The sequence below is a fragment of the Sander vitreus genome, chromosome 24, assembly GCF_031162955.1.
Source record: "Sander vitreus isolate 19-12246 chromosome 24, sanVit1, whole genome shotgun sequence".
Classification (NCBI taxonomy): Eukaryota; Metazoa; Chordata; class Actinopteri; order Perciformes; family Percidae; genus Sander; species Sander vitreus.
In genome coordinates this window covers 12,382,357-12,526,535 of record NC_135878.1, presented here as the reverse complement: position 1 = coordinate 12,526,535, position 144,179 = coordinate 12,382,357, and the positions used below count along the sequence as shown (strand labels likewise).

The 144,179-nt window shown below is 41.2% G+C and overlaps 3 protein-coding genes, 1 long non-coding RNA gene and 1 other non-coding gene across 10 annotated transcripts in view; 4 read left to right on the top strand and 1 right to left on the bottom strand.

Moving 5' to 3' along the window:
* Positions 1–23,707, top strand: part of sonb (SON DNA and RNA binding protein b) — a 24,675-nt gene extending 968 nt beyond the window's left edge. For 2 of the 6 annotated variants that reach the window (XM_078243686.1, XM_078243688.1), the window contains exons 2-20: positions 184–423; positions 2,289–2,323; positions 3,826–4,040; positions 5,330–5,514; positions 5,845–6,062; positions 6,779–7,061; positions 9,094–9,287; positions 10,882–11,034; positions 12,130–12,302; positions 12,935–13,069; positions 14,536–14,622; positions 14,941–15,159; positions 16,250–16,360; positions 16,971–17,087; positions 17,449–17,596; positions 18,191–18,259; positions 21,561–21,676; positions 22,106–22,207; positions 22,910–23,707. In XM_078243686.1, coding sequence (XP_078099812.1) covers positions 184–423; positions 2,289–2,323; positions 3,826–4,040; positions 5,330–5,514; positions 5,845–6,062; positions 6,779–7,061; positions 9,094–9,287; positions 10,882–11,034; positions 12,130–12,302; positions 12,935–13,069; positions 14,536–14,622; positions 14,941–15,159; positions 16,250–16,360; positions 16,971–17,087; positions 17,449–17,596; positions 18,191–18,259; positions 21,561–21,676; positions 22,106–22,207; positions 22,910–22,987 — 2,878 coding nt within the window. In that variant the 3' untranslated portion in view covers positions 22,988–23,707. Of the gene's footprint in view, positions 1–183; positions 424–2,288; positions 2,324–3,825; positions 4,041–5,329; positions 5,515–5,844; positions 6,063–6,778; positions 7,062–9,093; positions 9,288–10,881; positions 11,035–12,129; positions 12,303–12,934; positions 13,070–14,535; positions 14,623–14,940; positions 15,160–16,249; positions 16,361–16,970; positions 17,088–17,448; positions 17,597–18,190; positions 18,260–18,646; positions 20,543–21,560; positions 21,677–22,105; positions 22,208–22,909 lie in introns of those variants that run through there. The other 4 variants (XM_078243687.1, XR_013501035.1, XM_078243689.1 and 1 more) reach the window with 4 other exon arrangements.
* A 2,768-nt stretch (positions 23,708–26,475) lies between these two features.
* gucy1b2 (guanylate cyclase 1, soluble, beta 2) lies at positions 26,476–61,381 on the top strand. Its single transcript, XM_078243260.1, has 17 exons — positions 26,476–26,490; positions 29,999–30,072; positions 30,178–30,272; positions 32,795–32,955; positions 39,132–39,231; positions 41,325–41,497; positions 41,595–41,691; positions 42,152–42,255; positions 42,432–42,533; positions 43,323–43,416; positions 45,417–45,613; positions 49,211–49,334; positions 49,413–49,574; positions 51,518–51,696; positions 54,363–54,517; positions 55,365–55,546; positions 61,188–61,381. The coding sequence occupies exons 1-17, from the start codon at positions 26,476–26,478 to the stop codon at positions 61,379–61,381; spliced, it is 2,208 nt and encodes a 735-aa protein (XP_078099386.1).
* trnar-ccg (transfer RNA arginine (anticodon CCG)) lies at positions 28,090–28,162 on the top strand. The gene has a single exon. It is a non-coding gene; the product is annotated as a tRNA-Arg (tRNA).
* Positions 61,382–70,029: 8,648 nt separating the features above from the next.
* LOC144512896 (muscarinic acetylcholine receptor M4-like) lies at positions 70,030–120,301 on the top strand. The gene is made up of 7 exons (XM_078243865.1): positions 70,030–70,494; positions 100,905–101,503; positions 103,366–103,520; positions 106,599–106,800; positions 107,088–107,174; positions 110,298–110,567; positions 113,499–120,301. Exons 1-7 carry the CDS (start codon positions 70,440–70,442, stop codon positions 113,742–113,744), a joined length of 1,614 nt encoding a protein of 537 aa, XP_078099991.1. The 5' UTR covers positions 70,030–70,439; the 3' UTR covers positions 113,745–120,301.
* An 8,028-nt stretch (positions 120,302–128,329) lies between these two features.
* On the bottom strand, positions 128,330–135,938 carry LOC144512897 (uncharacterized). The gene is made up of 3 exons (XR_013501050.1): positions 135,790–135,938; positions 129,823–129,919; positions 128,330–129,579 (listed from the first exon to the last, which is right to left on the bottom strand). It is a non-coding gene; the product is annotated as an uncharacterized LOC144512897 (long non-coding RNA).
* Between the last annotated feature and the right edge of the window lie 8,241 nt (positions 135,939–144,179).

Below are 144,179 nucleotides of genomic sequence, written 5' to 3'. Positions count from 1 at the left end.
CAGTCATTAACCCCTTTAGTTCCTGAAGAATAGCAACAGCAAATGTATTGAAGTAACTCTTCGCGCTTCATGGGACAGTTCCTCTTTATTTTATTTTTTTATATTAAAGCTCAGGTTTCTTGTCAGTTGGAATAACAAATGTGACTTAATAGTAATGTCTCTTTTTGCGTCTGTGTCCATCAGTGCTGCCGAAGGAGAGGGTAACGGCGTTGAAATGGTTGGAGCAGAAAAAGCCACTTCGGAGGTAGACAAACAGGATGACTTAAGGGGCAGTGGTTCACAGAAGAAACAAAAGAAGCACAAAAAACACAAAAGCAAGAAGAAGAGGAGAAACCGAGAGGAGGAGGAGGAGGAGGAGGAGGAGAAGAAGAGCAGTTCGGAGTCTGGGGCAGAATTGGAGGGAGGAACCAAACAACAGCCAAGGTAATACTGTGAATACAAAATGGTCTCATTCAAACTATTTAATAAAACTGTTGTTACGCTTCCATAGTACCATGACTAAACGGATAACAGAAAGTAGCCCACGTCATTTCAACTAGTGACTTAACCTGCGTTATTATGCCATTGTCATTATATTAGATGAAAATGGTCTCAGAGCGACAATATTATCCTTTATCGCAATCATTTCCGGCTCTACGTTCCGACACAAACGTTGGCAAAATGCAGGGATTCGCTAAGCTTGGTTGCTAATGAAGCTGCTATCTCGTCTCTCTCTCTTACTATCAAAGATCCCTGTACATACGCACTTTTTGAGCGGACACTAATCGCTGGCACAGCAGGCCATACCAGCGGTAATTAACATTTAATGTGTGAGTAAGTTGATAACGGGCTTAAATTAAGCTTGACGGTCTGTCTGGTTAAAGTTCTATCTGCAAGCCAGTATCAGTCAGCCGGAGGTCTTCTGATCAACAGAGTGATATGTCGTCATTCCAGCTGATCAAGTGAAATCATCATTTTTAGGAGTCACAACCATACCTTTTTATTCATATATCATACCATCATATCCTATATCAATCATTTAAGTTTATAAATTCAGTACTTTTCCTCCCGGACCTTTCTTATTTGGTAAAGTAGATGTGTGAAAATGAAAGTTTTCTAATGTTGGTAGGCAAGAGCTGTCTGTCGATGTCAGATAGGCCTACATATTTAATCAACAGTTAGGTAAATAAAGTGTCAGATCAGACTTGTCAGCAGACACCCAAAAGTTAAAGCACACGCATCAGGATTGGGGCTGAAAATCCTTGTATACCCGGTACCTGCTAACAGGTACTTTTTTTTAAGTACCACCTCAGTCGAGGTTCCAAGCGAGCTGAGGCGAGCTTGCTTTACAGTTCTGCCGAGGCTCCAGGCAGAGCTTTCGCCGTAGCCTACGTACACACACACACACACACACGGCCAGCTCGACGCATGCACCAGCGCACAAGTATAAACATCAGGCCACTTACATAGTATGCAGCGAAAGCTCTGCGTGGAGCCTCCACAGGACTGTAAAACAAGCTCAAGTGGCCTGATGTTTATACTTATAAGTGCGCTGGTGTTTGCGTCGAGCCGGCATATAACGACCAGCCACGCTGAGGCGGTACTAACATCTGCAACGGAAAACGGACGCACAGTGTGTCGAGGCGAGTAGAGTCGAGGCGAGTCGAGCAGGTACCATGTAATGGAAAAACGCCATAGTCGCCAATATACTCGCTTTTTTTTTCCCTCTTTTTGTTTTGTACTTTGATTGCCATAAGGGTGATGGCAGCTCTGAAATTAACATCGGTGATGGTGGCGATGGTAATACTGTTGAAACCTGTGAGGCAAAAAAACAGAAAAAGCACAAGGACTTTGGGGACAAAGCTAAGTTAGTAGCATGCGTCAGTGGGATATGAATGCGTACAGACGGCGAGAGAAAGGAGGCGGGAGGAGCAGAAGAACTAAAGGCTGGTCCAAGGCAAACCTGAGCCAAACCTAACTATAAGAGCCCTAACATCTGAACTAGTGCTTTCTAGTAGACAAGCTATTTAATGCACTGTTTCTTAGTAACCTCAAATATGTCTTGTTTCTTATCGGTCGACATATACTAATCAGGCTCTAATGTACAATGTACATGCAAATTGTTGAACATCTATGATTTTGAATGCCCAAAGCCCCAAAGAAGATCCTGTGGTTCTTTGAAAGCATCTGGGGCTGGACAGGCAATACAAATACAACAACAACAACAACAAAAAAAGGGTTCCTGTGCCTTTACCTTTGGCACCCGCTTTTTGAATTTGCCTAACTCTACGTTGATCTTTGCTTCACAGAAGAAGAACGCCAACGGAGGCGAATAAGGAGCAAGGTAAGTCCGTCTCTTATTATTTGTAGCGATGTTCCGATACCAGTATCGGTATCGGCTCCGATACTGCCTAAAACGCTGGTATCGGGAAGTACTGGAGTTTATGCACCGATCCGATACCACGTAATAAAGTAAGTTAAAGTAGTTCATTTATGTTCTTTTTCCGTTATAACTGACTGTCAAACTGGATAATAAAAGAACGTTCTGTGGCGTTCATGTTTCACAAAGAGTTTAACCTGAGCCAGACTGACAACAAATGTCAGACTGACATAGAAATCATATCACATCCATACAGGGATAGTATACAGTTCTTAAAACATAATAAAATATATGACACACTAGTATCGGCTCGGTACTCGGTATCGGCCGATACGCAAGTTCAGGTATCGGAATCGGTATCGGGAAGCAAAAAAATGGTATCGGACCATCTCTAATTATTTGAATAGCATCCTTCATACAACAATGTGTTGATCAGCGCATTTGTTTCTATTAGTGAAAGTACAGGTGCCGTCACGGAATACTACTGTACTAAAGTCACGTCAAAGTGTACCAAAGTATCGAAGGTTTTCTTATGATGAATGCGATACAGTGATGCATCATATCACCATGTAGCCTTATGCAGTTTTCTCCTAAGAACAGTGTCTTTGCCAGCATGTTTTCGGTCATTTATTTTATTGTGGCTGACGTGCGTCTTCGCTGGCTATATCCCCATACTTAAAGCTACAGTTGGTTACTTTAAAAATAATAAACAAACATATTTGCTCAAACTGTCACAATATCCTGACAGTATGTATCCCACGTGAATCAGATAATCTATGAAAAAAATCTCTGCCTTCTCCGGGTGCTCCCCGTGGCGTTAGGAAAACAACCAATCGGAGCTGAGGAGTCAATGACGCCATGTCAGTTACTGCTCTTGAGCTGTGGTCGAACTAGGCAACGCTGATCAAATATAAATCAAGATCCTGTTACTGCATTGGCTATTTCTTGCCTCCTATTTTTTTTTGTCCTTTAAGAAACACGTTTTAGTGTAGTGTATTCAGCTCTAAAATCAGAGTGTCTACTCTGGCTGGTCGGCCTGTAGGCGGTGCTTGTTTTTGGCTTCACTTGGTCACAAACTTTCTCATTTTACTGCTAAACGGTACAATGAAATATGTTTTTCTTGATTTTATATTTGATCAGCGCTTTCTAGTTTAGACAGGCAGCGCTAGACCGTTTGATAGCCGTTCGTCATTAGTCATTGACACCGCGTTAGAGACTCCTCGGCTCTGATTTGTTGTTTATCTTTGCGTGCGGCGGAATCTCGCAAATATCATCCTGAGCATTTTGGGGGAGGCAGAGGAACACGATTGTTTTTACAGACTATCATCTGCTACTGTCAGGATATAGTATAGGATTTTTTATTTTTTTTTTACCTACTGAACCAAGACTCCAAAACCATATTATACAGTAATTACTGTTGTACATACATGCTATACTGGCACAGAGCTGCTGAACTGTGTGTCCAGGTGAGGATAACGAGAGCAAGTCCAGATGCCACAAGCGGCGTTCAAAAGCGAAGAGGAAGAAGAAGAAGAAGAAGAAGAGGATGAGGAGGAGGAAAGGTGAGGAGAACTCATCGGAGTCCGACTCAGAGTTCGTGTCAAAGCAGAGGGATAGTAGTTGTGGTCAAAGCTTATTGCCAAGGCGACGAGAGGAGCTTCCCGATATCATCCCAAAACAGGTAAATGCACCAAAAAAAATCTAACTGGGAAACAGTCAAAGCATGCTGTCTTGATAAGTCCTTAATGTCCTTATGTCCTTAAAATATTAGTAGGGGGAAAATGAATTGGGGTATTGCTAGTGACTGATCCAAGACGGTCACACGTATACTGTAATTTGAAGGCTACTCTTGCTGTGTCTCATTCCATATGTGTCTATTTCCATGTTTTAATGATCGAGCCTGTAAGCTGATTAGACTGTTGGTTTGGACTGTTAAGGAATCTTTTTGTACACCAAAGTTATGATTTAGAACCTTGCATAGAACCAATATGTTTCCTTCTAAATTGCATAGAGCTAGGCCATCGCTCGACTTTCTGGGCGGTCGTTGAAGGTTGCTACTTAAGGCGCAACGTCGACTGTCATGTCACCCAACGTAATAGTGCGTTCCATTTACTTAGGAACTCAGAAGCCGGAGCCGTGTGTGACGTCGCACCACAATTGGCCGCGTTACATTTAAACAAGTCGGATTTAGCCATGGTTAGCAATACCAGTTGTTAACAACGCATTAGGCTGTTTTTTTGTGCATACAAACGGCGTAGCAACATGTCCACAGGTAGAAGTTGGACAACCGATTTGAGTGCGTACGACTCGATTCGATGATACGCAAATAAGACAGATGTGCTAATAAACTGTACATCGCTACAGCTTTCACTACTGTTGATGCACGGGGCAGCCATATTGGATTTTGAGGCTTGCTCGGGGTACGGTGAGGTGCTCCGACTTCAGGGTGCGCGTTTCCGACGTTGACCCTGGAAATTCCGACTTCCGAGTACAAATGGAACTAACATAAAACTCACCACTGAGTCAGCATCGCTAACCTTAAATTGACGCCGAAAGCTAATTCTGCGTCCGTTTACTTTTTTGAAGAGAATCAAATCGTGCAGCGTAGGCCTACGTATGCATCGGCAATAATTTCCTGAATCGATTATATTCCGATTCACAAGGTCCCGATTCGAGAACCTAGTCGGATTTGCATTCACTGTCAGTTAGGTTAGGGACATTTAACTAACCTTAAATGTAACCACTACATGCTTAGACCCAACCTTAACCTTAAAGCCAAGTCCTACCGCTGTCCTCGTGGGGTCCATCTTTTTGATGGAAGGTGACTTTGTGGACAGACCCCTGTCCTCATAACGTGACGAATGCAAACAACATCACGTACGCTGATGAGATGATGTCACATGCCACTCAATGACATAAAAAAAAAAACGATAAAATGACGCATTTCTTTCTTTGTCGCTTTCTAAACAGGACAGCTCCATCAAAGGAAGAGGAGATGAAGAAAGACATGGCAGGAGGAGGTTTCGTTCCCGTTCACGGTCACATTCCTATTCACATTCCTGTTCAGTAAGGAGGAACTCTCGGTCTAGAGACCGCCACCGAAGATCTAGGACTCGCTCCCTATCCAGCACACAGCGCCACAGGACTAGGTCCAGGTATGAAAAAAAACATACCAAAGTCAGTGACATACCAAAGGCTGTACTGTATCTCACATATATTTAATCTGGTGGAAACTAAAGTTGGTTGTGAATCCTTAGGTCACTCACCAACTGGTACTATTAGGATATTTTGCCCCCAATAACTGTATAACGGCACAACACACATTGACACGTACATAATAATGTAAATACCGTGAGGGGGGAAAAAAGCAGCGTTCTGGCTGCTTACATTGTACATCAACAGAGGTCTTCATCATAATCTTTCCTTTTTCCTCTTTGTAATTTTGCTTTAACCTGCAATGATCTGGCTGATGCGGCTGCTGGTAGCTCTTCAGAGAAGAGGGGAGCTTTGGATGAATCTATCCAGTCCACCCAATGTCCTTTAAAAGGCCTCGAGCCACCTGAGCTGGCCCCCGGCCCCACCCGAAGTAACATCAAAGCACAGGAGCTGGCAGAATCAAGCGCAGAGCTGCAGAGCCCTGACCAGATGGAAAAGCCACCAGAGAACAAAGAAGAGAAAGCAGATGACGCAACACAAAAACTAGGTAGGACCTATTTGACGACATTGCACTAGTGCGCCTACGCTTTCAATAATGTATGTAGGGCTGCACGATTATGGCCAAAATCATAATCAGGATTATTTTTGATCAATATTTAGAACATCATTATATATCAAGATTTTGAAAAAAGAAAAAAAAACCATTGGCCTGCACATGTGTGTACGTTGTGTCTAATGACATGGATTCACTGATTCTCGCGATTTTCGCGAGTTGGGGAGCGCAATATTCCATGACACATAATAACATTCCATTCGTGTTGACTATTAGGCCTACGTATATGCGAGAGTAGCCTACCTGTGTAATGTTGTATCGGAGAAACGTCTTTGCCTTTCCTACCGTGATGCACGGTAGGAAAGGCAAAGACATTTCTCCGTTCTCAGCTGAGGTAGACACATTAACGTTACAGCTGCTGTGTTTACCATTGCACATTAGCCTAGCCGCTAACGGATGACGATTTCTTTTGTTGCTTTCGGCGCAACACCATTAAGATAAAGGTCAATATTTTGGGAGTTTCAGGACGAGATGTCAAAGTTACAATATAGTTCTTGTTCTTGTTGAAGCAAAGTAATCATTTTGTAACTAACTTTGTACCTTCATGTCAACCCTTTACCTTACACATAGACACGCATTTTAAAATATGTCTGTACAGTTATTCAAAGTGTCTAATTAATGTGTTTTGGGGCTTAATGCTAAATCTGCAGGTTCTGGCGCAGCCCACTCCATGCTGAGCCAGTCCACATCTACTGAACCTGACCAGACCACTGAGCTCAGCTTGCCTCAGCTTAAGGCATCAACGTACCCGAGTACATCCGACACTAATGCTAAATCACCAGCAAAGATGAAGAGGAAACCATCCAAGTCCCCGCAGAGGAAAAAAGAAGCAAAGTCATCAAAGAGGCAGAAAAGATCGAAGTCACCATGTAGGAGCCACAGGAGGGGATCTAGATCCAGGAGTCCTTTAAAGAAGAAGAGGTCACGGTCGAGGTAAAGTGATTGGGTGTCTTCTGTATTAGGATCTCCTTTATCCACGTGACGTTATAGCTAAATTAACCAAAAATGGATTATTATTATATAAATATGGTCTCACATTCAATTAATCAGTTAAGCTGTTAAAAAAAAAAGCATTGATCTTTTCATTTAAATTAATTTGGTAAAACAAAAAGGCTATGCAACCAACTCCTGGGGCAACACGTGCAACCACCAAGTGCCTTTTATTGGAGTCGCTTATTGGCACTAGCAAATTTCGGTTTCAGCTCCTTTTTTCCGGGGGGGTTTGAATTGGCCAATCTACTAACCGAGTGTACCAGGCAGACATAGCTGACAGCCTCGCAACTATACCAATTGATGCGGTGGATACTTGGGGACTTACTGGGAAAGTGTCCACGACATAGACTGTAAAAAATAATGGACAAAGCTTCCGGGTCTGAAAAGTGAAGCCCATGCGGAAGTGACTAAATCCTGAAAACAAAGGCGTCTGGCGGAATTTCCTGCAGCACCAGAGCATTCCGGAAGTGGAACGCGAAGGATACAGACTACTGGGAAAACGACCCTACTTCTCACCTGATTTATGACCTGAATAAATGCTTTCATAATCAGTTAATGGTCTCAATAACTAATTTTAAATCTTCTTCGATTAGGGCTGGGTATCGCCACAGATTTCCCGATTTAGATTAGATTTCCGATTCAATGTCGATTTGGGATATTTCAGTTGCGAGACCAATTTAGCTTGGATATGAACGAGAGTCTACAATTGTCAGGTTCCCTTTGACCTGGTGCATTATTAAAAGTCAGAATAAGAATACTTAATTGATCCCCTCAGGGAAATTGTTCAGTTGGAGCTGCTCACAGTCAGATTTAAGGTAGAAATAAGAGTGAGAAAAGAGCTAGTCAATACGTGTATAAAAGTAATATACAGTAGCTACACTGCAAGAAGTCCAAAAGTTAAGTTCAAGTAAAGTGAGATTAGGTTAAAAAGTAAGATTAAGATTGGGTTAAAGCTATAGTGCGTAGTTACTGTCTGCCCCATGAGGAATTCTAAGTATCCACATGATACAAGCCTTCCGTGATCATGCACCACCCCCCACCCCTCCTCCACACAGTTGCTAGTAGCAGTGGAGGACACGGAGGATTAATTAAGTAATAAGTCCCATTTATTTTAAAAGTGACGATAACGCAGCGGAGGCTTTAGGATGCGGCTACACGCCAACCTGTCAATCGGGACAGAGGCTTAGTAATGCGTATTGATTGCACTGTGTACATTCAAATAGCTGTGAACTTGCTTTTGGGTGTTGTCCTTGTTTTCGTCTTAAACCTTGACCCTGTTTTCACTTCATCAAAGTTAACGGGAAAATCTTGGTCGCCATAAAAGCGTTCTGCCAACCAAAATAGCTGTAGCTAGCTACCACTATCGTTAGCTCGTAACTTAAGGAAAAGCTTGCCAAATTTCTGTACTGTTGTACATGCAGATGAACAGCGCCAGTACCCGGAGGTCCGTGTTTACCCACCGGTGAAACTTCACTGAATGACTTCAGAAGGGTGGAAAATTGGCAACTTTCCCTCTTTTAGAATTTAGCTTAGCGCAGCGGCAGTGCAACCATAAACAACACTGGCTTGGCCAGGAATTCGATGTGAGAACCGTCATTTCGTAACTTCTTTGTTTAGCTTTTCATGCAAGTTGCTTTTAAATCATTTACTATTTCTTTGCATGTTTTGTCAGCGTATTGTTTTATTCATTTTTTAATCCTGTTGTTTATTTCAGCTTTTAACTGTGGCCATTAAAGACAAAGGAAAAAATTAAAAAATAAGTTGACAACCGCTTATTACACTGCCTGTGATAGCTGTTTCATTTTAATTGGTCCAACTTGGGTTAAATGTTATGAAAGGAGTATAAGTGCACTGTCCCTAATGACTGCCTGGGTGACTCCAAGACACATTATTCAGGAGACGTTGATGTCCGCAAAAGTTGGTGCCGGTTTGCTTCATTTCAAATTAACTGAACTGGATGTTGTCCGTGCAGGTCAGGGGGCCGGCGGTCGCGGAGGTCGCGCTCACGGTCGGTGTCGAGGGGTCGGAGGAGGGCTACGTACAGCCAGAGGGACCGCTGGAAACGAGAGCCAAGTCACTCCCCTGTACTCATCCTCCGCAAAAATAGATCCCCCGCTCGGAAACTCTGCAGTTCGAGCAACAGCCCACAACGCATCAGTGAACTGGGTCAGATAATATGAAATGACTCATTTGAATGTGAACCAATTGTATTACTGTTGCTGTAAACCACCGTCACTTAAAGTGCTTATATTATGCTTTTTAGCTTTTCCCCTGTCCTTTATTGTGTTATTTATCTCTTTTGTGCACGTTATAGGTTTACAAAGTGAAAAAGCCCAAAGTCCACCCCAAAGGGACTTACCATCTCCAACAGAAAACACTGTTCACAAACTGCTCCAAGCAGCTCTATTGTAGTCCAGCCTTTACTTCAGAGACAAACGTGCGTCACTTTGTAACACACGTTATAATGCTCGCCTAGCTGCTAGCATGGCACTCCCTCATGCTCTGCAACTGACAAGCTAGCAGTACTTACTACGCATGTGCAACAAAGATGGTACAGAAGTGAGATGCCTCACTTTGTAGCTAAAACAAAGAGCTCAACACACAGGGTGAAAAGAGGAGCCGCAGCAATATGTAGTACAACAAATATATGGTGTTCTCTGAAAATTAAACCACATAAACCTATTCTGGTACAACCTCTAAATACAATTATGAACCTGAAAATGAGCATAATATGAGCACTTTAACTGAGTTGAGCAAACTCAACACCTGCTTTTATACATCCACACGCAAAGAAAAACTGTGCTCAAAATCACACATCATAAACTAAACTCCAACACTAATTTTCAAAATACAATAATACACAAACACAATACACGGTGTCTACCAAAACAATGCAAACATGTCTCAAAATCAAATAATTCTTCCCAAAAACCCTAACACATCTTCTCTTCCAACCGGAACATTCAATGTCATACAAAACACAAACATCTGATGGAATTACAGAAACGTTTCTGTACTGCCATATAGTCATAGTCATGCGGTTAAAAGAACCTCAACACCTGTGTGGGTTTCCTAGATGGGGAATCGGCTGTGATTGATCTATTTGCATAACGTCAATCAGTTGTTTTTCAGTAGCAATGAAATAAAACGCAGGGGATGCATTTGGTTTTCAATTTACAACATGAACGGCTGTTCACTTTGACTTCAGCCTATACAGTTTAGAACATGATCTGTTCTGACATACAGTGTAAAAAGCATTCGTAAATTAGTCAGTAATAATCCATTGTTTTGGTCTTGGTTGAGCTTGTGTGTAAAAGAAGTTCAAGCATTTTAAACTTGTGTTAACGGTACGCATTTTGTGTCAAAGCAACAAGACGTGTTAATTGTATACGCGTACACAGACAGATGTTGTGCTAACCGCGTTAAGAATTTTAGGAAAGTTGTTAAAAGTATTTCTCTACTTATATATCTCTAAAATAACATCTTATTTCATCTGTATTTTTTTTAAAGTAAAATCCGAGTTACCTTTGTAGAATCGTTATCTAGTCGCGCTCGTCTGCAACAATTGCCAAACGTTCCAAAAAAACAGTAACGCCAGGTATATAGTCTAAAAACAATTAAAGTGGTTTGTGAATAGATATTTAAATGAGTTTGAAACGACGACACTGTACATAAGCTCAGTGAAAACGAGTATTGCATCAACACATCCATTTAGTTAATTGATTCCTTTATTGTATTTTTGTTTATTCTTTTACCCCAGATAAGGACCAGTTGTTAGAAATCGCCAAGGCCAATGCTGCTGCCATGTGTGCCAAAGCAGGAATGCCCATCCCTGCCAGCCTGAGGTCTACAGTGCTTCCCCTGTCTCTGCCCAGCATGGCCATGAATGCTGCTATGGCCAGTATGACGGCTGGTATAATTTTGACTCTTATCCGCATGATTAATTTTTTTTTTCTCAAATTACTGATCTATCAATGTCTCATCCATCTATCCAGTAATGTCATCACCACAGTACTCCGTTAAGGCTTGATGCTTATTTAATGATGATTAAGGTCATTCTAACCTTAATAAAGGTTCTGAATTTTGTCAAAACTATTTTAGAGAGGTGTTTCTTCAACGTTATGGTCATTTTGGAGGCTGTAGCTATTGTTGTTATTCTGTAACTGCTACATCGAGAGGTGTTACTAATTGTCACTATTACTAATAATTAACTAGCCTCCTTAAATCTAATGGGGTGGAAAGTCTTGCCAATTTGGCTTGACTATACATAGGCCTATTCAATATAGAATGGAATATAGAGAAATGTATTCCATATATGTTCCACTCACCCACTCACTACTAATTGAATCACAGTTAGTGCGTGTTTTTTTAAGCCGTTGTGTTTGTTATTTCAAGTTTTTTTTAAAGTTTTCGTATACATTTGATCCGGTTATACATTTGATTTTTAGTTTAGTTTTGGTTTCACGTTGCAGTTGTGCAAGCGCACCAAAGAACTTTACGCGTCGTCATCACATACGCAAGCCGCGTCTCCCGATACTTGCAAGTGATTGGTTCGTAGGCAGGCTTTCCCCGTCCTCTCGTATCCTCCCCTACGATGCTCTCTCTAGTGTCGACATTTTGGTGAGTTTTTTTCCCCAACTGACTCCTGCTCTCCCCGTGCTACTGCCGCTTTCTTGGACGAGCTGCAGCATTTATTCAGAGACACCGGTCATTTTGGTTCGGCTCAAACTGAAAAGTCCGAAAGTCCGGACCAAACGAGGTAGGTGGGAAGGCACCCTGAGAGTCATTTGTCGGAGGGGCGAGACATGCCTAGGCAGGGTTTTTTTTTATTTGTTTGTGTCATGATGCCATCATAGCCTAAGACTTAAGCATTTGTGGAAATTGCAATGTTCAAATTGGCTATTTTAAATTGATATATAGGTCAGCTTCTGAGAGGAACAATTGACAAACTTGAATCTAACTTCTAACTCTAACTCTTTCTCCTTCTCTCTCTGTATTTTCCTTCCAGCCACCATGACAGCGGCATTGTCCAACATGGGCATGTCGTCATTGCTCCCGTTACCCTCCATTACCAATAAGCCCCCTCCTGTCTCAACGCAACCCAACACTGCTGCTTTGGAGGAAGTGAAGAGGAAAGTAGCGAAGCAGGCCAACAGCATCAGCATTAAGGAGTTTACTGATGTAAGGGTACATAACAGTGCGAACAATGTATTTACTGGAGTTTCACTGCTCTCGAAAGATATCAAATGTACAATTAAAGGTGCTCTAAGCGATGTCACGCGTTTTTTTTAGGCTACAACATTTTTTGTCACGTACAGCAAACATCTCCTCACTATCCGCGAGCTGCCTGTCCCCTGAACGCACTGTAAAAAAACAACAACCGTGGTCTCTGTAGACAGCCCAGGCTCCACAAACGGCAACAAAAACAAACTGCGCCAACCTGCAACACCAAACATAACAAACAGCGTTCCAGCCAATAACCGACAAGAAGGAGTTGGGAGTGTTGGTTGGGGGGGGGGGTTAGTGCGCGAAAGGGAGAGGGAGGGGACGGGATGAGGAGGAGGGAGGGGCGAGCTAGCCGCCGTTGTGTTTGAAAACACTTTGAACATCAGCAAGAAGTGACGTCACCCAACATCGCTCGGAGCACCTTTAAATCACCCTTTGTAATGGTAATGAATGCAAAACCAATTCTCTAATCTCTCATCTGCAACTGACGTGTAGTTCTCGTAAAAATACCCAAAAGGTGGCCGGAGGATGCACTCAATCCCCCTTGAAGACAGAGCTTTGATTTTGCCGCGCGTGTGTCTTTGTAGAAATGCAAGATGATTGTGGACAGTAAAGGAGAGCTGCCGGTGGCAATGCCTCACGTTTCAGACGAAGAGGATGATGGGAAGCCTTTCGGAGGATCAGCTCTTCGAGAGCAAAAAGCCATCAGCTTCAGCATCAATGTAACATCCACACACGAGCTACACCGTGCCTTATATGATACATTGCTGTGAATTAGAGTTCCCTCCCTTGTGAATGTCTGGTAAACCCCAGCAATACTATATTGACGTTTATGGGTTAGCACTTCACATGACAACTGAGAGATAACAAGGAAATGACCTAACTGTTATTTCATAATAATGGAAACATGAAACAAATAATACCTCCTTATTATTTTGAACATATTACACTACTATTACCCCTATTTTTCCCCTTTTCCAATGTTAGATTCCCCTTAAAGGGAATTTCACAATAATTACATGAAAAAAACAAAAAACATAAATGCCGTATTTCCATCACATTTTGAGTTTGACTTCTTCTGCAAAGGTTTTCTGGCACATGACCGTTTACCTTGATGCACTCAACTTCCAAAATGTGCATACTGGTAGGGTAGTGGATGAAAAACGCGCATTTTCTTTTGCCAGTTTAGGTTTAGTTTCCATTAGATGGGTTAAGGAATATTATGCGTCTACTTGAGCAAAAGGTTCCACACATGTCAATCCCTGAAATCGTTATCGCTAAACCCACCAGACTCCACTTGAATAAACGGTCATTTTATCATCGTAAAACACACAACAAAACAGAACTCAAAAGCCATCTTGGTTTGTATTTTTCGCTGTTCATCACCACTCTGGTTTGGTTGAAATGAACCCTTAATTTACCCAGTTACATGCGGAAATATGCTGTGTCTGTACACGCAAAAATATAGTCTCAAAATAGTCTGGTGGGTTTGGTGATAGCGATTTCGGAGCTGTTTCTGGTTAAACAAAAAAAGGATCTTACTCATTAACAAAAAAAGGTCTATCTCAGTAGGGATCATTCTCATAATGTTGTCAGATGCAGAATAACAATCTGAGCCTGTCGGAGGCAAAACAGAAATATTAAATAGACAATGCACATTTGCCCTATATGATTACATTGCAGCCTGGTTTCGTGGCTGCCAGTTGCCAGTTTTGTTGAATGTTGTCGCTTCCATCCAACTTTTATAATTCACGTAAAAATGCTTGTATGGAAACTTAAAGCCATGTTTCCATATTAACTTTTCAAAAACCTACAGGTATTCATACATGGATACCTACCAAAAGAAACAAGGGAAGCTGTAAACAAATAGTAATCCATTTTTTCAAGTTGTTTGTGGTAGTTTGACTTATGGTCAGGTTAACTTTCACCAGTGAGTTAAATGGCAATGGTAAAGTAAGGCTAAGGTTTTTTTGCTATGATTTCCCGCAGTGTAATTATACCATAGTGCCTCTCTTTGAGATGTCCTGACATGATTTTAACCCACCTGCCAGCCAGTTAGTGCTTTCTTTCTCAGTGTTAAGTGACCATATTGAATGAATAAATACCTTTATTAATTAAAGCTTAGTACTTATGCAACTCATTGGATTGAAGCAAAAATAATTAATGCTATATACTCTTCTCGCTCCAGAACACCACAGTACGGCCAGCAGTGCGGAGCGACGCAGGCATGGCCAAGGAGTTTCCTGTGTCTTCAGGATCCCAACATCGTAAGAAGGTCTGAATAGATGTGCATTAGATTTGGATCTTGTAACGGTGTTTAAAAGTCGATTTCCTGCTGTAGATAGGAGGCAGGTGTTTACAGTACCGCAGTGCTATAAATGACCACTACGGCAAAATAACTACAAATGACTTTCTCACTGAAACCAATCAATTGAAGGCAGAAAAGCTGTCCTCTTGGTCAACCAGTTACTACATTCCAAATTACAAGCAATGAAGTTACCTGTTTACAAAGGGGCATATATGTAGCCATTGCATGTGTCACACAGTCATTTCTTAATGAGCGCGTGGTAATGTAACGTGTTATACTGTCCAGGAGGGCGAGGCACTGGGGGCCTACGGAGAATGGGTTCCGGTCGACAAAACATCAGACAAAGCTGCAGCTGCCTCCAGAAAAGCTGCGACCACTGTTCCCACAGCGACAGCTACCTCATCATCGGGTGAAACGAAGACAGCACCAGGGACAACGGAGGTCGTCGAACAGCCTGTTTGTGTGCTAGACAATGACAGCGTTTTTCCTGACCCACTACTGCAGGTGAGAAGTGAAAGTATACCGTCTATGTGCTATGTCATTATGTACGTATGTATGTATTTATGAATGTCAATTGTAATATGCACTGGTGTGTCTAGAAGCACACAGATAATCTGGAACCCAAAAGGTAATGCTGATTATGTAAAAGGGCCTATTTGTTGCATGTGTAACTTTACTGTTTACTGTTCCTGATTCTGCAGCAGAAACTCTGCTACAAATAGCACTAAATATTAAACTAGAGAAAAAAAAAACCTCATCGTGCATCATCACGCTCGCATTGTTTTGAAGCCGTTTGGCTCTCAGACTGCTCTCGTAAATAAGAGGCTTTGACGGATCGTTTGTTCAAATATCACAACACATGTCCATCATAAGATTAACGGGAACCTGTGGTTAACCGTCTTTTCGGAGTTAAACTCCACAAGCGTGTCCTGCGGCTCGCCGGCCATCACACACACACACACACACACACACACACACACACACACACACACACACACACACACACACACACACAGTCACACACACACACGTCCACAGCGCAGCAGCCAGAGGCGGGGTCTGTTCCGAGTATTATAAAGCCCCCTCTGTGTTGAGCAAAAACATTACGTGAATTACTACGAGAAGGGACGGAAATGCTGCTTTGTTGTTGTTGTGACGACGCTATAAAGACCGTTGCCGTGCTTGCGTCACTCCCTTACCCCTCCTACCAGTTCCATATGGCCACTTGGCCAGTGGGAATGCAAACGGAAACAAAAGATTTTGGGGGAAGAGTAGTTCTTAGAACTGCTCAGAAGTGTACTTTTCCTCTAAAAAGTACAAGTGCTATCCGGTCGGAAAGCACCTAATATCTCCACTTTACGCATGACATCATGTACGCATCCAGTTATAAGATAAGTTATAAGACAATGTAACGTAATTCACAAGGAGGTAACTGATGGAGGTAACTGATTCAAAAACGTTGTTTTCTCAGGTCTTTGCTCGTAAACCTGAGTGTGCCGACAAATACCTGACTAACTGACTTTTTGCCTTTGACATTTTTAAATAAAGCTCTCTCTCTCTCTCTCTCTCTCTCTCTCTCTCTCTCTCTCTGCAGCCGGTAGATATTTCTCAGGCTGTAACTGAGAGAATCAAAGCTCAGAGGCGATTGGCTGAGAACCCCTATGATGTCAATGCCATCTGCATGCTCAGCCGGGCACAAGAGCAGGTATAGTACCCATGCTTTAAGAATTAGTATTAGTACAGACACTTAGAAAATTACATATGTAGATAATGAATACATTTACCCGACTAAGTCTGCCACCACACCAGTTGTGGCAAGTGAGAATGTGTCCGATACAGAGAATCTCCTGTTGTTTGCTATATGTGTGAAAGGGAAACTCCAGACGATAGCCGCACCTGATTCTCCTGACGTTGGACTTTTTCCAGCATGGAAGAGCAGAGCCAGCCTAGGACACCTACTTAGTGATGGCTTGTTTATGACCTCCTTCAACCAAAATATAGCGCGCCTGAGTATTTTTTTAGATTAGAGTAAATGCAATTCTCTGACACTTAGGGCGCTATTTCCGTGTTGCAGCAGAGCATGCAATGCAGGGTCGCATAGGCGAACCGGTACTAACCTGGGCGCACTTAGGTTATTTCCTCAGACTACGCCGGTTTGGTATCTTAATGACTCAGTGACGCACCCCAGTGGGAGGAGTAGCATGCCCTCATTGTATGTACAGCACTTCATTGCTAAATGTTTCCAGACTGTCTACTCAATAAGACTATTGGCTCTACGACTTGTCTGATCTACTGGAAATGTCCTGTTTTGATAGGTGGATGCGTGGGCCCAATCCAATACTGTCCCTGGCCTTTTCACTGGTTCGACTGGAGCCCAGGTCCTCAGCTCGGAGGAGCTTTCTACCAGTGGACCACAAGCATGGCTGAAGAAGGTAAGATGCACACAAATGCAACATACACAAGGACGAATACAAAATCATTGAGGCAGATGTTCCAAGAAATGAGCGTAGACTTGTACGCCGGTCTGTAACGTAAACACAGACCTGCATCTTTTGACATATTGAGGTTTCTGCGCATGTCGGCTGCTATACCACTGACAAAAAAAACAAATGTCATGCTTGAGGATGACAATTGGCAAGGCTAGCATTTGTGTGTGTGTGTGTGTGTGTGTGTGTGTGTGTGTGTGCACGCGCGCATAAGTGGTCCTTATGTCACCTCCCACTGATAATCTGTTTTCTTTCTTTCTTCCTCTTTCCTTCTGTCTCACTGTGTCTGTTTATATGTCTCAATTAGGACCAGTTCCTCAGGGCAGCTCCAGTATCAGGGGGTGTCGGGGAGTTCCTGATGAGAAAGATGGGCTGGAAGACAGGAGAGGGCCTAGGGAGGAACCGCGAGGGCACCGTGGAGCCAATCATAATTGACTTCAAGGTCGATCGCAAAGGTCTGAAGCCACAGGACACTGAACCGAACAGCCTAGTGATAAAGATTATGATTATTAAACCTACGCCGTTTGGTACGTACGTAGGCACGTACGTAGGTACGTGGTGATACGGACCCTACGCACCTCTCAAAATAATGCAACTACACTTCGCGTTGACGCAGACCGCGACAACTGTGATTGAGCCGCTCGGCCGTGGCTTGGTAGTGCTGCATGCCGTCCTACTCATTTTCCCGGGGTTCTCCTTCTCCATAAACAACACGAAGTCAAGGAGAGGGTTAACTTTTCCTGCTACAGATTTCCCAACGTGGTCAACAGCTAATCCCCGTAACTCTCGCTCTACACACACTCCCCGCGCGCGCGCATTTAATAACGTGGCGTTCACTTGTTACTTGTTCTTTTGACTCCCAATGTAGCCCAGCTCAGATGTTGCGTCAAACGTAGGTCATGTCAGTGGTTAAAAGGGTTTTCGAATGGAAAAACATCCAACATATTTCATAAATTAGTAGTGATTAAAAGGCGGTAGATCTATCTATTAAAGGAATTGCTTACAATTTGTGTTTTTAGATGGTGGTGATGATGATGTCTGTGTTTCAGGACTAGTCGCTGAAGGAGAGAAGCCACAGAAGCAGACGGGAGGACTGGTGGTAACCAAGGATCTAATGGGTAAACGATACACAGCAAACACAGTCACAGCATGCACAGTGAAAATAAACCAAAAAATGATTTAGCTGTAACCTTTAGCCTCAGACTTCACTCCATTTGTAGAGTTTTTTTGTTTTTTTTCCCCTCCATTTCCTGACATTGGAATCAAGTTGGATTAGCAAAGGCCTTTGAGAACTAAGACAAAATGTATTGCAGTTTCCGTCAACAAATACAAACTAAACGATAACAGGAGAGATGGATCCATGAACAAGTGAACTCGTTTTAATGCTTTAAGGTCTTATTCAACGACATCTGTAGGCATCTGTGGAATCGCACTGTAGCTCCTGATTAGTAAAACAGTTCCCTCAACTGCTGAAATGTCTCTCATTTGTTATCTGACATTACCAGGTCTTGGAAGAAATGTAAGGACTAAATTAATCCACAATCCACTGAGAATAAGACAAGAAGCAGCCACAAAACAGCTGAGACAAACTACGAAATCACGCAGGCAGCACGCCAACAACAAGGTCAGCTAACGCAACATCAAGTGCTGCGGACGTGGCGTCAATGTTACTTTCAGTCGGCAGCCTTTCGCGTTGCTCTTGGAAGGAACGAGCAAGGATTAATGTCAATTACTAGTCAATTATATCTAAATCGTCCTCTCCCGATGGTCGCTAAAGCAATATCACAGCATTCCTCTCCTCTCACGCTAAAACCGCACACAGCTGAACAGTATTTTATTAGTGAACAAGTGAGCAAATCAGCTTCTGAATGAATCGCCGCTCTGCAGTGGAGCGGGTTAGCTGCTGTACTGCTAGGTGAGCAGGAACGCAAAGAGAGGTTCTATTCCAACAGTCTGAGTTTATAATGATTACTGTGTTGACTGAGGAGAGTCAGTCTGTTGGATGACTGCAGAGCAGAGTGACATGGACACTGCGGGCCAGATGCACGTACATTTGCGAAAGTGGCGTCATCAGCGCCGTGGCCAACCCGCAGAAAGCGCACGCTGCGATACATCAGCTTACGCATTTACCGCATGACACTTTCGTTTTCAGTTCCCGTCGACAAGCAGTCCTTTTACCTCAGTGCGGCCTATTTGTACATACCTCGCCATGCTTTTTACGCGCACGTTGCGGAAGAAATATGCCTGAAGTGGGCGCAAAGGCGTTAGTACATCTGGCCCTGTGTGTGTGTGTGTGTGTGTGTGTGTGTGTGTGTGTGAACAAGTACGCAGTGCCGTTTCCACTCACCTCGCCAAAGATGAGCACGACACATGAAACAATGGTAACCGTACAGAACAAAGATGGCAACATCTGCCTTAAAATAATTAGAAGGCAACAATGCATGACTGAAACGAGAGTGGCGGAAACTAGACGTAAATGTCCTTAGTTTTTGTTGACTAAAGCTAGATCAAAACTAACAGTATTATGTACATATAATACACATTTTCATCAAAAGACTAAGCTAACTAGACTAGACTAACTAAACTGGTCAGCGCTAACTGCGGTGACAAACGTTGTGCTTCTGTGTCTGCCTCATAATAAAAGTCACCAGTTGCAAACTAAAGTGGTGTACTTTTTTGTGTGTTATATTTATTTTCTTTTATTTTCCGTTTGGTTGAGTTTACAGGCGTCAAGCTAGGCTATACGCTAGCGCCAAATGCTATTTGCGTTATTCGCGTTACCCTTGTAATTGCGGACGTAGCTTTCTCTCGTTTGCTGGTGGGTGCAGGTTAAAGTGCGTCCACAATTCTGTGCACGTTGTTGGCATATGTACTTGGGGCAGGGATAATTTAATTGGTCAACACTACGCAGGAGTAATCCGAGAGGAGAAGATTCGCGAGCGCACAGAAGAAGCCAGAGTGCGAGGAGAAGGGCTGAAGCTGAGAGCAGGAAATCTGTCCAAGCAACAACATATCTGAGTCCAAGCATAAAGTTTGAGCAGAAGCACAGTATACCCAAGCGCAAGCAGTGGCTATTTGAGTGCGACAGCAAGGTTTTAAGGGAAACTATTACAAAATCTGAACATAAAATGAGAGAAGTGCTCTCAAATTGAAAGAATGTGCTCTTGAATACAGATGGGCACTTTAGCATTGACTTTTCCGACCTGGAGGCCACATCTGTCAACTTATTTTATACAGTCTATGATCATAACACAAATGTGCCGTGACTCATTTCCAAATACTTTCATGGTGTTTCTCTGTTTCCCCCGTCTACTGACAGAGAAACTGCATCTGCTCTGCTCACATGTGCTTTCTTGTGATTGTTGGTGCTATGTTTTTGCGTCTAAGTGACTGATGGGAACAACAGTCTTTGACACTGTTCCAATATTTAAGCAAGATCGCTGCAGTTGGCAGCGGCGAAACAAGCTACAATGTAAGTTAATAGGGCAATTGTCCAGCTTGTATTTACCTTCACAAAAGTGCTCGTTTTGCCACTGACAGGCTCAGATTAATATTCTAAGTGTCTGACAACATTATTATTTAAAACCTCTGTGAGAGCTTTCCGTTTAACCAGAAACGGCTCTAAAGTCGCTAGCGCTAAACCCACCAGACTCCATTCAAAAAAAGCAATACTTTTAGCGTGTATAGAGCCAACATATTTTCAGATGTTAATCGGTAAACTATGTGTTTATTTCAACCAAATACTAGAGTTGTGACGGTTGGAAAAGTGGCGAGACGACCCCAAAACGTCTTTTCATAGTTTTATTTTGTTTCTGTCGACTTTGAATGAAGTGCATTTTACGATGCTAAAATGACTGTTTATTTACATGGAGTCTGGTGGGTTTAGCGAACGTGATTTCACGGACGTTTTTATGTTTTAAAAAGGATCTTACTCTTTAACAGAAAGGTCGACCTCCTTAGAAACCCTTTCCATAATGTTGTCAGACACTTAGAATATTAATCTGAGCCTGTCAGTGGCAAAACACCTTTTGTAAAGGTAAATACAAACTGGACAATTGCCCTATTAATTTACATTGCAGCTTGTTTCGCCGCTACCGACCGTAGCGATCTCTGGCAAAGAAAAAAAGACATGCCACTCTTATTAAAATGATACAAGGTGGCTCTTGCTATTTGAAAATTGCAGTCTTCTATCTTGTGATATTAATGTTGAAATGATGAATCGTTCGGCCCCAGCCAGTACCCAAAGAATTAGCCGGTGTCACAAGGTTGTAATGACTATTTTGATCGTTAGCCTTGATCAACGTGGACGTTAAATGAAGTGTATGAATATTCTATTAATGAAATCAACTTCAGGATATCTCCGTAGGATATGCGTGTGCCCCTTCATCTTATTCTGCCCTTTTTTTTATCTGTGCACAGGGAAGCACCCGGTGTCTGCTCTCATTGAGCTGTGTAACAAGAGACGGATAATGCAGCCAGACTTTGTCATGGTGCATCACAGTGGTCCTGACCACCGAAAGAATTTCCTCTTCAAGGTGGGTCATTTTGATTCCGTGTCAGCTTTACTCCTTTTAATTAGCCGGTTACGTGTTGGACCTTTTGAGGTTTGTCTCCGCCGTTAAAAGTGTTTGCATCTCTTTATCTGCATTCTGTGATATCAGATTTAATAGTAATCGGTGGTATGTCCCTCTTCGGCTAATGTGTATTTTAAAGACTGAGGCATTGTCTGGACCGCATTTTGTCCCAGTTCATGTTGTAGACGTCGCGATTTTACGATGTTTTTTTCTGTCTGCTACTTAATTGTTGAAGCGTTCATGCTACTGTTAACTTTTTATAACTGCACGAGGTGTGCTTTCCTCACTTATTCTAATCCCTGTTCTCAATGACGTGCTGTTTTTATTTATTGCATCTGATGGTTAAATTCTGACATTTGACCATCGAGCCATACGTTTTGTCGTCTCCAGGTCACAGTGAATGGTGTGGACTACCAACCCCAGACAGCTAGTCCCAATAAGAAACACGCCAAGGCCATGGCAGCTACAGTTGCACTGCAGGCTCTGGGAGAGGTAATACTGAAAACAATAATCCAAGCAGTTGGCAACTTTCTAGTAGTCAGAATGTATTTTATTTTACTTCATTTTACCTGTATTGTCTCTGTTTGGATATTCCCCATGCAGTAAGTTCCAAGAGCAAGCAGTTTAATATAAATACAGAGTGTCATCTCCCATTCCCTTTAAAAGCCGGGCGCGTTTGTACCTTGGCTCGTTGCTATTACGATGGCGGATTTGCTAAGCGGGAAGAAGAGATTCTCAGGAGAAGAAACTGATGGATCAACTGACAGACCATATATGGCACGAGCACTATGACACCAAAACTCCACGAGGTGAAGCAGGCGTTAAAAAAAACCCAACAACGATGAAATGCTGCGTTATTGACGTTAGACCAGGTTTTTGTTGGTCAATGGCACCATCACTTTTCGCTGCCTCAAGATAGCAACACCGCCAATAATGCACCTGAACACACCTCCCTGTAAGACCAGCACGCACGCCCATGGGTGCACAGATGAGCGAAGGTCCATTTGCTGTTTAAACGACGTGGGTGCTGGACGGGAAATTGACAACCAATGGCTTTACTAAACCAGATATTGTGTTACTTATCATTTCAAATCTTGGTGTACATTTAGTAAATGTGTTTTCATGTGATAATCATGAAATATCACATTAATTCAATGCCCGCTTGTATTCAAATGTCCTTCATTTTGACCCTAGGTTCCTGTCGATGGACCAGGACTCTACACTGGCCCCGTCTTCACTGCTGCGTCTACTGGCCCCCTGTTTTCTACATAGACATCCACACAATAGAGGGACTGACACATTCTACATAGTTCAACTGTTTGACTATGATATTCTCTCTTCAGTCGTTGGACATTGACAGAAAGGGATTTTTTTTTTGAGTCCCACTAAATAACCGGTCCATCATTTCCACTCTGGTCACTTATTTATACAGTATACTAAGAACTTGAACAAATACTCTAGGCACAGGACAGCGAGAACCACGAAAGACCGGTCTGGCTTCAGGTGACTGAGTATCTTTGTATCGAAGCCACCTGTGACTGAATTGATACCCTTCAAAGTCACATTTTCTTTTAAACTACGTTCCTGACACAGTGGCAAATATTTTTTTTTTGCCGGGTTTTTAGGATTGCGAAAGAGTCTCCATCATATTAAACGTGGATGACATGTACAGTATGTATGTATATATGTATGTATGTATGATATAGTAGCATTTTAGCCTGATATATATTAGCTGACCAATACTTTAGTATAACCCTAGAGCAGACACAAGTTTCACAGCAATGGATTTGTCGTTGGTCACTGACATAGAAAAAAAAAAAAATGAACAATGTATCTGTAAATGCCTGTGTCCTGTTGGTTAACTTTTCTGTTGGTCCTGATATTACATTTGTGGCCTGGCCTCTTGTACGTTTCTCATACAAGAGGCTTTTACATTTTATGGAACTAACCCTCTAAAAATGTGTAAACTGAATAAAGATTATATTTATGTTATGTAGTAGAGGAAGCCAAAATGTGTTTTTTGGCGAAAATGCCTACGTTTTATGTGATTTAAGCTTCTTATCAGTGTCACCGTTTATACGACTCAGCAGGATGCTCACCTCCATTTCAGCCCTCCAGCACACACACACACACACACACACACACACACGAGTTGTGTCAGCTGCTTCTTTTCACTCGTCGGTGAAGAGATTCACTGGGAGTTGAAAAAGCATTTGTGGAGATTTTCCCACAAGACGAGTACCATAATCAACCAGCAGGAGTCCATAATGCAATGACGTCATCTCTCACCATCTTCCCATCTGTAAACACTGCCAGATGTTTTAGATCTTCTCAGTAGGAGCACTACTGCCGAGCGTTGAAGCTGGGTATCTGCTGCGGTTGGCAAATGACTGTTTGTGTAAAGTCATAATTTACTCTTGTATTCTGATGAAAACTGTGATTCCCACACAAAATGTTTTACCCATGGGCAGTAAAAAAACAAAAACAAAAAAGAAATACTTAAAGATTGACCTTTTCATTTTGTGAAGAAGTATACTATCCAAAATGGATAAAACATGACTATTGACTACAGATATCTGTTTTATTCTGAGCATACTGTATATAAGGCAGGTGTGGAGAATATTCCTAATCTGCCAAACTTGTATTTCTGACCAAGGTATGATCTCTACTGTAGATGCTCTTTTAAGTATAAGTGATACAGTTCTATATGTTTCTTATTGTTGACAAATCTAATGAATAGACCAAAGCCAACAAAAAAAACTGAGCCTGCTAAGAAGTATTATGTACGGAAGCCCTGAGAGTCAACTGAGAAAAAGAATTGTGATGATCTATTTTCCAAGTCTGATCTAAAAAAGTTTTCTCTCCTGTTTATGACATAAGCATAGGTGAATAAAAGGTTTTGCCAGAATAATCTATCTAAGTTCCTCTTGGTGGTACCCTGGTAGCTCAAGGCTCTGTCCTTATAGCATCCCGGGTTCAAGGCCGACCCGCAGCCCTTTGCTGCATGTCATCCCCACCCTCTCTCTCCTCCATTTCCTGCCTTCAGCTGTCCTATCAAATAAAGGCCAAAAATACCCAAAAATGATCTTTTTTTTTTTATCTGTGAAACAGGTGGACAACAAGTTTTGTCAGGTGACATTTTAGTTTGTTGTAATACTCATTTCAGCCACAGAAGGCAGAAGTGCACCACTACCCGTGTTCTTAATAGGACTAAAAGCATTCATCATTTCTCCATGCACTCTAAACACAAGGTACATATATTGTGGTAGCAACTAATGTAACATTACTGTTATGTGTTTTTTTTTAGTGGGGGGGCTAGAAATTTATTTTAACTGACGTTCACCTGAAAAAAAGACTTTCAAGACAAGAATGCTTTGAGTCTTATTTAGAACATGGGGTAGTGGGGCACTTCAGCCTCTTGTGGCCAAAATGAGTATTACAACAACAAACACAAAATGAACCTGACCGCACATGAATTGTAAGTGGCAAAAAATATGTTTACACAGATGAAAAAACAAGTAACTTAGACAAATAATCCTTTAAAAAAAAAAGAAAAATACAACTTCTGTAATTTTGCGTATATCCGGAGCCTGATATATATTTGTGCCATAGAGTTCGCTGCGGTCCAAAGCCTTTTAAAACATGAACAAGCCATGATGTAGCACCATGATATGTTCAGTCACTACTGTAACGTAACACGCACACTGTAGTGTATTTTAACTCAATTCAACATACACCGTCTGCTGCCAGAAATACTCATTAGAGCACCAAATGGTCTCGTCATTTGACCCGTTTCATGTCTCCTTGTTCCTTGGGAAACCCGAACATGTTGCTTGGGGACAATCCTAGTAGAACAACTTAATCGGGACATGCCTGTTTTTTGCTTTCAATCAATGGTCTGTTTTTGTGACTTCTGAAGGGGCTAAAGAAGCTGACATCCTGAAGGATATTGAAGTCTTCCCTATGAAGATATATGTGTGTTGTGAGCCTGACGATATCGCGATCATCCTCAAAGGACGTTCAGTGCTGACAGGTGTGAGTAGTGTGGCTAGGGCTCTCTGCCTTATTCTTGGCCTTGCCTATGCGCTAAATATTGGAATGTCCTGTAAAACTGACGCACACCTTTGAGGTCTTCCAGAGGCTATTCATGGCGTTGGACCCAAAACATTTCAAACAGCCCTCAAAATACATCACCCAGGGGCGGCCTCTAGCTCACTCAGTAGAGTGTGCACCCCATGTAGGAGTCGTTTGCAGCGGCCCGGGTTTGAATCTGACCTGCGGCCCTTTGCTCTGTGTCATCCCCTTTCCAGCAGCCTTCAGGCTGAACAGGAAGTCACAGAAACGCTCACATCCTGTTAGGTCCGATTTAATAAAATGTTATCAGACCTATCTATCAGCTTGTACGATGTCTCCAGTTGTTTTTATTATGACAGAGTAGATGTCAAAATGCTCTACATGCGATCTGGTGCATATGTTAACAACCAACAGACTGCAGATGATCTGTAATCTGAACTGAAAATGTATTCTCTCTGACCTCTAAACGTAACTATCAGCCACACAACGTGTCCTGTAAAAACTAAGACAAATAGCAATTCATATTCCTCCAATTCAAAAACAAAAAAAAGTTTATATAAAACGGCATCATGTTGAGTCGATTCTGAACCAGTTAGATCAGTTGACTTGATCAGTTCACTTCGGCACCTGCCTCTCAAAACTGCTGCCGCCGTGATCTCGCGAGGTTACCAGTTCCCCGTGTGCGCATGACGTCAGAGCAAGTCGGGATCAAGTCGGACACAAATCTAACCGGCATTCGTCGCTGGTGATCGATTCTCCACAGGCCTGGCTCATCTCGAAGCTCGGAGCACGTTCAGCCCTGAGAAAATGTAACACCTGATTGGGTGACATCTCTGACACACCCACCCAACGAGAGAAAACGTACCTCAAAGCTTGTTGCTCCGCTTCACACTGTTTCGAGGAAAATTTCAACCCGGAAATTGGACCAAACGATTTTGAGGTTGAGCGTGCCCAGGTTGCTGAAACAAGCCCACCTAGCTTGAAGCTTTGGGCACCCATTTGTCACTCAATGGCCTTAATTATGCATAACTTTAATCCTTAGTTTAATTGAAACGGGTGAAACTGTTTTTTGTACCAAGCTGTAAACGTGTTTATTTCAGCTGTAAAGTTGGACATTTTAATATGGTGGTCTTTGTGGATCGCCTTGCTTTTAGAGACAGCCCCAAAGTGGTAATTTTAGGCTTGTTTGTCACTTCCGTATTGGCTTCATTTTTCAGCCCCGGAGATTGCCGCTTGGCTTACCCCGAGAGAGAGAGAGAGAGAGAGAGAGAGAGAGAGAGAGAGAGAGAGAGAGAGAGAGAGAGAGAGAGAGAGCACAGTATTGAGTAAATTGTACTGTACATATGCACCATTGTGGGCGAAGAACTCAGTAGGATAACATCAAACACAGACATGGTGAGTATGTCTTCATATTTTAACAGATTTAAAGAGACTTTGTCTGGTGGGGAACCCTAATAACAACCATTGTTGCTATATGTGTAAGATGTAACATTGGAAATAACTGTGGATTGTGCAATCAAACGTGTTTGGATTGTATTTATTTAGATTTTGAAAGGAAAGGAATGCAACCATATTTTTGTTGTTGATTTTTACGAGTGGGGGGTACAAATATAAATTGATAAACTATTTCTCTCCACTAAAAGTAGCTGGAGCACTATTAGCCAAGTGATTTTTACCTGCATGTTCTTAACTAAGTCCGCAATATTACAAACTGCACTAAAGTTTTTAGAACAGCAAAACCAGACATTTCAATCCACAAAAGGTTTTAGGCCTGTGAATATCTTTAGACATACATAGCTAGGCACTATAGGAAACAATGCAGACATTCAGTAAAAACAGAGATTAGTTAAAAATATTCCACTGAGAGCTAACCACTCCCAATGTTATGCAGTTACACATTTTCCCTTAGTGGTTGTAGCAGCAATACAAAATGTGAAATACTTATTTATTTGTTATATTTTGTGAAAGTGTGTCTTACCTCTCCAAAGGTTTGTGTGGGAATGAGACTAGATATCTGCCCCCCCCGCACATATACAGTGTACTATGATAATGTGTCAGAACCGCCCAGAACATCAGTGTTCTAGTTGTACAGTCAGTACTGCTGTTTATTTTTTGGTGGAATGTTATTGAGTACATTACTCAAGTACTGTACTTAAGTACACATTTGAGGTATATGTACTTTACTTGAGTATGCCCCTGTTATGCTAGATATACTTCTACTCCATTACATTTCCTGGTCCTTACAGTGAAGCTACAAACATATGATCTTATTGATTGATAAGACCATAGGTAGTTTTTAAGGCCCAGTGGCCTAATGGATAAGGCATCAGCCTCCGGAGCTGGGGATTGTGGGTTCAAGTCCCATCTGGGTCAAGAAGCATTGTATTTGTAATGTTTATATATATATATATTTTTTGCAAGAGCTAGTTAATGGGAATGGCAATGTATCATTTACCCAACAGGCTTTACTTGTGAGGGGGATAAAGTCTTAGCACATAACAGTATACAGGCAGCAACATAATATTATTCTTTCAGTACCGTCAAATGATATTTTAAGGTCTTTACACACTGGGGACGTTGTTTTTGTCATGAATACTTTCACACGGAACGCCAATTTTACGCTGCGATATTGCCAGGATGTTTTTTTTTCCAGAAAAAGGTAAATTTTTTGGAGATTCCGCATCGCGAATAAAGACATCAACCATTCATGTCGTGTTCTTACTGTATCATGAGGATCAGCAGGCTGTATAGAGGACAAACTGTATTACTATTTTCAACCTTGACAAAGGCAGTGTTTACCAGAGACACTCTTTCCTATCTTACCTTTCACAATAAGAGCCCTGGACATGTGCTACACTCTATATACAGTCTATGGCTTCACTGCGTAACTGTTTACCAGACAGAGTTAGATTCACTCAGTATTTTGAACAAAGTTTGAGAACGGCAACACACAGAGAGAGGAAGGTTAGGAATATGTCAGGCAATTATCCTGGAAATGTACTTCCGTTGACCCAGACTACTGTCGGTATGAATAGTTTCTGTGCAAAATATTTGCAACCGATTATTAGTCGCTTATTCGTCACGGCACAGTGTGCAAAGGCTTTTAACCACACATAAATAAATATATATATATATATATATATATAGTTACCTTACCTGTAACTTGTTTTTGTCTGGATCATTTGTTCTGGCTCCTTTATTTATTTCTCTGAGATCCACCTTTGATCACCAAATAGTGGTATTGTATAGGAAGTGCACAAGTGTGAATGAGGCCACGTTGACTTCTGCTTCAGCCCCCTTTTCATTTATTTTATCTGTAAGGGACCGCGTACAATATTAAACAAAAATGCTACAATTTGATGTACTGACAGCTTAAAACTAACTTTCATCTGCAGCCCCTTGGCAGGTCACAATTAAAACTCAGCCACAGAACAGCATTAAACAAATAGGAAAGGAGCATTCCAGCAACAACTGTATGTACAAAAAGAAACAATATTTCAAGACATTTTTATATGTCATTGGACTGAAAACACAAATAACTGAGAAGAAGGTTGTATGGTGTAATTGTGGTCGAACGTTATTGGAAATTATAGTTTCAGTTGTAGCTGTATTATATTTGTACGGAAGAGGATTAGGGCCACATGTGGAAAAAAAGTATTTGAGTTCTGCGTTTAAAGTCAGAATTCTGAGAAAAAAAAAGTCAGAATTCTGACTTCAATCTCAGAATTATGATTTTCTTTTTCCGAATGAAGTCAGAATTCTGAGATTAAGAATAAAGTCAGAATTCGGAGATTAAAGTCTGATTTTTTTTCTCAGAATTCTGACTTTAAACTCACAACTCAATACATTTTTTCACATGTGGCCCTAATCCTTTTCCGTATATTTGATTTATTTTCCGTAGGTATTGTTGTATGTTGTCATACATTTGTATATGTAATACATTGACATAATATGGAAGGGTTTTAGTAAGGACATTCCATCTAAATCCCTACAGGACCTTATCGTTTTATTCAGTCAAAGCCATGTATGTATTGTTTTGATGACAGTGCTGTTACATGCTTATTGAATTGATTTATTGTGACATTTAATTTAATTGGGTAACAGTGGGTAACCAGATAAAGTGTGTGTGTGTGTGTGTGTGTGTGTGTGTGTGTGTGTGTGTGTGTGTGTGTGTGTGTGTGTGTGTGTGTGTGTGTGTGTTCTTTGCAGTACGGGTTCATAAACAGCTGCCTCCAGTCTCTGGTGATAGAGAAGTTTGGCCAGGAGACCTGGGACAAACTGAGGTTTGGGCACATATACTCATATGTTTTATAATGAACAGCAATGGCTGTCAGGATCAAGATGATAATTGTTGACAAATGTACTAATTTCTTAATGTTTTTGCATAGCTCTCTACCAGGTGTCCAGGATACCTTCATGACATATATGGTTTACGACGATATCCTAACCCTCGGCCTGGTGCAGGAGGCCTGTTTACTGCTGGGTAAGAGTGCAGATTCCTCTATATCCTAGTAGCAGTGATGTCCAAATGAAGCTTAATGAAGCTTTGTGAACTATTTTCTTTATTTTTCACTAGATGGCGCTCATGGGTTAAAGAAATAGGCTCAGAAATCCTGTTATTTCATGGTGGTTAAAATGTCGTCTTGAAGGAAGCAATAAAGGGATAGTTTGGATATTTTGATGTGGGGCTGTATGAGGTACTTCTCCACAGTCAGTGTATTACCTGCAATAGATGGTGCCGGCAACTCCCCAGTTTGGAGAAGCAAGCAGGAGTACCTGCACTAATCAATGCACCGTGGACCCCCGTCACAGGCAGAAGCAAAACGTATTTATTTCAAATTAATCAGGAGAGACAAGCATATCAGGTACAGATACATGTTCATTATAATTGATGATATGTGATAATTAAGTCTTGGCAAAAATCCTTGGCCTAAGGGCCAGGGAGATTTTTACATTGCGTTAATGTGTGCGCACAGCTAGGTAGGGTGCAGAGAGCAAAGCACAGGTATCGTCATCACGGGTGGCAAGGAAGCTATTTCCCGTTGCCGGGTAATGACATGCTGTTATCTCATTCGTTGCGCTTTCGAAAGGTCAGCGGCAACTAGGTCAAAGTTTAAATAATAACTTGAACTTTGAACGCAGCGCAAAGTGGCAAATCGGCCAAAGTGGTGCCCAGGGGTAGCGCAGGGCATAGTTGGGCGGCACCAACCTCCCCATTGGAAATCAATGGAACGGCCGGCGCAAAACGGTTTTGCCGCCTATCATGTGTAGGCTTTATGACAATTTACACTGAAATGACAGCTGATAGCAACAGAGAGAACAGAATAAATGGCTTAACAGCTGTAAACGCACAGAGCTTTTGGGGTGCCTGGCACCCTTTTAACGTCATTTTTTAAAACGTTATTCTACTGTGCTAATTGTGCATTTTAACATCATGGTAGGGGAAACACTGAATTATGTAACTAGAAAGACACCAACAATTCTGAGAAAACTTACTTTAATGCTGAGCCACATGGCCATGACTACAAAGGTAGTCTATATCCTTCGCGTTCCACTTCTGGGAGTGCTGCAGGAAATTCCACCGGGTGCATGTATTTTCCGTTTACTTCGGCTTTCTTTGTTTTGGAATTTTTAAGGACTATTGTTAACTGCTCCTCAGATCTCTGCATGGTAAATTGAGACAGCTAGCTAGACTATCTGTCCAATCTGAGTTTTCTCTCGCACATAAGTATTTTGCAGCGGCTCTGTGCAGAGTTTAGCACCGCCCATGACGATTTGGATTGGTTTAAAGAAATGCCATTAAACCAGAGTACGTTTTCCTCCCATCCCCGAATGCTATGTGAAGTAGCCAGATCCTCCTTCAGCGCGCTTTGGAGGAGGGTCTGGCAAAGCGAGACTACTACAAAGGTGAGGTGGTATTACAAATGGAACGGTTTTATGCAAATATTGAATAAGTGGAAAAATATCCATCAGTGGAAAAGCAGACATTGCCAATATGCAGTATCAATAAGATTTATGGGATTTTGACTAAAGGTGGACAAGCACGATTTTCTAAAAATGGCTCCGAATTTTTTTCTGAATGAGTTAGGCAGCTAGATTCTGGATTCTTCGGTTTAGTTTCACAATGCTGTGATTTTCCAGGAGCAGAACTCCCTAGCTCACAAAAGATGATTTTATACAGTATTGTCAAGTTCAAATAATAAAAATAATGATCTCGACACATTGAAAATTGCTACTATAAGGCCATATAATTACACATGAATGTAATTGGGCTCTTAGGATCAGTATTGCCAAGACTTATAGGTAGGTTACCGTATGTACAATATGCAGAATTATTTCTTAGGGGTGCTTCTTATTGTGTATTCACACAATAACACAAACTAACCGATCAAGGCAGCATGTAGGTGTCTGAGGTGTGAACTTGCGTACGTGTGTGCATGTGATATCTCAGTGTTAACAATGTCCCCGATGAAATCAAACAGCTTACCCTCAGTAGTTGTTTATATCTTTGCATGCACAATCACTGACACTGACAAATCCAGTTTTTTTTTTTGCAGAATATGGGGCAATTTAACTTCCTTTCTTTAAAATGTCAGTACTAAAGAAACATTGCATGGTACACTACACATTTGCAAAGGATTCACAATAGCAGCTGCAAAAAAAAGCATTGTACATGTACATACAGGTTAATTGTTTATTAATACACATACTAGGCAGTGACATTGAAAGATTATTAAACGGTGGACCCCTGGGCACAGATGACAAGATTTGTTTATTCAGGGCATGCCAACAGGGTACTAAGCCCTTCCCAAGGGTCTGATTATCTAGACTTTACATACTTTGGGAATATGGTGTAATTAAATAGCTTGCTGCCAATGCTGTAATAAAACAAACAGGTGTGCACCGGGAGGCTAGACTACAAAATGATAAGATGATGATGGTGATGTATTTTGTATATATCTATATACGTGACACTGTTTCTTTGAATGTGTTTTATTCTTTCAGATGTCTCTGCTGATGTATTTCTTAAGCTTTTTGGAGAACATTTCTTTCTCTTCTGTAAGCAAGCGGGCTATGACACCATGCTGAGGACACTGGGGGGAAATCTCATTGAATTCATTGGAAATCTGGATTCTCTCCACAGTTACCTTGCTCTGTCCTATCAGGTGTGCTTATGTGTGTTATTATTCTGCTGTGTATCCTACTTGCCAACGACTCCTCATACCTAAAAGAACTTTGACTTTGGCAAATACTGTTATATAGTTTGACCATATTCTTCCTGTGAGTGCTCAGTGCGACATGAGGAAAATGTCATTTCACCTGTGCAGAGCTGTGCTTTGTGCAGCACATCTGCTCAAAAAAACAGAGCCAGATATTTTCCTCAGGAGTTGGTAGAGACCAAAAACAGAGCTTAAAGAGAGTGAATATTGGATGTTATCAGGTGGACACACTCTGTTGGTCTAAAATGAATGATAATGTTGCTTTGTGACTATGTAAATAGGACCTTAGCTGCTCTAGAGAGGACAGCCCCTCTGAGTATGTAACTTTCCCCTTTCCACACTCACACTTTGGTAAATTCACCGCCGGCTTTGGCTCCATCAGCCACTTCGCCACCTGATCTTCTCCAGATGATGTGTGTCTGAGTCCATTAACCACTGAAATGTGGCGGGTGTGTTCTTCATTCCATAAGAAAAGACTGATATGGATGTTATTTTATGGGAGCTGTTTTTCCTGCATTGGGGTGGCAGGATGCCCTGATGGTTGTCTGGAAGTTACTTGCCAAGACTAGCGGGGTGGAAAACTGCTTCACTCAGGCAGCAGAGGATGCCAGGCTCGGTTTTCTCCACTCCTTTCGTCATTTGGCCTCCTTTTTCCAACCACTTTACTAGTCCTACCAATATCAGCCACCTCATCAGCTAGCTCGGTTGCAACCCTAAACTGCTGCAGTAAAATTATATTTTTTTTTTGGTATGACTGATTGTGCTACAGAAAAAGAAAAAAAGCTGTATTTATCAGATGAACGGCGCCCACCCTCCCTGGGTGCAGATCGTACTTACTTAACTTACTTTACTGAAAGACAAGGAGATTACAGCACTGTGTATTGTACATGATGTGATACATACTAGTACGTCCCAGCTCCTTCACTTTCTCACCATTCCTCTCAAAACGTATACTGTAGAGTTGCTTCACTCCAATTTGATTTCTCTTTAGCACTGTAACAATTGTGGAGAGGCTAACGGTGTTGACATTTTGAAAAATGCTCTTGTATGACTATTTGTTACATGTAAGCAGTAACAACTGATCTTCTGCCACCACCATGGGGCAGATGCTCAATCCTAGAAAGAAAATAAAGCAACGTAAAGTCAATGTATTCTACATACATTCTGAGACAATGCATTGGCTGAGGGGGCTTTCACACCTACCTCATTTGGTCCTGACCTTCTGACTTCTCAGTTTGATCCAAACCAAAATTACAGGTGTGAACCCTCCCCCGGATCACGGTCAGGACCAAATGGACGAAATTTGGTCCGACCAAAAGAGGTAGTCATGGTCCGGTTCGCTTATAGTGTTAAAGCATTTTTTGGATGGTTCCGACTTTTGGACCAAATACAGATAGCTCTGGCAGGCTATTATCGGTTATAATACCGGGGAAGCTCCTTTAAGGAATAGCTCAGTGCTTAGTGTGTAGGCTACATTAGAGAGTGTGTGACGGTGAACACGCTCAGAGCAGACAACTGTCGACTATCTAAGCAGAGAATACATCAGCAGTTTACTTGTTAAGTGGTAGTAAATGTACAGTGTAGATTTCCGTTTGTCTCTGAATAAATGCTGCCGAAAGAAAGTTCCTGTGTCTTGCTTCTCAACTTCACAACAAAACAAAAAGAGCTGTGGCAGTAGCGGAGAGCAGCAGTCAGTTAAAAAACCTCTGACACAGAGAGAGGATACTGGAGGAGGGGGAAGCCCGTCTACATACCAATCAAATTTAAGCATCTGGAGACGCAGTTCACGTATGTGATTGCGGCAGGACATAGTTTTGTCACGTATAGATATTTAGTGCGCTTGCATAACTGAAGTGTGAAACCAAAACTTACCGGATCAAATGCAAAAACATGAACCTTGGTCCAGACTTTCAGTTGTGAAAGCCCTCTAAGTTTACTGGAATACCAGTGTGAAGAACTATTGCAGTGCAATATTTGATTACATACCTGTTTTCTCTCCTAAATGTCTGGACTATTGACGACACTGTGGACCGGCCCAGATTAGGCTGCTCTCTCTGACCAGCCTCTGTCATACTTAGGCCATGGTTGATTACTTGTCTGTAATTGTTGCCGTATCTCATTTGATGGTTCTCTGTGGCTTTGCCTTTTTCTGGCTCTTCCTTGTCCTCTGTGCCCCCCTCTTCCTCTCTCCCTCACCATACCACCCCACACTCTGATTCCCCTATCCTCTTGCACAGACAGGCTCTTGCTCCTGTCTGTCTCCTGCATGCATAAATGTGTTTGAGAACTGATTGGTTTTGAGTTTCACCACCTGCCAGCTAAATTGGACAGCATTTGCGTTTGGTTGCTCTCAATTGTGAGGAAATTAAATTGTTCCCCATCTAGCCTAAGTCTATCCATCTGACAACTTTTACAACAATAAAAGTAACTATTATGTATCTAATATATATGTGACAGGTTACTGTGATTGTTGGTTGCTCTATTTAGCATGTAGGGATTTACACAATGAACGTGTACAATTGCATTTGAAAGTAATATCATTCAATATTGTGCATTTTGTGTCAAAGCAATTATAAATTACTATAGTTATATGAAAAACTGTTCATATAAATAGTCATATAGTTTGACAAAGTTGAATACTCATTCGACGATTGTGCCAAAGCCATTGAGAAAAATTGGAATATGGACTATCTTTATTGTAATCTTATTTAGATTTTTTCCTAGCCAAAAAAGCTGCACAGTACATAACATAGGCTACAGTGAGTTTACATTCAAATTATTAAAGCAATTTATATATTGATAGCTGAGTAGCTCTGGTTTAAGAAAAGAATCAAACATTCAAGTAAAGCAAAAACCAAATCTCCAACAAAAGGTCACAGATATCTGGCTAGTCAGGTAAAACAATATAAAAATAATTCCTGTCTATCTTCCTGGTGGTATCCACCCCTTTACCTAGTGATACTATACATTCAACGAGAGTTATGTCATGTTACAAATACATTAAACGAAACAATGAATTACAGGCTGACAACTAAGGCCGTAACAATATGTATCCTTCGATGGTTTTCTATTATATCATATGTAGTATCTTACAGTATTTTGTATGATATTTGCAGAGATAAGTGTCAGTGTGGATCCGCTCTAAAAGGAAGCTGAGACATCTTCTTTATCTGCAGCATGGACAGTAGTTCAGGATTGGTTTCTGATAAAGACAAGGAAGATGCAGGCCAGGCATCCATCCATCCATGCATGCAGTTCACCTTTTACCTCTATGTACTGTGTCGGGACACCACTGCTATCTCCATCCATCCATCTTCGTCCGCTTATCCGGTATCGGGTCGCGGGGGTAGAAGCTCCAGCAGGGGACCCCAAACTTCCCTTTCCCGAGCCACATTAACCAGCTCTGACTGGGGGATCCCGAGGCGTTCCCAGGCCAGGTTGGAGATATAATCCCTCCACCTAGTCCTGGGTCTTCCCCGAGGCCTCCTCCCAGCTGGACGTGCCTGGAACACCTCCCTAGGGAGGCGCCCAGGGGGCATCCTTACCAGTTGCCCGAACCACCTCAACTGGCTCCTTTCGATGCGAAGGAGCAGTGGCTCTACTCCGAGCTCCTCACGGATGCTTCTCACCCTATCTCTAAGGGAGACGCCAGCCACCCTCCTGAGGAAACCCATTTTGGCCGCTTGTACCCTGGATCTTGTTCTTTCAGTCATGACCCAGCCTTCATGACCATAGGTGAGGGTAGGAACGAAAACTGACCGGTAGATTGAGAGCTTTGCCTTCTGGCTCAGCTCTCTTTTCGTTACAATGGTGCGATAAATTGAATGTAATACCACACCCGCTGCGCCGATTCTCCGACCAAGGTACTTGAACTCCTTCACTTGGGGTAAGGACTCATTCCCTACCTGGAGAAGGCACTCCATCGGTTTCCTGTTGAGAACCATGGCTTCAGATTTAGTGGTGCTGATCCTCATCCCAGCCGCTTCACACTCGGCTGCGAACCGATCCAGTGAGTGCTGAAGGTCACAGGCCGATGATGCCATCAAGACCACATCATCTACAAAAAGCAAAAAATGAAATCCCCAGCCCACCGAACTGCAACCCCTCCCCACCCCGACTACGCCTCGATATCCTGTCCATAAATGCTACAAACAGGATTGGTGACAAAGCGCAGCCTTGGCGGAGGCCAACCCTGAAACGAGTCCGACTTACTGCCGAGAACCCGTACACAGCTCTCACTTTGGTCGTACAGAGATTGGATGGCCCTGAGAAGGAACCCCCTCACCCCATACTCCCGCAGCACCTCCCACAGTATCTCCCGGGGGACCCGGTCATACGCCTTTTCCAGATCCACAAAGCACATACTCCCAGGCTCCCTCCAGGATCCTTGCGAGAGTGTAGATCTGGTCTGTTGTTCCACGACCAGGATGGAATCTGCATTGTTCCTCTTCAACCCAAGGTTTGACTATCAGCCGAACCCTCCTTTCCAGCACCTTGGAGTAGACTTTACCGGGGAGGCTGAGAAGTGTGATACCCCTGTAATTGGCACACACCCTCTGGTCCCCCTTTTTGAACAGGGGAACCACCACCCCGGTCTGCCACTCCTTAGGCACCGTCCCAGACTTCCACGCAATGTTGAAGAGGCGTGTCAACCAAGACAACCCCTCCACACCCAGAGCTTTAAGCATTTCTGGACGGATCTCATCAATCCCTGGGGCTTTGCCACTGTGGAGTTGTTTAACTACCTCAGCGACTTCCACCAGGGAAATTGACGACAATCCCCCATCATCCTCCAGCTCTGCCTCTACCATAGAGGGCGTATTAGCTGGATTTAGGAGTTCCTCAAAGTGCTCCTTCCACCGCCATATTACCTTTCTCAGTTGACGTCAACAGCGTCCCATCCTTACTGTACACAGCTTGGATGGTTCCCCGCTTCCCCCTCCTGAGGTGGCGAATGGTTTTCCAGAAGCACCTTGGTGCCGACCGAAAGTCCTTCTCCATGTCTTCTCCGAACTTCTCCCACACCCGCTGCTTTGCCTCTTTCACGGCAGAGGCTGCAGCCCTTCGGTACCTTGCAACTGCCTCTGGAGTCCTCTGGGATAATATATCGCGGAAAGATTCCTTCGTCACTCGGACGGCTTCCCTGACCACCGGTGTCCACCACGGTGTTCGAGGGTTACCACCCCTTGAAGCACCTAAGACCCTAAGACCACAGCTCCCCACCGCAGCTTCAGCAATGGAAACTTTGAACATTGTCCACTCAGGTTCAATGCCCCCAGCCTCCACAGGGATGCACGAAAAGCTCCACCGGAGGTGTGAGTTGAAAGTCTGTCGGGCCTCTTCCAGACGTTCCCAATTTACCCACACTACCTGTTTGGGCTTACCAGGTCTGTCCAGAGTCTTCCCCCACCCCCTGACCCAACTCACCACCAGATGGTGATCGGTTGACAGCTCCGCCCCTCTCTTCACCTGAGTGTCCAAAACATACGGCCTCAGATCAGATGAAATGATTATAAAATCGATCATTGACTTTTGGCCTAGGGTACTCTGGTACCAGGTACACTTATGAGCATCCCTATGTTCAAACATGGTGTTTGTTATAGACAATCCATGACTAGCACAGAAGTCCAACAACAAACAACCACCCTGGTTTAGATCAGGGAGGCCGTTCCTCCCAATCACGCCTCGTCATGTATTGCCATCATTGCCCATGTGTCAAGGTCTCCAAGAAGGCTGAATACTCCGAACTCTTGTTTGGTGCATATGCACAAACAACAGTCAGAGTTTTCCCCCCCAACCGGCAGGCGTAGGGAGGTGACCCTCTTGTCCACCGGGGTAAACTCCAACGTAGCGGCGCTCAGCCAGGGCCTTGTGAGACCTTTGCCATTGGAGACCCTACCAGGAGCACAAAGCTCCAGACAACACAGCCCTCAGGTTGATAGAGACACACAAACCTCTCCACCATGATAAGGTGATGGTTCCCGGCTATCTGTCATATTCAAAAAAAACAGGGATTTTATGAACTGTACAATGTAGAGACAAGTAGTATTTTCAGTTTGTTTACTTATTTATTAATTTATTTTTACTTAAACTGAATCTTAACCATACAACCTGTTTTTAAGGAAATGAATGCACCATCTTTCCGAGTGGAGATGACCGAGGATGGGAAGATGCTACTTCACTACTATTCTGACAGGAAGGGCCTGTACCATATTGTACCAGGTAAAATCAACCACACTTCCTCAATCCACATCGATGATTCTGATCTTGTGTTGTTAATTGTAAAAAAAAAAAAAAAAAAGCTTTGTTTTGGCTTTAACAGTTGATATAATGTGATCACAGACAATACTAAATATACATAAAAAACTTTTTCACAACACCATTAATAAATGGGAAGAAAAGTGATCAATTACTAATTACTTACTGAAAAAGTAATCACATTACTTTACTTATTACACACAAACAGTTGTGGGGCAAGAGGGTTAGCATGGGCTGAAACTCATCTTGTTCCTCTCTCAACTGGCCAAGATTGTTGTAATATGTGATACATTGTTTACTGTTTTCAGTGATCTGTCTCCGTGGTAGCTTGGGACTCTCGTGTTGTGTCTCGGCCACCCATAGAAAGGGCACTTTATACACACATCAGACTTACATGAAGGGCTTGTCCTTTGACTTTCCTTTTTACGATTTGCAATACACTTGGTAGGATAGTTTTGTTTCTCCTGATTTGCAGTTTTCTTTGTTATGGAGGAGAATATCGGATTTATTTTTGACAAAAAAAAATGTAGCTAATTTCTATGATGTACCAGTGCCTTAAAATGATCGTACAACAGAGTTAAAGAAGAAAACAACCTGTTTTCATGCAATTATTGGTTTTTAAATCTAAATTCATTCATGTATTTCTATTTTCTTTTACTGGCGCATATATGTTGGGGAAACGTATGACGAGCTGCATGTCCCCTGCCCTGTGCCATAATGTGCAATGTAACGCATGCGCTATGCCTTATGTGTGCGCACTCACATATATGCATTGACGATGGCGATACCAAGTCCTCCCGGAGTTGTGCCTTTTGTCATTAATTTTGCTTTCAATAACTTTGTAAACAGTGGCAGTAAGCGAACAGTTAGAGAGAGAATTTATCAAGATAAATGATGCCGGATCAATGTCGAACTTCATCAGGCATCTCAAAATGCACCCAGATAGGTCAGTCACTTGCTAATGTGAAAGAGACGTTACATTTAGCATATATCGTCACAGGTAACAAGCTAACCATCGCAAACTGTTGTGCTAATGCTGGGAACAGGCAAATTGTATCTTTATAGTTGTATCCATATGATGTGAAAGACTTAGGTTAATATTTCACTAGGTTGTTGTTAAATAGCAATACGGAAAGTATCAGTTCTCACATGTTTGCACCATGGTTGGTGTATTAACTTTCAATATAGATGTTTCCCTCAAACTTTGAACACTGACAAATGTAATGCATGATGAGGTTGGGCTTTACAGCCAGTTAGTAACACAGACAAACATGTATTATTTGGTGCAGATACCAAAATGTTGAAAAATACAGTTATGAAATTGAAACAGAGTTCTTAATTTGTGTTTATTGAGATTGACAATACAGTGTTAGGGACAGATCAGATGGCCAGAGACTTGATACTTTGACTTGGACTCGTGGCAAAAGACTTGAGACTTGACTTGAACTTGCCCCTCAAAGACTCAAGACTTGACTTGGACTTCCAAAAAATAACTTGTGAACATCTATACCAGACTGTGACAAAAAAATGGCATTCAAACTTGTCAGAGATGCCTTGGCAAGAAATCTGAAATAAACTGGCAATCAGATATACATTGAGTTCACGCATTTAACCAGCAGCGATTGCTGAGAGCCACGAGCTAGGGGCCTGTTTGACAAAAGCTCTATTTACACACAAATTACAAATGGTGGCAATCTCACATTTCAAAAATGAGTTTCACTCACAAGCTGCAGATACATTTGCAAGTCCCGCAGGGCTGTCTTGCGTGTGTATGGAGTTTGTTTTGCTACTGTAGTGAAACATGTTGGATTTGAGTTGTGTTTCTGTTTTCAAGCTTGCTGTTTCTCTGTGCCAGTTCCAGCAGAATTAGAGGGTATAGCTATCCTTTAACCTAGCATTATGAATGTCTCTGAACAAACATTTGCTTTGCTTGTGCTTTACTTTGCAATATGCAACTATTAAATCATTTACTATACACTGATCTCTCTGACCAACTCCCATCCACTATGCGTAACCCCTTTTCTTTTGTTTTTCCCCATTTTTCCTTCCTGCTGCAGGTATCATTGAGGCGGTTGCCAGAGAGTTTTTTGATAGCAAAGTGACCATGGTGGTGCTTAATCAATCAGAGGAAGATGAGCGCACAGGGAAGAAGGAGCATGTTGTGTTTCTGGTAAAACAGACCAAACAAGCAAGCAAGACTACAGACCAGGACCATTCCAGTCAGAAAAGGGTGGGTGTCTGTGTGTGCATGCGCATGGTCTGTTTCTAGTATATATTATGTGTGTTTCTGATTCTTGGCCAACCTGTGCTCTCTGTGATTTTCCCAGGAGACATTATTAAGAAAAATGAGGGAGCAGTGTGTGTCACTGGCTGGGAAAAAGCATGGCTGGGACCTGATCAGAGCAGTGGTTGTTTCAGAAAAAGGTTAACTGTATTCATACTTAAAATGTATCATTTTTAAAACCTGTGCACACTGATCTTATCTGGAAACCTGCTTTAGAGACGCTGCCCAGAAGTACAGTACTTGCGGACAGACAAACAGTTCTTCATCAAGTAAAGAAAAACTCCCTGCTTCCAGTCTTTATGCTATAATAGGCTAGACACATCCTGATTTTAGCTCCGTATTTAATACAGACATTAGATTGATATTCATATTCTCATTTAATGCTTGGGAAAATAGCAAATTAGTGTTTCCCAAATGCTGAACTAATAATTGAATTGATTAATAATAAAGAGAAGTTTCAAAAACTAGGTCGTGCTTAGGCTGCATTGTTTCCTGTGAAGTGAACAGCCGGATCCTGACGATATTCTGTGTTAGTTAATTATGTTTTAGCGGTAGCTTCCCTAACACTTACGGAATGGGTGTGTTTGATTTACTTCCCAGGCAGCCTCCATTGCACCTTCAGTCCATCTTACCCGAACAAGCTGTGGGTGGAAGAGAAAACGTTCTGCAATGCTTTTCCCTTCCATATTGTCTTTGATGAGGATGTAAGGCTCTAGGTGTCTGTGTGCTTTAGTAGCTCCATCAGAGTTTTGTAGTATGTATATCAAATTCATTGGCACACTGAAAATATATTTGGTTTGGCTCACACTCCTACCTTGCTTTTGTCACCAATCTGTTTTTCTCTGTTTCTGGTCTCTGTTCTGGGTTCTGGTTCTATCAGCTGAAAGTAAGACATACAGGGGTGAACATACAAAGGTTTCTTCCAGGTCTCCAGGCCAGAGATGCTATGTTGGACCAATGGTTCACCATTATACATCCACAGGTAAAACATAGACAAAGAGTCAAGAGTTCAGAAATTGTAAGATTGTGTGAAATGCAGCAGTAAAGTAGTTAATTAAAATGCATCAGCAGAGAAGAACACAGTATAGTACAGTAAAAAGTGGAATGAACAGAAGAGTGCAGTAGAAAGGAATGCTGGGGTGATCCTGCCCAGGGCCCTGAGAATGTTTGTCTAAACTATGGGGTTCAATTTCCTTAGTATATTAAGAATACATGTAGAGAGAGCTATATGAAGAATCAAGCAATACCATATATTTGATAGTTGTTTTCAACTCACTCTCCTTGGGACAGTTAACCAGTTATGGTGTGTGTCTACCCATTCCCAGCAGACTCATTTTCTAGGGCCATTTTTTAAAGACATGGCATTTGGCATGTCAGAGCCAGGGTTAAAGAAAGCCAAATAAACATGTTGGACCATGTCAGATTCAAACCCATATTTGTTTTGTTTGTTTCTCCTGTTATATCTGATGTATTTTTTTCTTCGTGGGTGTTCATGTAATCAAATGAAAGAAATTATACCTTTAATAATACATTACGTGGATATGCAAGTAAATACTACAGTATGCAATCCAATAAAAACTGTTAGTTCTCTTTGTGATAGTTGGGACTCAATGAATGCCAGCCTTCTCCCTAAAAATAAAATAATTCATCAATCATAATTTTGGTCCTCAGGACTTAGAGTATCTATGGTTTATATATACATGTGCCATGCCATTTGATTGCATTGAACTATTTGGTTGGCTAGTTTACAGCCTCTTTCTCTGTTCTCCAGGTGACCTTTACTATAGAGAGCATCAGGAAATTCATCAACAGTCAATTTGTCTTGAAGAGCTACAAAGACAATCACACCATGCTCAAGCTAAGAGGTAGGTTCTAATAAACAGTACCACAATACATTTGTATAAACAAGCCACCCCTGCACTGTTACATGCATTAAAGAAAATGTACTCAACCGAATTAACTTCATCTTCTACAGTATGTGCTTTTTGAGAAAAGCTTTGAAAAAAGGTCTCTACTTCCAGTAGTCCCCCCCCCCCCGCCCCCATTTAGTACGACAGTGGCGAGGAAAAACTCCCTTAAGCAGAAACCTAGAGTGGTGAGGAAATCTTACTTTTAGGGAGAAACCTTGGACAGACCCAGGCTCTTGGTCTGACGGTGCCGGTTGGGGGTGTGATGAGCAGTATCAATTATAGTAACAATAAAGATAATGGAACTATGACTAGAAATAGTAGTTGTAGTAGGTCATGGCGTAGCAGGGCACTGCAGGGCACTGCAGGGCGTTACAGGGCGTAGCGTCTAACAAAAAAACTTAGAGTAAAGTTGGGTTTCTATTATAGAAACAAAGGCTGTTTCTCTTTTAGTGCGAGAAAAACACTTAGACAAACGTTTCTGTCAATGCTGGATTATGGTAATATTTTATACATGCATGCAAATCAATCTTCTCTGAAAATGCTGGACTCAGTATACCATGCAGCACTAAGATTTGTAACTAATTCTAGTTTTCGTACTCATCACTGTAGCTTGTATGAGAGTGTTGGTTGGCCTTCTTTGCACAATTGTAGGTTGGAGCATTGGTATATTTTTCTTTTTAAGGCCATACTGTGTAAACTGCCTCCTTACTTATGTTCTTTTCCTGACTCCAAAAGCAACTGCCTAAAGTCACTAAAAGGAAATGTAATCTTCGATCATATGGGCAAATCATGTATGACAGTCCCTGAACGCGAACTGTCTTTGGTGAAAGTGCCTTTAAAGTTTATGTTTTTTTTTACTGTATATTTTAAATATGGAACTATTATACTGCCGTCTTGGCCATGACTCCCTTGAAAAAGAGATTGTGAATCTCAATGGTATTCTTTCCTGGTAAAATAAAGGTTAATAAAAATAAAATAAATAAAAAGTAGCAGGGCATAGCAGGACATAGTGGTCATTCGACCACTGTGGTGCCAGAACAAGGACGTGACGGAGATGAGCGACCACAAGGTTTTTGGAGTGACCACTTGTCACCCAGGGTCACACCCAGGTTCCTTTCTGTCAGAGTCTGCATCACCACTATATTGTCATGATGGGCACCCCTTCCCCTAAAGAAACATATTCAAAGTCTTGTCCAGGTTGACCTTCAAGTGGTATCTTAACATGCACTTTGAGATGTCTACAGGCAAGCAGTGATGTGCCTCCGCCTTAGAGTTGGAGTTCTACACACACACTTAATTGTGGGGGGAGCAGAACTTTATTTATTTAGGCAGCCTTATCAGCAAGGACAGTGGGACACAAACAGGCATCAATGCAAGAGGAATGCCAAGGGTGAGTTTTGACATCTGGAAGGCAGAGCAATACATTCCATAACAGTAACATCAAACCCATCCTAATTTATGGTTATGAATGTTGCTTGGAAACCAAAGCTGATATAAAAAGATTGTGGCATTCCACATTGGATGCTTAAAAGAGCTACGTGGCATCATCTGGTCCAACAAGACCACAACCTTGGAATTACACAAACAAATTAAAGTAACCAAGCAAGAACGTGATCAGTAAAATTAGACAGAGGAGACTGCAATAGTGGGCCACATGCTTCGAATGGAGGCAGATTGCCTTCTAAAGGTTGTGCTGACACAGACTCCTCCAGGTAAAAGCATACGCAGAAGAACAAGAATGACCTTGTCCAGGACTGTGATGGACAATAGCCAACTTGAACCAAACTTAATAGAGGCTCATCATTGCACAATAGAGGTAGCTCATTGTCCCACAGGGGACTACGATGAATGAGTAAATAAGAGCAAAGGAAATTGAGCAGGAATGTCAGTACCACCGAAATGATATCTGAGCTGCATTCTCTCCATAGGTTAACCTGTTTTGCATTTATCTATAGGTCAGATGTTGTGGATGGAGTCTCTTGGCTGTATGTTATACATGTGTTCTCCGAAGCTACGAAGCCTCCAGGAACTTCAAGATGTCGGCCTCCACCTGGCTGACCTGGCCCAGCACGATGTCACCAGAGACCTGGTTCTTCTCAACCAGCAACGTCTAGCTGAGATGGAGCTCACCAACCAGCTGGAGAGGAAAAAAGTAGGAAAGCAGCTTTTAGTTTGTGCAGTCTTTTGTGACATTCACATTCATAGGGATGTATGTTTGTATTCATAGGGCATATAGGTAGGTGGTCTGGCTTCCATGATCATACCTGAACCAGGTGGAAATGCTATATGCATTGCTTGGTAAAAGTGCATACATATTGTTGGTTGGTTGGTTGGTTGGTTTGTCTGCCTGTCAGTCCGCCACTTTGGTTCAGATTGTCATTTTGTACATATATTGATATACTGACGTTGACTTTTACTTTATGGCCACCATGAAGTTGACATTATTGGGTTTTAGTGAAATGCCAGAATATTAGTCTTTGTGAGCATGTCAGCATGCTGATGTTAGTACTGCTGTGTCTTAGTCCAGCCACTTAAAGCCACTGGCATATGGCTGTAGCCTCTCACAAGTTCCATATTGTCAAAAGTGAGATTTCCATGTCTTTTTTTACTATAAAGCAGGTAGAGGTGCTATAGAAATACTGTGAAAGTATCTAAATCTGGCAATCCACAGAGAAATGCACACAGCCCGTATTCAGAAACCGTGCCTTTAAATAAGCCTTTAGGACTGATGTCAGAATTATACTGTATATTGGTAGAAAGAGCTGCTACAGTGATGTTACAGTCATTCCCCGGATGCAATGATTGCGCAGAGACGCCGAGAGCGCAGATGTGTAAGACTCGGAAATGCTGACCAATCAGAGCAGACTAGGCTTTTTCAGGAGGGGGTCTTAAAGGGACAGGCGCTAAAACAGAGTGTATCAGGCAGAGGGTGAATACAGGTATATTCAGACTAGGGGTTGCACAGACTAGTCAACTAGTTGACTTTACTACTCCACAATGACGTTTTGAGCTTGATGTCTACTTGTCGCTGATCACATGGTTTTGTCACTAACAACATGGACGCCTCAGAGAAAGTAACAGGTGAGAAGGTTGGTTGGTCAGATGAGCACTGTCACTTGCAAAATTAGTCAAAAACCCAGCTCATTTGGAATTTCGTTTGAAAGCCACGGAACGTTTAGGACGTATTGAGATGTTGGAAAGGACGAGGAGGACGCAGGAACTACGGTGCTAACGCTACAGGTGTTACCGCTGGTAAACCCAATTGTGTGACTAGTTGTGTTGATGCACAAACTGAAAAATGGGTATTTAAGCTCACTGCAAAAACACTTCCTGATAAATTGGACAGGTTGCAAAATTCTAGAAAGGCAAAAATGTTAATGACATAATCAGTGACTACTGGACCTCGACTTGACTTTCATCACATTAGTGTTGACTTTAAAAACTCTGAAGTCATTCAACCCCTATTTCAGATACAGTATGATAACTTTTGTTAACATTTCTTTTTATATATAAGTATAAACATAAAAAATGAGCATGCTATGGGCCCTTTAAACCCAATCCACATAGAAAGTGAGTTTTTGATGAACTCACGGAACATTTTCTTTTTCTTTTATCAACTGTTTAAACTCTAGAAACTGCAAAACTCTAGAGAAATAAATGTTTTGTTGTTTTTTTTGGAACATAGGATTATGACAGATTGAGGTAACAGCAGATGGGGTAGATTTCAAATGGTTTGCGTTAAATAACAGCTGTGCGCTTTACTAGCCATCCCAGGGGTTTACCGGGTGTCATTGTAAAGAAGTTGTTTTTTGGAATAATACACATTTCACTGTGGCTATTCGGCCTTAAAGTCAAGATGTGTCCTTCAAAGAAAATATGACATAAGGAAGCTGGTACCAACCAATTTCAACAAATAATACCATGACCTTCACCTGTCAATCAATCTGCAACTTTTAGCTGCACAGAGCTACTGTAAGATCCTCTTTAGCGATTGTAGCTCCGTATCATGCTAATCTCTAAATCCACCCACTTATTAGCCGGCCAATGAAATGCAAAGGATTTGATTAAAATCCTTCTTGTAACTGTACACCACTCAGATATTCCTTTTACTGGGAAATACTTCATAGTACAGAAACTGTAGAGGCTCTAACTTGAGCAGAGATGAAAAGGGGAGGGGCGTGGGGCTAGGGATAGGCAGTGGTGAAGAGATGGGTCTTGAGGCGAGACTGGAAGATGGTGAGGGACTCAGAGGTGCGGATCTCTTGGGGGAGGGAGTTCCAGAGCCTGGGAGCTGCCCTGGAGAATGCTCTGTCCCCAAAACTGCGGAGGTTGGACTTTTGAATGCAGAGCAGACCAGCTGAGGTGGATCTGAGGGACCGTGAGGGTTGGTACGGGGAGAGGAGGTCAGTGAGGTATGAGGGGGCCAGATGGTGGCGGGCTTTGTAGGTGAGGACCAGGATTTTGTAGGTGATCCGGTGGGAGATAGGAAGCCAGTGGAGTTGTTAGTAAGAGGATAAGATTCAGTGTCATCGAAATCCAACACAAAAGTTAATCCTTGACCCCACCATCACATTTGAAGTTGGTTAGACAGAGTATCTTGGACTGTGAACAGTTGATATAGTAGCCAGGCACCCAACCATAACTGTTTATCAGATTATGGATTGATAGAGGTGGTGTTCAGGTATAAGTTAAATATAATAAGATGTCATCTGCCTATTGATAAATTTTGTGATGATCGTAATGGGGCAAATGTACAATGTTTTGAAACAGTTGGTGCAACATATTGTTAAACTATCTTGACATTTTTTAACTCCAAATAGTGACCAAAGGTCAGGGCAAAAAAATCTAGCAAAATGTCGTTAAGGTGTGGACACACAGAGCCGATTGGGCAGTCTGGCGAGGTCAGTGACTCGAGTCTGTTCCGTGTGTTCCGTGCCGTCGTCCGTCCGAGGAGCTGTCATCCTTCATTTTGGCCGATTTGACATGTATAATCGGCGGGACGGGCACTGCCAGCAGTCGGACTCAAATGACCAATCTGATTGGTAGAGTGCTAACCCGGAGACTGGGAGCGGAAAGACTAGAGTCTCTCAAAATCTGACAAAGATCTTTTAAACTGACCTTTGTCGATCTGACATGAAGACAGATTCAGCAACTGCACGGCCTATTTCTCGCTTAAAATGTTTTCAGAAACACGTTTCGGTGAACTATTTTAGTACAATATGAGATCGTATTCTGAACAAGCCGCCATGACAGTCTGTCTTTGAATTTCCGGAGAAGTCAGACCCATGTGACGCATTCGTCCAATCAGCTGCCGGTTTTCATTTTTGGGCGACGACAGAATAGCGCCGCCTGCTGTTATGGAGACTTATTACGTCTCGTCGCTTTGGTGGGTTCCGAGGCATTTTTTTGACCAATTTGGGGAGACTGATCAGTCCAACTGCCTTTTCTGCCGACGTTTGGCCGCATCCACACCTTTTAGACCTTTTAAACCCCTCCTGCAGCATAGCCCACTTTTCTGTTGTTTCACAGTATGTTCAGTATGTTCCAAACAAACCTTGTTTTGCTAATTATTCACTAATGATGTAGTGTTTTTAAGCTATGTTGTAAAGAAACTATCAGTGTCATCTACCACTTCAACTGTTTTCAGTGCTTACACTTATACTGATGGGAGACTTCTGTGTACTTACACATTATCATATATATCATTGAAACTCCTTTCTGGGTTTATACTTCAACTGTCTGTCTGTAGGAGGAACTGAGAATTCTGTCGCGGCACCTAGAAGCTGAAAAACAGAAGACAGAGACTCTGCTGTATGCCATGCTGCCACGCCACATAGCTGATCAGCTTAAAGATGGGAAGAGCGTAAAGGCAGGTTAGTCTGTCTGTCAAACATGCTGTCTATCTCTACATGTCTGCCTGTTGCTCTGTAAAAGTGTTTTGTCTTTTTCAGGGGAGTTTGAGGTGTGCACTATTTTGTTCAGTGATGTTGTAACCTTCACAAGTATCTGCGCTGCCTGCGAGCCCATCCATATTGTTGACATGCTTAACGCCATGTACTCCAAGTTCGACCGACTCACCAACATACACGGCATCTACAAGGTATTATCCCACTGTGACATTTGTCATCTCTACAGGAGGTTTAGAATGGATATTGTGGTGGTTGAAATAAACATTTCTAGGTAATTTTGAGGTTATGTTAATGTTCAAACAATGAAGCTATTGGGCCCTATTTTAACGATCTGAAACGCAAGTATCAAACGCCAAACGCAAGTAGCTCTGTGGGCGGATCTCAGGTGCTTTTGCTATTATACCGGCGGCATAAATGACTCTTGCGCCCGACGCAAATCTAAAATGGGTTGGTCTGAAGTAGCTACATTACTCATAGGTGTGGTTTGGGGGTAACGTGCAATAAACCAATCGGAGCGTTATCTCACATTCCCTTTAAAAGCAGGCGCGCTTGTTCCATGGCGGATTGCTATTATAATGGCGGATTTACTTTAATACATCCATGGGCGCACGCCAGGAGCAGTTTACAGCCGAGGAGACCGACGTTTGCTATTGATTTTTCTTTTTGTCAAAAATGTAAATAAAGAAATGTCACAAAAACATACTTTCCGAGGTTTTGGGCTCAGTCTCACTGATTCACGAGGTTATGAATGCATGGTGATATTTTTGCAATGTAGTCTAACATTAGACCGAGATTACCTCACTATAGACGATGCAGCTCTTCTGTCTCTCCTCTCCCGTGCTGCTGCTGGGGCATTTGGGTTAAGTGGCATCGGCACATGCAGTTCAACATCACATCTCCTTAAGTCCTCTAATATTTCCTCATTTATGTCATCAACACATCCATGATTCATGGAAATTTTTTGTAAAACAAGGTCATATTTTCCCTTGTATTTATGTATGGTTTGCAAAAATGGGAACTGCTGATGGTCCGTGAGATGAGAGAAGCAAAGTGTATGCGCGGTGTGCACACTCTACATTACGGCCAAGCATGCGCCCTTAAAATAGCATCTGAATAACGCGCCACTGACTTTAGACTAGGTTTTTCCTGGTCTGTAGCGGAACAGTTTTCTGAAACTGAGAAAATAGGACTAGGGAACATTTGCGCCGGAACACGCCTCCTCTTTTTGCTGAATCGCCCCCGGGAGCGCAAGTTCATTCCCTAATTTACCGTCGTGAGTCTGTTGAGGGAAAAGTCCGCTGTACGTCGGGTGCAAAATAGGAATGATACATGCGTCGGTGTACAAAGTCAATTGCGCTGGGTGCAAAATAGGGCCCATTGTGTTAAAGCGAAAATGCACTGTACTGGATGCGATGACTCATTCTGTCATTTTTTACCTGTGCGCACTCAGAACATTGTGTGTATAGTTTCTATATGTGCTTTGTATTTGTAGGTCTGTTTGTCCCTCACCCTGCAAAGTACACCTTATGTAATTAGCTACAAATGGGCAATCTCTAGGAGGTGATGGCACAATTAACACCATTTTGGCTACAAATTCATCAAAGAAATCTCTCTTTTAAGTCAAACTTAACCATGATCCTTATTGATTAATTTTTTATTGAATCCATTTAGGTTCAGCTTTTATTACTTGTAAAAAAAAAAATAGAAATAGTCTAAATAAAAGTCAAATAATTAAATAAGATCTGCCTTCGTTGGCTGAAAAAGCAAAGATACTGTAGTTTCAGTGGTAGACCATGTTCCATGATCACAACCTGTAGTTTCAATCTGAAAATGAAATGAGCGTACAATAAGATGAAAGCCATGATCAGCACTGGCTGAAAAGCTTTCCTTAAGAGATTCCTTAGCATCACATCCTAGCAAATCCAGGTATTTTATCACCCTGTAATCAAATCTGATCAAAAGCTAATGCTAAATGTCTTCATATAGACATGTAAAGCAATTGTATGTTCAATATGTTGGAGATTATAGGTGCATCATGCTATATATGGCAGATGGTTGTGACTGCATTAAAAGGTTAAAGATTTGTCACAATATGTTCAATAGAATATGTAAGTGTTCATTTAATTTCACATTGTTTAATCAAATAGTTTGGTTACTGTTTGGTTTTGGTTCCCTAAAGGTTGAGACTATTGGTGACGCATACATGGTGGTAGGTGGCGTTCCAATCCCTACAGAAACCCATGCACACAGAGTGGCAAACTTTGCTTTGGGTATGAGGATAGCTGCCAGAGAGGTCACCAACCCTGTAACCGGCAAACCCATACAGGTACGATTTTTTTATCCTGTCAGATAGTTTATGAGCTGCATGTTTATGTTTATCCTAATTGGTATCTCATACCAGCCTATATACTTCAAATGTAACTGAAAATCAAGCTGAAAAGAGCTGGTCCCTTCTGATTATATGATTCAAGTCTTTTGCACCTCTGCAAATGTAACCCACTCTTGGTAAGAACACCTCGCTCTAGGTTCGGCGAGCTGAGTCAGAGTGCAATAACCATAACAACACAAAAGAGGTGTAATTTAACTGCAACTTTAGTAGATGAATTGCCAAGAAATCTACATTACATTTACTATGTGAAAAACAATAAACAGGCCCTTTAAACAAAATAAAATTGTCCTTGTATGGAGTTCTCCAAAATGTCTATCCAGGTCAATGTGTGATGAGTAGTGTTTCCTGAGTTCCAGTCTAACGGAAGTTAAATCAGTCAAAGGTCATGAGTCAAAGTTCAAAGTTCAATGTTGTCTATGTATATCTGCTGTGGGTACCAATCTGGGGAACTGGCACACTCCTACCACATGCTAGATATTTCATCAAGCAAGTTTCAATAGCGACGGAGATCCGATTTCCTGGAAGTCGCACAGGGTGGCTCACCATCTACTGGGTCAGTGGTTGAATCTCAGTAGTCAATAAAGACCTGACCTGCAGTTACAAACAGGCTCATAGTCTCTGCTCTGTTTCACCTTATACTTCTCTTACATATCTCACATATTTCTGTTGTACAACATTTGACCAGATCATAACAAATCAAAATAGTCACTGGCTAAGTGAAAATACTTCTGCTGAAACATTATTCTCTGGTTCACTCTAATGTTTTGAATATAATATATAATGTTGAATGTATGTATGAATGTATGAATATGAGGAATTATTTTTGTTCTAACAACATATGGTTAACATATAAACACAGTGTAAATAGACATAAAAGACAATCAACAGTGTAGCGTAACACCCTATTTAGGCATATATTTAACATTAAATACACACACACTTTAATTTTACTTACTGAGTAAAAGCAAAATGTGTTTTTCTGTAACAGTACCTGCTCCACAAACGGGGTACAGAGTAATGGCCCTTAAAAGTACAGTGAATTACATTTCTTAGTTCACCAATTCTCAATAGAATACTGCTTGTACAATTCAACCATTTCCAGCAACACTAATAAAAGTGACCAAAAAAAGTTAACATGTTAGCCAAAATTATCGTTTCCTTTCTGTCTTAGTAACAGACTCTACTCATTAACTACAGTGGAATGGTAACTGTAATTTCTTGTGTTGAAATAACCTTGTTGCTAACACACAACAACTAGCAAAATAGCACTGAATAGCTAGCTTACCGAGGCACAAAGTGCAGCATTTTTTTAGATGAAACCGGTACTTCTTGTTGTTTCACGGCTCTCTCAGGGAACCTCGACGGTTATTTAATAACTGCACAATGCCAATAATCTTTACAGCGTCTCTCTAAGTAGTTTTCAACCTCTGCAAAACCTTGTGTCGTAAGGTGCACGTTTTCAACTCAAGACGTTAGCTTGGAGAGAAAATTTTCACCGGACTCTTTTTTTTCTGCTTCCTCAGAATGCACTGTAAAACTTCCGGTTAAACCCGACAGATGCAAAAATGGTTAAAAAAAAAAAGTAAAAAAAGGAGTGATTTATTTCAAACTTATCACACCTAGTATTTAGTAACAAAATAAACATTAACTTCAATCTACATAAATAATTCAGTAGTTTATCACTTTTATTTCGATTATTATTTTAACCCAATTTTCGACAGGGTTACACAAACTTGCCAAGTGACGCTGGATGTGGTCAAAAGTTATGTTCAGGTACTGAGACTACTTAATTAAGGTTAGAAAAATATGGTGGTTTTGGGTTAAAATCAGACGCTACTTTACGTCCCGTGACGCAGAAGGAGACATAACTTTGTTTGTTCCGTAAAGTAAAAAAAAAAACTCAAACAGGACTCAAACCCCGGTCTCCTGGGCAAAAGTCCTGAACCTACCTCCTAATGCAGAAATTTGGCACTCTTGTACTTTGTCACCTTACTTCCTGCTTTGCTCCCGTGATAACTACTATGGCAACAAGAAGGCTCCCCTACTATAAACGTAAATATAAGTCATAATTGCTACTTCAACAAACAACTCATTTGGGCAGTTTAAGGGAGAGGACAATCTCACAGCAGCATCTCTTTCCAGAATCATTCCAGGCCAGCCCCTACTCTCTGTAATCTCAGTTAGTAAGTGGTTGTATCCAGTCTATCTGTGTGAAGACTATGCTATAGCAGGAAATCAGGAGCTAGCCTAGATGAACTCTCCATTGTCTTCATTTAAATGTACAGTACTGGCACCAGCAAGCAAAACTCTACACACATCATTCAGCATCGGGTCTGAGAACCAACCCAACCAGCATATCTCAAGAAATTGAGACACGCCAAGGTCTTTTAATCTTAACGAGTAGAAGGACTGAACCCTTTCTGACATCAAGGGTCGCAATTCCCCTTTTGAGTTATTCAACAAATTATTTAACTGTCATTTTTCTACCACAGGATGTCACACTTGATTCTAGGGTTTGTGTCACAAAGTAGACCACTATTGTGTTCATGTACTCCAGCCAGCATGTACGTATGTGCTGAGAGTGGTGGGTCTGTATGTTTCAGATCCGTGTGGGTCTCCATACTGGTCCAGTGTTAGCTGGGGTGGTGGGGGAGAAGATGCCTCGCTACTGCCTGTTTGGAGACTCTGTTAACACTGCCTCCAGGATGGAGAGTCATGGAGTCCCTGACCACATTCACCTCAGCACTTCCACATATAGGTATATGTGTGTGTGTGTGTGTGTGTGTGTGTGTGTGTGTGTGTGTGTGTGTGTGTGTGTGTGTTTAGACCAGTATCCTTGGAACCACATTTATATTTGATGATTCTGCAGATCATGATTACTGTAACATCCAGTGTGAACATTTAGGGCCCTATTTTAACGATCTAAGTGCACGGCGCAGGGTGCAAGATAGGGCCCTTAGTATCAATGGTCAGTGCCAATTGATAAAGGAGTTTGTCTTTTATAAATTTATATCAAGGCAGAAAGAAAGGGTGTAGCATGTAGCAGGTCTGAGTGAAACACAGTGGAAATACTATGATTTTACCTTTTTAACTATATCTGATAACATTTTGTAAATTTTCTTTTGAGTGCTCGTGGAGCATTATTCTGTTGTATGAAAAACATGGTATAAATGAAGGATATACATGTATGTGTTTTCTATTTCAGTATCCTGATATGACTGCATGCTGTCACCTCAGCTAAAGGTTCAGAGGAGCTGCTAAACATAACTGGCCATAGCGAATTAATGGCACAGAAAATAACAACAAATAGCCCAAAACCAAAATAGGCTCTGTTGAAAACAAGGGAGATAGTGTCCAGTTGTGAGGCTGCACGTTATCTGTATATCACCAGGTGCAATTAGACATTGGGACATAGGGTCAGTTTCAGCAAATATGACAGAAAGTTAGTTTTACCTACTGCACCTTTAAGAGCAGTGAAAATATGTTCCTGTGCCCATTTGCTGAAGTACAGTGGCAGTTATAATCACTTTTTCCAGAACTTTACTTATTTCGCTTCTGTGTCCCTCTGTATCCCCTCAATCCAACCCACCCCATCCCCTCTTCAGTAAGTTGAAGGATGCTGGCTACAACATACAAGAGCGTGGGCAGATTGAGGTGAAGGGTAAAGGCCAGATGACCACTTACTTCCTGCTGGGGAACCCGTTGGTGTCAGAAGATAGCATCATGGGAAAAGAGGTTGGAGGGCCATGTCTTTACAGGGATGACCTTCATAGCCAGAGCAAAGAAGGTAGGCTAAAGCTATAAAAAAAAAAAAAAAAAGGGTAGTGTGTCTATAGTAAAGTCACCAGGGTGATTTGGTGGCAGCTAAACATGTATTGGTTTACAGACATTAGTATACTGATGTATAATATACGCCTGGGAAAAGTAGATAATGTAGGTTTGAAAAAATACAGGTGTACAGCAGTAGGGCACATGTTATTGGTTTCATTTGACACCCTTGCTGCCACTTAAAGGCGTTACTGTGGCGACAGTAGGCGGGGGATTTGAAGTGAGCTGCACTTGATAAGTGTAGACGGTAGGTGGAAGCAGAATGCTTGAATCCTGTTGACAGCATGGTTGACAGGATCTTAGGATTGAAAAATTATACACACTCCGACCACAAAGTGGGTTGCAAACTGGCTTACATCTCGCCCCCTCTGCCAGACATCTGGCATGTGTGTTGAGGCGAGTGTCCAGGTTGCAAAGTGCTGCTTCCACAGGTGCTGCTGCGTGACAGAAAGGCTCTGGAGTGAGTGCAACTAGCCTGTAGCTGCCCCAAGTTGATGAAGCAGATTTGGACTCGTTTCGAAAGGCCGATGTGGATTTATCCGCCAATCGGCTGAACACCCACTGCCCGCTATAGTTCTCCCTAACGCTGATGGATGGTCGCATTTGCACACAGGCCATGGCCAAGAAGGCTACTTCATGCTTTTACGCCGCTCCGTCTTGGTTGTCGTAATTCTGGTGGCCCCGGGTTGCCGCTTGGTGCCGTAGTATGCAGAAATGATTCAAATGATGGTGTACTAGCCCTGAAATATTCCCCAGTTCTTGGGGCTCTGTCTCAGGAGGCAGGTGCGATAGACACGCTGCTCACTCTGGGCCAACCTTGCCTGGCTCCTGAGAGGCAAAAGCTGAGGAGGGCTGGACTGGCTGTGCAGGTTGTGCAGAATATCCAGGTGGCAAGAACGGGATCCACCACCGCCTGTTACAAGCATAGGCGCTGATTTATGTTTTCCTCCGTGGGTGCTCACTGTCTTTCAACTCAGGACAGCGAGATGAAAAGTGTAACTGACACGTAATCGCGATCAGCTTTGTGGGAAATTAAGAATCAATGCCATCCTGTCTAGTAGCCTAGGCCTAAACACGAATTAGCACACAAATCCACACAGTAAAAACATGCAATTGACCACCTAGACCCACAAAGCTACCAAATGTTGAATTAGATTTGCTGTCTTACCATTGCGGTTAATTATTCAGGAGGAATGTGTCTCTGCGTACAGCAGTGCGCTTGATGAAATCATCAGCGATGATGTCCAGGTCCTGCTGTTGGGCCACTTCTTTGTGAGAGTTAATTATAGCGACGTGATTTAGTCGGGCTTGTCCCATTGTTGACCGTAGATACGTTTTCAGTCGACGCATCCCAGAAAATGACCTCTCTGAGCAGCAAGATGTTACAGGGACAGAGCCAGTTTCAAAAGCTTTGTGACTTCTGGTAGCATCGTTCTCAAGTGCGTGCATCCATCTCCTTTCATGAAGTCATATACATAGGCGCCGATACTGTGGGTGCTCCGGTGCTCAAGCACCCACGGTGAATACCGAGCACCCACTGAGCACCCACGTGTGCCAGACTGCCAGTAGGCTACATACAAAAGCAAATTTAATGATGCAACTGCATCACGAAAGCTTTTAAAGATTCTTGGTCGTAGATTGATGATGGAAGACGGGCATTCATGTTTTTAGCTGTAGTGCAGATATTACAAAAGTGTCATATGGAGTCATATGGAGTCATATGCTATCCAGGGGTATTTTGCTTTCCAACTAGGCTGATATGTCCTTCCCTTATTTCGTCCATCTTCACTGTTGCTCCTAGCTTCACTGTTGCTCCTAGCTTCACTGTTGCTCCTAGCTTCACTGTAGCTCCTAGCTGCTTCACTGTTGTTATCTGCTTCTGACAGGGCACTGGTAGAACTCTCTGCATTGTTGGTGGATGTCGATGCAGTTGCATCATTAAGTTTTGCTTTTTTAATTACAAATCTGTCCATTTTAGTTTCACTCTGATTACCGAACGCTCACTGTATAGTGGGGGGATGGAGCGGTGTCACTAAAGAGGCGTTTTCATCCAAGAGATGCTGGTGGATAGGATATGGAGCAGGGGACTGACAGCGACATAACCAATCACACTATGACAGACGCTCCACTTAGCACCAACTGCAATGTTTATTTTTAAAATGTATGTAGCCTACTGGCAGTCTGGCACACGTGGGTGCTCAGTGGGTGCTCGATATTCTCCATGGGTGCTCAAGCCCCGGAGCACCCACGGTATCGGCGCCTATGGTTACAAGGCAAAGTGGCTGGGGTTCCAACGCTGGTGTGTGGAGTCTTGGTTGTCAGCTCTATTCTCTCTTTTTTGCAGTTCCTGATGGATAGAGTGCTGTCTCATGTCACTATTAAAATCTCTTTGTGCTACGAGGGTTTTGGCAACAGACTTTAGACCTTAGCATCAATCACATGCCCCAAGTATTCCACAGATGCTTGGAAAAACTCACATTTTACCTTACAGACTCTCAAGCCATATTCTTCCAGTCTCTAATGAGTTACGCAGATGCTCTTCATCATCTGCTCCAGTGCACAGGATATCATCTAGGTAGCACTGCACTCCCTGCAACCTGCTCAGTATTTGATTCATATTTCGTTCAAACAGTCCTGGAGGTGATGTTATACCAAAAGGCAGTATGCTGTATCTGAAAAGTCCTTGATGTGTATTAACGGTCAGCATTTCACGTGACTTTTCTTCCACATGCATTTGTAAGTAAGCCTGATTGAGGTCGATTTTGCGGAATTTTTGTTCCCCACTCAGTCCAGCAAACTTAAATTTTGTTTATAGTGTCAAATCACAACAGTTACAGATAGAGTAAGCACATTGTGCGACAGTGGCAACGAAAAACTTTCTTTTTACATGCAGAAACCTCGGACACACTCTGGCTCTTGGTGGGCGGCCATCTGCTGCTGACGGTTAGGACACAGAGACACTGATACAGATATAAAGATATGGAGAAATGTGATTGATAATAATTATAGCAGTTGGTATGATGAACAGTGGCAATTATAGTATTAATAAAGATAATAGAAGTATGACTTGAACTAATAGCAGTAGCAGTGCAGGCCGTAGCAGTGCAGGCCGTAGCAGTGCAGGCCGTAGCATTGCCCCCCCCCATCTGTTAGATGAAATTTTCGGCCATGCACGACGCGTGGCAGTGTCGGCAGCCTTGTTCGGTGGTGTGAGGACATATGTACTCTGGCGTGGTGATCTACGCCTTGTCCGTTCATATGGTTCTACCTCTTGGACATGGTGGCTCCTTTTCGGAGTCTGTGCTCGCTGGAGCGACACAGGACTGGTGAAAAAGGATGGGAGTGTGCCAGTTGTGTCACATCTGGCCCCCCTCTGGGCGTGATACACCTACATGCTCTCCTGCTCCTTGACTGAGGGGATGTGATGTGCAGGGTGTCCTTGCTTGACTCCTGCAAGGTTAGGCTGTGGCTCTACCCTGCTCAGTCGAGTACTACCTGGGGGAGCAGGGTCCCCTTACTTATCTGCTATGGCGGCGTTGTTTTTCAGAAGTAGGTGGGCTGCGGCAACTAGCCTTTAGTTAACCCTAGTTTCATAGCACAAGTGGAGCCCTCTACCTAGGGGCCCTGTCACTCCTATGCCATCGCTGAAGAGGACGTAGGTAGGTTTTATGCTGTGCTGCTGCATGGTTCTGGTTGGCATGTCCTGATTGGCCGGCTACGTTTATGCAAAAATCTGTTATAGAATTAGGTTATAGAATTAGGGTTATAATAGCATAACCTTCGCTACAGATTTGGATCTTAGCATAGCATATTTGAAAAGAAGTGTGAAAACTATTACCTGTCCATAAAATGTGACTGTTGGGTTATGTATGATTAAAATATCTGTTTTTAAAAAACTTATTCCCATAAATATCTAATATTTCTTCTATATAATACATGGTCATTCAATAGTGAGTATCCATGCTATAGCATTTAGTTCAAACAGACATAAAAACATAACATTTTTGGCTGGAGAAATCATTTCTTCAAAAAGCCCACTCCCACTCAGCTGTGAATGAGGTCTGCATCCATCAGGTAGAGCTCCAGAACTGCTGTTTCTCATGTGATTCAGAAGAAGATGTTTTTAGTGTCAGTGGAAGCACAAGAGCTCAGTCAGGGAGGAGGAGATGGAGAGAAGGAGGTCATGGTCATGCATGACCAAGGGCGTAAAATGTAATCTATATTTTAATTTGTTTTTAATTTTGTCCTAAAAAGGAACTAAAATGGAACAGTAAAAAAAGTCTAGTCAAGCACAGTACTCTTTGTAGATTCATTATATATTATAGCATCAGGTAACACAATTATTTATATATATATATATAAATATATATATATATTAGGGCTGTCAAACGATTACATTTTCTTAATCGCGATTAATCGTTGAATTTCTATAGTTAATCGCAATTAATCGCATGTTTTATCACATGATTCAATTTCTATTATTTTGCATTTCAGAACAGTTTTTAAGTACATATTAACAATGGAAAGCAATTCTTACCAGTATATCTTGATTGGGAATCAAATGAATGCAAAGAAAATGACTTTATGAACTTTATTTTAAGATTTGTATTTGTTTATTATATATTTAATCTAGTCACACATTTGAATCTAGAGTCAATATTAGGGTTGGGTATTGTTTGGTTTGGATACCGGTTCTACAGTGGTACTTTTAAAACGTAAAAAGTAAAAGTAAAAAGAAGGGTACTAAACAGTTGGCGACATTAAAGAACGTCTTGTTTATTGCTAAGGCCATATCGTCAAAATTAAATTTTTAATAATAATGTAATCACTATAACAATAACTTATTTCACTAGTAAATAGCTGTTGAATGACAAAAACAACCACCAGATGGGAAAGGGGCATTTAACAACAACTTTGAATGCACCACAAGGCTGTAAATTACCAGTTTCACTGAACGCACCATCTGTGTTTTTCCGACAACAGCAGCTGCAGATTGTTACATCCCTGTGTCGGAATCCTCTACAGTGAAATACAGACAAACTTTACACCGTTTAGTGTTAGCTGTCAGCACTGTAACTGTGTTTAATCCAGCTACTAGCTAGCGGTAGGCTAACGTTAGCTACTATCGAGTGTAGTGTTAACTAGCTAGCGGTAGGCTAACGTTAGCTGCTGTCGAGTATAGCGTTAACTACTAGCGTCGTGTGCGGCAATGTTTCTGTTGCCTGTAAGGTCTGTTTCAGAGCATCAGAGAGAAGCGCAGACATATCAGTGGCACCAGAATGAGGCACCTAAATCCGCGTTGCTATTCCTGCAGCAGCGGGATGTGTTTTGAGGAATTACGGCAAAATAGTAGCCTGTTAGGCACGATGCAAAGCCGAGTGAAGTGAAAATAAATTAATAAATGGCGTCATGCGATTAAAAACAATTAACGCATTATGCTCGATGCGATTAACTCAATGCTGACAGCCCTAAAGAGATGTCCAAAGAGATGTGTATTTGGTGGATGTATAAACATGAAGTAGTAGATGTAATACTTTTAATTGTGGGTTAAATGGTTCATTAAATTATAAAATCTTAAAAAGAAATTCTCTTTCATTTAGAGTCTGACAAAGTGCCTGATGTGAAAACTGTGCGAGGAGACACACCATCAGATGGAGTCTTTGCCCCGGACCCCACCCGATTGGCCTCCATCACTCCCTTTGCCTGGGACATCACTCCACCATATGAGACCAACGAGAACAGCTCTGAGATATCTGCAAGCAATTTCAACAGCCGACTCTGTGTCTTATTCTGACTAAGAACCCCCTGAGCCTCCTATAGCTCACTGAAGTTTAACTGTTCAGGGTTCTGCCAGCGTAGAGATGGTTGAGCTCAACACAGAGAAAAATATGCAACTTTATTATAGCTCCAATAGCACAACAAGGGAAGAGGACAAGACAACAGTGAGGACACTGTTACGACAGGTCTTTCAGTGAATGTAGTTAGTGCCAATACTGACCCCAGTACTGACGTATGACACATGAGGGGGTTGCTTTGTGGAGGAGACTATTAGTTAGATTACTTACATTAGTAACAGGGGCAACTCAACTCCAAACCACACTGACACTATGTTACAAAGTTACAGTCACAGTTTAGTGAGCATACATGTACCACTTAATACCACAAAGTAGCTTAGTTTAAATGTAGTATAACAATTTGATATGTTTTGCAAAAGTCCAGTCTTGAAAACCTGAATCGACCCTGCAGCTGCAAAGCTCAGTGTAGAAGGTAACCACAATTATCTCTGACTCAGACTTGGCCATTACTGACATACTTTAGCTTAACAAAGTAAAAAGAAAAAATGTAATAAAATAGGTGGCAGCAATTAAAATCCTGAAAAGGATATATAATCATCCCATGATACTAGCAGTGTAACTAAATTATGTGGATTCTGAAGTTCTAATCAAGTTAGCAAAACATAGCGAGAGTATGACTATTTTACGTTAGTATCTAACCCAGTTTTGGATTACACTGTTCAGGTGTAGCCCTTCAAAAGGTTACCCATACTGTCATGTCTAAGTCCTGTGGTCAAGTTTTCTATCCTTTTATTAGTTCTGTTTTTCATAACACTTCCTGTTTTATTTTGATACTCACCGTCTCGTCTCGTTTCAGGTTTGTTTACTTCCTGGTCTTGTCTACCTTTCCCCGCCCCAATGTGTTTCACCTGTGTCTTGTTATCTCCCCCGTCCTTGTGTATTTAAGTCCACCAGTTTCCTCGCTCTGTGAGAAATGGTCTTATTCCCCTGTGGCAGCGTTTGAGCATTCTTCCCTGTATTCCTAGTTTACTTGCATTACCGTTTTTTGGATTACCTCTTTGCCTCGTGTTCTGGATAACGTCGCCTGTGAGTTTTGCCTGTTGCAAATAAACCTGTTTGGATTGAACTTTCTAAGAGTTTTTTCTTCTGTGGCTGAATCTCATCACTCTTATTTGATAGTTCCTTGACTCCTCGGTCCTCGGCTGAACCGGAAGTTGTTCTGTCCCTCCTCGGTGAAGGCCATCTCAAAGTTCTTTTTTCTGAGATCCAATGATGGCGGTATAGAAGTGCACCATCATAGTCTTTGACAGGTTGAACTTTTTCAGCTGCCGCAGGAAGTACATCCTCTGCTGGGCTTTTTTGATGAGGTCCTGGGAGATGATGGAGCCCTGGAAGTGGAAGGACTCCACAAGGTTGACTGTGGAGTCACCCAAGGTGATGGGGGCGGGTGGAGCTTTCCAGCAATGTGAGGGTTGTTGTAGAGGAAGGAGGGGGAATTCTGGGGTGGGCAGGGACGAGGCCCTGACACCTACCTGGGGGAGGTGTAGCAGGAGGGCAGGAGCTGGTGAGTGGAGTCACAAGGAATGGAGACTGCATCCAGTGAACAGCACACAGTTTTTTCCTTTTTAACCATTCTTTTTACATTACTTTTATTATTATTATTTACATTATTTAAAAAAAAAAATCTTTTTCCTTCTTGAGACATTATTAAGCTATAGTGCGTAGTTTCTGAAGACAGCGGCTCCCATGTTAACAGGTTAGAGCTTGCACACTGCCTGCGTGACACGCACATCAAAACCTCGAAAACGCATGCTAGAAATAGAACCAACGCCTATTTTTCACGCGACATGCAAGCGTGTTGGAAGCGTTTCCAGGCAAAATAGAATAGGAAAAGATGTTTACATGTCATTTTGGCACGAATACATATTAATAAATGACATGTTGATGTTTGAAAGTCTCTAGGTTTTGACATAAATGCAGATATAAATGTAATTTAAAAAAAAAAATTATAAATAATTATCGATTTTCAAATATTGCAGAACGAAATATTCTGTAGCCTATTTTGCCGTCAATACTGCCGTCAGCACTACAAGCCAGTCAGGAGCAGAGTATGAGGGCGTGCCACGCTAGCAGCTAAGCGAGCATTATAACGTGTGTTACAAAGTGACGCACCTTCGTCACGGAAGTAAAGGCTGGACTACAATTCAATCAGGAGAGACTTTGTTGCAGATATGCAAAGGTTTATTGTACATATGCATAATGGAGAAATACAGTACAGAGTCTTTGGAGATTAGACTCCATCGTTATAAATGATATTTAAAAGGGGTAGAGAAACAGGACACATCCCCCCGATGGAGTCTAGACACTGGTAGTGGCGGTAAAGGAGCCTGAAGACCAAACCGAAGGAGTCGACGGAGCTGGTGTGTTTCCTGGAGGAAAACCCAGGGTGCCGCGGGTGACGATGACTGGAGGTGGAAGGGGAGGAGGAGGAGGGTTGCACGCCCTGCCTGGAATGACAGCTGACAGATTTAAGCAGGGATGAAATGCTGTGATTGGCTTGTGAAGTTCATGGCCGATTCTGATTGGTTTAACTTAAAAGTGAACGCCTCTAACCAGCTGATTTGTTTTAAGAAAAGAGAGCGGTAATTGAAGTTATTTGAAGTCTTCCTGAAAGAATTTACGCCGAGCTCCATTAGAGCTGTTTGGAGCAGTTTGTGAACAGTGTTTTCTGTTGGAGTTGGTAAGTCTAAGTCTAAGTAAACCTATAACGTGCACAAAAAAGATATATAACACAATAAAGGAAAGGGAAAAAAGCCAAAAAGCATAATATGAGCACTTTAAATGACTCATAACAGACATGAGATGCATCATAGAGTCAGCTTACCAACCTTTGTCCCCACTAGCCTAGCTATACCCAAGCTGTCATGAAGACATACGTAGCAATGCCCCTTTTGATTCCTTCAATGGATGATTTAATCGCGATTCAGCAATTTCACATACATATTTTTTTTTTGTAGCCTATACATACAGTATAACAATGTATAATATTCTATATTTTGACATGAAATTCAATACTTTTTTAACATAACATATGACTAATGTAGCTACTGGTATCCATTTTTGCATAAAGACAATAAAAGCCTAGAGAGAGTCCTACCACCAGGTTATGAAAAGCTTTTTGTCATTGTCTCTGAGGTTTCAAAGCGATAGTAATTGCAGCAGTTTTGTGTTTCAGCCTTACACACATCACAATGAAGCTCACCAGCCTTGCTGACAAAGAGCGAGCAGAGGGCTGATAGATGGAGCACATTGCTTTATTAGGGCGCAATTTTAGAAATGACTTGAAATGGCGCATAAGCACATGAGTAATGTGAGCGCTCACACACACACACACACACACACACACACACACGCGCACACACACACACACACACACACACACACACACACACACACACACGCTCATACCGAGACTCTCTTCACTGTAGTGGATTGTGTAAGAAGATAATGGCTGAGCCAAAATAAGCCCACTTCAATCCATAATGACACATGCAGTGTATTTGTGTGTGTGTGTGTGTGTGTGTGTGTGTGTGTGTGTGTGTGTGTGTGTGTGTGTGTCAGAGGTGAGTTGAGTAGAGCATAGCATGCATTTCTTATGTAAGGTTGTTGGCTCAAACACACACACACACACACACACACACACACACACACACACACACACACACACACACACATTGACTAAGATTGTAGCCATGGTAGATCCCACATGTAAACAAGGCAGACTCCACCCACTCTGTTGTACATATTTTGGACATGTCCAAGGCTTTACACGTTTTGGCAAACCATCTCTGAGACCTTCTCTAGGATATTTAAAAACAAAACTAGGTTGCATGCATGCTGTTGGACCGTGAATGGTCAACGTGCTAAAAAGCGGCCAAACATATATCATTTTTAAATATCAAGGCTATTTCTAGAGAAGCAACAGTGAAGTTTACAACAGTAAAGTCACAATGTAATTTCACCATGAGTGAAGTTTTGAAAGAAGGAAGAACATATACGGTGCATCAGTAAGTATCAGACCTTTTTCCTGTCCCTGCTCCTCTCTGCTCCTCCCACTGCTGAGGTGATTCACTGCCTGCAAGTACCACTGGTAGAGAGAGGAGGGGCTGGTTTGTCTCAGCCAGCAGCTAAGATTACAAGGATTTGCCCAATTGTAAGATACGTGGCAAACTAAGATAGGTAGACTAAATACAGACAGCTTTTACCTTATTTTTAACTTTTTTGGTGGTCTTTAAAAGGTTGTGGCCACCAGGGGGCATCGGTTAGAATGCAGACAAAATGCTCCTTTCAGGTGTTTTATTGGAATTAAGGTGTGTGTGGTTCTGAAACAGAGATACATGCAAATAATCAGTCAAATCTAGACTGTAGATAATTTAAAATAGTTAGATGCTTAACAGGTATATAATAAAACATTATACACTTAAGCGGTCAAATTATAGTTTTGTTGTATATGACTTAAATGCAGTGTTATAACAAATGCTTATTACTAAGCAAATACAAAACTTAGAAATGCAGTAAAAGACTATTTCCCTGTTCAAAGATCGATTTGCTGCACATTAATACGACAACAATACACATTATGCTAAATCAGCTTAAAAAAGGAATACAAATGAGCTGCAGAATTCCTCCTTAAAATAAACAGTTTTATACACACATTGTGTAAGAACAACAAACAATATTTCCAAATTGAGACACGTAAGGCTTGCAAAGCAATTTCCTCATTAATATGCAGCGTTCCAAACAACTAAACACATGGGCAGTGAGTCGCTCCGCCATTATGCAACAACAAAAACGAGCAGCAACGTGCCCGACAATATTGCAGTGCAATAAACAATGTAACGGTATTATGAAGTAAAATGAACAATACCATATACAAAAGTCTTATTTGCTGGTAGTACTTCATGAATTATCAGTAATGTACAAGGATTAATAGCATCTCATGCATGACTTAATGCAGTACAATATGTTAATTAATCAATTAATGTATTTGAATCATCAATATTTCTGATTTATTAATGGTATTCAAGTGTTCTTAGAAAAAACTGACAGCAGTATACATATATCCTGAGGAATTGTAGTGTTGCAATCATTGTTAGCTAAACATAACTTCCTCATTACTTCATTATGTTTGTGGCCATTCAAATAGCGGAACTGTGTCCAAGCGGCCTGCCACAATCTTCTGAACATAGCCATACTGAGAAATACAGAGAGAGCTAGTCTTAATTAGCATTGTATCAACTCATTTGGCAATGGCTTGAATGTGACGGACATTCTTTTATATCAAGCAACAGTTGGTGACATTAAAGAACGGCTTGTTTATATGACCATTGTTTATATGGTCAAAATTAAATGATATAATAATAATAACAATAACTTATTTCACTAGTAAATTGCTGTTGAACGACAAAAACAACCACCAGATGGGAAAAGAACATTTACAATAACTTCAAATGCACCACGAGGCTGTAGTTTACCAGTTTCATTGAACGCACCGTCTGTGTTGTTTCTCCGACGGCAGCTACAGATTGTTACATACCGGTGTTGAATCCTCTACAGTAAAACACAGTCAAACTTTACACCGTTTAGCGTTAGCTGTCAGCATTTTAACCGTTTTTAATCCAGCTACTAGCTAGCGGTAGGCTAACGTTAGCTGCTGTCGAGTATAGTGTTAACTAGCGTCACGTGCAGCTGTGTTTGTGTTTCAGAGCATCAGAGAGAAGCTCAGACATATCAGTGGCACCAGATTTCGGTAGCCAGGGTTGGCAGGAAGAAGATTTTTACAAGTAAATGTTCCAATTAATGATCCAGTGTCAGGGTTTTGGTATTGTTCTGTCTTATTTTAATAGTCTTGTTTTTCTGTTATGTTCTGTTTCCTGTTTTATTTTGTAGTCTGTCTTGTCTCCCTTGTCTTGTCTAGCTTTCTTCCTGTCTTGTTTGTTTCCCGCCTTTTTGATTGTTCTGCCCGACCCTGATTTGTTTCACCTGTTGTGTCACCTGTCCAGTGTTAGTCCTCGTTACCTGGTGTATTTAGTTCCTGTTCTGTCCTTGTCTCTTGTCAGATCGTCGTATTTTGTTGCGTGCTGTTTCTGTAAGTCGGATTCTGTGTTTCGTTTGTTTCATGCCTGGCTACCTTCCGGAGGATATTTTGTGTAAGACTGTTTTTGTTTTGATAAATTACTTCTAAACTGCATTTGGGTCCAAGCCTCGCCACACACTTGACAGATCGTGAAATCCAGGCAGAACATTCTCGTCTCCCTCCTTCATTTTACAGTCGAATGGTGGCTAGAACGGCTCCGGGTCAAACGTCAATATGAAATGGATTAAACGGTGTTATTTTTTTCTCAGATTAGTTAATCAAAATGAACGTGTTATTGACAGCACTAAAAATAAATATATATATGTATATATATATATTTTTTTTTCCCTAGGCTACTATGTATGAAGACTTTTGCACTTAAAGGAAAACTGGTTTGTTTTTTATTTAATTATGACAGTGGTTTTAGTCGTTAGATGTGCTCTGCTCATTTGTGTTTTGAGTTATTCTAGCTATTCTCTCAACAAATAATAAACACATGCTAAAAAAGAATAGGATAATAACGTTAGCGTTATGTAGTAATAATATCTGGTAACGATTTGTAGTCACTGGTTCACATGACATTGAAGCTATTAAAAAAAATGCAGAATGTTCATAAAATATGATTGCACTAAATTAAAAGTGTGTCTCATTTGTTCAGTGTAATTATACAAGTTGGCATTTGTTTGGAGTCACTCATGGAAGCTATTGAAAAACAAACTGCAATTACTTTCTATTAAAATGTTTATGTAAAATAAATAAATTATAAATTAGCAATCAAAGTAGGTGTGCAAAATATGAGATATATTTAATTATTTATGAATGTAATATATTATCAATAGGGCTGACAAAATGAACACAATAATAACAGGTTAACGCATATTCTTTGGGGGAGGGGCATTTTAGGCCTTTATTATATAGGACAGCTGAAGATTTGAAAGGGGAGAGAGAGGGGGAATGACATGCAGCAAAGATCTACCAGGTGAGCTATCCAGGTGCCCCCCCCCCCCCCTTTAAAGTACATTTAGAACAGATAAAAAATTTTTTTATATGTATGCCAGATCAAGTTGCCGACACCGGCCAACATGATTCAACATCAAGAACAGCAGCTTACCTTTATGGTGGAGGCCACATAGGCGATGGCCGTCCGTCACGAGCACGGCACGGAGTCTCACTGGGAACATCTCCTCAGTCTCTCAATTGCCCGACTTACCACCGCTGCTCCCACCTCTCAGGGTCAGACTCCGGCGTCATTAGGTGCACACTTGCCTCCTCCAGAACATTATTCTGGTTCTCCCGATTCCGGCCATCCTTTACTCATGCAGTGTTTCCTCAACTTTAAGCTCTGACCTTCCCACTTCCTCACATAGAGGCATATATTGTGTCTATTTCCACAGGCAGAGCTAAGGACTGGGGACCGCAGAGTGGGTGCAGCCTGGTCTCACAGAATTCCGTGAAATGATCACAAACCGTTAGCAGCGCATTACGTGGTTGTGGCACGGAATGTGTGAAAATTCCATTGTGGCCACCACGGAAAACAATGCCAAAGTAAAGTCAATGAGAAAATGACGTAGCATTAAGAGCGACTACGGTAGCGAGTAGCATGAAAAGCCCGAAAATCCGCGTAGGGAGGTTGGGTGGGGCGGTGGATGGGTCAAACAACGCAGGACTTTCACCCAGGAGACCGGGGGAATCAACACGGAATGCGCAACATTGCAAAGCAACGAAGAGGATCAGTTGGTGGAGCTGTCAAGCGATCAGGCGCTGAGTATCCCTCCCTCGCCACTCGTGCAGTCGAAACGATCCTACCATTCAGCACTACCTATTCGTGTGAAAGTGGCTTCTCTACTTTGGTCCAGCTCAAAGGAGAGGAACAGGTTGGACACTGAGCACGATCTGAGAGTACCTCTGCCTACCATCAACCCAAGACGTTCAAACTCAACAGTGAAGCACATCCCCAGCATTGTCTTTTAAGTGAAAGCAGCCCGTTTTGTAGGCCTCTGTTATTTTGCGTGTATACGCAGTTATGCAGTTATGATGCCAATTGTATTCATAAGAATCTACAGCACCACGTCTCTGTGTTAAAACTCAGTTTATCATTGGAGTAATGTGTTCCTAATGCAGGGATGAAAATATGTGTAGGCCTATTTGATATGTGCGTGTTTACTTGCTGTATAAGTGCTCGTCTGTGTACGATTGTGTATGCTCTGCGTGTGTGTGTGTGATTTCAGCTGAAGTAGAACAGTACGATTACCATTTTACAATCCCAACAGGTACATATTAAACTTCCCACTACTCTTGAGGAGTGAATTCACGCAAGACATGGTATACATTTAGAACACCAGCACTGTGAGGATTGGCTGAAGAAAATGACATCACAAGTCTCTTTCTTTCTCTCTCTCTCTCTCTCGCTCTCTCTCTCTCGCTCTCTCTCTCTCGTTCTCGCTCTCTCGCGCGCGCGTTCGCTCGCACGCTCTCGCTCTGCGTGAACGAAACGCTTTTTGGTGCGGGAGAAGCTGAGCGGCCACATTTAGATTTTCGGGGAGAATCACTGAGTAATTTAGAAGTATAAGTGATTAGTTGACTATGATTTATGTGTTATTAGTTTAGCTTTCTATTACAAACCGGCTGATTGATACAGCATCTAACCCCAGAGAGGAAAACTGCAATATACCAATTGGTCGATATTATATCAGAGAGACAAACCATAACAGAAGGATAGGATCAACAACACAGAGTAAACTAGTTATCCGGTATACGGCGGTAGAGTAGGAGAGGAAGATAAAATAAAGAAATAAAGAAATAAAAGGGACTACGGAAGGAATTTCGGTGCGACAGCCGCTTGAAAACTTGAAGACAGGAAAGTGGAGAAGACAGAAAGCGGAGAAATAAGGTTGGCAGCTGTTGGTACTCCGCCATGCAACATGAGTGACGGCAGTAACGGAGATGGGGGGCTTCCACCCCTCTGGAACTTCAATGGTAAGTGAAAGGCACGCGCACAGTTGTTAAAGCTTTGGCCATATAGCCGTTAATGCAAGCAATGCTAAATAAAGGACGGCAGGTCGAATATAACCCCAGAGTATAACAACCACATAAAGAAATAAAAAAAAATAATAAAAATAGGCTTTTTCTCATGCAACCCTGTCATGTAAAAAATGATCTGTGATTGTCAAAGGGATTTACGGCATGGCGTCCTAAAAAAGAAAAAAAGAAAAAAAAAGCTGCTTAAAGTGAGTCCGAAAATATGTACGTAATAGTCGTACATATTGATATAGTAGTAAATAATGATAAATAAAAAGATAGTTTTTTTTTCTGAATATATAACAAAAAAAGGCAAATTTTCATTTAATAATACAAGGACGTTTTCTTTTATTACTTTAATAAAGGAACATTTTAAACGAAAAAAACAACAGCCAGTGGATATTGACAGGTTCAAGATAGGCAGATGGTGTGGCATTCTTTTGAGTTATAGTAAATAATTAAACGAGGGCTGCATTTTGCCCATGAATGTTCTTTCTCATAATGAGTTTGATATATGACAAATATTAGTAGCTTGGATCAGCAGGTAAGGAGTTATTTGATATTGACATGATCATTAATATACCTCATGTTGAAAAGATCTGTCAGAATAGGCTAGGTTTGTCTTCTTGACAAATAGAGGACCTTCGAAGGGTGTGTTGTTGTTTTCGGAGATCCGTGTCCAAACAATAAGAGCAGCAGCTTATTCTCAGGGCAGAGGAGGAAAAATGAAGATGATGAGGAAGGGATGTAGGAAGACAGGAGGTGGTGAAGGAGGAGACAACAAAACAGTGACATGACCAATATAATTAGGTTTCAGAGATTAAAAAAGCCTGAATACACCTCCCTCCCTCCTTCCTCTCTGCACTCTACTCCGCTCGTCTCTTTTTACCATTTTCATCTCTTCTTCTTTTCCTCATCTTTGCCCTCCTCTTTTCATGTCATTACTGGAACATAAAAGTGATAAGGCTTGAAAGGAGAGAATAACAAGAGAGGGTTAGTCCTAAGTGTATAAATTGACTGTACAACGTATACATATATATGACATTTCATGTGTATTGCATTCATGAGCACTGTGTGCGTGCGTGCGTGCGTGTGTGTTGTAAGAGACACGCAGACCTAAAAAGGAAATGTATTGAGTGACATAGGAGAGAAATGTTGAAAATATACTTAACCATTAGAAGACACTCAATGACCAGACATAACATGTTCATTTTTTTGCTGAGACCTCTATTTTAGTTGAACTCAGTTCTTTGTACAGGACTGAGTGATACTAAAAGGCATTTTTATATGTTATACACTTCGAACTCATGTACATATAGGTAACTGTATGGAGAAGCAGAATATTAGACACGCCCTAAAATATGTGCAGCCAAATGCAATAACACAAAAGCAACCGCCCTCAAACTAAAGAAAACCTCGATGAGAACTCACTGTCAAAAGTGATTAAAAGTTTAAGAGATTACATTGATTGGCTGCTGTATTGATTGTATCACAGTGCGCAGGGCTTTAAGTGGTCCTGTCACTCAGTGTATATGATTTATAACATTAGAATAGCATTTCATTTGAAGGTCTTAATCATGTACATTCATTACGCTTATGAATTGCATGTACAAAACAACAGGCTGAGAATGAATTAATACTTGGTTACAAAAATTGTTTCCCAGAAGGGAAAGGGCTGCAAGACTCGGTACGATAGAATGATTGACAGCGCTGATGGAACGTTCCCCCTCTACTCAATTTTCTGTGATTCCTCCCCTGTCTCCTCCCCTTCATCAGCAGCTCTTCTGTTCTCCTCTTCTTCCCTCCTCTCTTTTCCTTCTGCTCTCCTAATTCTATCCTATTTACATCCTTGCTCCCGCAGAGGACAGATCCCTGTTGTGTAAAGGCGTGTCTGTTAGAGTGTGTGTGTGTGTGTGTGTGTGTGTGTGTGTGTGCACATATATACGGTTATGTGTATGGATAAAGAATTTTGAATGTTGGTGTGTATACATGAGAACATGTACTGTAAGGAGAAAATATTTGTGTACTACAGCAAGCAGCAGCGTGTGGGAAGCATTCATTTCTTTTATGTATCTACTGTATTGGTTGGAATGTGTGATGTGTATATGAAGTGAATGCATGTCTCTGTGTGTCTGTTTGTCTTTGCAAAAAAATAATTACATACTCTGTGATTAATTAATCGAAATTAATCGCATACATAATTAACGGTGCCTGAACCGATACTTTTTAAGAAAGTAAATAAAGAAAAGAAAAAAAAAAGGGTACTAAACAACAGTCGGTGACATTAAAGAACGGCTTGTTTATTGCTAAGGCCATATGGTCAACATTAAATGATTTAATAATAATGTATAACAATAACAATTATTTATTTCACTAAGTAAATTGCTGTTGAACGACAAAAACAACCACCAGATGGGAAAAGGACATTTACAATAACTTAAAATGCACCACGAGGCTGTAGTTTACCAGTTTCATTGAACGCACTGGCTGTGTTGTTTCTCCGACGGCAGCTGCAGATTGTTACAGACCGGTGTTGAATCCTCTACAGTAAAACACAGTCAAACTTTACACCGTTTAGCGTTAGCTGTCAGCATTTTAACCGTGTTTAATCCAGCTACTAGCTAACGGTAGGCTAACGTTAGCTGCTGTCGAGTATAGTGTTAACTAGCGTCACGTGCAGCGGTGTTTGTGTTTCAGAGCATCAGAGAGAAGCGCAGACATGTCAGTGGCACCAGATTTCGGTAGCCAGGGTTGGCAGGAAGAAGATTTTTACAAGTAAATGTTCCAATTAATGATCCAGGCAGCATATATTAATTTCTTTTATTTTCTTTGTCAAAAGCTAAGTGCAGAACTGATTGGTGCTAACGTCCAGGTTGGACTACAAAAGGGCTCATCACTGCTAGAATGCTCTTAGGATTTTCAACCTGTGCAGGGGGTGTCCTTGCTCTTTCCTGATATATTCCGGAACAGACTCAAGCCTCCCATCATTGTATAGAGGAAAATGTGGGTGTACAGAATGGATGTATGTATATGGATATGAATCGATACAAAGAAAATGTTTTCTTCATGGCTAATGTTGGTTCATTATATAAGATCATTTGCAGTCCTGCGATACAAATGCTTTAATGGTTTGTAACAACCTGTAGTGCTGCCCCCACTAGAGGGGCCTGTTATGTTAATTTTCGTCAACACAGTTTGGTCAAAAGGATAGATCTACTTGCGGTGACTGAGCTATGCTACACTGTATTTAGAACCAATAAAATAAAGTGTTGGTCAGCATTAAAGCTTGCATTAATACTTTGTATTTGTTTAACATTTTTGATTTGGAATATGCTTTAGATTAGTAAGTGTTATGGTGGTCCTAATTTGTATAGGCTTCGCCCTCTAAGAGCTGTTGCTATTGGGTTCGTCCCCCGCGCATGCGCGGTCGTGACGATTTATTTTGCGCCCTTGTGCCCTTCATGGGCCTCTCTTACGTCCGCAGCTACTGGTATTTATATTACAGCTGCGACACCAGAGATCTGCTCCCATCTTTTCTTCAGCGACAAGCAGTGTGAAGACTTCAAAGTCCAGTGGCCATCAGATCTCCACCCGAGCTGCGAGGCGTCCCTCTGTCGGCCCTGACCCCTGGCAGTCCCCAGGGAATTCACAGAACCATAGCTTCATTCCTAACTTGGCGTTGTGGTTAGCTCCTTCACACAGAGTGGAGGCTGTGGTCATCTTGGAATTATGTTGGTAACTTCTCTCTCTCTGCTTTTGATTCAGTAATAACATACTCCTTTTCACTGTAGTGGTAAGTTCTTTTGATAAATTAAATCCGATAAAGAAAATGTTTTGTGTGAATGTCACACCCTATAGTATGTCCTATTGGACAGCAAAAAACATGGAATGACATCAGAAGCCAGATGTACGCGGAAAAACATTTGCCTTTTGCTACACATAAACTGGTATTTACAAATAAGTAGAGAAAATGGCCCCCTCGTGTTTGAAACTAAGCAGCAAGTGCACAGAGCAGCGCTGGAGTGCACACGTGAGAACAAGTAACTCTGCTTTCAAAGTTTATATAAAACAGAATCAGGCATACAAGCTTTAGAAGTGACCAAAAAAATGCATATGCACATTTCTGTCTTCGTGTATACATACTGTCTTAGTTGTGAATGTACGCAGTTCTATGCATTTGGCCCCCGGTGTGGTGCAACAGGTACTCATTCTCCTGGAATCAGGTCAGCTCTGAAAACTTTTCATGTCAGTCACTTTTTAAAATGTTTGTATCAGTGTTATTTGAGAAAATCTGGGACATCAATCCAAAAAAACTGTTCCTGGATGATGTCTGGAAATTATACACTGTCTCTTACACAATAAAATGCAGTCACTGGATATACGTACACATTGCAACAGTGGATTATAACTGAGACTAAAATCATATCCAGGTAGGGGTGCACATGTTTTCTTATTTCCAGGCTTTACCAGTTTTTGCTAGGCTGCTCTGGGCAATGATGCCACGCTGGCTTTCTGCTTCTCATCAGACTTTCTGTCTAAATCCTCTCTGTTTCTGTGAGGGATCTGAGAGTTTGGTGTGCTTGCTCCCTTCTGACTGATTCTTCTGGCAGCTGTCACATTCCCAGAGGTCAGCACTGTTGAGTTGAATGTGTCTGTGGTCATCTCTCGCAGGTGCATTCTGGTTGTCCTGTACCTGTCTTCCCTGTCATGCAGTAGTGCTAACCGGCCAAGGGTTGCCAGGACTTTGCTCTTTCAGTTCACAAAGTGTCAGCTTCTTGCTGTAGTGTGAGGGAAGTCGGCAGCAAAATATTCCAATTGTTCCACATGCTGGAAAGGAAGCACTCTAAACACTGCTCTTCAGATGTGATTTACATCACTGTCATCAGTAGGCAGGCTGCTGAATCAGGGGCAGAAGCCTCCATGTTTAAACGGTATCTTGCTTACATGCGGACTATTTGACACAGTGACACTTCTCCAGATAGCTTTTTTCTTAAAAAAAAAAAGAATAAACACAATGGCACAAATCTATTGTGTTTTGCTAACTATGTGACGTGATCAAAGGCTCAATATTTAATGATGTTATTGCAAATTGCTGTTATCCTGTGTTACATTATTGATTTGAAATAAAAACACCTTTTTCAGTGTCTTGCCCAAGGACACTTGAACATGGAACTGCAGGGCCAGGATCAAACCACCAACCTTCTGATTGGTAGGCAACCGCTTTTACCACCTGAGCCACAGCCGCCCTTGCGTTAGCTGGCAGATAATTTTTTGGGGGCTTTTCCATTTATTATATGGTGACAGTGGATAGACAGGAAAGGGGGAGAGAAAGAGAGGGGATGACACGCAGCAAAGGGCCGCAGGTCGGATTTGAACCCGGGCCGCTGCAAAGGACTCACGGTACATAGGGCGCACACTCTTACTGGGTGAGCTAGAGGCCTCCCCTGGTGTGTTGGGTTTTGTGGTCCCCGCATCAGAATCAGCATGTTAAACAAAGCTTCCTATTGTTACTAAGCAACTAAGCATAATACATCAATTAATATATATTTTAATTTAGCAATAGAAAATCAGTTTCTTTTGTTCTCCTTACAGTTTACTCTCCGTGTGTGAATGTAAAGTTGAAGTCACTAATATTTTTTTATATATATATAAAATATATTTAACCCAATGAACAATTATTGTAGACAATAAACAAGGGGCTGGAGACAGGGACAGCCGCACAAAATAACCAACCGACTAGTTCTCATGACTTACTTTTTCCGATAATGTTAAGTTAATGATTGATGTAACGGATAACATTTTGACGGTGGAGGGTTTATATCAATTTTGTCTCAGTGCATTCAGTGGACAGACTGGTCCAGGAAGTCATAGCTAGGTGCAGCCCAGGAGGTGGAGGAAGGTGGCTAGACTCAACAAAAGAGCAATGGTGGAGCCAGGGGGTGGACAGTGGTGGTCATGGCTACCATAAGCTAAAATCACCGGCAAGGGTGTCCAATTCAATTTCAATTGTATTTATAATATCAAATCATAACAAGAGTTATCTCAGGACACTTTACAGATAGAGTAGGTCTAGACCACACTATAATTTACAAAGACCCAACAATTCCAGGAATTCCCCCAAGAGCAAGCATTTAGTGCGACAGTGACAAGGAAAAACTTCCTTTTAGGGAGAAACCTCAGACAGACCCAGGCTCTTGGTAGGCGGTGTCTGACGGTGCCAGTTGGGGGTGTGATGAACAGTGGCAATAATAGTCACAATAAAGATAATGGCACTATGACTAGAAATAGTAGTTGTAGTAGTTCATGGCGTAGCAGGGCACTGCAGAGCGTTACTGGGTGTAGCAGGGTACTGCAGGGCGTAGCAGGGCACTGCAGAGCATAGTAGGGCATAACAGGGCGCGGAGCAGGACCACGGCAACAGCTGCAGCCATGATTTAGGTGCCACCCTAATCCAAGGAAAACTGCTAGGCGAAAAAAAACATAAGGACTCCGGGGAATAAGCTCCCCAGAGCTAAGTTAGTAACCAGCATTTCTAGAACATGGATGCACACAGATGGAAAGAGAGGAGAGAAGGGCTCAGTGTGTCAAAGGAAGTCCCCCGGCAGTCTAAAACTATAATAGCATAGTTAAGAGCTGGTGCAATGCAAACCTGAGCCAGTTCTATAAGGGTTGTAAGATGAATCTGATGACTATGAAGAGAAGCAGAGAAGAGATGCCGTGTCTGCAGCGATACACCCTCCACCGCCGGTCTAGGTGAACCCTGTAACTCTTCACTCCCTAACTATAAGCTTTATCAAAGAGGAGAGTTTTAAGTTTACTCTTAAATGTGGTGACGGTGTCTGCCTCCCGAACCCAGACTGGGAGCTGGTTCCACAGGAGAGGAGCCTGATAGCTGAAGGCTCTGTCTCCCATTCTGCTTTTAGAGACTCTAGGAACCACAAGTAGTGGGACAATAACGTACTATGAGCTCTTCAAGATATGATGGTGCTTTGTAGGTCAGGAGAAGGATTTTAAATTCAATCCTGGATTTTACAGGAAGCCAATGCAGAGAAGCTAATACAGGAGAAACAGGATCTCTTTTCTTAGTTGTTGTCAGAACACGCGCTGCAGCATTCTGGATCAGCTGGAGAGTTTTAAGGGACTTATTTGAGCAACCTGATAGTAAGGAATTACAATAGTCCAGCCTAGAAGTAACAAATGCATGGACTAGTTTTTCAGCAACGTTGAGACAGGATGTGCCTAATTTTGGCAATGTTATGAAGGTGAAAAAGGCTGTTCTTGAGGTTTGTTTTAAGTGAGCGTTAAAGGATATATCCTGATCAAAAATAACTCCTAGATTTCTGACAGTAGTGCTGGAGGCCAGGGCAATACCATCCAGAGTAGCTATATCTTTAGATAATGAGGTTTCGGAGGTGTTTAGGGCCAAGCACAATAACTTCAGTTTTGTCTGAGTTTAACATCAGAAAATCTTAGGTCATCCATAATTTTATATATTTAATGCATGCTTGAAGTTTAGCCAACTGACTGGTTTCGTCTGGCTTGATTGATAGGTATAATTTGGTGTCATCCGCATAACAGTGAAAGTTAATTGAGTGTTTCCTGATAATATTGCCTAGAGGAAGCATATATAAAAAGGTGAATAGAATTGCTCCAAGCACTGAGCCTTGTGGGACGTCGTGGCTAACTTTAACGTGGCTGGAGGATTCATTGTTAACATCAACAAATGGAGATCAATCAGAGAAATAGGACTTAAAGATGCAGTAGGTAAGACTTATAAAACTAACTTTCTGTCATATTTGCTGAAACTGAGCCTTCGAGTAGAACTAATCGAGTTTAACTAATAAAAAATTCCGGCTCCACCTACAGCCTGTAGTGCGATTTGCAAAAATCCACAGCTCCCTGTTCAGATGCCCCAATCAGGGCCACACGGGGTGTCTAACTGCGTGTCAGTCACTGCTTATGGACACGCATTCATTCTCCCATTTGGGGGGAGGGGTTTGTCGATGTTCAACTTTTCCTGGATCTTCGCAATCCTACCTACAGCATCTTTAAACCAGCTCAGTGCGATTCCTTTAATGCCAACTAAATGTTCCAGTCTCTGTAACAGGATGGTATGGTTAATAGTGTTGAATGCAGCACTAAGATCTAGTAAGACAAGTACGGAGACAAGTCCTTTGAACGAAGGTCGTTAGTAATTTTCACCAGTGCCGTCTATGTGCTATGATGCATTCTAAATCCTGACTGAAAGTCCTCAAATAAACTATGTAGAAAATCACATAACTAATTAGCGACTACCTTCTCAAGGATCTTGGAGAGAAAGGGGAGATTAGATATAGGTTAGCTAAGACCTCAGGATCGAGGGTGGTTTTTTTCAGAAGAGGTAACGCTTCTTTAAGTAGCCTCATTGGGATGGGGTCTAAAAGACAGGTTGATGGCTTAGCTGACTGTCCACTGGCCTGATTCATTTTCATCCGATTTTTTTCACTCAAATTCATTAAAAAGAAATGCAAATTTTTAGAAAATGATTTGGTGATATGGTGGAGGTGGACTGCGTGTTGAAAACTGTAGACCGAATCACTGACGTTGCGCTAAAACAACAATAACTTCAGGGTAGATAAATGGCATTTCATTGGAATTGCAGGGAAATGTGAAATGGCAAACTTGTACAAACATGGTGGTCGGACCTGTATGACATGTCTGCTGCGCTTATTTGATGTAACTGCTGTGATGTTTTGCACCTGCTAAACACTGCTATTCGTTTGTGTTACATTTGTGCCAGTTGGTGCCGTAAAAATTATCGTTTGTGCTGTTAAGGGTTTTAAGTAATTCAACTTTACATTTTCTGGCCAGTGACATCACCCAGCCCCCCATTAATGTCCAAATCTCCCCAAAATGGTCAAGCTCAATTGTTTGTGCCGATTTGTGCCGTTAAAAGAAACATTTGTGCTACTTCAGTTTTTACGTTATCAGGCTATATTTGTTACATGGCTACTATTTGCGCTGCAAAGGCTTCTGACACCAGCCATCACTCAAACGTGGTCATGAACACTTAAGCCTGTCAACAAAACTAAACCCAAATCCAACGATTATAGAAGTTATCTCACGTTAACGTTCTTTTCTTCATTGGCGCCTATGGCGTGGAAAAGGCTTAACGTGGTTTAATGTACCTAAACGATCAATCATCACCAAATTTCTCTCTCATATTGCTCCTCATAACCACTGAAAACTGTCAAAAAAATCAAACCCAAAGTCCAATTATTATGGACGTTATCTGACATTAAGTGTTTCTGCTTCATTAGAGCATATTGTAAGGAAAAAGCTTAACATGGTTTAATGTACCTAAACAACGATCAATCACCAAATTTCTCTCTCATATTGCTCCTCATAACCACTGAAAACTGTCAAAAAAATTGAACCCAAAGTCCAATTATTATGGACGTTATCTGACATTAAGCGTTTCTGCTTCATTAAGGCTGGTGTCAGAAGCTTTTGCAGCGCAAATAGTAGCAGTGTAACAAATATAGCCTGATAACATAAAAACCGAAGTAGCACAAATGTTTCTTTTGATGGCACAAATGTAGCACAAACGATTGAGACCATTTTGGGGAGATTTGGACATTAATGGGTGATGTCACTGGCCAGAAAATGTAAAGTTGAATTACTTAAAATCCTTAACAGCACAAACGATAATTTTTATGGCACAAACGTAGCACAAACGAATAGCAGTGTTTTTAATAATTTTTGGATGACATGGGGGGCCAGCTTCACGCAGGTTGGTTTTGCTAGTGTCTTTGATAACCAAATCTAGGGTTACAGCAACATCACCGGTCGGACTGACTGCAAGTTTTGGGTGGTCTGTGGCCCAACAGATAAATTAGGTCTCCAATTCTAATGTAAGTTAAGGTGTTGTGATATGAAAGCACCAAACGTGCATTTTAGATGATTGAGATGAGTTTATGCAGTTGTTCCTCGCCCAGCACCGTTAAATTGAGTTTTCTACCCTAATGAAGCCACTAGCATCGTAGCATTCACTGTCATCATCCACTCGGTTTCTACCCTGTAATGGCCTAGTTTTTGGGCATGCTGCAGTTGCCATGCATGTACTGTGTGGCTGTGTGTTTTTATGTGAATGTGTGTCAGCCCCAGATGTTGTTACTGGCACATTCCCTGTGAGCTGGCATCGAAATGGGCACAGAGGGATGTAAAGTTGGAAAGCGAGGGTTGGATGCAGAGGGGGTGATAGAGGAATTAAGGGGTAGGGGTTTGACAAGAGACAGATGAGGATTCAGGCCAACTGTTAGATGATGAATGCTAGAGAGGATAACTAGTCTGGTAGGATTAGAACCGATTGTGCTAGCATTGCTAACATTTCATTAATTCATTTACCCATCGTATGTTTAAAACGAATGTGGTTATAACTATATGTAATGAAGAATGAGAATACATTTTAAAAATAACTACAGTAAATTTGCAAATACTGGCCATCACCTCAACTGGCACTATTTAAACTTGGGCTTTATTTGACATAGGCTTTTATTAGAGACTAGCATTTATTTCTACTCTTTAATGTTTGATACACCAACTTCAGTAGGAAACTTCTGATATGCTCCTGTTTTGGATGGAAACTCTAAACTTTCTCCATACCTGTTGTCTTGATTAATCTTACTGCAATGGAAATGAAAAGGGCTGGAAAACAGTATTTCTCTTCTTTGAGCAAAAAAGTAATAAATATGACAATTCTGTAATCGTAGTGCTGTAGAAATGCAAATTGCACATGTTGTATTTGAATACCATCTTAATTGAATAATTGAGAATGTACCCTATATACAATATGGTGTACTCTTCCTACACTGTAGAGATATTTTTCATTCTTTTATGATGTTGAATTGTAGAATGATGTCTGAAACCTGACATGATACTGAATGTTATTGAGCTGCTGCGAAACATGTCTAACTCACTAGATTACAAATTTCTAATCTAGATGTAGGGGAACATTAGACGGTGTCTAATAACCTTCGCTGTACAATGCGCAGACAGAAATATGCACAAATGGAGAAATAAAACTGAGTTTTTTTTTTAGGACACAGACATGTAATACCCAGGACTGTGCTGATGAAATCTAGATAAGTTGAGCTCCAGTGGAAGTGCAAATCTCTGATGTGGCATTGTGGTAATTTAGTGAAGGATATAATGCAACGAAGGTCATCTCATTTTTTCCAATTAGAACTAATGCTGCTGGAATTGTTAGTGCTGATATTAATCACAAAGCAACTCCTTTATTAGCATTTTGTGTATCCTGTTCCACATGGTTCTAGAGGATATAGGGATACAACTGCGTGGTTAGAGGCTTTTTAAATATCGTAGTGCTAATTACCCTAACCTAAAGTTACATTTATTGTAAACAAGGTGTGGAAAGAGCTGGTGCGAAGACACAGGGTGTTGAGCCTGGGACTTTGTCTGCATTAAGCCATTTAAATGTTAAACCTGTTTTGCAACAACTCGCGTCCACATTAGTGTTCCCATGTGGTTTTTGTAGAAACTCCTGTTCACAGTGAAATAACTGAACAACATGAACTTTCTGAATGAATTTTCTTTGGCCTCTTTCATTCATCAGCCAACGTCTGGTAAGGAGTGGAACAGACAAATCATTTTATTGTCGCTGTGTGAATCCACAAGAATCCAGGTTAAAGACAACAGCTGTGCTGTATTATTGGTTATATATCAATGTTTAAACTGCGTCATCACAAAAAAAATTAGAGATGTCCTCTTAGCCTTGCTGCTACACAGCCCACTGCAACTAAGCTACACATACAAAAGCCCGATACACCTCCATTTAGTGTCCTCCTGCTCTCTGTGATCACCCATTTTCACCTGTTAATACAACCACATTCACAGTAGAGTTTCTATTTAAATACGTTTCTCTTTCTGTTGTCAGAAAACTGAACGATGAATAAAAAGTTGGTTATTATTATTTTCCTAATTATGAGAAAGCCCTCAACTTCTAACGGTTTACCTTTAAAGACCTTCACCAATTAACGCTAAAGGTCTCTTCAGCTAAGCCATCTACCTGTCTCTTAGACCCCATCCCAACGAGGTTACTTAAATAAGCTTTACCCTTGGTTAACACTTCATTACTAGATATGTGTTACGATCTGTCAAGTGTGTGGCGAGGCTTGGACCCAAATGCAGTTTAGAAGTAATTTATTAAAACAAAAACAGTTTTACACAAAATGTCCTCAGGAAGGTAGCCAGGGAGGAAACAAACGAAACACAGAATCCGACATACAGAAACAGCACACAACAAAATACGAGGATCCGACAAGAGACAAGGACAGAACAGGAACTAAATACATCAGGTAACGAGGACTAACACTGGACAGGTGACACAACAGGTGAAACAAATCAGGGTAAGGCAGAACAATCAAAAAGGCGGGAAACAAACAAAGACAGGAAGAAAGCTAGACAAGACAAGGGAGACAAGACAGACTACAAAATAAAACAGGAAACAGAACATAACAGAAAAACAAGACTACTAAAATAAGACAGAAAAATACCAAAACCCTGACAATATGATCAATATGTCTTTATTAACAGGTTATGTACCGCAGTCATTTAAAGTAGCTGTGATATAAACCTACATCTAATCTTCCCTTTTTCTCCAAGATCCTTGAGAAGGTAGTTGTTAATAATGTATGTGACTTTTTACACAACAATAGTTTATTTGATGATTTTCAGTCAGGATTTAGAGAGTATCATATCACAGAGACGGCACTGGTGAAAATTACAAATGACCTAATTGCTTCAGACAAAGGACTTGTCTCCTCCTGTATTAACTTCAATGCATTGGCTTCCTGTGACCTCCAGGATTGAATTTAAAATCCTTCTCTTGACCTACAAAGCTCTTAATGGTCATGCACCATCATTTATTAATGAGCTCATAGTACCTTATTGTCCCACTAGAGCACTGCGCTCCCAGAATGCAGCATTACTTGTGGTTCCTAGAGTCTCTAAAAGTAGAATGGGAGCCAGAGCCATTTAGCTATCAGGCTTCTCTCCTGTGGAACCAGCTCCCAGTCTGGGTTCTGGAAGCAGACACCGTCCCCACATTTAAGAGTAAACTTAAAACTCTCCTCTTTGATAAAGCTTATAGTTAGGGAGTGAAGAGTTGCAGCATTCGCCAATTCGACAGGCGGGGAAGCTGCAGACACAGCGCCCCTTCTCTTCTCAATTGCTACTGTTCATCGTACCCCCAACCGGCGCCGTCACACAACCGCCCACCAAGAGCCTGGGTCTGTCCAAGGTTTCTGCCTAAAAGGACGTTTTTCCTCACCACTCGAGGTTTCTGCCTAAAAGGACGTTTTTCCTCACCACTCGAGGTTTCTGCCTAAAATGAAGTTTTTCGTTGCCACTGAATTCTTGCTCTTGGGGGAATTATTGGAATTGTTGGGTCTTTCTAAATTATAGAGTGTGGTCTAGACCTAGTGTCTTGAGATAACTCTTGTTATGATTTGATGCTATAAATACAAATGTAATTGAATTGGTGAATGCGACAAATTCTATGAGATTCTATAGTTTGAGTCTACTGCTAAATGAGTCGCTTAAGAACCAATCCAGTACAAGTGGTTCTTGCATAATGCCCATTGTTTTGTCAGGCCAGTGATGAAGTCCAGTGAGATGTGGGACCGTTGTCAATTGAAAACGGGAACGGGTGGAAAGGGCTGGAGCATGAAGAAAAACCTCGTACTTGGAACATACCTGGTATAGGCAGCCATGAAATTGAGTATCCGCCTCTTTTGTGGGTCACCAGAATCACTGGAGAACTGAGGATTGGAGGGGACAAGGCAGGTTGGTCCTGGTTAGCAGGACAAGCATCAGCAACATGGAACAGGCAAGCAGGCAAAAGTCTAAAACTGGCTAAAGGTCATCAAACCTTTGTTTGACGCTGAGAACTACTGAGGGGCAGACGAGGAGGGTGGTAGGTCTGAAATGTGCTGATGTTTTTTATGTCCAGTCCTTATTGTTAATTGATGATGACTCAGCCATTTGGGGGTATCGTCTGTTCTTTATCCATTCTGTGAAAAAAAACTTGATGACAGTCCTGTGTTGAAACATGCTGGTTGAATGATGCACTGACTATTTCAATACGTCCGTAGGTGTTGCTAACATACAGGAAGTTGCAAAACAAATAGAAGAAGCCATAGAAAAATAAAAGAGACTTGGACTGTAAAAAATTTAAAAGTGTGTACATTGTGCGAGATGGACGATGGACATCTAAAATACTCCAGAAACACTTTTGGTGACGTGGATTGCCCTTTAGATTTGCTTTCAACTTGAAGTTGTGGTCTTCTTTGATCTACTACTTGCTATTAGATTAATGTTTTTTGCCACACGTGTGTTGGTTGGATGGTTGGTCCACCACTTTGGTGCAGACTGAAATATCTTAACACCATAGTGTGACTGTAGATTGTTTTCCAACAGAACCCAGTAGAGGGAAACCTATAAAAGATGTACTTTAGTCGGCACCTGGCCTATGAAATGAACTGCATTCAATACAACGTGTGTGTGTGTGTGTGTGTGTGTGTGTGTGTGTGTGTGTGTGTGTGTGGCAGTGATAGCTTTCAAACTGAAGGTGCATCACATTTTGTCTCATGCCACCAAAATAAATCGGGAAGAAAATAAGGTATTATTAAGCAAGATGTATAGAGCTACAGAAACAGACTGATGCTAGAAAGGGAGAGAAGCTCCATTACAGAATGTGTCAAATAGAATAGCTAATGTTGCTAGCACACACACACACACACACACACACACACACACACACACACACACACACACACACACACACACACTTGCATGCACAATCATACCCACACAGAGCACTGCTGGCTCTGCACTGTGAAGTATGGATTGGCAACGCTATGATGTGCTTGGGGGGTATAAAACTCTCTCTCTCTTTCTCTCTCTCACACACACATACACACGCACGCACGCACACACACACACACACACGGAACAAACCAGTGGAATGACCAAAGACAAAAACGAGGGGGGGGGCAAGAGAGAGGGAGATGTAGAGATGAAGGAGATGAAGGGAAAGGGAGGACAGAGAAAGACAAAAAGAGAAAGAGAAATGGAGTGAGAGAGGGATATATAGAGATGGCCAGAGAAGGAGAAAGAGTACGCAGGTTCCTGATCACAGAATCACTTACCAGATTTCCTCTGACCTCAGTCTAATTGAATTAAATTTGGTCGTTTTGTTTTATTGGGATTATCTATCTATCCCATGTTTATTTTGTGTTTTTAAAACAGTAGTGCATTTGTATTCATATATATTTCATATTTGGTTTGCACAGTGCAATAAATACTTTTGACGGAAAATGCTGTTATTAGGCCAGTTTGAAGATGGAAAGGAGATAATCTTCTCATATCTTCCCCTGTCTTTAAAAAAACAAATGTCCTTAGATAGAAGATGTTGTTTACCTTGTGGCCCGGAGCAACTGTAAAGAGTTACAGAAACTGATATTGTTATTTCGATTTACCACACTTTATTGTTTATTTAGTTATTGTCTTTTTGCTTTCATTTATCTTATAGTATTAGTCAATCCTTTTATTTCGTGTTTTCGTATTTCGATGTTATAGAAACATTGTAAGTTTAGGATGCTGTTGGGAATTCGTAGGTGTACAGATTCAATCATTGGCAAATTATCAAAGATGTTTTTATCAATGTTTATACAGTTATGAATATGGTTATTAATAGCTTTATCAAACCGACAAACAAAACGGGGCACCACCCTGGAACGTCAGGGACCAATAATCAAATAATCATGTGATGAGACGCTCTCTGTGTGTGTGTGTGTGTGTGTGTGTGCGTGAGAGAGTGCAAGGAGGGGGGGGGGTTGTGACTAACCCGGGGGTTGCTAGGCTACGCCCTGGATTAGCCGTTAGCTCGTTTGAGCCGGGCTATGTGTTAGCTGCCAACGAGGGACACACTAGCTACTTTGCTATGGGCTAGCTGTTTAGCTATTCACTCGTGAATATACAGCCATAGATACAATACAGCCATATACAGCCACTGACCAAGCGTCAGTATTTAACAAACTGGGAATGTGAACGGGTTGTCTATAACGTGCATTTAGAGGTACGCTGTGGAGTTTTCTTGTAAACAAACAAAAGTTATGTTTACATTTGGTGTTACTTTAAATCCTGCATTGTTAACATCCTTGTTTAGCTTACTAGCTCTTCCCAATTTGTTGCCTTTGTTGGTGCGTTGCTGCATATCTTGGGACATTACCACCACATGTGTATAATAATAATAATAATAATACTTTTTTTTTATTTTATAGTACCAAACTCCCAAGATTGTAAGTTCAAACTCTGAATACCATAGTAATGGATAGACCTAGCCATTACAACGTAGAGAGCGACTTCCTGGCTAATCTTCGATTTACCATACATTTTACGTTTTCCTGTGCATTAAGGGATTATTACTGTTGTGTTATTACAGTATTCCAGTAAAGTGGTTTAGATAATCTGGGGGGTAATCTGTCTGTTTGCTCGTGTGTCTTGCGTTGGACTTTGTTGTGGCAATCCCAATTCTCGGCCGTTAATTTGGTACAATGAGTACAATATTATCTTAACCAATAAAGATCAAAGCTACATACAGTACATAAAGCAAAGTTATAATAGGCTATGTGACTAGAGACTTTCCATATTCCATTTATTTGGTTAATTGGTGTGAATGATTATATTAATTTTTTCTTTTCTGGTGCTAGCAGAAAAACGATTTGTTTGCGATCTTGACATAACAAGCATAACTGGTCTTTACGGCTTAGTGAGGCCTGCGCACAAAAAAACCACAAAGCACCATAAATCAGGATGATGCTGTGGGCTCTGCAATGGGACCTGTGCGTTAGGGTTGGTTTGCTCTAGTCCACACTTAACAACAAAACAACAAAAGCGGCCCAACCGGGGCTTATTTGCTGGAAAACTGCTAGACCAGCTTCCTTCCCTAAGGACCATTTTGAATATCTCCCTTTTTTCACTCTGCTTCTTTTCAAAATTGAACGTGTTTATTTGGATTTCAGCTTCGAGGTATGAGAAGAAGATCACCCCATTGCTCACCTCTTCCTTCTCTGGGTAGATCGTGGGGAGGAGATAAGGAAAAAGTGACAGGGGATAATTATAGAGCATACATGTTCCCAACACCTCAAAACATATCCGAGCCAAGTCACACCAAGGCAATCTATAGTCTCGATCCATAATGTACTGTACAGTTAAATCAACCTTGCTGTAACAGGATGTCAACAATCAAAAGGTTGAACAGTATTTCTTACAGGATTCTTTAAATGCATCACAATGTTCATGGTTTTGCAATTTTACACATTTTGAGAGCAGGTAGGTGAAAAAGGTAGAGTAGGTAAATGAGGAATGAAACAGGCGAACATCTATATAACAATAATAATAATTTAATATTATTTTGATTTTAAAATATTTCAATAGGATGCTGACTGCTAGTTGTCTGTTAGAGAGATATAAATGTTGCAACAGCGTGCTGACTAGAGCCTTGTTGCTGGAATGCTGTTCATGTATATATGAGTGTGTAAGCTGATGGTGATGAAATCAATAGTAATTCCTCTCATCAGCCTGTGTTGTATATTTTATAGAGGATCTAAGACAAGTCTTCTGTGTGCATGGGTGTGTTCTTGAGATAGATTTGAATTGAAATGCCTTTTTAGAGCTCTTTTTTTTTGGCCCTTTTACTCAGAAAAAAAGAAGATAAATAAATATAAGAAAATATCAGACATATTGCCGTCTATTGAGGAGCTTTGTAATGATTGGAATAGTGGAAAGACGACCCAAAACGTCTTTTCATAGTTTTATTCTGTTTCTGTCGACTTTGAATGAAGTGTATTTTACCATGTTAAAACTACTGTTTATTTACATGGAGTCTGGTGGGTTTAGCGAACGCCATATTGCGGATGTTTTTATGTTTAAAAAAAGGATCTTACTCTTTATTATAAAAGTCATCCTCCTTAGTAATCCTTTCCATAATGTTGTCAGACACTTAGAATATTAATCTGAACCTGTCAGTGGCAAAACCAGCACTTTTGTTAAGGTAAATACAAGCTGGAAAATTGCCCTATAAACTCACATTGTAGCAATGAATCAGTCACTTAGACACAAAAACATAGGAAAATCGGGTTGAAAAGAAGTTTTTTTCACAAAGATGATTGCTGCATGTGCCACCATTAATCGTATGTTATTTATCAATATTAAAGATGGACCAGGTCAGCGCTTTATTTGAAGTAATGAAGAAGTAATGTTTAGTTAATCATGATTACAACACTACGATTCAGTTTATTTAGCCTGTCACTTTAACTACAGATTTACAGATGAAGAAGACATGAACATCATTAATAAATCAGAACTCATGATGATTGAAATGCCTCAGTTGATGCATTAATTAACGCATTGTTCCTGCATTAAGTCATGCATGAGATACTATTAATCCTTTTACATTACTGATAGTTCATGAAGTACTACATGAATGAATTCATGATTTTTCATGCATAGTCATGCATGATTTCATGATAATTAATGTAGCATTATTACAGTGTTACCATTTATACTGTATCTACCAGTCTGTTTACCAGTAACTAATCATTAGTGCTTGAATCCCAGTCAGGCAGGAACTTCTCATTAACTAACCAGTCGTTCCTCATTCGTTCCTTAGTAACTACCTACATTTTTGTATACCTTATTGTTTTACTGTTTCTATAAAATTAAAATCGTCCATGGATGATTTTAGAGATTATGAGAGTGTAGTGACTAGAGTATTACATAAACAAATGACACTGAATGATGCACAAAAACGGTAGATGGTTCCGAACATAATTTGCTCAATATCTCTCAAAGGCCACCTAATAATATCCTGACCCTAAAAAAACATTTCTTAATTATTTTCATAATCTTTTATTCTAGTAAAATGTAAAAGAATGTCAGCACAATTAATATACATGTATTGTATAACTATTTTATGTATCAAAGATTTTAATAATTATTAATAATAATAATAATAATAATTAATATAAATGCAGGAAAAGTTATTCGCATCTCTCTAACACAAACAAAAATGTCCTCAATCAGAGCAACACGTATATTTTTTTCAGGTTTAGCAAGTTAACATGCGAAGCTAAACAGCTAAACATTACTGTATGTCTGCTAAATATCGAACGTGTCAACATTGTCATTGTGAGCATACTGATGTTAGCATTTTGCTCAAAGTACAAGGGTGCCAAAGTACAGCCTCACAGAGCTGCTAGCATGGCTGTAGAGTCTTGTTTAAGTTATCATTATATCAAATCACTATAGAATGGGAGAAGAGTCCTAGTTATTGCTTAATTAAAGTGCCCATATTATGAAAAAAAACTGACTTTTTTGGGGATTTGGGGTGTTATTTTGTGTCTCTGGTGCTTCCACACGCATACAAACTTGGAAAAAAAAACATCCATGCTGTTTTGAGTGAGATACGGGTTTCTGAATGTGTCCTGCCTTGTGTGAGCTGTTCAAAATCGGCAGGGCTTTTTACGTCACTAGCCGAAACGAGGTGGCTAACCGTAGCATGCTAGCGGTAGCATGATAGCAGTATCATGATACCGCTAGCATGCTAGCTCGTTCTGAATGGCAAAACACTGCTAAAACACACACTAGTTCACCATACTCTACAAAAGAACTACTTACGTGTCCCTATTCTGCAGGTATTCCACGCAAAGTTGGAAGTGTGCCCTTGTTTAGAAGTCTCCCTGCTAATCCTGCCTCGTACTGACTGAAGTTGTAGAAACAAACAGCTAGCTAGATGATGTGATCCTTACCTAGCTACTGCGCATGTGCGACTGCCAACAAAGATGTTACAGCAGTGAGAGGTCTCACTCTGTAGCTAAAACAGAGACCTGAACACAGGGTGAAAATAGGAACTGCAGCAATGTGCAGTACAACAAAAATATGGTGTTTTTTTTTTTAAATTAAACCATGTAAACCTATTCTGGTACAACCTCAAAATACAATTATGTACCTGAAAATGAGCATAATATGGCCACTTTAAGCTTTTTTTTTTAATCCTGCAGTTTATTGTTTTGGTGAAACATCTTGTTCATTTACTGTATGGTTCAGTTTCATGAACCTGACACTTCCCAGCACCAAACATCAGACAGTCTTTTTCATGACTTGGTGGAGACCAAACCATATGGAAAGTGATTATTGGATTTTAAATACATAATCAGGTGCACAAAAACCACTTCAGTGTTGTAATGTGTCAGGGCTGACAGTCCAGAGTTCTGCTCCTCAGCATCCAAAAAATCAGTTAGTGTGGCTTTAAGTAAGTAACTGGAAAAAGGGACCAAAACAACAGACACTATTCAGGGCTACACTTAATTAGTTTCTGTAATAATGTATGCTGTGTATATCTGTGGTTGGGAATGTGTGTTTGTACAGTGTGCATGCATGTGAACATGATGATTATGTCTTATTAGCGCTTGCATTACATCTGGTCCGACTCTTTCTATCCCTGAGTTGTGAACATCTCTTCTCTGTGTTCCATACATTATCAGCTCATTAACCGTCAGGTAAACAGCAGCATTTTCTTTAGATCTCCATAGTGTGCTTATTAAAAAACAGCCTAACGCCCAGTAGAAACTTTTTACATACAACTCTGTTTTGTGTTTATCCCCTTTGTTCCTCCATACTTTCAAGGTTCTTTAATCATTGGAACATTTGGGGGTCCAGTGCCTTGCTAAAGGTATCTTATTGAAGTAAGGCAAGGCAGCTTTATTTATATAGCACATTTCAGCAACAAGTTCATTCAAAGTGTTTACATAAAAAAACATTAACGAGCAGTTAAAAACAATTTAAAACATTCATTTATTCAAGTAGAGTGTGAAGGCCACATTACAAAAAAAACATTTTGACATAAAAACAGTTTCTCACTTACGTCCATTTAGTATTAACTAGGGCTGTCAGCATTAACGCGTTAATCGCGATGCGATTAAGGGCTGAGCATAATTGCATTTTTTTTAATCGTATTAATCGCATGCCGCCATTTATTAATTTATTTTCACTTCACTCGGCTTTGCGTCGTGCCTAACAGGCTACTATTTTGCCGTACTTCCTCGTAACACATCCTGCTGCTGCAGGATTTAGGTGCCTCATTCTGGTGCCACTGATATGTCTGCGCTTCTCTCTGATGCTCTGAAACAGACCTTACAGGCAACAGAAACATTGCTGCACGTGACGCTAGTTAACACTATACTCGACAGCAGCTAACGTTAGCCTACCGCTAGCTAGTAGCTGGATTAAACACGGATACAGTGCTGACAGCTAACGGTAAACGGTGTAAAGTTTGTCTGTATTTCACTGTAGAGGATTCCGACACCGGGATGTAACAATCTGCAGCTGCTGTTGTCGGAAAAACACAGACGGTGCGTTCAAAGAAACTGGTAATTTACAAGCTCGTGGTGCATTCAAAGTTGTTGTTAAATGCCCTTTTCCCATCTGGTGGTTGTTTTTGTCATTCAACAGCTATTTACTAGTGAAATAAGTTATTGTTATAGTGATTAGATTATTATTAAACATTTAATTTTGAAGATATGGCTTAGCAATAAACAAGCCATTCTTTAATGTGGCCAACTGTTTAGTACCCTTTTTTTTTTTACTTTCTTAAAAAGTATCAGTTCAGTTCAGGTACCATTAGGGTACTGTTTTAAAAGTACCGCTGTAGCACCGGTATCCAAACCAAACAATACCCAACCCTAATATTGACTCTAGATTCAAATGTGTGACTAGATTAAATATATAATAAACAAATACAAATCTTAAAATCAAGTTCATAAAGTCATTTTCTTTGCATTCATTTGATTCCCAATCAAGATACACTGGTAAGAATTGCTTTCCATTGTTAATATGTACTTAAAAACAGTTCTGAAATGCAAAATAATAGAATTTTAATTATGTGATAATACATGCGATTAATCGCGATTAACTATAGAAATTCAACGATTAATCGCGATTAAGAAAATGTAATCGTTTGACAGCCCTAATATTAACCCATGCAGACCAAATGGCAGACAGACAAAATCTCATCCCAGGACTTGGTGGAGACCAAACCAGTGGACTTCAAGGGTCCTATTTTAACGATCTAAGCACACGGTGTGAAGCGCACGGCGCAGGTGCGTTTAGGGCGTGTCCAAATCCACTTTTGCTAGTTTGACGGCGGAGAAAAGGGTCTTTTCCCCGGGCGCATGGTTCAAAAGGGTTGTACTTAGTGTCTTCATTAATTCATAGGTGTGTTTTAGGCGTAACATGCACTAAACCAAACAGAGTGTCATCTCCCATTCCCTTTAGAAGCCAGGCGCGTTTGTACCTTGGCGCATTGCTATTATGATGGCGGATTTGCACCGTAACCAATACTATTTTTATTTGTAATCTTTTGCATATTTGTGTGCTGCTGCGCTTCCCTGTGTGTGTGTAACAAGCATAGTGTACGCGCTGTGCATAAGGCTAAGCCTCAGTCATGGGCCCTTGGAATTGTCCTAAGTTTTCCCCCCTATACGGCGCCCCTCTATATATATATATATATATTTCGCACTGGTATCGGATCGGTACTCCGATACCAAGTTCAGGTATCAGAAAAGAAAAATATGGTTACGGAACATCTCTCATTTTTATTACATATTGCATCTATTGAGAACATGGGGCATACAATTGAAAACTTTAGAATAGTTCCCTTTAAAAGGAATTACATGTTTTTGTTAGACTCGGCTCAAAGGGGATCTTAAAAAGAATAAATTGTCCTAGTTTAATTGCCCATTGTTGCTCTTGAGTTCACGGACCTGATGCCGTTACCTTGACCGGCAGCTGGATTTTCACAATATTACAAGATCACGAGAGAATCGTGGGATCACATATCACACGAAAATCCATCTTGTCAGGCTTCAAGTGAATGTGTTTGTGTCCGAACAAAAGCAGACCAAACCAATCAGCGTCCAGTAAGGAGCTGCTGGCAGCTACGGGCGAGGTTTAGGCGTATGTGACGGCCGCGACTGTTTAAAACAACAATGGCGGATATGATAAAAAAGATGGTTGACTCACATGCCACCCTTTTCTAAACAATTTCCAATGGCAGCTTTTTAGATGGTTCTGTGTTAAAAAAAAACCATCTGGGGCGTCAGGTTACTACCAAAACATTTCTCTTTTCTGAAAATGTTCCTCCCTTTCACCGCATAATCTTTTGTCTGTCTATTCTTGAATTTCTTTCCTTTATATTGTGCATGGTCTACTTGGATTTTCTCCGTTCTAAACAATAAACCTACCTACAGTACCTTCTTGGACATAAGCCAACACATACAAGTAGATGTGGAATCTCCATGAAAACCCTTTGAGCATGTTGAGAAGTTGCTGGTGTACTCCATGGTTCTGAAGTGTAGTCCGCAGCAACCTTTCTAGTAGGCAGGAACATGCACCTGTCAGCTGGTGAAGAGACTGTTGATCGGGCCTAGTTCAGAGGCTGGGGGCTTAAAGTAGACCCAACTGTCCAGTGTGAACATATTTGCTCTGTAAATGCACTGAAATTCATTGGTTTGTACCATAGCCTTTCAAATAGACTGTGGCGGGGAGAGAAGGGACTCTAAATGATGACTTTAGAATCTCTGAGAAACAGCTTCTCTGCTGAGTGAGAGGGTTAAGCTGAAGCTCATTTTATAGCAAGTTAGCAAAGTTGAAATCATCTGCACAAACACATGACTCATGTCTAGGAACTTCAGTCAGGCTTATTCAGTGGTATAAACTGCAGCTATCGTCAGTGAACCACGTTTTCCCACATTATGTATTTTCTGAGTCATGTTACACTAAATCAAAAAATAATCTTTTTTGGATTTCACTGTTCAAAGTAGGTGTTGTGTTAATAAATGATGTAAAAGACTAATTGTTATATTCTTCACTGTTTCATGTAACTAGATATAACAATGATAACCCGGACTACGACTGAATAATAACAGTTTATTAGCCCAACAGCATGTCTTTACAGCAACATGGCTGTACCAGACCATAAACGGAAACTAAAGTTACCCACGATCCATCAGGTGTATGTCAACCACGGATCTAATACACAACACTGATCGTTCATCTACCTTGAGTCATTTTTTAGCAGTTGCGTTCAGTTTTTTCTCCGTGGCATGGTGCTGTACAGTTGTGCTGTATGCTACTTACTTACTTTTACCTCTACTAATTACCTGGGTGGAACCAGGGTTATCTGACCCGGGTTCAACCCATTTTTGGTCAATTCCAACCAGGCCAGTCAACACAGGTTGATTCCTGGTCATTACAATTCAGATATGACCTGGAAATGATGCATACCAATATCCTCACACGCTAGAAATGGGCGGGGGTTACACAACATGAAGTGAACAGCTTTTGTTGTTGTGTACTCCAATCCAGCTATACACCACCAGAACTAGTGTTTTGTACTTGAATGCCTTATTTTACAGCAGGCTCGTTGCTGCGAGCTCGGCAAGAGAAGAGAGAGAGAGAGCGTGGTGGCAGACTCTTAGTCGGGTAAATGTATTCATTATCTACATATGTAATTTTCTAAGTGTCTGTACTAATACTAATTCTTAAAGCATGGGTACTATACCTGCTCTTGTGCCCGGCTGAGCATGCAGATGGCATTGACATCATAGGGGTTCTCAGCCAATCGCCTCTGAGCTTTGATTCTCTCAGTTACAGCCTGAGAAATATCTACTGGCTGCAGAGAGAGAGAGAGAGAGAGAGAGAGAGAGAGAGAGAGAGAGAGAGAGCGTTGCGGAGCTGTGAATGAGAGAAATACAAATTTTATTTTATGATTGTTTCAGAGCGATTACGTTCTAAAGCACAAATAAATAACCATCAAACAGATGATTTTGTGGAGACAGGCGCTCTTGTGTTTTCATTCTCCTCTGCATTTAATTCATTGCAAATGCAGCAATAAACAAGGAAGTAGGCTACTCTATTGATGGTGGAGGACCGTGGTCTGTTATCATAGCAGATGAAGCTACACGAGCCAGTACACAATTTCAGATGTCTAGATCGCAACAAGTTCCAGGTACGCATGTTGAAGACATTGTTTCCTGAAGATGAGGCTGCTGCAAAGTCAACAGAGGCCATTCTGCGAGCTGTGAGTGATTTACTTGACAAGACGTCGAAGTCCTTAAGTGAGCATGGAAGCTATCGCCGCCTACGAACTTTCTCTGGGTTCCAGCTGGAGAAGAGCAGTATGACCACTGGTTGGGTTAAGCACGGCTCATGGTAGAAGAGAGTGACTGCTCTTGCAAAGAGAAGAGGCGGAGACTGATGGAAAGTCTTAGAGGCCTGGCGCTTGACATTGTAAAAGCAGCACAAGCCAGTGATCCTGATGTGAGCCCCTCGAAGACTGCTTAGAGGCCCTTGAGCATGCTTTTTAATGGTAATAGTTCTGTCCGTTTGAGTGGACTACTGTTGGTTGTCGTAGGTGTACAGATCCAATTATTGGCAAATTATCAAAGATGTTTTATCAATATTAATAAAGTTATGAATATGGTTATTAATAACTTTATCAAATCAACAAACAATCAAAACGGGGCACCACCCTGGAACTCAGGGACCAATAATCAAACTGTGAAACAGTCTCATTTCGGTGGTGTTCCCTTTAAAATACCGATCTGAATTAATTGGATTAATTTATCAGGTATATTCTAAAGGAACAAAGGGAATGGTGAATTCAAGCAACGACCTGTTTAACCAGCTGGTTATTACAATAAGTACACAAATAATCACAGACAACTGCTATTTAAAATATAGTAGAATTTATTAACTTCAAAATCATCAATGGCCAATCAATAATCATTTGATCAATTAAAACCAATATACCTTCTTTTAAACTACAACAAAACAAAGCAAAAACAAACCAGCATGTGACGTGATCTGTGTGTGTGTGTGTGTGTGTGTGTGTGTGTGTGTGTGTGTGTGTGTGAGAGAGAGAGAGTGCGAGGAGGAGGGGGGGGTGACGCAACCCGGGGGTGACGCTCATTGAAGCTAGGCTATGTGTTAGCTGTACAAAAGCTATTTAGCCTCAAGCGGGCTGCGTTGAAACGCCACGTGACTAAGCTAGTCAGTTAGCTCTCAAACTAACGTGTTGCTGACAAAGAGGGACACACTAGCTACTTCGCTATGTGCTAGCTGTGTAGCTATTCGACGTACGTGACTCGCAGTTGGCCAGCTGTTCACTTGGGCCTGTGTATGTCCGTACATGTGTGCGTGTGTGTGTGTGTGTGTGTGTGTGTGTGTGTGTGTGTGTTAGTGAAAGAGGAAAGAAAGTCCCTTAGCGAAAGAAAGACACTTTGAAAAACCTGTTTATCTCACTCAGTACAATAACTACAACTTCGTGAAAGGGGAGTTAGCAGGTAGCAATTACAGTTTTAACAAGCTAGCTGCAATATTCAACACAACATATCAACAATGCACTGTGATCAGAGTACATTCACAGCAAACAGATTGGACAATATTCACGATTATTGATTTGCATCAACCGCGCAGAGCAGCGTTCGCACAGTCTGGCTCGCACACAGCGAGTCTGCTGCGTTGTGGTGGCCCTGCATCCCGGCAAAGACTGGAGCGACTGAGCTGCCACCCGAACCTCTGAAGGTGAAGTCAGTTTCCCCAGGGGAAGTTTAAACACACGTTTAATTTAAAGTTAAATTTGTAATAAATGTAATGTATGCTAAAGGCGAGTCAGCATCAACAATAGTGCGTCTATTATGTTAGCCAAAAGTCAAATCGCCCCCTCGTGACTTGTAAGAGCATTCTGCCCTTTGATTAGTTTTGATTTTAGTAAAGACAAGAACAGCATAATCAGTGGCGGCGCCAGAGATGTTCTTTTGCTGGTGCTTTGGGGTTGCTGGACTTTTCAGTGAGGGTGCTCTGAAATTTTGAGTTTTCCTTGACACAAATAGGCTAACGTTACACACACTCACGCAGATGCCCACCCACCTCCGCCGCGGTTTACTAAGCGAGCGAACGAGAGAGATTGATTGTATCCTCACACAGTTTTCACACTTGCACGTATGGTCAAAATATCATATCAAGTCATATCTATAGTGACTTAATATATCTAAATAAGCCACTGAGGGCGAACACATTTTCTGTGACGTTAAGCATCCTCAGCAGCAATCACAGCCGTGGTCAGATCACCTTCCTCCGGCCGCTTTTCTTCGTCCCTGTTGGTGACAAGTTCACCATATCTTTCAGTCTCATTTACAGATTTTGATAAAGTCTCCACACCTTGACGTTGAGGGAGTAAAAAAAACTATCCATTGCTAGCGTTAGACTCACTTCTCTAATCCTAACGGCTCCAGATATCGAGCATTTCTTCTTCTTTGTGAATACGTTACTGCGGAAGTAAGGTCAAAAGTTCAATGTGTGCTGCCCCCTTTGGCCGAATACGATCACCTGTGTTTTTTAGCCTCAAAATAATCGGTTTGTTTTATTAATGTATTTATTCACTTTTCAAATATAAATTATACTATTTACACATTAACAATTTTTTATTTATTTATAAATCAACCACAGCAATTTCTTGGTGGTGCTAAGGGGGTGCTATGGCAATCCTAGGGGTAGCTACAGCACCCCCTAGTACCTCCCTGGTGCCGCCTCTGAGCATAATACAAAATATTACAAACTGGCATGTTTGAATTCATAACGTTTACAGAGGGTCGGTGGCATTATGTTACAACACACTACACAGTGCTTGCTGAGACCGATCATTTGTACAGTATGTGATTAGTTAAGGAGTACTATAAAACCCACTTCCTCTCACATATCACGGCAATAAGGCTGCACAGATTAAAACAGGTGACATCTTTTAGGATAACCAGAGCTTTTCCCATCTTGAAGTTTGCAGGCCAGAGTAGCTGGAGATATTGGCTGAAGCTTAAAAGTGGGGATATTGCCAGCCAAGAAAATTCAGAGTAGTGCGCGGGAGGAAGAGAAGGAGGGAAATGAAGAAGGAGAAGGCAGTAAACTGGAGAGACCAAGCGGGTCAGAGCAGGAGAAGACCACAGAAGGAGATGCAGAAATAAGTGAAAGAGAAGAGGGAAAGGAAGAATTGACTGTGAGGGATGAAGAGGAGGCTGCAGATTCAGAGAGAGGGACAGCGGTAGGGAGTGATCAGGAGGAGGCAGAAAGATGACAGGGGAGGAAGAGGCCTGCCATACCCATGGACCACATGGTATGTTTGTATTATCCTTCCATATAAATTGCAGTACAGTAGCATAACATGTCATGTCACTCAGTAAAATGACATTTTTTTCAGTTTTGAGCTATTTATATTGTTATATATGTTATAGGGTTAGATATGTAAAGATTTACATATATACATAGATTATCTAATGATGTTTTACAGTTTCTCTATCATAGCATTTGTTTGACCTTTTGTTTGATCATAATTACTGATAAAATAAGAGACATTCTGTTCTATGTTCTGTTCTATTTGTCTGTATCAGTAAATATGATCAAGCCATTTAATTCAATGTCAGCTAAATGTAAGAACGTAACAAGAATTCACTCTTCTCAAGACACTTTACAGATAGAGTAGGTCTAGTCCACACTCTATTATTTACAAAGACCCAACAATTCCCCCAAGAGCAAGCATTTGGTGCAACAGTGGTGAGGAAAAACTTCCTTTTGGGCAGAAACGTCAGACAGACCCAGGCACTTGGTGGGCAGCCACCTGCCGCTGCCGGTTGGGACACAGAGACAGATTCAGATATAGAGAATTATGATTCTAAATAATTATAGCAGTTGGTATGATGAACGGTGGCAATTATAGTAACAATGAAGATAATGGAACTATGACTAGAAATAATAGTTGTAGCAGTTCAGGGCTTAGCAGGGTGTTGCAGGACATAGCAGTGCGTTTACATATGGGGGTTCCCACGTACCGTCTTCCCCTGCCATCCTGCCAAGATCTCTCGCTACCCCTTTGCCACCCCATGTAAAATTTTCTAGATCCGCCACTGATTATTATCCTCCCTAAGTGGACTTCCTCACTCTTTAGTTGAAAGCCCAGTGCATCTCATACAGACGCTAAAGGGTGCCTTGTGCATGGGCATCAAAAACTGAGGGCCACTGACCAAGCTGCCGCATTTGACAAGTTGGGAGTGAGAACGGGTTGAAATATCTGCTGTTTGGTTACTCCGTCATCTAACAGATATAAGCATCGCTGATTACGGTGGTTACTGTTCTACGAACATATTGGAACTGTTAGGGAGTTGTTTTAATGTGACGGAGCAGCACCATTTCCTGTTGCTATTAGAAGTTGTGCATTGGAAGAAGACCGCGTGGCTTTTATTGTGAAGCAGTTAAGGGAAATGCAATCTATTTGTCAATGGCATTAGCACCTATTGTCTGGTGAAAAGTATATACTCCTACATAACAAGACCTGAATATGTTGGCCACCTTTCGTAGGCGTTTCAGTTTTAATGATAGGAGGGAATGTTAGAAGAAACAGACAGCTCATGAGGCTGCTAAAATGATGAAAACTAAAAATGATGCTGTGTGCAGCACAAGATCACATCTCAGTGCAGGTATACCAGCCACATGAAAAGTCAATAGTTTTTCTGTAGTTAGCATGCTGGCACCCATATTCTCTAAACTATATGCATTCATGACGGAATAGAAACCATTGTCAATGAAATGTCTCTCTAGTAATTATTCTGCCAGAAGTGACTATTTCACATCTGCAAAATTCAGCATTTTTCACCTCCCCTTACTTAGTGAGTTGAATGCAAAGTGGTTGGGGGAGGGCCAGTACAACCACATGAGTGTGCTGCTAGAAAGCATCCCCAGTTGAGCTGTGGCGGCAGTAGAGAAAGGGTTAAGCATAACTCATTTTCAAACTCCAGATGTTTGAGCTTCTTAGAAAAATACAATCTCTGATGAGCCAGCTTTAAACCATTTCTAAACATTGCTAATTAAGGTTAGCAAATATTCTAGTGCCAAGAAATTCTAGGTTTTTCACATTCCTGTTTTCCTGGAAATTTCAAAAAGCCTATCATTATCCCTATGGTTTTCAAAATGTAAAGCTAAGGGTTATTATCACTGCAACAGCTCACAAGGTTAGACACCTTCCTCCTATATGTTTATTTGGTACCAACCCGACTACTACATCAGCAGAAATGTTTCTTGGATAAAAAAGAAATCCTTTTTCAGTTATTTCAAATTTAGAGCTATTCTACAGGTCATCAGCCACTATGATGATAATGTACACCCCTTTGTGTGTCTTCTTATCTCTCCGTTTCTTCTTTCAGGGTCATCAATCATCCAATCAGCTGACCTGTTCTCCAACACCTCCTGCAATACGTCCTCCAATGATTCAACATTCTGTTCTCCTGTGGACGAAGGAGTTGGGGCAGGAAGTCCATATAAAGCTCTGGAGATGTTTTTTATTGCCTTGGTTACAGGATCTCTGAGTTTTGTGACTGTCACAGGAAATATTTTAGTCATGCTGTCCATCAAAGTAAACCGCCACCTACAAACTGTCAATAACTATTTCTTATTTTCATTAGCATGCGCCGACTTGATAATCGGTGCTTTCAGCATGAATTTGTACACAGTCTACATTATCGTTGGCTACTGGCCGCTTGGGCCGGTGGTATGTGACTTGTGGCTAGCTTTAGATTATGTTGTCTCAAACGCTTCAGTGATGAATTTATTGATCATCAGCTTTGATCGCTATTTCTGCGTGACAAAACCCCTCACATATCCGACAAGGAGGACAACGAAGATGGCAGGGTTAATGATCGCGGCAGCATGGATCCTGTCGTTCATCTTGTGGGCTCCCGCCATCTTGTTCTGGCAGTTCATCGTTGGACAGCGAACAGTGCCACCTGGAGAGTGCTATATTCAGGTACAGTAAATACAACTTAACTGATCCTGGACAGAGAGGGGTGGAGGGGTTAAGGTGTCCGGGGCCTTGTAAATGAGGCTGGCTGCAAAGGGGAAGAAACAAAGTTTTTGTGGCGTGAGGTTTTGGTCCTGATGGACAGCAACCTCCTGCCAGAGGGAAGGGGTTCAAACTGTTTGTGTCCGGGGTGAGAGGGATCGGCTAAAATCTTTCCTGCCCACCTCAGTGTCCTGGAGGCGTACAGGTCCTGGAGAGACGGCAGATTGCAGCCAATTACCTTTTTAGCAGAGCTGATGATACGCTGCAATTTGCCTTTGTCCTTGGCAGTGGCAGCGGCGTACCAGATGGTAATGGAACAGGTGAGGATGGACTCAATGATGGTGTTATAGAAGTGCACTGTCTTTGACAGGTTGCCACAGGAAGTACATACTCTGTTGGGCTTTTTTGATAAGGGACTTGAAGTCCTGGGAGATGATAGGAGTACAGGAAGCGGAAGGACTCACCCAGGGTGATGGGGGCTGTGTCCTTCCGGAAATCCACAACCATCTCCACTGTCTTCAGAGCGTTTAGCTCCAAGTTTTACTGACTGCACCAGGTCAACCGATGGTCAATCTTACACCTGTAGGCAGACTCATCCCTGCCAGAGATGAGTCCAATTAAGGGGGGGGGGGAGATGAGTCTGCCTACAGGTGGGAGATTGACCATCTGATATATTCAGGCGCCTTACTGCCCAAAACTGTTGATCGCTCTCGCTACACATCCGCCTCTTTGTCTCTACTCTCTGCCTCACTGTCTGACTGAGGTCAGTGTTCATTTGCAGTATAGCCTATTGTGCGGAGGTATGCACTTAACAGTTGTCCTCCTGTCTAATGTAATGTTGTAAGCTACTCAAATAGAAATGTATAGAAAATGAATAGGGACGTAATATGTGGCCCATTTGCAGAGCTACAACCGCTTCCACTATAATAAATGAGTGAGAGCAGTGCGATAGTGGTGCATATGCCCCAAAGAGATCAGCTCTACAAACAGTCTTCTATTTATATTTTTTTTACAGTGAAATATGAGAGCAGAGGATATTAATGAACGTGTGAATTGCGTTCATAGTTCTGCAGCGGTGGTGCGCCTCCATACCATTGTAAAATGTCACGGCAGCTGAGTGTCCGATTGTTTCTTTCAAAAGTCCAATAATTGTGATGACGTTCATAGACGAGGTGAAATAAGGAGGGATTGATGCTGTGGATAATGAAGGACAAGCAAGTATAGACAGCATACCTGCCTGTTTAGGCACAATGTTTTTAGTGGTCTCGGCTGTCACTGCAAAATGACCTGTAATAGTAGGCTAGATTATTATGGAAGTTTTATGACCCTATCTAATGCAACCACTGATCGGGGCATATTGAATATACAAAACCTTTGCCTAAATAGCGCCCTTTCCTAAGATACGGCTGATTCTGTGGTGTTGTCAAATATGATGCCTGCAATGCGCCATAGGAGGATCAATTGAGGCGCATTAATTGAGGAACGTCAATTGAAGCGCATCAAATGAGATGCGTCAGTTATCGCTTTCAGTGCATTTGAGCCTTAATACTCTAATACCTCTAATGTATATTTATGGATGTGCAAAATATTACATTTTTAATATACTGCAGCACAATACAAATTACTACATTACTACAAAACTACAACCTCAAAGATGAACAGTTTACGAAGACAGGATTGATTTCAGGTATGTTGTATTGGATTGCATTAGACTGTACAAGTGTGTCTACAAAACTGTTAACTCACTGTATATATCAAATGGACATGTGTAGAAATTCTATGTAGATCATGGAAGGGTTTCTTTCTTGCTTTCTTTCTTTCTACAGTTCCTTTCGAACCCTGCAGCAACGTTTGGGACGGCTATAGCAGCATTCTATCTTCCTGTCATTATTATGACAGTCCTGTACATCCACATTTCCCTTGCCTCCAGGAGCAGGGTGTCCAAACACAAACCAGAGAAGAAGGAGAAAAAGGGAGTTAAGTAAGAGCATCAAAGGAATCAAATGAATGGCATTATACAAGTTACAAATAACTTCATAAAAGAAAACAAAAACAAAGGACAAGTTAAAAAACAGAACCTTTTCTGAATTTGTAGTTAGAATTATAACCATAAATCTTCATGACCCTCACCACGGACTTCACCTTAAATTAATGCCATCCTTCTACCTACCCTCGGAACTTTATATCAACAAAGTCATGTGACTGACCTTAGAAGGCTTGGCTCTTTAAGAGCATCCAGCATGCTGTGAGTGACAAGAGATGGCAGTCGTTGTTTGACTTCAAAGATCCATAGTTCTAGTCATGACTTCTGATCTCTTTCAACCTCACTAAGACCATCATCAAGCTCTTCACCCATGGATGACTAGTCACAGTCGCAAGAGTCCCCTCTATCTCTTCTCTTCTCTATCTGTCAAGCAGCTGAGAGGACAGTAGAACCCAGTGGGGGAATAGTTTCGACCACCCAGAAAGGCTCTTTTTTCACTATAACATATAAACAGCTGTGACTGTGACCATCTCAAGTACTGAGTGTGTGTAAAGTAAGTCCTTAACAACCTTCGTGGACACAATATCTGTCAGTCTACTTCCCCTCTTAGAGTCCTGCATGTCCACAGTTGCTATACACCTTTAATGAACTGAGACACAAAGGGATGTCTCCCAACTGAAAGTCCTCTCAATACCTTATGAATGCAAGAAATGGCAACATACACAGAAGCAACTGAAGGAAGCAATAAACCATGGGGAGAGAGCATGTGTCTGGGTCTAACTGCTTACTTTGACACCATTTAGAGTATATCCATCATTTCCGGTTATAGTTAGCATGTGTGGAAGGAGCTCTAGCATTAACTGTGGTCTGCATGACAGCTTTGTCCAATTACAGAGGGAGTAGAGTTAATGGTTTGGGGTGCCAAATCGACCACCTGCCTGTAAAAGGAGATCTGCCCTGACCGGCAAGAACCACAGTTGACAACTGTAGGACAACTGGAGGAGTGGTAGAAACCAATAGAATAGATGGAGAATCAAAAGCAGTGGTAGAAAGATACAACTAATCTTTCGGCCACTGTTGAAACAGAGCATCTGTGGGAGCCCCCCTGAGCCCTCAGGGAAAACCAGCTCTCACAATAAGTTATTTCAAAAAATAGCAGTCCAAGCTCTGCCAAATCGGGACCACAGTAAAGCTACAACCTCCAGATGTAGCCTACATTTGCGTGGAAGGGGGCCCATCCTGGACAGGAGGTCTGTGGCCCGATTATTCACCCCTGGAACATACACTACTCTGATGGACACCAGATGGTAAAGGCCCACCACAAGAGCTTGCTGGCTACCTGGAGACAGCTAAAGGGATCTGGTTCCCCTCTGGTGATTGATGTGGTACACAGTGGAGTTGTCTGTTCTTACTAGGAAAATAAAGCGCGGAAACCATGTACAATGCTTAGGGACACAAGGCACCTGCAACAAATTGACAGCTTGGTTATTGTGGAGACCCGAACACAGTTATGGTACTCACAGTCTCGGATGAGGTGAGCCAAGCCTGAGGTCAGTCACATGACTTTGTTGCTATGGATATCGAGGATAGAAAGACGGCATCATTCAAGGTGAAGACCATGGTGACTGAGTGACATTGACATAGATCTGTTTTAGCTTGTTTCCATGTAATCTCTCTGTTAACAGTTTATCTTGGTTGACATTAAAATGAATGATGTCTTGAATGATGAAATCTTTATACTGAAGATGGTTGTAAAATGTTTTATTGTCTCCACTAACAGGGAACAACAACTGTGCTGAGCTTGAATTTGGTTCGTTACAAAGGATTCCAATAGGGCTGCAGCTATAAATTCTTTTAGTAGTCGAGTATTCTTAAAATTAACAACTAACCCAATCAGCTAACCAGCTCTGTGTCCCGGCAGTGTGTGAGCTCCCTCATCCGCCAAGTCCACGGGGTGATGCGAAACCAGGGGACCCCTGCCGGAATTGGCGGTTGAGCTCCCATCACAACTAGCAATCATATTAATTTTACGTTAAATGATAAAGTTACCATGTGTCCGGACCGCTCTGTCGACTAGGTGGTAACGTTAGATTAGGATGCTTTCTGCTTAGATGCTGATGCATTGACGCAGGGCTTTCGTGGTCAGCTGGTTTGGTTTTACACACCGGGCAGAGTTTTCATTTAGTTTCAGCTTGAAATGAACCCAAACTTTAGACACTTTCTGTCGTTTTCTCTGACCTGTGTCTTCCTCACCCCTGCCATGCATTCGCCATGTCACCTGTACACACAACACTGTAAGCACGGTTGTGGACCGTTAATACATAGTTAAATGGATTATATGAAGCTTCAATGCCAAGGAATTTACATCGGTAATTTTTAGTAATCAAATTACTCGAGGAATCGTTTCAGCCCTGGATTCCAATGGTGACCTACTTTCACTGCAGAAAAAAAGTTGAAAATGTACATATAAACTTTTTGAACCACTTTTTGATACCACACATATTATCCGTCTCTGCGGTCCATCTAAATGCCCTGTATATTCCAAAAAACACAGTTTACCAAAAAAAAAAAAATGTCTAAATGTGTGTATACTGTGTGTTTCTAGGTCTATAGTATGTTGAGCACTATATTTGGCGATGTGTCGAGCTGTTTGGATTCAGATTCAATCATCACCCTCCTTGTAAATGGTTTTAATGTATAGGTGACATGAAATTGTTTCTACATTTTGTAAATCTCTTGCAGTTTGCATCTATTATTATCCAAATAATTATATCTGCTTTTACTGTAGCTAAAACTTTACAACTTCCAGAAAAGGAGATTTCTGTGTTCAACCGAAATAGTTAACAAGTCGGTCAATAAATCACAAATTGGCACCAGATGCATGTCAACCAGGCTATTAACATTGATTAATCATGTACCCAATTTGCTGAAGAATGAATTACCATAATATCTTCACAATTAATGATTCATGTCCATTTGTGGATTTTTAAAATGTGCACATTTGATTATGCAGAGATGTTCTAATGATGTATACTTTCTCGAGAACAAAAAAATGCAATTCTAACTCTTTTCCAGAACTCCCAGCTTGATGAAGAGTCACCTGTTAAAGCAGAACAATAACAATGAGACCAGTCCTCAGGCCAGTCCCCGCTCTACGCCCAAAGTCAGTCTAGACTCAGCTACCACTGCGCTGGAGGCTGTGAAAAATGGCAGAGTGGAGGAACCAAAACCTGTTCAGCCACAGCCTCTAGCACAGCCCAGTCCAGGACTCACACAGGTACTGACTCATACACAATTAACATCTCGGCTTTTGTACGCCTCCCAGACGTTAAGAAGTGTGACAGATTCATAGCTTCAATGTCCATGGGCAATTTACTGTGTGGTTGCTGTATCTAATCTGAAGCTTCATAGTTAGCATATTGTTCTATCTATCTATCTATCTATCTATCTATCTATCTATCTATCTATCTATCTATCTATCTATCTATCTATCTATCTATCTATCTATCTATCTATCTATCTATCTATCTATCTATCTATCTATCTATCTATCTATCTATCTAGGAAAAAGAGAGCTCCAACGATTCGTCCACAGCTTTTATTCCCCACACAGAACCAAAGGACAACACCAACAACAAGGTGATATCTGAGGTTGGTGTTCAAAAGTTGGACAACTTTCTTTTTTCCATTTCAGGCATTATTTCCAACACATAACTTAAAAGTATATTGTCTTTGGGATTTAAACAATTTATGATATCATCAAATCATATCTCAAACAGGTCTAAACCACAGAGGCTAAAACTAAGTTTTACATAAGTAAACCTCTCATAACAGATGGAAGACGTTAGAGTAGACTGCATGTGTTAGTTTGGAGGGGAGGTGGACATTAAAGGATGGATACCCGAACCGAGCCCGTTGGGACCCGTTGGGACACGTCAGGACAGATATTTAGAAATGATGTTACAGAAAAGAGACAGAAGGACAGAAACAATATGGTGCTTTGACAACATCACATTAGAGACATATGTGGGAGGGTCGTACCATTCCAAAATGTTTCGTGCATTTAAAGGCCAATTATCTGATGAGGGACATTCTGATAGAAAAAAAGATGTTGGAGGGCATTTACATTTAATTTTTAGATATGTCCTTGTGTACGTGAATGTGTTGTTCGAGCAGTGCTGTAGTACCTGAGTCCGGTCTCAGACTCAAACGGTTTTCTATTGTCTCGGAATTGTCTTGGACACGTTGGTATTTGCACTCGGACTTGGCCATTGGTCAGTTAGTCTCGACTGAGTCCAGCAATATGGTTTTTTTTCTATAGTAACTTCCACCTTCAAAATAAAACCATGATGAAGCGCACTTGTTCAGAATATGGGGCTTGACATTGAGCGCCTGTTATGTGCCTGGCTGGGTCATATGCCTCTGCCCATCACACACACACACACACACACACACACACACACACACACACAGAGGCATTAATCATTTTAATTTTAGCCACAGGGACAATGTTGGTGAGCACTTATTACTATGGATTCTTCAGGACAAGTAATAAGTTCAAGAATGGGAACATGCCAACATTTCTTTTAGTGACATGTGTTGCTTGTTACAGTATTTGTTACATTCTGCACCATTGGCAGCCCAGAATGAATAATACATTTGTTGTTGTTTTAAATTACTGTAACACAAGGTTCTAAATATTATTAGGGAACATATAATATACGACTCCACTGGTTGCAAATAAAAGTCGGCGTATAGAAGGCTATTACCCTACTTCTCACTTAATTTATTACCTTAGTAAAAAATGTTGTAATGAGTATATGGTCTCAATTGCAAGATAAATCAGGAGATGCTTTAGGGCGTGGCTACATGCTCACCTGTCAATCATGGTAGAGGGTTATCAATGCGTATCCATGGCGCTGTGTACATTAAAATAAATGCTGTCCATGTTTTCATCTTAAAACTTTGACCCTCTCACTGTGTATTTTCACTTTATCAAAGTTGATTGGAACACTTTTGTCTTGTTCAGTGTGTGGTAGCACCTTGCCAACCAAGCTAGCTAGCTAGTATTAGCGTTAGCTAGTAGCCTACCTTAAGGAAAAGTTTGCTGATTTTCTGTGTAGTGCGGTACATGCAGATAAATGGTGCCAGTACCTGAGTCCTTGTTACCCACTGGTAAAACACTGCCATAAATCTCAATGACAAATCACATAAAGAAATATTTGACTGCTATAGTCTTGACTTCTGCAATGCGTCAGTGATGAAGTTATTGATAAAGTTATTTACTTTTAACGGACAGGTGGTGTTTTGATTGATGGCCTTTTTTAGAATAAATCAAGCGTTGTGCTGCTCAGGAGGCAATGATGATTGCTCTTAGGACGTTTTCACACCTATAGTTTGTTTGCTTTGGTCCGAATCAGTTGATGAGTTTGTAAACTTGGAGCGATTTCCCCTTGATTCGATTTCGTTTCACACCTGGAAAAATCCAAGCGTACCAAATTGCATCATGACAAACCATGCAAGAACCATGCAAAGTCCCACTTATTGGTCAGATCTGCGGGTGGGAGGATGGTAGCAAGAAAGTAAATAAAGGAATAACGTCCTGTGTTCTAGACTAGTGCATGTTTCTTGCATCTTCATGGTCGAGACATCGCTCTGCTGTGCTGGTGTCTGTTCCAACTTTAGCGGTGGCTGGTTTGACCACAGAGATGCAGTGAGTGAGAAACAAGCTGCTACAGTTTGCATGTTCTGCCGCATCGCAGATTGCAAAGCAGATTTGACTACAGGAGCCATTGAGCTCACACTTGTAAAGTACACATACAGTAGTTGGTGTGGTTCAAGGTCGGATCACGTTCTCACCCGAAACGAGTGGCAAAGCAGGACGTAGCAGGGCATAGCAGGACGTAGCAGGGCATAGCAGGACGTAGCAGGGTGTAGCAGGGCATAGGGCGCGGAGCAGGACCACGGTGACCGCTGCAACCATGATTTAGGTGCCACCCTAATCCAAGGAAAACTGCTGGGCGAAAAAACAAGGACTCCGGGGAATGAGCTCCCCAGAGCTAAGTTAGAAACAAGGGACATGGATGCACACAGATGCAAAGAGAGTGGAGAGAGGAGCTCAGTGTGTCAAAGGAAGTCCCCCAGCAGTCTAAAACAGCATAATTAAGAGCTGGTGCTAGGCAAACCTGAGCCAGTTCTATAAGGGTTGGTAGATGAATCTGACGACTATGAAGAGAAGCAGAGTAGAGAAGGGGTGCCTTGTCTGAAGCTATACACCCTCCCCCGCCGGTCTAGGCGAACGCTGCAACTCCTCACTCCCTAACTATAAGCTTAATCAAAGAGGAGAGTTTAAGTTTACTCTTAAATGTGGTGACAGTGTCTGCCTCCCGAACCCAGACTGGGAGCTGGTTCCACAGGAGAGAAGCCTGATAGCTGAAGGCTCTGGCTCCCATTCTACTTTTAGAGACTCTAGGAACCACAAGTAAATCTGCATTCTGGGAGCGCAGTGCTCTAGTGGGACAATAAACTCTAGTGCGACTCAACCGAACTAAATAAGGCAGGTGTGAAAGCCCCCTTAGTATATTGAAAACTGCAACACTATTTCAGAAAATGTAATTAAGCAACTGATAAAAATACAGATGTTTTACTACTCTTTTTGGATTAGCATTCTTGCACTTTTGTTGTGGTACATAATGACTTCAAACACCATCCATCCTTTAACAGGTCATACTGGACATAAACGTTTCTAACAAAACTGTCTTGGTTTTGTTACAGGCTGCAACAAATCCCAACCCAGAGGCCACATCAACAGCCAATCCTGCAGTATCCAAGATCAGCTCCAACTCGAGGTGGTCCAAGATAAAGATTGTAACGAAGCAGGCCGGGGATGAATGCATCACCGCTTTAGAGATTGTCCCCCCTGTAGAGGGAGCCGAGAGGCATTCAATCCCAATCAGCCGTCCTAGGACTGTGGCAAGAAAGTTTGCAAGCATTGCTAGAAGCCAAGTGAAAAGGAAAAGACAGATGGCTGCCAGAGAAAAGAAAGTAGGTTCATTTAAAACTGCATTAATATAATCTATAACAGGCTTGGGACATAAATGAGTAAACAATACACGTTGTGCTGACATACAGGTGTACATTACATCAACGGCTCTTTGTTCGATTGGTAGTGGGAGAACAAAAAAGGCATATTATGAGTAGAATTAAGTTGTTTACCCTTAGATTATTGTAATGATGAAATATATATTGTTTGCTTTGCAATGGGTTTAATTATTGGTTTGCCCGATTGAACATCATAATTACAAGTTATTCAGCTTTATTCCTTTTCAGTGTCCCTAAATGTGTGAAAAAGCACAGTCTGAAGAGTAGGTGATACAAGCAAACTGTATCATGATGCAGGTTACATCTTCACTGATCATCCAGACACAGAAAAGAGCAGTATAATTTATCATAACAACAAGCAAAGCTAAAACTATTGGTTTTGCATGGCAACATACAGTATGCTGCTGGTTTACAGGTGGGACTACCCAGTTTACCTGCGTGTCAATGAGGTACGGAGCAGCTGTTGATGAGTTGCTGTTGAGATGCAGTCACTTCACTTCATTAGTGTTCAAAATGACAGATGGCATTTGGAAATGTTCCTCTGAGCTTTTGAAATGACAAAGCGTGCATCTTAAACAACTTTTTTTCCTGATTTTGGTCCAGCAGTCTTCAAAATCACCACAGAACATACTTGAATTTCAAAATATCAGGGGGTTCACTGAGCAAAACTCAGAGGAGTGGCTCTTATCTAGGTAGAAAATTCAGCACTTTTGGAAGAGAACATTGTGGTCCCACAAGGGGAATAAACACACTGGATCACTGCTAAACACATTTCAAAAACGGTTATAGAACGGAATCACTACTCGCGTTTGGGAAAAGCAACCATGCGGCCCTCTTGCTGAGGTCAAAGTATGTAAACTAACCACAGCACATGCCCCCAGTGACCTGTGAGGTTATGAAATTGTCAAGCCAATCACAGGCCACCCTACAGTCTGCACTGCACGACCACGACAGTAAAAGAAATGAACCCCGTGACGCCATATACTTCGACGGAGACCAATAAATTCACTTTTCCGGTGATGGTTGAGCGCACTGCGCAGCCTCAAGCTGAGCTTGACGACGTAGATGTGACGTGAGCAACCTGTCTAAAAGTTGGAAGTCTTCTGGTAGCTGTGTCAAGAGAAATCTCAATCATTCCGAATCTTGCAGAGACGGAGAGCGTAGGTATATGTAAGGCGATAACATAGGCACAGGCTAATTATTGCTAACTAAAATGCTAGTTAACATTAGTAATTAAACTTAAACAGCTAATGTAAGTCGAAACATTCTCCTGACTATACGGTAATTTCTCTACTGTGCGACAGAAAGTTGCGTGGTTATGACACAATCGTGAGCCTATTTTAAAAAAAACTTCTGCTACGGACCATAACATGAGATACAAGGTAATGGAGCCTTTTATACATTGTTGTGTCTCTTTAGAAATAAACATTGGACAAATAGAGTCTTTAAACACTTCAGATGTAAAGTTATTCGCTGTCAAAGTGACGCCAAAATGAATGGGAGTCAGTGGAATGCTAACGGAAGGTGATGGCTTGTTAGCCTAGAAAAAGAGGGAAAATACAAGTAGAATACCACACTGTGGCAGCCATGTTGTGAAGGTCTTTAACTAATGAGCTTAATAGCAGCTAATTATGTTTCTAAAGGACCTTTAATTCTTTACAACTTGACTTGGAACTACAATACCAGGAGGGCAACTCCAAAAGCATGTGACAAGGTATAATAAATATGACATATTAGAAGACCATCCCCTTCGCCTTGACAAGTGCTGATGTGTCTATAGCAAGTGAACTAAACACATCTTATGCACGTTATGAGGCCATAGGCAAGCAAAAACAGCTAAAGCAGATTAGGGCTGCTGTCTCCAGGTTGGTTAGTTGATTGGTTGGTCAATATGCTCTTCTACAGCCAACTTCCCATTGGTCAGATAATCACTGGTGTTACTTCCATAAGGTCGCCTGTCCATGAAAGCATTTTTTCCCAGCTAAAAATGCCAGGCAGGCGCTCTTCTGAAATCATCCAGACTAGAGCGCTTTGGAGCATTAGCATTTTTTTCAGCTGAGACTCCTTTGTTGAGTCTGGTTGCTATGATACGGAATATCCACGTAAATAAAAATGTCGGTGGCTATACATCCACGGTCGGCACCATATGGGTTGGCACAAGGTACTTGCTCTGGATGAAGGGAAAGCTGAAACACGTAGGTAGAGAGGACAGATATACTGTGTATGGTCCAGCAGTAATAATTTCTCCTCCGTTGTTGTTGTTCACCACTTGAACATGTAGGATGTGACAGGCAATGTGACAAGCTCAGCTTTTTACCCAAAGTTGAACATTCATCACACTGCTGGTGTTTTTAGCATCCTGTAATTAAATGGCGCTCCTTGACGTATAGTGGCCTCAGTAAAAAAAAAACGTTATGATGGACACACAACGCTACCAAGTAGAGTGCACTCTGGACGATTTAGTTGATATATATAGCAATTTCTACTCATGCATCATTGAGAGCGTCCTGACAGGGAACATCACTGTCTGATACGGAAACCACCAACACCAACAGGACCGCAAGGCTCTGCAAAGAGTGGTTTGTTCAACTAAACACACAACAGGCGATGCCCTAAAAGGCATGGCAAGAAAAAGACTAGGATTATCATTAAAGATCAAAACTACCTGTTGAGGATGGAAAGAAGGTACCAGATACACCATGCTACAAAACAACAGAAACAATGTTATGTCTCAAACTTTCACAGCAAATTGATTTTCATACCACAGAGAAATTAAAAAAAAAGAACAAATTGCTGTATTAGTAGAGAAGATCATCAGTGTTCTTATTCTTTTGCTCAGTTAACTCTTCCTCTCTCTCTTCCCATTCTCTATAGGTGACCAAGACTATTTTTGCCATCCTGCTGGCTTTCATCATCACATGGACACCATATAACGTCATGGTGTTGATCTCAACCTTCTGCCAGTCTTGTGTCCCTGACACTGTGTGGGCTATTGGCTACTGGCTGTGTTATGTCAACTCTACTATCAACCCAGCTTGTTACGCACTGTGCAACGCCACATTCAAAAAGACGTTCAAGAACCTGCTGCTGTGCCAGTACAAAAATATAGGTACAAGATGAGATGGAAGGAGAAGACTTAGGGTGGGATGGATGGGGAAGGGGTAAACAAAACAAGAACGAGGGACAGAAGAAAGGAGAAAGGAAGTATTGTTTAAAAGGTGAGTAGAAGAGTGCTAAAGGGAGAGAGGAAATATTGTTGAAAGGTGAGTGGAAGAAGGCTGAAGGGAAATGGATGACATAACTTAGTTGAAGGGTTCTTTCTAAAGAGTAGATACATATATAGGGGATGAGCAACTGTGGCTTATTCTGCAAATGAATGCCAGTCATCCCTATTGGTACATATAGATTCAGATCGAAATGCCAGTGTAAACCAGTGATTCTTTAACCTGCCCAGTTTAATGATATGACAGTTGTGTTTCCGATATACACTACAGGAGTTCAGGAATAGTTTCACCACCCATTAAAAATTATGTGTCACTGCCTCGTTAATTATAGCAGCAACTCAAGCCATGGCTACAGTCATTATCACAGCTACATTCTGTCACAATCACAGCAAAGGCAGCAGCCAGTCAAAATGCAATATAGCTATGTTAACAAAAATAGTAACTAGTGAAGACTAGTTATCTTAAAATTAGCTGTAATGATATAGACTTGCAGCTGAGCCACAGCTGAAAGTGTGCATACTCGCACATAATAGTATGCCATATGATAATGTATCCATGATGTATGCACGTTAGAACTCAGCCTTCCTCTATGGATCAGAGGGAATGCATAAGGTATTGCAAGGTACAGTAGCTCAAAACCTATTGCAAAGGAACGCAAAAGTAGGTCAGAAAAAGCAGCTTCTTGCAAAGAAATCTTATCGTGGTGATCTTTAATCAATTTTTATCTGATTTCATTATTGTTTATACATGTTTAAAACTCTGATTCTGATTGACAGCCCAAATTATGCAATTGCTTGTGATACCATAGATCATAGATGCCATAAAACTGAAAAAAAATGAAATTAAAATATGAATAAATAAGATCTACATATAGAGGAGAGGAGGGATGACTGGGAGACTTTGACTGTGACTGAGGACAAAGCAAAAGTGGGGGAGGAGGAGGATAGAGGAGCAGTATGAGGGAAAATACAAGTAGAATACCACACTGTGGCAGCCATGTTGTGAAGGTCTTTAACTTATGAGCTTAATAGCAGCTAATTATGTTTCTAAAGGACCTTTAATTCTTTACAACTTGATCACCTCATTAACTGTAGTGCTTCTCCCTATTTGAGACGTAGTAGTGATTTTCTCCTATTACCCTTGTGATTAGTTTGTGTTTTGGTCATTCCAGTTCATACGCCATCAAATAACAATCTGGTTTGACAAACATCAAGATCTTGCTCTCAATAAATTTGATTTGCATACTGCTTGCATGTCATAGAACCATAGAAGTTACAAATAGTAGAAGAGCTTACTCTGTGTCTCCAAATAGGCTACTTTACATTAGTCACCTGCAGTTTGTTAGCCAGTAGTTGTCTGCTAACGTGTTAATTAGCATACTCAAACATGATTAAAGGTATAGCCCCATTAGCAGTCCTTAGAAGTTGCAACGTTCAACCCCCAATCTGAAAGTTTTGAACTGCTGAGACTAAAATTGTCCTACAGAAAGTCTGTTCTGTGGTACCCACCTTCATAAAGATTATCATCTTCTGATATATGTACTTCGAGATGTTTAATGAACTTTACAAATGCACTGTAATGCTTAAATCCAATATCAATTCACCACACTGTTGCAGGAGTCCATAGTGGCCAGGTGGGGTGAGGTAGGGGTTGAATGCTTGGAGTTGGCTTAAATATAATATATGGTTTATCTAATTGTAATAATATAAGGGACTGTTCGTTATTTATTTCAAGGGCCACCGGAGGAGTTTTGGGACTTTTAGTCAAAATAGACGTGACCCTCCCTTCGCCAGCAATACATTTTGGATGACCCTCCAAAATGATATGGAAAAAAGGGATGACCCTCCCCAACAATTTATTGATGCCTTCTGTACTGTCTTGTGCTTGGCAAAGACATTGTTGTGGAAACACAACAGCAGCATGGAAACTAAATGCACACTTCCTGCATTACTGCATTACTTCAAATACTAAGTTGCTCATCTAGTAAACTAGTATTCACATGAAATAAAACAATAAAACATTGAGACCGTTCAGCAACGCACACTGGGTAATTCAACACTGGTTGCTATGGACTCGGCACTAGGCTTCCTCAGTCATTGTATATTTTAGCATATAGGTAAAGCTGCCAAAGCTGAACATTATCCAAAACTCAGTTTTCTCAGACAAGCGTCAATTTGGGAGCTTGCATGCTACCACTCCTTCCTTCTCAAATGCCTTGAAAAGGATGTCGTTTATATATATGCTTGGTGCAGTCCGCAAGCTTTGACTTTTCAAAATAAAAGCTTGCGTCTGGCCCGGATGTTTTTGAACTAAACAGTACGGCAATCATGCTAATGAATACAATTATTTTTTCATCAGATGTCTTAGTTACAACACGATGGCGCTAGCAAAGCAGTTTTGTGTTTATATGTGCGAGCGGGATTTATTCAGTTTGGGAAATCCCACGGTCTCTAAAGCTACAGTTCAAATTGTCTGGCTGACTAAATAGGGAGGGACCAATCTGCTAGCGATAGGGGCCGAGTTTGAGAGAGCTACATGGAGCTACATGGATAAATATGCACCAAACAAGCCACTTTGAAATGTTGCCGTTCTCACGAATACAAAAGTTGGGTGACCCTCCCCCCTAGACTAAAAAAATTGGATGACCCTCCCCTCAACAAAGAATAAAAAGACATGACCCTCCCCTATTTTCCTCCCGTGGTCCATTCCATAAATATCGAATGGTCCCTAAAGAGTCATTTTTAAATGTGTGATGATCAGGATATGTTCTTCTTAGTTCTACTATTTCTTTGTATTGAGTCATGAGACCTACATTTCACACTGTTGCCCTTAGGCCTCAAACACTGTTCCTTGAGGCTTCAGCCCATTAGAGAGGAGCTGCATACATTTTTATATATTTCTTTTGTCCAAATGAAATGTTTGCCTACATGGTAGCATTAAATGAAAGTGCAAGCGTTCTACATAAGTAGGGCTTTTCCTCTGATGGCTATGTCTTTATATGTCAAAATTCATGGAGAGAAATTTGTTTCTAATATTATAGTAGTAGTATGTACAAATGTGGCAGTATGGCCAGAGGAATTAGTCACCATGAAGCATCTAAAACACAGAGCTGAGGACTATGGACGTCACTTAATTTTGTGGCAATCTGTCAGTTAGACTTTGAAATTTGATTTACCAAGTTTCATGATAATCTGGCCAGTAGTTAGTCTACAAACTAACTGCACAATAAAGATAAAAACAAAAGCACACCAATAACTAAGCGACCCTGTGATTTCGACCTGAAAATTGGACCAGTAGTTTTTCCGTAATTTTGCTGACAGACAAACAAACAAACAGACGAACTGTGTAACATAACCTCCTTGGCGAAAGTAATAATGTTACCGCAGTTACCTCAACTAATTAATGCTTTAACATTACTTTATAGCAGCGGTGTTTGTCAAGTGACTAATACGCCTGTTTGGAAATGAATATCTCTGCTGCAGTGTTAATTTCGTTAATAATAATAATGAAATATGTTCACCAATTACCCTTTTTCCCATGACGAGAAAAGATACCAATGCTGTGACATAGTAATATTAGTGATGTCCAAATAAAGCTTCATGAAGTTTTGTGAACAGCTTTCTTTATTTTTTCTGAGGCCACTCTTGGGTTAAAGAAAAAGGCTCGAGGAATGGCATTTCAGTGTGCTTTCAACCCTTTGTTGAACAGAGAGCGCCATCTAATGGGCTCAGAATATAAAGAAAATGGTTCATTAAGCTTCATTTGGCGATCACTAATTAATATGGTTTGATATTAATCCAAACATCGGACCAGACCGGAATACCGAATTTTACGTCTAGGTGTTGCACTTGACTCAGAGATCCCATAATGAGAGCGTAGATACTCCAGTCCACCTGGTGGAGGGGAATGCATCTTATAGCCATGATTTGTTTTCCCTGTAGTGTTAAAACTTTACCTCGTTTTAGTCACCCCAAAAAACACAAGTACCTTCTAGTGAACAAACATAACGTTTGCCGTTCCCCAATCCCACTGCTAGTTGAATGTGATCTCCTTTATGACACCGCTCGGCAGTAAATTGTGTTTAGCTGAAGATAGTCTTGCATTGCCAGACCTTCCTCCGCAGCGCTGCAGAGGAGGGTCAGGCTAGCCCACACAGCATTCCGGGATGAAAGAAAAACGTAAACAGGATTTCCGGCGGCACCTGAACAATGAAACGTTGTTGATATAGACTAAGCTGAAGATAACGTTGTCAGTTGTCAGTAGGCACTAGGTCTGTCCCCGACTAAGAATTTACATAGTCAAATTAGAATCGGCAAGTCTTGCCTATCGTCGACTGATTGTCAAATCGTGTGCCAACTAATCTAAATTAGGTAATGTTCGAATGTTGGGGTACAATGAGTTAAAATAGTAACATATTCAATATTTTTTTAAATATAAATATAAAAAATATTTAGCTGCTAGCTGCTAGCAGTTGCCTACCCTGTAAAGTCTGCTCTTGGTGTTTTTTTCTTCTTCCTGTGAACCAGAGTGTATTTTACCGGTGTTTCTGACCGTTAGTAGCCGCAACTTGGGTGTGTGACCTAACTATGTCATAGGAGGTGTATTGCTAAGAACCCAAGGAAGCGCATGGTAGAGTGTAAAGCTGATTGGATGACCCTTTGATTAGCCCGCGAATGCTGCAAGCAGCAATACCAGAGGCGAAGCAGTCGGCCCGTTACGGACAGGTACGCTTTGAATGGGCACTGCACTAGTGCCAGGTTACAGGAAATGCAGAAGATAAAAGGGGACAGAGCTGCAGCTTGATTGTCGATAAGTCATACTCTAGTACCCATCATTGTTTGTTTGGAAGTTAAAGCTAAAGTGCGTAGTTTCTGCCACCCCCATGAGGAATTCTAAGTAATGACAACAAAACTTTCAGCGCGTCCACATGATACAAGCCTTCCGTGACCGCGCACCGCATCATGTTGCCAGTGTTTGGGTCTGTTAAGGTCCTTGGATTGGGTTTGTTTATCTCTGGTCATGTTTATTTTTTTACATCAGATTCGGTTTGCCTAAACAGATCCCGATTGGGTCCAACTGTTTTTTAATGTTACAGTGTTACATGGTACAGTATTAAATGTTATCAGAGACTGCAAGCTAATATTGTACAGTAACCGAGTTGGTTTGTTACGATTGTAGCTGAAGCAATCATTTTCTCTAATAATTAATTCCTGGCCCACTGGACAATTTTGTGAATACAAGATTTCTCTTTTGAAAATGTACTTGCTGTCACCAAATCCATCTGAACAGATGTTTTAGGATTACTTAACAAGGATAAACTTTACTGAACTGTTTATCTTTCTTTCCTCACACCACGCCTATTTACAGTGTTATGTTATGAAGGACAGAGACAGAACAGCATGCATGTTTAGAGTGCAGTAGTGTGTAGAGGGAGGGAATGAAACAAAGAAAAGAGGTAAGATGATGGGAGAGAGAAAATGGAGTACAGGTAGAGGGAGTGAGATGCTAATAAGAAAACATTTGGATGGGAGGAAATTACAGAGGGAGAGGGTAGAAAGAATGTGGAAGAGGGAATTAGGGAAAAGGAATGATGAGCCTGCTGAAGAAAATTAGGGCACAATGGGAGGAGAATAGAGGAAGTACAGGAATTCTTCATTAAGGGCTCCCATCCCTAATGTTAATGCTGGAGATATAGTCAGAGAGACAATTAGACAGACATGCTAAAAACACATAAATGCATCTAAAATCAGGATATGAGGATGTAAATCCTGTAACATCTCATTATTATAAAGAAGTCTGCTGGTTTGGGCCGTTCTGTGTGGAGTTTGCATGTTCTCACCATGTTAGCAGGGTTTTTTTCTGGGTTCTCCGGCTTCTACCCAAAGTCCAAAGCAGGTTAGGTTAATTGTTGACTCTAAATTGCCTGTAGGTATGAATGGGTATGGTTGTCTGTCTCTATGTGTCAGCCCTGTGATGAACTGGCGACTTGTCCAAGGTGTACCCCGCATCTCGCCCAATGTCAGCATAGCATGGCTCAGGAGCCTGTCAAGACCTATTCAAGCACCTATTTCCCACATTGAAGAGAAAAAAGGATACTAAGGGACTGTTTGTTATTTATTTCAGGGGCCACCGGAGGAGTTTTGGGACCTTTAGTCAAAATAGACTTGACCCTCCCTTCACCAGCAATAGATTTTGGATGACCCTCCAAAATGATATGGAAAAAAGGGATGACCCTCCCCAACAATTTATTGATGCCTTCTGTACTGTTTTGGGCTTGGCAAAGGCATACAGATAGCTATTGTTTTTTTTTACAGCCATGACATGCGTGACTAAACCTCTGCATTCTCATCTTACGCATCACACTACATTATGGTGTGGTAGCCATTTCAGTAGATTTACTCTACTACTACTAGTAAACTAGTATTCACATGAAATAAAACAATAAAATATTGAGACTATTGTAGCAAAGTGTAATTTCTTCAGTGTTGTCCCATTAAAAGATATAAGGAAATATTTACTAAAATGTGAGGGGTGTACTCACTTTTGTGAGATACTGTAGGTAAAGCTGAACATTATCCAAAACTCCATTTCTCAGACGAGCGTCAATTTGGGAGCTTGCATGCTACCACTCCTTCCTTCTCAAATGCCTTGAAAAGACTGTCGTATATTATAATATATATATATAAGGGCTGTCAATCGATTAAAAAATGTATCAACAAATGATTTAATAATAATAATGTATAACAATAATAACTTATTGCACTAGTAAATTGCTGTTGAACGACAAAAACAACAACCAGATAGGAAAAGGACATTTACAATAACTTCAAATGCACCACGAGGCTGTAGTTTACCAGTTTCATTGAACACACCGGCTGTGTTGTTTTTTTGTTTTTTTTTCACCGTCTGTGTTGTTTCTCCGACTGCAGATTGTTACAGACCGGTGTTGAATCCTCTACAGTAAAACACAGTCAAACTTTACACCGTTTAGCGTTAGCTGTCAGCATTTTAACCGTGTTTATCCAGCTACTAGCTAACGGTAGGCTAACGTTAGCTGCTGTTGAGTATAGTCAAAGCCTGTCTACGGAAAGCCGTTCCACTCCCTATTCAGCCCCATTGTACCGAATTTGGTTGCAGTTCCACCAGAGTTCCACTGGGAGTGATCGCGGTCCAGTGATAAATGAATGGGACTCTATGGAGCTAGACGGCTAAATTTGTCTCTTTCGCCTGATTGTCGTTGAGAAATCTCAGATTTGATTGTAGTTTTTGTTTTTGGGGTGACTAAAACGAGGTAAAGTTCAACATGGATTATAGGTCAAAAGTTGAATGAACGAGTACTTGTGTCCTTTCGATTTCTTACAAGTTGAGTCGTTGTTGCCCATAACATGCTAGCATTCTGCTAATGAATGCTGATTGGTCAGTGAAGGACTGATTATGATCGGAGATCCCGCTTGACGGCATCCAAAGCAGAATCAGAATGTCTATTGTCTGTATTCAAAGTGAATATTTCGGCGTAGTCTTTAAAACATTAGCAAACCTCTTTCTAGCACATGTATTAACCTGGTATTAACAGGGAGAGCCTAACCTGTCAGCTGTGTTGTCGATGCTTCGAGAGAACAAAGGAAGCGACTCAGAGCTTGCCGTGAAGCAGTATCTCTGGCCGTATATGTGTATGACGTCATTGACATTTTAAAAGGCTTTTTAGAACAAAAAAGCCACTTTAAAAAAATCTAACACCCAGCAGTGTGTATTTTATTGCTTTCGAATGCAACATTCAAATTACTAGACAAAAGATGATATCCTGAGAAAAGTGGATTTTGAGTGGGTATAGCTCCATAGAGTCCCATTCATTCTGCACTGGCCTGTGATATGGAACTCTGGTGGAACTGCAACCAGTTCAGAAGCCGGAAGTAACGAGCGGAGCAGCAGAGAGAAGCGCAGACATATCAGTGGCACCAGATTTTCGTCTGTATGCAAACATCAATATGGAATGGATTAATCTGCGTTATTTTGACAGCCCTAGTATATATATATATATATATATATCTCACCGGGACCGAAAGGATATTTGAGTCGGGTATGGCTGCAGCCTGGAGACCTCCCGTCTCATGCCCTGCTTAAGACGGGAGGTCAGCAAGCTTTGACTTTTCAAAATAAAAGCTTGCGTCTGGTCTGTTCTGTTTTCGTGTCTGTTCTGTGTACGGCAATCATGCTAATGAATGAAATTATTTTTTCATCAGATGTCTTAGTTACAACACGATGGAGCTAGAAAAGCAGTTTTGTTTTTATTTGTGCGAGCGGGATTTATTCAGTTTGGGAAATCCAATCCCACGGTCTCTACTAAAGCTACAGTTCAAATTGTCTGGCTGACTAAATAGGTAGGGACCCATCTGCTAGCGATAGGGGCTGAGACTGAGAGAGCTACATGGATAAATATGCACCAAACAAGCCACTTTGAAATGTTGCTGTTCTCACGAATACAAAAGTTGGGTGACCCTCCCCCCTAGACTAAAAAAAATTGGATGACCCCTCAACAAAGAATAAAAAGACATGACCTTCCCCTATTTTCCTCCAGTGGTCCATTCCATAAATACCGAACGACCCCTAAAAGTAAATTATGACATCCTGTTCTTCCACCCTGGGACTAAGAAGGCGGGAATAAAACATAGGACAGGCTCGAACCTCACAAAATCCTCAGTGAGTGTATGAGTATGCTACTATAAGTAGTAGACTTGTACATACTACTAGGCCAGAGGTGGGTAGAGTAGCCAAAAACTGTACTTAAGTAATAGTACTGATTTAGTATTTAACATAACTACTTGAGGTAGAGTACAAAAGTACTTAAGAAATATGTTTTTTTGATTTGATGTGGATATGACTGGAATTGTTTCAACCACATATGTTCAGGGAAAGTTAAAGAAGTGAACATAAACCTGTATTTATTTGTGATGAAATGAAGAGGCATCATCTCCTGATTAGACAACCTGTCACATATAGAACAGACACTATTCCCAGTCACACAACATATTCATATTATACTCTATTAAGTCCACCAATAAGAAAATGTTAGTTAATAATTGTAATTAAAAATAATTACATTCTTTGCTTATTGTCTCACGTATTATATCATGATTTGGCAATTAAATGAAATCAGCAATGTTCATGTGCATAAAAGTCAGTAATGTCAAAAAGTAAATATAAGTCTTCAACTTTGATCATTCCAGGATAGATGTCCAAAGTCACAGTCTCCATCACAGACAGCCACAGATTAGGTGTGAGCCCCCAACATCCAGGACATTAAGTCAATAAGATTAGAGAAGTCTCTTATCTTTCTGAAAATGTCTCATATCTAATGAATCATTTAGGCTAATTAGGAGATAAGGCTGTGATGCTTCATCATGTACTGCATATTACATACATTTGTGTTAACTTCTTCACTTTGATCTGAGGAAGACCATCTGTGGTTGAAACATTATATCAGTTATGTCCACATTAAATTTACTTTCTACTTTTCTGTCCCTCCTCACCAGGATTCGCCAATGACCATGACTAGTTAAATGCACATTTTTAGCTTGAAGTAGCAAAAACATTTTATTCCAACAGATATCGGTTGCTTTCACTAAACTCAGCACAAGCCATGTCAAATCAAAGACAGCACAATGTTTCTTCCTCGCTCATGTAATGGGTAGCTGCACAGCGGCAGCCTAGTCAGTGTTGTAACTGGGGGCCAGAAGATATATCATAAATAATACGACTCTTTGTCATGTTAATCCTGTTTTTTTTGCCACTAATCATTGAGTGTTCCTGTACCCAAATAGACACAGACATCCACCAGAAAGTATTTTTTTTTAAGATTACAACAGAAAGAAGTAGCAGAAGTATTCGTCTTGAAGCATGGTATAGGTTCCACCCCCGGGATTGCTCCGTTGTAGATATCCGTTGCCTTGGGCTTCCTTTGTGTTGGCATTTTAAACTCCGGGTCGATTTATGACAACTATGGTTAACCTCTTGAGTAGATCCTTAAAGGGTAAATCGAGACAGCTAGCTAGATTATCTGTCCAATCTGAGTTTTCTGTGGCACGACTAAAACAACCTTTGAACGTACGTGTGCAAGTTCCTTCCCGAGGCTATTTTGCAGAGGCTCCGTACAGCGCTTAGCGCCGCCCAAGACGATAGTTTAAAGAATTGCCAACAAACCAGAGCATGTTTTACTCCCATCCCGGAATGCTGTGTGGACTCGCCATACCCTCCTCTGCAGCGCTGTGGAGGTTGGTCTGGCAATGCAAGACTACCATTACTGTACCACAACAGACACACTTACTGGTATACGTGCTTCACTGTTATCTGCTAGCGCTATTTGAAAAAAGCCACAAAGTTTAACGGTACGCCTGCTTTGGCATCAGCCATGCTGCTTGGAACAGAGTCATGTGGAGGCATGGCTGCGGTAGATTAAACAAAGTGGCAACAGACCGGGGACCAGCTGACCACCTGCCTCTTGAAGCTATAGTGCTAATTCTAAATAATGACAACATCCACGCATCCACATGATACAAGCCTTCCGTGATCCCCGAAGAACCCCACCCCTTCTTCACGCAGTTGCTAGTAGCCAAGGAGGACACGGAGGATTTAAAAAAAACATGATGAACTCTTCAGAAGAGGTAATTATCTTCACTCGAGTTTCTGCACGCGAAAGTCGCATGACACCATTTTCGAAACATAGCCATACCAAGAAATACAGAGAGAGTTATGTGGAGCTGATAGTCTTAGTTAGCTTTGTATCAACTCATTTGGCAATGGCTTAAATGTAACGGATGTTTATACATATAAAAAAGTAACGCACTAAAGCTTTACAGATCATGAATGCACAAAATTATGAATAAAAGTAGTGCGATGAATGCATCGTAACAGATTAAAAGTAAGTAGATAGTCTGCCTAAATCGAATTTGATTGGATGAATGTATCCATGTACTACTGAGTTCAAGATAAGTTGCTATTAAATATTTTAGAGAGAGATAACAATTAATCTGATTTTATTCCTTCACTTTTCAATTTAGGTCCAAAATGTGCATTGAAGGGGTCATTCGAATCAAATTTAGGCTGTGACCATAACTTTTCTCCCCCCTCATTTCCTGTCACCTCTCTGCTGTCTAGAGACTGTAGTCTATTAGTGATGGGTGAAATAGAACAAACAAATCTTTTTGAAACACCATATTTTAGTGTCCTGTATGTACCCGATCGGCCTGTCAGAACCGTTTGTAGGTACCAGTGCTCACGAATGAAAACTCTAAAGATTCAACTTGACGTAACTGATTCTGAGCCATCCATCACTATAGTCAAAGATCCTCTATACTAAAGATAGCGTATTTCAAGCAGTGCCAATGGTACACAGTTCCTGTCTCGTGAAGGGGCATGACCTCGTTTGAATGTGTAGTGAACGTCGTGTGGATGGATGAAAAGTTATATTTAAATAATTTATTTATGAATATGTATGTTAGATATTTACACAGATATTTACACAGCTGAAAGACATATTTAGCTTCAGGAACATTGGTTTTGTTAGGGCGTTCACGAACGCTGACGTTAGATTATCTGTGTTGCCAGATCTCGCGAGAGTTTGGTCCTGAGACAGAAACAGGTCTCAAACAAAGTTAATTTTCTCCTGATGTGTCTGTCTAAAAAGTGCTATTTTAGTGTCAGAATAATCTGGAGATTTGTGGCTTGTGAAAAATGGGTCCAATATATACTTTGGTGACTATGGGGCAAAATAATCGGTCATAATCTGTGTTCACGTTCACTTCTCCCGTTGGAATCAATACACTCAGGACCTGCCGCTACTCTCCTAAAGAGGCGTGGCCGTGGTGGAGCCCACGTGACACAAATACAGGAAACTACTCTGCGTTGGGGCGTCTCGGTTCTAAATCGCCTCTGCTATAGTCTATTGTAGGTGCTGTACTTCCTGAATTACCCAAAATGCAGTGTGATTCCAAGTCCAAAGGAAAGTTGTTATGGAGTCATTTTAAATTAAATTCCTTCATTCTGACTAAAACTTTGCAACAACTCCACTTTGCTCTGGTCTTCCACATCGTCATTCTATCAGCAGTTTTTGTACAGATACTGTATCTATCACAACATGTTCTGTTACTAAACACTGATCACTTTGAATGACTATAATTTAGAATATAATTGCATATCTGTCACAACGTAGAAACAGGGGAAGAAGTGAATCCCAAAGAGACGTTATGAAGTGAAAACATTTCCCTTTATTGTCCTCAGTGAGAGACACTGGAGACTCTGCAGGAACATTGCAAAAGCTTCTGGTAATTAGGGGTCCAGGCCTGAGTCTGGAAGAACCGACGGTAGCAAAGCTACGCCGTTCGCACAGCAGGGCTGTGGAACCCTATTGCTTTCCTAAGGTTTCTTATTATTATTTTTCCACCGATAAAACTGATGCTACAGTCTAAACCGTACATGGTGGGGGGTTGCTCTTTTCAGGACTGGTCCAGATTCCAGCAGGGACCTCGGACAAAAAAATACAGCCACTTCCACCGCTAGGTGGCGCTATAGCAGCAACGTGTTTGGCCTTATAACTCCCAAACCGTACATCGCACATTAAAAGTACATATATCCACGCATTCCCTGAATACAGCTGAATCTCCTGATATAGGCCATGCCCATTTCCGCCTATACTTTTATGCACGAAAAATTATGATTTATTGTAAACCTACTTTTTCTATCTCCTCCTACACCGTACGACCGATTTGCACGAAAGTTGATACGTAGCATTTCCAGACCGACCTGACAAAAAGATGTCAAAAGAATTTTTATTGCGCGTACAAATTTGCGTATCTAGCTACGAAAACATGAACTTTGCCAAAATAAATGCTATCAATGCAAACCTTGACTCTCTGAGGCTCCCCAAACAATTTTACGAAAATTGGCCACTAGGGGGCGCTCCAAGTACAGAAAGATTATATCTCATGAACGGCTCATCTGATTTTTACGAAATTTTGAGGGTACCATCTAGGGTCACTCCTGAGGCCACGCGTACAGTGGGGTACCGATTTGTCAAAGTGGGCATGGCCTATGGGACCCAGGTTTGGATTTACCACTTACACTAATGTGAGCAAGTGTCAAATTTAGATTGTAGATGTACAATGGTTCATGGACCTCACATACTAAAAATTACACATACGACCGCTAGGTGGCGCTATAATGACGTAAAACGTGTTTTTGCCTATAACTCCCACATTTCACATTGCACATTAGAAAACCTTACATCCACGTGTTCCTTGACTCAAGCTGAATCTGATGATATAGGCCACGCCCATTTCCGCTAAGAAGTTTTTTTTCGCAATACCAACTTTTTCTCTCTCCTCCTAGGCCGTGCGACCTATTAGCACGAAACGTGGTAGGTAGCATCTCCAGATGGACCTGACCAAAAGTTATCAAAAGAATTTTGCTACATTAAACTATTCGCAATTTACAAGCAAACTAATTTTCGTAGCTAGCCACAAAACACAAACAAAACAAAAGATATCTCAGCCAAATTAAAAGTTGTCTTGGTAATATTGTTCAACATCCCACTCCGAGGCGCTGTACCAAATTTAGTGAAGATCGATGGTGTAGACGCATTTTGGCAAATAATGCATTTAAATGGGAAATTTAGAATGGCAATATCTCTGCCGCAGTAAATGCTATCATCACAAAACTTGAGATTATTGTTCAACATGCCACTCTGCGGCTCTATACCAGATGTGGTGATGATCGGCCTTTAGGGGACGCCATAATTGAGGTAGAAGCGCTATAGTCAACGTAGACCAGTTTTGGCTCTTTTAATCAATCAATGTTAATGGGATATTTGCAACGGCAACGTACCTGCAGACCTCGCGGCTCACACCTCTCGATAGTTCCCGACGTTTGCCTCCCCACCGTCATGCTTTGTGTCCCACTATTGCATGCTCCCCAGTTTGTCGGGGGCGACTGGCGCCGGGAGGCTTGGACCCCATCATAACTGCCTGCAGTTCTAATTAATTTTGTTCTCATCCCTGCAGTATCGCTTCATTTAGTAATTACTCTTACACCCCGTGTTTCTCGCTCTTGCTGGGATTTATTTAACTATAGGTTTAGCTTTGAACATTATTATGGAGCATTTTAGAGCAAAATACAACTAGTAATTGCACTGAAATTATAACATTTAATTACATTGCAGATTAGGATCATACAATCGTGCATTTGCACAGTGTAAAACTGGCTCTGTTACCAGGTCTTTGTATTGGCTACTCTCCACTATGAGACGCCAAAAGTACACCTAAATAGAAAACGAATCTCTGTCTGCTCACATTTTTACTTTTCTGTATGATCTGCAACCCCCTGCCTTCTTCTTATTCATTTTTTTTTATAACTTTGTATAACACTTTTTTTTTTCAAACACCACTACCATTGAAACTTTAGATCCAATCACAAAAGAAACTGTTTGTGATTTTGTTTTTCTCACAATGAGAATAAAGCTTTTATTGAGATTCAAGCAACAACAACAACTACTTGAGAATGGCTGCTCAGTGTAAGATGTAAACAGAAGAGAAAGAGAGTGTGTGGAAAGAAAAGAGAAGGCAGGCACTGTAGAAAGACAAATATCACCAGACAAATATTGGTTAGCTGACATACTTAATTAACAAGATGTGTAGAAGAAATGGATGCCAGCCGAGTTTAGGGAAATTGGACTGACTGCTCGACTTCTTTACTGACTGAAAGTAGTAAATTACAGCTTCACTAGGCACGATATTCATGAGAAAGTCCATCCGTCTTAAACTGGGCTATAACACAGACATTCACAAAACTTGTGAAAAACTGAAATTACCGGGAAACTGTTATTCTCAATTTTATATTCAGTGCATTTTAGAAGTTAATTGAAACAAAGCCGCTTCAAACTAAACCAAATATTTCTAATTGTTTTCACAAAGAACCCATAAGAACCATTTCTGATCTGACACAGCTATCAGCAGGATGGCATTGTTTCATTTCATTAGCTTTCTTAAACCGTTACAAATTATATTTTAAAGATGATTAATATGACTATTTTATTATTAGTTGCTAGGGATAAGGAAGGATAATAGGAAGCGTCATCATCAGAGTTTAAAAGAAAACCTACTTGCTTATCATTGGGGAATTATCATGGTTAAAAAAACATTAGCTTATCCTGGTGGTCTAGGGTTTTAAGACATAGACGAACGAATAACATCCCTGTTTGAATCTTGGCAGCGGCCTTTGTTGCATGTCATCCCATCTTCTCTGTTCCCTCATTTCCTGTCAGATCCTATTGTCTTTGAGGCAGTGCTCCATTCAGAAACTTTTAAACACTGGTTTGCTGATGTAGTTTAGATTCTTATCAGGGAAGGTGTCTTCAGTTCGATGACTGTATTTTCCCTCTGAGCCCCGGGGAAAAGAGAGCAGAGTGGCGGTGTGGTGGAGTAGTGAAGATAGATCAGGGCAGAGTCTGACCCACAGGGAGCATGAAGTGCTTTGAGTCTGTGGGCGTACAGCAGGGCTAACAAGTATGATTGAGGTTTTCTCACAGCCTATCAAGATAGGACAAATTGCCTCCCATCTCCAAAGACAACTTTCCAACTGTTGTTTTCCATTGTACATCTCTACCAGGAGTTCTTGCTCTCGTAGCTACGGCTGGGTATGGAACCTCAATCCTTTCTGAATATTCATCAACTGAATTGCTTCCACTGCAACAAAAAAAATTAAAACATTCATTGATCAGATATTAACAGATGAACCAGTTTTTTGTTTTTTCCCCCCCCTTTCATAATGTGTTTTATGTCTGTGTAAAGACAACATTTGTTTGGCTTATTTTGGTCAAAAATGTGTTTCTATTCGTCATAGTTAGTTTTGAAAATAGAATATCTATTAACATCACTACAAAAACTTTATTGCAATTGTATCTGTTTAAAAAGTAATTTAAAACCTACTCTTGGCTGAGGCAGCTTTTGGTTTTAGCCTTGACTTGGGTAGGAGGTCCTGTGCCTCCAAGAGTCCATGGCACCTCTCTGTCTACCATGGCATTGTCTAAAAAACAAGGTATCCACGCAAAGTTAAAAAGTAGCAAACAATATATATCAGCTATGTGGAAGCACTAGGAGGAGAACGTGTAACTGGAGACGTAGCCACTGTTTCGCAAAGTGGCTAATGTTTTCCTGTGATGGCAGGCGAAGCCATCCATAGAAATGTACACACAAAAGACCTTGTTTTCTACAAACGTGCAGCTTAAAAATAAACTAAGTAAAGTACAGTATTATCATAGCTGATAGAACCAATGGCCAGAGCCCCAAAATAAAATGTTGTAATAAATCAAAGGGCAATGTTAAAAAGCTATAGGTACAATTTGGTACAATATGGTCACTGTCCCTGGATGTCCTGAATATGCCTTAGCCCCACATGGCAGTGCGTGTACACAGTGTGTGTGTGTGTGTGTGTGTGTACATGCAGTTTGTCCTGCCTATACTATCAACACCATTTTTGCCACCACATCTGTAGAACCCCAGATACATTTTAAAATGTAAAATAATTTAGTCAGCCGATGAAATGCCAATTGTGAATGCTTTGGCCAAAAGGTTCAAAAAGATTTCCACTGTTATATGCAGTGACTAAATAGCCAATACATGGCTCAGTGTAGTACCCCTGTATGCGACGTCTCTGATGACCAGATGTTGCCGGAGAACCACAAGAACACTTGTTAAATGGTTTGTCTCACTAGACTGACTGTTTTTATCTTCTAATCAGAAGATCTAACACAAAACTTATTTTCCCTGATAAAACAGAATATAGCGAATAAATCCCGTGCCATGAGAGCTGAAAATCACATTTTCTGTATTATAATTCAGAATGAAGCCTGTACAACTACCAAACGAAAGCAATTGCCTAGATTTACCTTCATTAAGGCTAAACAACTTGACGTTTTGTTTCATTTGGTAGTTCACTGTAAAACACTGTCTAAAGATATGTAAAAGTCAATGTAATGTATCATTCTAGTAGTAACTAGTAATAAGTTTAAAATACACCACTCTATGTTCAAATGTCAATTTGACGCTCATTGCTGTAAATACACAAGATAATAAGTCTGAATATTTGAGCTCAATATATCACATACTGAATCATTCCAAAGAGAGGAGACATGGTCCTTGTGTTCTTTATATGAAATATATTTACCTCCCAATGTACAGAGCATGATGAACGTTATAGTGATCTAAATACATTGTGAATTGTAATCTTATATTCTGTCAGAGTATTTCTATTAAAACTTCAGTTCAATGGCATCAGTTAAGTGACAACAAAACATGTTCACCATATGGAAGAGCAACTGATCATTATTTTTTTATGTCAAAAGTACATCCCTGCATTAAGATGACATATGATATCTGTAATATAAATGCCAAGCTAAAGGAAACCCACATATAATGTGTATGTAATGTTTCCTCTGTTGATAACCATTTGTTTATGTATTGTATATGCTTTATATTGAATCTGTTACTCACCCACAGCTGGGTTCCCAACAGCACACAAGATGCTAACGAAACGACTCTTTAAAGGGTAAATCAACATTAAATGTAGCAGGTGTTTTGGCTTTGGAATTGGATTCTGGTATTGGGGTGCACACAGAAGTACAACACTGAATATGTCCACCCTTCAGCTCACAAGGACTTTTTAGCCCTATTCACAAGGGATTAGTATTACCTGGATGACCTCCAGTCATTTGTAATAATTACGGACGTTGACTGTTTCAGGTACTCAGCGTTGTCGCCATAGGGTGTCCACTTTTCAGTGGCATATTTTTAAAAACATTCTGGTTTGAAAACCATAGTGGAGAACATGGCAGAACCTAGAACATGGACCTTACTTGTAAGAACAATTAAGGTGCTTATGCTAGCAAGCTCAGCTAAAACAAAAGCACAAAAACAAGACTTTCTGCTGCAGTTGTGTACCTCTGTTAGAACAATACTTAATCTGCAAAGTAACTCAGGATACATGTAGTGGAGTAAATAGTAAAGTAGTAAGAAAGTAGGTAATTTATGTAATTCTCTATACAACCTTTGATGTAGTGGTAGTGTAGGTAGTCGTAGAAAGTCTTCACAATTATAGTACCCCAGTGATGCAACAGTACCTCAAACATGTACTTAAGAAAAGTATAAGTATTGTGTTATTTCCTACATGGGCCATATAGCAGTGAAACAGCAGTTTGCTGCCCTTTATGAATCACGGTTGATTTACTCTTTAAACGGGTGCCATTGTAGTCAGTTCCTTTTGTTACTTTGGCTCCCATAAGTGGCTTTTAGGGAAACCTATCTGGTGATTATTTTTGTCCGTATAATGCTTTATGTCCGTTTGTACTTTATCTTATACATTTTCAAGTAAAACACTATATGAATAGACGCATCATTTTCAAAGCAACATAGAGCATCGCCTGGCACAGTACACAGCTAGCATACATTTTTTAAATTAAATGTATTGAAGATATATTAGAAGCAACTTGTGTTTATACAAAACTGTAATGCTAATAAACACCTGCTGTTGAAAGTGTATAATGTGTGTTGTCTCAAACTATATTCAATGAACTGAACTTAAAATGACACAGCATTTGCACTATTTATAAACCTTACCATTCATTTTAATGAACTATTCCAGACATGTTTTAAGACATAAATTCATAAAAAAATCACCTGTGTCTAGAATGTTTTCCACTTTCCACAGAAAGTCCAATCACCTTGAAAGTACATCTACTCTTTCTTCTACTTCAGTCTCAGTGTCAGTGGTTCCCAAACTTGGGGGTGCCCTATTATTATATAAATGATGCATGGTGCTTATGCTAGCAAAGCATGGACAAGTTTCAATACAAGGGGGTTTGGCAACCACTTTTCGAGTTAGCTTAAAGCTAGACGTTTTTTCGAAACAAGTGGAGTATGATTTATACACAAATGCATGCACAAATTAGCCAACCTGTTGGCTCATACTTTACTTGGGTGGCAAAATAAGCACTCCTACATTTGTTACTAGTGTAGTTATTCTGTCTATGTTGTTTTTTTCAAATCATCGTGCTTGGCTACATTGCTTGAGTAAATGGACTGCATTTATATAACACTTTTTCGGTCTGAAAAAGCCATTTACACACTGGTGCTCATCAGATAAACATTCAAACACATTGGTGCAGCATCTTGAGCATTTCAGGGTTCAGTGTGTTGCCCAAGGACGCTTCGACATGGGACTGCAGGGCCAGGGTTCAAACTATGGACCTCCTGATTGGTAGACGACTGCGCTACCACCTGAGCCACAGCCGCTGCTAAAAACTGTGCTCACAGCTCTGGCTACCTGCCTGAAGAGGCACACTACAGAAGTAGAAGCCAAAAGAATAAACTACTTAAATAAATAAATATAAGAACAGGCCACAACAACCTCCCAGAACAAGACCCAGTAACCATCACAATGGCAGACATCCAAGAGCAAGTCTCTCACATGAAAAGTTGGATGACACCAGGGCCTGATGATCCACACCATAAATACTTTAGCTGGAGCTGACTATTGTAAGCACATTTGAGATATACAGACACAGACAGTCCAGATTTGAGTTAGACAGTAAATAAATAAAGACTTCTGACGGTCAAGTGTCCACCAAAATGTCCTCTTGGTTCCAACTTTGCATGGTTGACAGTTTGAAAGGCTCCTCGCCGGTTCTGACATAAAGTAAGTGTCAGTTGCATATGACCACAATTACCTACAAACTAGTTGTGATGTCACAAATCCTGTGGGTAGGCCATGAGTTAAACTGAGATTTAATCTGAGCACAGAAAAACGTGGGATCACATTGTGCACAAACAAGTTGTCTGCACAGTGAAGTTTAAATATCACAGTCAAGGAACAAGACGAAACATACATTCATGAGATTTCAGGAAAAGGAATCAGAGGATTAGGACAAACAAGATCAATATATTGTATTTTCCGAATTTGTGTAATGTCATTAATATTGTTTAATGCAATCTTTTGCCTTTTATCTTTTTAAGCAAACATCGGCGTTGGAAACCAGAGATAGCCCCTCCCACAGGCACTTTAATGCCAATGTCACACTGTAACCATGGCAACATGGATAAAAACTACACACATCATTTATTCCAGTGTCGATTCCAATGAAATGGAACACAGAGATCAGAACAAGAGCTGACCTAGATTGGGAGGAGCAGGTCGTTAAGAGTCAGAACGAGAAAAAAAGAATTCATCAAGTGGACAAAATCTTTTAGTTAATTAAACAAGACAATATTCAAAAAGTATTATTTTAGAGAATATTTAAGCATTTAGTGAAGCATTTCATTCTATGTCGTCTTAACTACAGATGGTATATTTCACCATTTATTCATGGTCTGTAACCTGACTTACACCATGAGGAACAGGTTGAGAGAAACATAATACTTATGCATCTCGCACAATTGCAACATAAAACAAAACAATGGATATCACTGGTATTTAGTAGTCACAGAGAGAGGAGAGGCGGTGTTGCTATGGTGAAAATGTGATCATCACAGTCAGCTGAACAACTCTGTCTTGTTTATGAGGATGAATAATCATTGCGAGGAATGGGAAATGGTAACGCTGAGGTTGTATGCATAAGGCATCCTCATACATACACACACACACACACACACACACACACACACACACAATTAACTAAAATGAAATATTGTACCAACAAAACCATATCTGAGTGTAAATCAGGAACCCAGACTCAGTGTGTAATTTACCACCAGAGTTTCAGTGATAAACACACATTTGTGCTCGTTTATTCCTGTAAACATCAGATCGGATTGTAGTCTTAATTTCTAAATGTTATGTAGCCTTTCGCCAGCTTTCACTGTCAGGTCTTGCATAATTCTCGCAATTAGAATCACTGAGTTTTCATGTAAATTTGGTATTTCATTTCAATTAAATTTTTTTCAGAAGTTGCCTATTACTGAAATGACTAACCAGCGGGAAACAAAAGAACTTGAAATCCTGGTTCAGCTCGAAACACATACTGCATATGAAATTAAATTGAATTATGAAGTCTACGTCTGCTTATCACAGTGGATGAATGTCATTACCCAACGCTGCTTTAATCAAAAATAAACTGAAGTAGTACATCCTAGTACATCCTTTCACTCTTCTTTCATTTCAAAGTACACCAAAAAAAGCTATCCTCTGTCTTAAAGGGCAACCATTAGTTAGCATTTTCAGGTTCATACTTGTATTTTGTGTTTGTACTAGGACATGTTTACATGCTTCAGTGTTCAAAAAACACTATCTTTCTCATCCTGCCCATGGCTGCTGCTCCTGTATTCATTGGAGCGCCTGTCTCTTTAAGCCCCCCTCCCGACAAAGCCCAGTCTGCTCTGATTAGCCAGCGTGTTTTCCTGGAATCTCAGCTCCGCTGTTGTTTCCCTACTTGCAGCTGGAGCTGCTGCAACGGAGTATATAGCAGGACTTTGTACCGTAAAAAAAAAAAAAATCACCAATAAAGGCTTCTGAAACCAAATACTACCCAATCTGACATGTTTCAGCAGTAATGCAACCCAAAATTGGGGAGAAATTACCAACATTGGCTGCCAAGATTATAGCTATCTGGCATTAACATGTAGCTACCATATTTAGCAGTGGACACTAAAAGAATATAGCAGCACTTTCTACAGTCAAAAACCGCCAATAAAAGGCTTTTAAACCAAATACTAGATAACTGGAAATGTGTCAGGAGTAATGTGACCCAGAATTGGGGAGAATTTAACAACATTGGCAGCCAAGATGACATCTTTTACTGCCGTTAGCGTGTATCTACATGCTACAAAAAAAACAAAAAAAACTGTTCGGAACAGTTGGAAATCTGAACGTTTTAGCTCACAGGGATTTCTCTAAAATATGTTTACCTAGGCAGCATATCCTGGAAGGAGACGTTGGGGGCTTAAAACGCTGATAAACTGGTAATTCTTGTCCCGTGCGAATAGGGCCTCAGATGCTGTGTTGGAGTGCCTGTCTCTTTAAGCCCCCCAGCATTTCCGCATCTCTAAGTGTCCACATCTGTGCTCCTCTGTTGCTGTCTCTGTGCAGTCTGGTGCAGTCTGGTGTCTGGCTGCAACGGAGTATATAGCAGGACATAATGACTGCAGTTTTCATTCAGATGGCATCTATTTAGGGTATAGGCCTTAAATTATGTCCAGATGACTTACAAAGTACTTATGTTTATCAGTAAAATTGGAGAAGACAGAGAATACACATTCTCTGCAGGGCTGCAGCAACATTTCCAACTTCGCCAGCCTGTCATATTCAGTTGAGGTTAGCATGGCTAACTTGTGCTTTTTTGCTCTACCACCGTTGCTTTCCAACACAGTCTCAGTCCCTACTCGTCAAATGTAGGACGCATGGTCAAGGACCCCTGGCGTTCATTTTCAACGCCAGGGAGGTACCCGTTGCATTATTTTTCGACGAGGGGGTCCGTCAGAAAGTGTTAATCCCTCACCGTCAGATATCGACGAAAGAAAAAACACGCCCCCTTAACTTGAAATCTGTGACAGTTTTATTATTGGTATTTTTAGCCCAATTGTCAGTCAGAGTCAGAGTTTCAGGGGATGTAGGACCCAAATGCAAGATGGCAGAAACAAGAGTAATCTCAAGGATTTATTTAAATGAAATCCAACGAGCAAAAGGTGGTCCAGGGAACAGCAGGCAAAAATCCAACAAAAACAGGAACAGGTAAAACATCAGGAACACCGAGACCAACGGGGTAGATGACACACAGACACTCCAAACAACATACAATGATCTGACACAGGACAAGGGGAACACAAAGACTAAATACAGAGGGTAACGAGGTAACAAGAGGCAGGTGACACAAGGGCTGGGAAACAGGTGGAAAACATCAGGCAATCACAAGAGCGGGAAAACACAGGGAGTAAAACTAGACAAGACAAGACAGAGAAGGTTGTGGAGAGGAATAGAAACCAGTCTCTCCAGGCAAGCACAGATAATATGGTCTGATCTATCTTTATTCTCCGTGCCAAGTATGAGCTCTTATCCTCTGGCAGAAGATATGGGTAAACTTCACATTTCTAAACTATAGGCCTAATTTGGACCTACCTTGATTAAAACTTTAAATAATGTTGCTTGAGGCTGCAGGGGAATAGCTTCATGATATATTATATGGTTGTGTGTTGCTCTTGTCACTGTTTGTGAAAGATGAACAACAGATTGTTGCTGTGTGATGTGCAGTCTGACTACATATCACTTTGTTTATGTTGTTTTTTTTATTGTAAGTCATCATCTGTATGGTAAAACAATATGTCAAGTGTTATGTGTGAAGCATTTGAACTCAAGGCAGATATCCCTCTGGGGGACAATAAAGTATCGCCTGCAACATGGTCTCCATGATGTGTAAAAATTAAAACGTTGTCGTAGGACTATAGCAAACACATCGTTGGTAAGGTCTCAACCTCGACAGTAACATATGTCAGTCTGAAGAGGATACATTACTCCTGCTTTGAAATATTGACCTCTGAACCTTGAACCCAGTCCATCTTTGAAGGCTTGTCATTTAGCAACAGAAGGTGCAACACACATAAGACCAGCTGTTATAGAAAGCTCTGGACCTCCGCTCTCATGTAGATATGGTTTTCAAAGTTTCCCCACTGTAAGCACAACCCCTAACCCTATTTAACGATTATACTTTTAAAATCTGATGACACCAGTGTGTTCCCCATCCCAAAAAACCCCAGGGTGTATCCAAATTATACACTACGGTCGGCCGTGAATGGGCTTCATTCCATTTCAGATTGCCGCCGCCCGCCGGCCGACCGAACAAACAGTACATGAGACAAATACATGAAACTATTTTATTATTATTGATATTGTCGTCGTTTACATCCTCAAATACAACGTTAGACAAAAACATCAATATTACGAACATTATGTATTTTTATCTTCTTATCCGCTGAGCGGGACGTACTGCGTCACTTCCGGAGTATTCCGCGGATTCGTTTAAACGTTATTATGGTGCATAACATACTGGAACAAAGCTGAGCAACGTGTTGTTGCTGGTGACTACAACACTGACCGTATATAGGTACATTGAAGCAATACTGTCGTTAAAAACCCGCTGATCGCTGTCCGATTCTGTGAATGAATGCCCGCATTGCATTGTGGGATATCGGCTTTGAATGAGTCTAGCTCGGATCATTTCGTAATGTTCTGTATTACAGCATACTATAATATTTCACCGGTAATAAGACAGAAATAATATTATTAAAATAAAGAAATGAATACCATTATAACATCTAAATAAATGTTGATAGATGTAGCGTTATAGTTTTAAAAATATAAATAAACAAAAAAAGCAACCCAGCTTCCCTGGCTGAAATAGACTGAAATAATATTAAAAGAAATACATATAAACCATGATACTATCTCGTGAATAATGTTGATTAAAACAGCGTTTATTGGGCTAAAAATACCAATAATAAAGCTGTCACAGATTTTGAGTTAAGGGGGCGTGTTTTTTCTTTCGTCGATATCTGACGGTACCTCCCTGGCGTTAATTTTCAACGCCAGGGGTCCTTGACCATGCGTCATACATTTGACGAGTAGGGAGTGAGACTGTGTTGGGCTTTGTTTTGTTGAATCCGCCTGATTATTTCAAGAGTTGAATTCCAGCGCGCCGGTACTAGGACTGCAGCTATTGATTATTTTAGTAATTGAATATTCTACCGATTATTCCATTGATTAATCGAGTAATCGGATAAGAAATACCTTTGTTTTATTGAAGAGCAATAATATACAATAGTTTGGTTTAATTTTCGGAAAAAGCTACATTTTTTTTGCCTACAATGCTTACAACATCATTTCTCAAAAAACTAAACATATGAAGTGCATTTAAGTGCCATATTACATTATTTTTAAAGAAAACATTTTCTGAAATGCAATAACAACCTCAAACTAAGGCATACATTAAACATAAACATTATCTTAAGTTGTGCAACTCAACTTTCTTCAACCTCAGACTGATCTGTGTGTAGGCTTATAAGTATATATAAGTTATACTCAACCTATTTTCATTTATATATTTGATTACAATGCTACACAGCTCTGTTACACTTATGCTAGTAGATCGTTGATTAGCTGTTTCTCTGTGAAGAGAGAGAGTGAGAGAAAATGGTGAGCAACAGTCAGCGGTTTTTCCGAAGGGATAGTCAACAGCGGCTCTTTAGATCAAATTGTGGTCACCACTTCGTATTTTCTTGTCTTTGTTTTTGGTAGTTGTTGTATGGTGTGTTTGGTGTAGTTTCATCGTCCATACGACTCTGTGATTTACTTTTGTCGGGTCCGCTTCGTGGAATGGATGATTAAGTTAGACTCAATGTTTCCTGTTGAGATGCTGAAGCATTGACGTCGTGCTATTATTGTGGTAAGCTAGTTCGATTTTGCAGTAGACACACTGTACTGAGTTTTCATTTTAATTACGTTTGACCCGATTCCAAACTTTGCACACTTTCTGGCATTTTCTCCAACCTGTCTCTTCTCTTAGCCCCTCACTATTTACGCTGCCGTCAGTCTTCATGGCATGTATCGACAGCAGCGTCAGCCTGGTGTGCGACAGTAATAATCCTCCGTGCGGAAACACCGTGAGCCATACACATTGGTAACATTGATTAAACAAAGCTTCGAGGATTTTTAGTAATCGAATTATTCGAGTTACTCGAGGAATCGTTTCAGCCCTAGGAAGTACATCCTGGATGAGGGACTCCTCTATTAGTCCATGAGAGGCTTGCTAAGCTTTCAGCTCTGCTGTGTTTGCGGGACTGTCTAAAGTGTCCAAATATTTTACCGGCATTTGGCTAAAACACTGTCAAATCCGCTTTCCTGTAACAGTGATCACCCTTTTTATCATGTGCAATTTGCCATGATGGCACATGGCAAATGCTTGAAGGTTAGACTCCTAGCAGCAGCAATCATATTGTGAGCGCTGTCTGTTTCTATAGTTGTGACCTTGCCTGTTATGTCCCACTCATTTGCAACATCAAGAAACTGGCTAGCGCATGCTTTTTCTGTTTTTAACACGCCCAAAGTGAATGAGTGCAGCTGCCAGTTGTCATCAGTTAGGCGTGCTGTTACACAGAGGTAGTTATGGTTACTAACTGATGTCCAATGGTTTCCAGTAAGTCTAATAAAAGTACCTTCTGTCAACTGCCTGACTTTTGTAGCTTTTTCAGCATCATACAGTTCATGTATTCTCGTAGCAATAGCTCCCCTTGAAGGTAGCTTGTATAATGGGTTGTCTGTGGCGATCTAAATGATGTCTTGAAGACCCCGGTCCTGAACTTTGTTAATGGGTCTGCAGTCTGTAGCGACCCAAAAATGTATTGCATGCGCCTTCACGTCGGACGCATTCCTATTTCCAGTAGTGTTTCAGCAACGAGAGGCTTCAGTTTCAAGACCGCAGTTGTAGGACCCCTTTTAGTTCATTATCAGGTAAAATAAAGATGGAATTATATGCTATGGCTTTCGTCACTAAACATCAACAGGATATTTAATGGTTTGGAGAGCAAGACACAAGGAGGACTCAGGGGGCAGATAGAAGAAAATATATATTTATATTATAAGGATTGATTAGCTATATTGATTATACAAATTGCCTGTAGACTGCATCAGCTGGATAGCTCAAAGGGTAACAGCACTGCACAGCACACTTAGGGTACCCTACCCTTAACCCTAACATTGAGATTCAAATCCCAGTCAGGGCATGTGCCCTTCCTTTTCCCCAACCACCTACCAGTTACACTGAAACGCCTTCCTGTTGAAATGAAATCCTCTCATACATAATACTGAAACACTATCATACACAATACTAAAAAACACTCTCATACACACACTACTGAAACACTCACAATACTGAAATGCTCTCATATACACTATTGAAAGTGAAATCCTAGCGTTTCAGTTGTGTATATGAGAGCATTTCAGTATTGTATATGAGAGCGTCCAGTAGTGTATGAGAGGATTTCAATAGTGGATGAAAGCATTTCACTTGTATGTGTGTGAGGTAATTGTGAATAATGTCCCAGATGACCCCTCAAACAATCCTGTGAAACATGGTCGTGCTTGTCACATACACACGCCAGTCCGCTGCAAGAGTTGAATTTGTTACGAAGCGGCACTGGAGGTTGAACCCAAAATCAGTTGTGACACAGGAAATACGTTTAAGTGATATAAAAAGGTAATACAGTGAATAGTGCAAGGGGCAAGGAGGTGTCGTGCCCTGGGGATCCAGTGGTGAGTGGTGGGTGCAGTGCGCTCTCCAGAGCGTGCCCAGTGAATCAGTGTCTCTTGTTTGTGGCGTCGATCATGTGGTACTGGCGTCCTCCAGAGTCCAACAAACAATTCCTACACGTGGCAAACTTCCTTGAATCCAGAGAAAAGCAGGCAGGCAAGCAAGCAGGCAGACAGGCAGGAGTAACAGGACATGTGAGCACAAGCAAGCAAGGCAAACTGAAACAGGAGAAAACACAGATGACATTACCTAAACAAGGTAGAACACCAGGAAACAGAATTACACAGGGAGTCAAGCTCTACAACTGTACCACGCTAGTAGACTGAACAATCTAGCAACCAGTGGCTCACAGAGCCGGCCTTAAGTACTGCTGGGGATGATTAGGGAATGAACTTCACCTGGCGCAGCCTGCCAAATAAGCCACACCCACAACTCAAAGACACAGAGCAGGAGGGAGAAACATGAGGGATCACAAACAGGGAAACAAACAACACACACAAACAGGGAGAGGGAGGGGTTGCCATGATGGCATCATGACAGATTTGTCGTGAACTTTTTTCTATCCGAGCGATGCACAGTGCAAATTGATGAAGATATCCTTGGATTGGGGTAGCACCCAAGGGGGTAAGCCAGCCTCTACAAAGCATACCTCCTATGGGACCATTTTGATAATATCTAGCACTCACCCGCCGTTAGCATTCCATTGACTGCCATTCATTTTGACGTCACTTTGACATCTGAAGCGTTTAAGACTATTCGTCCATTGTTTATTTCTAAAGAAACACAACAATGTATAAAAGGCTCCATTACCTTGTATTTCACGTTATGGCTCCATAGCAGCTGTTTTTGTAAAAATAGGCTAACGATTGTGTCATAACCACGCAATTTTCTATAGCATAGTAGACAAATTACCGTACAGTACAGGAGAAGCTTGCAGGCAGTTTCGACTTACATTAGCTGTTTAAGTTTAATTACTAATGTTAACTAGCATTTTAGTTAGCAATAATTAGCCTGTGTCTATGTTATCTCCTTACATATACTTTGCAGCTGTTGCCATGGTCCTGCTCGATGCCCTGCTACGCCCTGCAATGCTACTACTCTTATTTCTAGTCATAATGCTATTTATCTTTATTGTTACTGTAATTGCCACTGTTCATCATACCAACTGCTATAATTATTATGATCATATTTCTGTATATCTGTATCTGTGTCTCTGTGTCCCAACTGGCAGCAGCCGCCAACCAAGAGCCTGGTTCTGCCTGAGGTTTCTGCCTGTCGCACCAAATTCTTGCTGTTGGGAGAATTATTGGGTCTTTGTAAACTATAGTGTAGTCTAGACCTACTCTTTTTGTAATTTGTCCTGAGATAACTTCTGTTGTGATTTGACACTATAAAAGAAAATTTGAAATTATAATAATAATAATAACTTTGATTTATATAGCGCCTTTCAAGGTACCCAAGGTTGCTTAACAAATAGGGGAGAGGGGGGTTAGGGGTCAAAAGACTTAATGAAAAGAAATGTTTTGAGGTGCTTTTTGAACATGGGCAGGGATGGGGCAGAGCGGACGTGAAGTGGTAGACTTTCGACACTCTGGAACTCTAGGTTCCAGATTGTGGGAGCATTGACAGAGAAAGCCCTGTCCCCAAAAGTCCGCAACCTGGTGCGGGGGTTATCCAGCAGGTCCTTGTCAGAGGACCGCAGGGAACGTGACTGAGTGTAGGGGTGGACGAGATCTGTGAGGTATTGTGGTGAGAGTCCATGGAGAGATTTGTAGGTGAGCAGGAGGATCTTGTAGGTGATGTGTGACTTGACTGGCAACCAGTGGAGCTGTTGGAGGATGGGAGTGATATGCTGCCAGGGCTTGGTGTGGGTTAGAACCCTGGTAGCAGAGTTCTGGACATACTGGAGTCTGCTAAGAGTCTTGGTGGGCAGTCCAGACAGGACACCATTGCAGTAGTCCAGACAGGAGGTGATGAAGGCATGGATGAGTGTCTCAGTTACTGAATGTGTGAGTGAAGGAGTCTTGAAATGTTTCTGAGGTGGTAGAAGGCGGACTTAGTGATGTTTTTGATGTGGGACCGGAAGGAGAGAATGGAGTCCAGGATGACGCCCAGGTTGCGCACCTCAGGAGATGGGGAAATGGAGCAGCCATCCACAACCAGGGCCAGGTCTCCAATTTTCCTGAGCAGTGGTGCAGGGGCCACCACCATGAGTTCTGTCTTATTACTGTTGAGTTTGAGTAGGTTTGTGGTCATCCATGATTTGAGTTCCTGCAGGCAGTTGACAAGTTATGTGGGTGGGAGCTAGGACCTGGGGTTTGTGCTGATATAAAGTTGAGTGTCATCAGTGTAGCAGTGGAAGTTGAGTCCATGTTTACAGATAATATGACCAAGGGGTAGCATGTAGATGGTGAACAGCAGAGGACCAAGCACAGAGCCCTGGGGCACTCCATGGTTGGCGGTTGCTGGATCAGAGTTGGGGCCATTTAGGGTGATGAATTGTTTCCGGTCAGTGAGGTAGGACCGGAACCAGGACAGTGCTGTGCGGTGGAGAATGATGGTATGGGAAACTGTATCAAAAGCTGCAGAGAGGTCAAGGATGTAACCCTAACCCAATGAGGATGGTGATGAGGCCATTGTCGGCAGCAAGTAGGAGGTCATTTGTGATTTTGATGAGGGTGGTCTCAGTGCTATTGTGGGTTCTGAAACCAGATTGGAGGGGTTCAAAAGCTCATGGCGGGACATGTGATGTTGAAGCTGGGTAGCCACTGCTCTTTCCAGGATGTTGCTGAGGAAAGGGAGGTTGGAAATTGGACAATAGTTGTTGGGGTCATCTGGGTCTAAGCCTGGCTTTTTGAGAGTGGGGATGACTGCCGCCATTTTAAAGCTGGATGGTACCACACCAGAGGCAAGAGATACATTTATGATGTTTTCCACTGGATGGCAGAGGATGTGAAAACAGGCCTTGACCAGGGTGGTGGGCATTGGGGTCAAGACTGC

What these genes read in the sequence shown, in the direction of transcription:
- gucy1b2 (XM_078243260.1), top strand. An exon ending in ACCATTCCAGTCAGAAAAGG is followed by an intron (nt 41,498 to 41,594) that starts GTGGGTGTCTGT and finishes TGATTTTCCCAG; the next exon opens with GAGACATTATTAAGAAAAAT. An exon ending in ATATTGTCTTTGATGAGGAT is followed by an intron (nt 42,256 to 42,431) that starts GTAAGGCTCTAG and finishes TGGTTCTATCAG; the next exon opens with CTGAAAGTAAGACATACAGG.
- LOC144512896 (XM_078243865.1), top strand. Translation starts at nt 70,440, where the DNA reads ATGAGTGACGGCAGTAACGGAGATGGGGGGCTTCCACCCCTCTGGAAC. An exon ending in CCAGTCCAGGACTCACACAG is followed by an intron (nt 106,801 to 107,087) that starts GTACTGACTCAT and finishes CTATCTATCTAG; the next exon opens with GAAAAAGAGAGCTCCAACGA. An exon ending in ACAACAAGGTGATATCTGAG is followed by an intron (nt 107,175 to 110,297) that starts GTTGGTGTTCAA and finishes GTTTTGTTACAG; the next exon opens with GCTGCAACAAATCCCAACCC.